The sequence below is a fragment of the Miscanthus floridulus genome, chromosome 3 (genome assembly GCF_019320115.1).
Source record: "Miscanthus floridulus cultivar M001 chromosome 3, ASM1932011v1, whole genome shotgun sequence".
In the NCBI taxonomy this organism is placed as follows: Eukaryota; Viridiplantae; Streptophyta; class Magnoliopsida; order Poales; family Poaceae; genus Miscanthus; species Miscanthus floridulus.
The window spans coordinates 128,246,216-128,389,755 of NC_089582.1; the positions used below are offsets into that span (position 1 = coordinate 128,246,216).

At 46.7% G+C, this 143,540-nt stretch overlaps 7 protein-coding genes, 2 long non-coding RNA genes and 7 pseudogenes across 16 annotated transcripts; 8 read left to right on the forward strand and 8 right to left on the reverse strand.

The window, feature by feature from the left end:
- The first annotated feature begins 3,391 nt into the window (after nt 1-3,391).
- LOC136546882 (protein ACCELERATED CELL DEATH 6-like) lies at nt 3,392-6,624 on the forward strand (annotated as a pseudogene).
- Nucleotides 6,625-29,304: 22,680 nt separating this feature from the next.
- On the reverse strand, nt 29,305-29,805 carry LOC136544417 (uncharacterized). The gene has a single exon (XM_066536590.1). It carries the CDS (start codon nt 29,803-29,805, stop codon nt 29,305-29,307), a length of 501 nt encoding a protein of 166 aa, XP_066392687.1.
- A 2,461-nt stretch (nt 29,806-32,266) lies between these two features.
- LOC136546883 (NDR1/HIN1-like protein 2) lies at nt 32,267-33,067 on the forward strand. Its single transcript, XM_066538842.1, has one exon. The coding sequence runs from the start codon at nt 32,313-32,315 to the stop codon at nt 32,916-32,918; it is 606 nt and encodes a 201-aa protein (XP_066394939.1). The 5' UTR covers nt 32,267-32,312; the 3' UTR covers nt 32,919-33,067.
- Nucleotides 33,068-33,155: 88 nt separating this feature from the next.
- LOC136546884 (glycerol-3-phosphate acyltransferase 9-like) lies at nt 33,156-39,042 on the reverse strand. Its single transcript, XM_066538843.1, has 12 exons — nt 38,765-39,042; nt 38,591-38,648; nt 36,673-36,791; nt 35,969-36,068; nt 35,282-35,377; nt 34,863-34,959; nt 34,681-34,768; nt 34,512-34,608; nt 34,035-34,120; nt 33,831-33,950; nt 33,622-33,720; nt 33,156-33,541 (listed from the first exon to the last, which is right to left on the reverse strand). Exons 1-12 carry the CDS (start codon nt 38,869-38,871, stop codon nt 33,493-33,495), a joined length of 1,116 nt encoding a protein of 371 aa, XP_066394940.1. The 5' UTR covers nt 38,872-39,042; the 3' UTR covers nt 33,156-33,492.
- Nucleotides 39,043-39,202: 160 nt separating this feature from the next.
- On the forward strand, nt 39,203-44,357 carry LOC136546885 (pre-rRNA-processing protein ESF1-like; annotated as a pseudogene).
- Nucleotides 44,358-45,526: 1,169 nt separating this feature from the next.
- On the forward strand, nt 45,527-46,976 carry LOC136544418 (ankyrin repeat-containing protein At5g02620-like; annotated as a pseudogene).
- A 12,010-nt stretch (nt 46,977-58,986) lies between these two features.
- On the reverse strand, nt 58,987-60,399 carry LOC136546886 (aspartic proteinase nepenthesin-1-like; annotated as a pseudogene).
- Nucleotides 60,400-62,005: 1,606 nt separating this feature from the next.
- On the reverse strand, nt 62,006-63,416 carry LOC136546887 (aspartic proteinase nepenthesin-1-like; annotated as a pseudogene).
- Nucleotides 63,417-63,844: 428 nt separating this feature from the next.
- Nucleotides 63,845-65,818, forward strand: LOC136546888 (uncharacterized). 2 transcript variants are annotated; one of them, XR_010781446.1, is made up of 2 exons: nt 63,845-64,057; nt 64,839-65,818. It is a non-coding gene; the product is annotated as an uncharacterized lncRNA (long non-coding RNA). The 2 variants fall into 2 exon arrangements; XR_010781447.1 differs by having other exon boundaries at nt 64,978-65,818.
- Nucleotides 65,819-66,070: 252 nt separating this feature from the next.
- On the reverse strand, nt 66,071-67,501 carry LOC136546890 (aspartic proteinase nepenthesin-1-like). Its single transcript, XM_066538844.1, has one exon. It carries the CDS (start codon nt 67,409-67,411, stop codon nt 66,071-66,073), a length of 1,341 nt encoding a protein of 446 aa, XP_066394941.1. The 5' UTR covers nt 67,412-67,501.
- Nucleotides 67,502-71,240: 3,739 nt separating this feature from the next.
- LOC136546891 (aspartic proteinase nepenthesin-1-like) lies at nt 71,241-73,012 on the reverse strand. The gene has a single exon (XM_066538845.1). The coding sequence runs from the start codon at nt 72,919-72,921 to the stop codon at nt 71,605-71,607; it is 1,317 nt and encodes a 438-aa protein (XP_066394942.1). The 5' UTR covers nt 72,922-73,012; the 3' UTR covers nt 71,241-71,604.
- A 1,741-nt stretch (nt 73,013-74,753) lies between these two features.
- On the forward strand, nt 74,754-86,464 carry LOC136544419 (norbelladine synthase-like; annotated as a pseudogene).
- Nucleotides 86,465-97,526: 11,062 nt separating this feature from the next.
- LOC136544420 (uncharacterized) lies at nt 97,527-99,498 on the reverse strand (annotated as a pseudogene).
- Nucleotides 99,499-111,884: 12,386 nt separating this feature from the next.
- LOC136542411 (uncharacterized) lies at nt 111,885-113,595 on the forward strand. Of its 7 annotated transcripts, none has more exons than XM_066534834.1 (6): nt 111,885-112,293; nt 112,359-112,542; nt 112,770-112,865; nt 112,948-113,082; nt 113,358-113,397; nt 113,569-113,595. In XM_066534834.1, the coding sequence occupies exons 1-5, from the start codon at nt 112,141-112,143 to the stop codon at nt 113,378-113,380; spliced, it is 591 nt and encodes a 196-aa protein (XP_066390931.1). In that variant the 5' UTR covers nt 111,885-112,140; the 3' UTR covers nt 113,381-113,397; nt 113,569-113,595. The 7 variants fall into 7 exon arrangements, 6 of the variants coding, with proteins under 6 accessions (XP_066390931.1, XP_066390932.1, XP_066390929.1 ...); XM_066534835.1 differs by having other exon boundaries at nt 112,948-113,081; nt 113,341-113,397; XR_010780677.1 differs by having other exon boundaries at nt 112,948-113,397.
- Nucleotides 113,596-118,629: 5,034 nt separating this feature from the next.
- LOC136546893 (uncharacterized) lies at nt 118,630-124,081 on the reverse strand. Its single transcript, XR_010781448.1, has 3 exons — nt 123,916-124,081; nt 118,963-119,015; nt 118,630-118,801 (listed from the first exon to the last, which is right to left on the reverse strand). It is a non-coding gene; the product is annotated as an uncharacterized lncRNA (long non-coding RNA).
- LOC136546892 (cysteine-rich receptor-like protein kinase 19) lies at nt 119,285-123,078 on the forward strand. Its single transcript, XM_066538846.1, has 7 exons — nt 119,285-120,357; nt 120,720-120,821; nt 120,917-121,098; nt 121,414-121,627; nt 121,732-121,969; nt 122,215-122,368; nt 122,470-123,078. The coding sequence occupies exons 1-7, from the start codon at nt 119,571-119,573 to the stop codon at nt 122,743-122,745; spliced, it is 1,953 nt and encodes a 650-aa protein (XP_066394943.1). The 5' UTR covers nt 119,285-119,570; the 3' UTR covers nt 122,746-123,078.
- Nucleotides 124,082-143,540: the final 19,459 nt, after the last annotated feature.

Genomic DNA, 143,540 nt, shown 5'->3' on the forward strand with positions numbered 1-143,540 from the left:
ACATAAGAATAAATGCAAGTTGAGTTTAATCTACATAAATAGACCAGAATGATGACAATAAAACCCAAACAAAATGGATGTTATTATGGTAAGTATAGAAGAAGTGGTATCATACAGTTTTGGTGTCATATCCAAAGAAGTCAAGGTTTAGGTCATGGCGCATATTTCACAACACTTGGCACATTGGGGAATTGAATATTTTATGAACAGATGCAAGGTAGCATTGTGTGTATTAGCAAATTGGAATGTATATGTCTATTCTTTATCTCTATGGGTCTTTTCTACCAAAGTTGAGTAGTTATTCTAACTAGCAAAACATGTCTGTGCGTTGCAACGGAAGAAAAACTATCATATATTTATGAAAACGACAATGAACAGTACACACGCACATGCACACACACAATAATATAAGTTAATGATGCTAATACTATATCAATATCCTATTAACATATATCGAATTAAAATATAATCTCGATAGATTTTTTCCTCCCAATGCAAAGCATGAAAAAATTTAGACGTATCATCGTAACTTATTAACTTTAATTTTACTATCCATGTGTTGTAATAGTTAAATGTCGTGAGAATCCATAAAAATCCGTAGTTCTAATAAAAATTATAAGACATTTTGGCATATCTACATTCATAGCTTTTAATATGAATCTAGACAATATATATATATATATCTAGATGCGTAGCAAAAGTTATGAATCTAAAAAGCCAAAACGTCTTATAATTTTGAACGAATGGAGTATTTAATTAAAGCCGACAAGTAGTTAGTTGTTGACGTGTGAACAATTGATCTGTCCATTGATGACTGTGATGGGAGACCTCTCCTAATTTTTCACATGGCAGCCCTGGTCGAGGATTACAGGGTTATATTTATTTAGACTAAATTTGGCAACAAACTACTTAGTAGATCTCAGTTAAATTAGGCAACAAACTACTTAAGAGATTTCAGTTCACGTATTGATTAGTTAGACCATTTGCTAATCTAGGTAACTTGCGGATAACAGTTCAGAATAAAAAAACAAAAACGGATAAATGATAGAAGCAAAGAGAAGCCGCGGATAAAAATTCTGAATATAAAACATTGAAATGAAGAAAGGTAGTAGGGAAGCAGAAAAGTCGAAACCAATGAACGGATGAAAAACTAAATTAATATTAGGCATTATAGATAGCAGTCGTATCCGTGCATTGCAACGAAACGTATAGGAATCGAATCTGGATTATCGCTAGACCTACACGTAAGTTGTTCTAACTTGTATGAATACACGTCATGAATACCAGACACATATATATATGAGATACGGAGGGTGCAACCAAAATCCCTAGCGTATGAGATAGGGACTCAAGGAAGAAAATAAGATACATGTTAATTTCTAGAGTCTGATGTATTCATCGTAAACTATTTGCTCTGATAACTTGTATTTACGTGAGCTAACATGACCGAAGCTAACATAACCGAATTGAGTTAGAAGTCTATTCAATTTATTAACATAATATCAGAATCAATCTAAAGGAATTTCTAGAAGTAGATATAGATAGATAAGATATAATTTTTATTTTTTATAAGAAAAAATGAAGAATACCAGAAAAGAAATAGAAAACATGAAATAAAAAGAGGCATATCCGTGCACCCCCAGGCGCTCAATTCGGATTTTTTCCCTTGTGCCGTGTACCACGTGGAAGGTAACGTCTTCACGTAAGAAAAAACAGACGCACGGGAACGTCTCCGAAAAAAAAGGTTGACGTATTCTATTCAAAGTAAGCTTGCAACAGGCGTTTGGTATATGGATTCTGAATAAACGCGTATCTGTTACCTAATAATAACACATATGAGCACTTACACAATATATTTTGGAATCGGACTCCGTATCACGTTAGACAAGAGCTATTTTAACTCATATGAGCACGTGTTGTATATATATAAGTCCGAACTGAAGAAATTCTCCATTGTCCGATAGTTAGAGAGAGACGGACAAAAAAAAAAATGGATGGACGAAAAAATGGCCGAAATTTTTGCCTCTTTATTATTAGATATAGATATAGATTTGTTTAGTGGTTCATGGTTTGAAAAGTGCAAAGAGTTTGTAAAATTTCCAAAGCCAAGTGTTGGCCGTGTAGCAATAACATATAGTCTACTTTGAAATTAGATGTTTCAAAATATATGACACTTGGCATTTTGCAAGTCATTAAAATGGAACATCTACACTATATATACCACCCATGTCGAGTTTTGTGGAATTTAGATTGCAACTACTAATCTATTGTTTTAATTTTTAACCTGAGTTTCTTCTTCATTACTCATTGGCTAACAAATCGTTAGCCACGATCACAGATACAGTATCAGGTATAGAGTTGGTGATCAGCTCCTCACCCTCATTACACAAATGATCCAGTGCAGCCAGCTCATGAGCGACTCTATTACATTCTCTACCAACATGAACACACTCAAAGAAAATAAAATTTGAGCACAACAGAGACTTGATTTCATCGATCAAATGACCCTCAGCTGACAGATCATACTCACATGACTTGATAGCCCTCACAACTTCTTGTGCGTCGGAGTCAAGCAGGATCCGGCCAATGCCCAGATTCACTGCCACTTGAATTCCTTGGAGACAAGCGCTCGGCTTGTTTAGAAGGGAGAAGAAGCAATCGAGAAAGAGGCAGCGATAGCCCTCTCGCACCAGCAGGGATGCTGGGGCAGGACCGATCGCCGTCAGCACGGTATGCCACTTTGGCAAATTTGCTGCGCCACACGGACCAGCATCACCAAAATGGTTAGATTTGGGAATAATTTTTAGGGTTGGGTTATTTTTAAAGTATTATTTTAAAAGGGCTAATAAATAAAAAATCACGTATTTGTAGGCCTTGGATAATAAAAATATGGGGGCAGCCTCGAATACAGATACAAAAGTCAGTCCAAACTCCAGAGTGTCACTTGTGATCAAGCAACTGATTATAGGCCTGCTCAGAGATAAATGGAATAAGTGATGTAAGGCCTGCTCTCGATGAGCTTTCCTAAGAGTCATCCATTTGTTTTTTTTTACAAAGGAAAATGCTCCCTCCAACCCCTAAAATTATACTTCTTACTTTTTAAGAAGTCAAATATTTTTAAATTTGATCAAATCTATACAAACATTTATGATACTAAATATTTACTGATCCATCCATCCCAATTCTCAAATGCGATAACTGAAGCCTGGTGACGGGCCCAAAAGGGAGCCCAAAACCCATCTGCCATCCAGATTCCTGAGCCCTAACTCACCCTTCTATCTCTAAATTTGCTCAAAACAAACCTTCTCTCTCTAAAGTCTAAACGCCCAAAATCTCTATGTCAATCATCAAATGAAACAAAACAACAACTACACAAAATATACAAGTTGCAGGCACACAATTGACAGGTCTTTGCCCAACGTTGCAGGGCAAACTTCAGATCCAATCATGGCGGGATCTCAGCACGACCTCGACTCTGAACTGTTACGCGCGCTGACCTCGGGCGACGAGGCCCGCGTGGAGGAGCTATTGGCCCGCCAAAGGGATGGCCGCTCGCGAACGGACGGCGGAGTGGCGATAAACCAGCTGGGCGCGGCGACGACTGGAGCAGAGGCGCCACTCCTCGGCGTGACGGGCAGCGGGAGCACGGCGCTCCACCTGGTCGCCAGCCGCGGGCACGCGGGGCTCGCGAGGCGCGTCTGCGAGCTGGCGCCCTCGCTCCTCGCCACACGCGACGGGGGCCTCGACACGCCGCTGCACCGCGCGGCGAAGGCCGGGCACCGGGAGGTGGCGGCCTGCCTCCTGTCGGCGATGCGCGCGGGCGGAGCAAACGCCGACGCGTTGCGGGCGAGGAACGGGCTGGGCGCCACGGCGCTGTACGAGTCCGTCCGGAACGGCCACGCGGGGACAGTGGTCCTGCTGGCAACGGAGGCGCCCGAGCTGGCCGCAGTGACGACGGACGACGGCGTCTCGCCGCTGTATCTGGCGGCGATGACCGGCTCCGCGGAGATGGTCCGCGCGCTGCTTCGTCCGGCGCCTGATGGGACACCGTCGCTGGCATCGTTTGCAGGACCCGAGGGACGGACTGCTTTGCATGTCGCGGCGTCCAAAAGCAAAGGTACTTGCTGGATGCACATCCCCGTAGCAATTCTGCAGTCCCTTTCCCGTAGCACGCATGGTGACGACCAACTGGCAATCTCGTTAGGAATCCTGGAATCAGAGCAGGGTCTGGCATTGCTGCCCAGAGCTGATTCATCGGGGAAAACTCCTCTCCATTATACGCTGCTGTCACACAGACAACATGACGTCGTCTCGCTGCTCCCGAGGCCTTGTTTGATGCGTATGTATTCATCTTAATCCATATGTGTTGAAGTGGATTGGAGTGGAATTAAACTAAATTTCATTTCATTTCACTCCAACACACGTGGATTGAGTGGATACGCATGCATCCCAAGAAGAGCTAAGTGTAGAAGTTTCACTAGCGCGTGTCTCCGACAACGAAGGTTTGTTTCCAGTGCATGTCGCCGCCATGATGGGGAACGTTAGGAACATCGTTGAGCTTGTAGAGAGATGCCCTGACTATGCAGAATTGGTAGATCGCCGACGAAGAAATTTCCTGCACTATGCTATTGAGCATAATCAGGAAGTTGTGGTTCGATTCATTTGCCGAGATGGCATGTTTGCTATCCTGCTGAATGCCATGGATTACGAAGGAAACACCCCGCTCCATCTAGCCGTCAAGTATGGCCATCCAAGGATGGTCAGTTTTCTGCTGCAGACCATGAGCGTGGAGGTAGGCATTACCAACGTGGATGGTCTAACGCCTGCAGATCTTGCTTACAGTCATCTGGAGCCTGGTTTACACTATTTCCTGGTAATAATGACACTATTTTTTTTTCACTTTCCAGACTGAAAACTGGGTACAGATAGAATTCGAAGTTCCAGTTTAACTGACTGTTTACTTCTACAAATTTTGGACTCAGTATTTGGCTATTTGCATTTTCTTTTTTTTCTTTTGTTTATTTCAAACAAGTTCGTCTCCAACATTGTGGAAATTGCAATTTCTGATCCGTCAATTGGTGACAAATTGCCAATCCTCAACCAGATATGGCTCAAGAAATACTGAACTGGGAGCCGGTTGGTCCAACTCTGCTTACCAGAGCTGATTCGTCAGGGAGAACCCCTCTTCATTTCGCAATACTGCATGGACATCTGGATGTTGTTGAGCTGTTCCTCGAAGTCCATACATCCATAGACCAAGCTCGCATTTCCGACAGCCATGGCTCATTTCCGGTGCACGCTGCTGCCATCGCGGGGAGCACACGGATCCTTGATGAGCTCGTGAAGAAATGCCCCGACTACTACGAATTGGTCGATGACCAAGGAAGAAATTTTAGTTGAGCATAATCAGGACAGGGTGGTCCAGCACATCTGCCAGAATGACACCTTTGCTATGCTGTTGAACGCAACGGATTATGAAGGGAACACGCCACTCCATTTGGCTGTAAAATACGGGTTTCCGCGGATCGTCAGTACGCTGTTGCGAAATATGAGTGTGGAAATAGGCATTGCCAACAAGGATGGTCTAACGCCTGCAGATCTTGCTTACAGTCATCTGGAGCCTGGTTTACACTATTTCCTGGTAATAATGACACTATTTTTTCTTCCACTTTCCAGAACTAAATGTTACGACTCGCCAGTCTCCATGACTCCATTGATCATCTGATCGTCTTGTTTGGTGTACAGAATCCTCGAGCCGTAGCGAAGAACTGTTTGTACTGGACAAGAGCACCGGTCACCCTAGGGGACCATGTTCATCTGCACAGCAGGATGAGTAACACCACGACGCCGGCTATGGACGAGGACCCCAAGGACATCGACGGTATCACGGCGACCGCAACGATCGCGTCCGTGCTGATCGCCACCGTCACGTTCGCGGCCGCGTTCACCGTGCCGGGGGGCTACGTCGCGGACGACCACCCGCGTGCGGGCACGGCCGTGCTGGCCAGGCGGTTCGCGTTCCGGGCGTTCGTGGCGTCGGACACCATGGCGTTCCTCTGCTCCATCGTGTCCACATCCTTCCTCGTCTACGGCGGCGCCGGGCAGGTCCCCCGAGGCCAGCGCCGCTTCTACCAGTGGTCGGCTTCCGGGCTCCTGCCGCCCGGCGCGCAGCTCATGGTCGCCGCGTTCGCGTTCGGGACCCACGCCGTTCTCGGCGAGGCCAACCGGTGGCTGGTAACCCTGGTGTACGTGCTCGCGCTGGCCGCGGTGCTCCTCTGCTTCCCGGGCATCTGGGCGCCCTTCTACCTGGGGAAAGCGATCTGGCGACGAGCCGGATGGAGAGGGCTCACCAATGTGCACCGCCGTCCCGCGAGCTTGGAAGAGTTGTTCTGGCTTTTCATCACGAGCTTTCTGTTCAAAAATCTCATGCGCCCAATGTTTGCTGTGCTCATCTCGGTCGCATTTGTTGTGTCCATTGCACTTAACATCGCTTTGCCGAACTACTGAGTTGTAATTTTTTTTTGGACATGGGGACATCGTTGAGGAGTCTCCTTCATATATAGGCCCAACCAATTCCTCCAATCTAGACTTACCATAATTACATTCTTTTGTTTGGGCTTTATTGTCGTCATTCTGGTCTACTATTTATGTAACTCAACTTGCATTTATTCTTGTTTTTTTCAATTAAATAGATTTTCATTTAGGTATGGACGTCACGCTCCATCATAAACTGTGTGGTTGCGACTTTCATTGTTGCCGTCCTAATACAACAATTGAGCTACACATTTCAAGCTATGCACAACTAACTCTGTTTTACATGATATGATATATGAATCGTAACATTGAAATCTTAAAAGGGCATTGTCAGCAATGACTTACGCATTAACTAAATTGCGCTATCTTATTTCTCTTACTTCACTTTTTAGTGGTATATGTGGTATATATGTAGATAAAGAAACATGTATGGAGGTATTTCTGACTTATCTTTTAAAGGGTGTTAGTTTATAGATAGGTAGATGGGTATTTTGCGGGGTTAATTCAAAATGGCAATGGTGACTAATTTGTAAATGGGCATATAGGTATTTTTGTTTAGTTTTATGTTGTAATCTCTAAATGCTATCCAGAACCTTTATTAGTATTTGACCTCTTGGGCAAGCCAAAATTAGTAACTCTGAAAAGCTAGTATCGTTACCTCTTTGTTTCCTCGGTCTAAGGCAAGCTGTTTTTTCTTGATCGTGCCAGAGCACATTTTTCATTAAGAGGAAATGAGTTATAATGATAAAACCCTCGTAGCGTAGAGTTACAAATCACCACCAAGAAGGTGCCCAAGCAACCTAACGAAATTACCCAATACAACAAGAGAAAGAAAAGGAGGTAAGAAGAGGATCCTCTACCTCAAACCTAATCGACTGTGCCTGCAAAAGGGAAATTACATCAACGCAAGGTTGCCAACAAAGGCGATGAAGCAGTGGTGGAAAAGCATCCACGGAGAGTAGACAAGACAAGCATTTGGTAGCACAGTGGCAAAGCATTCGCCAAAGACGACATGGAGCAACAAAGTATCTGCAAGGGACTAAAGCAGCGACAAAGTATTCGCAAGAAGGGGGCCATCACGCACTCAACAGCAAAGTATCTACCTGAGATGGGAGACCGAAGCGACGTCGGCGGTAAAGTATCCACCATAGTAGCAGTGACGACAAAGCATCCATCAAAGAGAGCACAAGCTACCAAGTATCCGCTACGAAGAACCAAGCATCGGTAACAACACCAAATACCAGGGTTGGACAGACCAACGTGAATAGTAAGTTGAAGCACACACAGTCACAACATAGCAAGGAGCGACTCTAGTGAGAAAAGCAGGACGACACCAGAAGTGCTCCAACGTAGCCTCCAAGAAAAGGATGACATCACGCCAACATTATTGGAAGGAGCACACGAGGACTTTTGTCACAGAACCACCCCAGCGACTCGTGCGGCGAATAGAAAGTTCGGCGACGCCTCCAAAGCCACCGACACCAGCCTGAAGCAAGATGTTGGGAATAGTTTTCACCTAGAAACTATTCGACCACAGCTGCAGGGGGGCATCCCACGCACAAGTGCCGAAGTAGCACAACAGTCCAGGTAATGACTGAAAAGCTCCATCCTAAATAGTGCGCTATTGGCCGAACATGAAGTTCAAAGAATGACGCGTTAGAAAATCTTTTTAGAAAATCTTTTCAGCATGTTCTTTGGTTGTGTTTGGCTTATAAGCCATGATTTATCAGTCAATGAACAATATTTTTCTCTCACACCAAATCAGTCAATAATACTTTTAGTCATGCTTATCAGTCAAACAAGTCCAAACGAACAGGGCGTTTGTCTCTATCCTTCTCGCACGTTTCATCTCTCAGAAAAAATTATTGTGACACGATGGGCGCCAGTATTGATGCGGGGCACCAACATGAGAGAAGATCGGAGAGTGAAAGGGAGAGTGTGACAAAATGAATCCAGGTAGAGCCTGTCGATACGAGACCCACAGGATACCCCACAAAGGAGAGAGAAGATCTAGTCTAACTAGGATTCTTCCCTTGTAATCCTAGTAGTAGTACTATTCAGTAATCCTACTAGTAACTCTCATTATAAACCAACTAGGACTCTGGCCTCCTGACTATATAAAGGAGGGCAGGGCTCCTGGACGAAAAAAGAAGGACAATTGTACAACACAACACTTGACAATCAATCCAACGCAAAGGCTAACACCGATTGGACGTAGGGTTATTACTCGATCCACGATCGAGGGCCTAAACCAGGATAAATCGACTATCTCTTGCGTTAACCGTCGAGTTCAGCACACGCCGAAGCCCGAACATACTGCCCCGGGTACCCCCGTGGCAGGCTATCGGTGGTAAAACATCGACAGCTGGCGTGCCAGGTAGGGGATTTCGGCGACTTTGCATCCAAGAGCTCGATGGACCTCGATAACATGATCTTCCCGGTGGGATCAACTTTCATCTTCGGCTCATGGATCTGTGAGGCGGACAACTACGGCAAGCTTCAAAACCATCTCCTCAAAGATCCGGATCATCATGAAGAATTTCCTATTTCGACAACTACGACGGATCAGCTCACCAGAAAATTCACATAGCTCATAATATCCGATTCGAATAAGATTTTGCGGCTACGCGCATCCGACTCGAATTCAAGCTCCGTGTCTAAGGTGAAGTCTTATTCGAGTGCTTTCAAGAAACCGAGTTCTTTTTTGGCAGGATTCCAGAGCACAACCCAAAACAACTCGGATTACCCTTAGAGTTCTTTCAAAAAGTCGAGTTCTTTTCCATTTGGGCTCGACAACACGGCAAAATCCTATCAGGGACAGATCAAAAGGTCTTTCAATCCAATGCTTGGGATACCACTGACAGGAGCCCAGGAGGGTCTCGTGCTAACGATAACATCGCAAGACTGTATCATCCACTGGCCAGGTTCTGTTCCTGAAGATAGCGGAACCCAACTAGTCGGCACAACAACAACAGCTATTCTACCTTACCAAGAAGGAGACTCGATCTGCGACATCGAGGCGTCTACTGAAGTCATCAGCAACTCTGACAGTATGAAAACTAACACCAATAACAGAACGGCTCACGCACGGGAAGTACTCATGGTTCGACATCCTCAGTCACCATTAAATCCCCCAGAAGCACCCGATGCCAGGTCATCAGATGAATCAGAATCTAACATATCACCCTTTGCCCAGGGCTACGATGGAGAAACCGAGAGTCAGAGATAGGCTAGAGAAAGGAAAAACAAGTTGAAGCAAGGGCACCAACACCGCGCTAGGCAGCGCAGAGAAGCCTGGATCATATACGAGTCAGATTTGGCTGAATACGAAAAAAGAAAATCACAACAAGAAGTCGAAGAAAGACGCATGGTGAATACGCCTTATGATAAGATTCGAGAAGCATTAGAAGAGCTCAGGGCAACTTCACATCACGGAGAGAAGTATGAACAGTTCCAGGACTTGCTCCAGTCGACGATCCCAAGAATGCATGAAGAGAGAGCCCGATCGAGACTACCCGCTAGATCAACAACCCACAGGCAAGAAGATCAAAATAAAAGGGAGTCCGCTTTCGAAAGACTTGGGCTAGGTGGAAGCCATAACGGAGAAAGTAGGAAGGAACATAATCAAGGCCACCAATTTGAACAACCAAGGAAGACAAGGAGTAGGGTGCCTACCCCGACAGCCTCGCAGACTTATTCCCATCAAAACAACACTTGGCCAGAAGAAGGTGCCGAATCCGAATTCAAAGAAGCCAGAACGCATGACAGATTTCCCTGTTTCGCGAACAGGCTGGCATCAGTACGATTACCTCACAAATTCAAACCGTCTAACCACTCCAAGTATGATGGCAAAATCGAACCAAGGCAATGGCTCAGAATATATTCACAATCAATTGAACTAGCCGGAGGAGACGACGATATCAAAACCCTGTTCTTTCCCATGGCACTAGAAACTATGCCCCTCCAATGGTTTGACAAGTTAAATCCAGGATCTATCAGAAATTGGGAGGACTTGCAAAGAGCTTTTTGTGAAAATTTCGCAGGAATCATTACACACCCAATCACTCATGCAGAACTGAAAGGACTCAAGCAAAAGGGAGGCGAAAGTCTCAGAAATTACTATCGACGATTCGGCGAACTACGGGCTCAAGTGCATGACATCACCGAACGAGAAGTAATTGAAGCTTTCTCTCACGGAATCATGGCTAGGTGGCAATTTCAAGATTTCTACAAAGAAAATCCGAGAAACAATGAAGAATTCAGGCGAACAATGGAAAAGATGATTATTGCAGAAGAAAAAACACGAGAGAGGTTTCCAGATAGAAGCAACCAGAACAACCTGGACAAGCAAAATCATCGAAATAGCAGACATCAAGAAAGAAAACGTAGACCAGACAATACCATGGCAATGGCCGACAAATCAAAGAAGTTTTCCAAACCCAGAAGATATGATGACATTAAAAACATACGTTGCCCATTGCACCCTAATGGGAGGCACACCATCGGAAATTGTTACACTTTCAATGATCGATACACAAGAAAAGATAGTAAGGAGAACACCAAAGAGGACAATCAGAAAAAAGATGAAGACAACCATGAGGACAAAGGATTCCAAAAACCCAGGGGAACGGTAGCAGTGATCTTCTCAGGGGCTCCAGATTGTAGAAGCAAACATCAAGAAAAACTAGCACTATGGACTATCATGACAGCAGAACCGGCTACACCAAGATATCTCAATTGGTCACAATATCCAATCCAATTTTCAAGAGAAGACCAATGGACTTGCGTAGGGAACGCAGGCCATTACCCACTAGTTCTAGACCCAACTATTGCCGGTATGACTGTCACCAAAGTACTAATCGACGGGGGAGCCAGACTCAACATCATCTTTTTGGAAACACTAAGGAAGATGGGACTACAACTCGCCGGGATGATCACACCAACAAGCACACCTTTTTACGGAATAGTACCCGGCAAAGCAGCCATACCACTCGGACAAATTACTCTACCAGTCACTTTTGGAACACCCTCAAACTACCGTATGGAATTCATCAAATTTGAGGTGGCGGACTTTGAGTCATCATACCACGCAATTCTTGGACGACCGGCACTAGCAAAATTCATGGCGATACCGCATTACCTGTATTTGCTGCTCAAGATGCCAGGACCTAATGGAGTACTTTCCCTTCAAAGTGACTTGAAACGCGCTTTTGACTGCGATGTTCAAGCAATCCAGATTGCAGCCAGAGCACAAGATGACCAAAGTAGAAAAGAAATAGCCACAATTGCTGCAGAGATAAGCCAAGAAGAATTAGAAATACCAGCTAAAAAGCCCAGCATCATCACGCCACCAAAAGAAGTCGACGTCAAGCAGATCAACCTGGGTACTGGCGATACCTCCAAGATAGCAACCATCAGTGCTCACCTCTCGGCAAAATAGGAACTCACGCTCACCAACTTTCTTCGGGACAACAAAGATATCTTCGCTTAGAAGCCGGCCGACATGCTAGGTGTCCCAAGAGAGTTGGCTGAGCACATAATTAATGTTAATGAAAGCTCCAAGACTATAAAGCAACGGCTACGATGATTCTCACCCGACAAAAAGGCAGCGATTAAAAAGGAAATCACAAAACTGATGGCAGTCGGATTCATTAAAGAAATCCTTCATCCAGACTGGCTAGCAAACCCGGTCCTTGTGCAGAAGAAGAACACGGACGAGTGGCGTATGTGCGTCGACTACACAGATCTCAACAAACATTACCCAAAAGATCCGTTCGGGCTACCACACATTGACCAGATAGTCGACTCAACAGCAGGGTCTGCACTATTATCCTTTCTTGATTGCTATTTAGGGTATCACTAGATCGCATTAAAAGAACAAGACCAGAGCAAGACATCTTTCATTACTCCGTTCGGTGCTTACTGTTACAAGACCATGTCATTTGGACTAAAGAACACCGGTGCCACATACCAAAGAGCTATCCAAACTTGCCTTGGGGATCAAATCGGTGAAAATGTGGAGGCATACATGGATGATATAGTGGTGAAAACAAAGAACCCAGACACTATGATTGAAGATTTAAAGCAAACATTCGAAAACTTGAAGAGATGGAGATGGAAGTTGAACCCAAATAAATGTGTATTCAGAGTTCCTTCAGGACAACTACTCGGATTTTTGGTCAGTCAGCGCGGGATTGAAGCCAGCACCAAGCAAATTCGAGCTATAACAGAAATGGGCCCACCTAGAAGTATCAAAGATGTGTAGAAACTAACAGGATGCATGGCGGCCCTCAACCGTTTCATATCAAGACTCGGCGAAAAGGGGTTACCTTTCTTTAAACTACTAAAGAAGACAGACAAGTTTGAGTGGACAAAGGAGGCCGACGAAGCCTTCAAGAAACTTAAGGCATACCTCACATCCTCACCAATTCTCACACCCCCAAGGAAAGACAAAGATATGATGCTATACATTGCGGTGACTACTACCGTGGTCAGCACGGCAATAGTTGTAGAAAGAGAAGAAGAAGAACACGTGTATAAAGTACAACAACCCGTATACTACATCAGCGAAGTATTATCTGAATCAAAAATACGGTACCCACATGTACAAAAACTACTCTACGCCCTATTGATCACTTCACGCAAGCTTCGCCACTATTTTGAAAGCCACCAGATCACAGTGGTGATAGACTTCCCGCTCGAAGACATCTTACACAACAGAGATACGACGGGACGCATATCAAAGTGGGCAGTCGAACTCGGAGCTCTTAACATCAATTTCACCTTGCGGAAAGTAATCAAATCTCAAGCCCTTGCCAATTTTGTGGCCGAGTGGACAGAGATTCAACAGCCTTTATCAGATACAATCCTTGACCACTGGAAGATGTACTTTGATGGGTCACTCAAACTAGGCGGAGCCGGTGCAGGCGTCCTCCTCATTTCTCCAAAAGGAAAACAACTCAAGTACGTCCTTCAGATATTATGGCAAGCTACAAATAACGAAGCAGAATATGAAGCCCTCATCCACGAGCTATGAGTGGCAATTACCCTCGGAATAAAGAGATTACTCGTATACGGCGATTCAGCAGTAGTCATCAACCAAGTCAACAAAGATTAGGATTGCACCAAAGAAAACATGGGTGCTTACTGTGCTAAAATACGGAAACTTGAAAAACATTTCCAAGGATTAGAAATTTTACACGTCCTACGCGATTCCAACATTGCAGCAGATGTCCTTGCCAAGCTCAGATCAGACAGAGCGAAAGTTCCACCCGGCGTATTCATAGAAGAGCTATCAGTTCCCTCTATCAAACAACCTGGTGAAACAACCCATGAAATTCAGGCTAAAGGCGTTCAGATCTTGGTAATCAACACTTCATAGAGCCAAGTTTTCATCGACTATATCAAAGAAAATAAATTGCCAGCAGATAAAGCAGAAGCCACCCAAGTTGTTCACAGAAGCAAAAACTACGTTCTAGTAGGAGATAGACTTTACAGAAGAGCAGCATCATCAGGAGTACTCCTAAAATGTGTCTCATTTGAAGAAGGCAAAGAGATCCTAGATGAAATACACTCAGGTTGCTATGGAAATCATGCCGCTTCAAGGACATTGGTTGGCAAAGCATTTCACACCGGATTCTACTGGCCAACCGCTTTGAAAGACGTAGAAGAACTTGTCAGAAAATGCAAAGGCTGCCAAATGTTTGCAAGACAAGCCCATGTACCAGCTCATAATCTTATCTGCATCCCACTCGCTTGGCCTTTTTCCTGCTGGGGGCTGGATCAAGTAGGACCCCTGAAGAAAGCAAAAGGCGGCTTTGAGTACATCTTTGTAGCAATCGACAAGTTCACCAAGTGGATTGAATACAAACCACTCGCGAAATACAGCGCAACCAAAGCAGTCGAGTTCATCCAAGACATTACGCACCGCTTCGGCATGCCCAATCAAATCATCACAGATCTAGGCTCCCCCTTCACAGCTACAGAATTCAAAAGCTGAGTACAAGACTGTGGTTTCAGTATAGACTATGCGTCTATTGCACATCCAGAAGCCAATGGACAAGTAGAAAGGGCTAATGGACTCATACTAGCTAGATTAAAACCAAGGTTATACGAAGAACTAGTGGACTATAGGTCCAAATGGATTGAAGAATTACCGAAAGTAGTATGGGGGCTACGAACTCAAATAAGCAGAGCAACAGGCTACTCACCCTTCTTTCTAGTTTACGGGTCAGAGGCCGTACTGCCTGCCGACTTGATCTGGACATCACCAAAGATAGAACAATATGATGAAGGAGAAGCAAAACACACAAGAAGATTAGAACTCGACAGCTCAGAAGAAGTCAGAATAAACGCTACCCTCCAATCAGCCAGATACCTACAAGGTTTAAGATGACACTACAACAAGAGTACCCATCCTCGATCATTACAAGGCGGAGACTTAGTGCTAAGAAGGATACAAAAGACTGACGGACGACATAAGCTGCTCAGTCCATGGGAAGGTCCGTTCATTGTCACAAAAGTCACCGGACCAGGCACATACAAGTTAGCAACCGAAGATGGAAGAGAAGTCAGCAATACATGGCACATCAGCCAGCTAAGAAGATTCTACGCATAAAAACAACTCAAGAAAAACAGATATGCAAGCCACAAGGGACCAACATTCACAATCGACAAAGGACAATATTCTTCGACAACATATGTATTAGTTTATATTCATGATCAATAAAGATGATATTCATCCACAGCATGTCTTGTCATGACTTTCAACGAGTTGTTTTCACAAAACAAAAAGCAAAATGGCTGAAAACATGCCTGAGCATCTCGGCCAAGAGCAAAATAGCTGAAAACACGCTTGAGCCCGCCGATGAGGGTAGCTAAAAGCTAACACCCGAAACAAAAAGCAAAATGGCTGAAAACATGCCTGAGCATCCCGGCCGAGAGCAAAATAGCTAAAAACATACTTGAGTCCGCTGATAAGGGTAGCTAAAACCTAACACCCGAAATAAAAAACAAAATGGCTGAAAACAAGCCTGAGCATCCCGGCCGAGAGCAAAATAGCTGAAAACACGCTTGAGCCCGCCGATGAGGGTAGCTAAAAGCTAACACCCGAAACAAAAAGCAAAATGGCTGAAAACATGCCTGAGCATCCCGGCCGAGAGCAAAATAGCTAAAAACATGCTTGAGCCCGCCGATGAGGGTAGCTAAAAGCTAACACCCGAAACAAAAAGCAAAATGGCGGAAAACATGCCTGAGCATCCCGGCCGAGAGCAAAATAGCTGAAAAGACGCTTGAGCACACCGATGAGGGTAGCTAAAAGCTAACACCTAAAACTAGTCGACCGAAATTGAGCTTCAAAAGACCCTCCAGCTCTTTATTCTGAAAAGCAAGAGGCTCGGGGGCTACATCCAGATAGGAATACTTTTTCCTCAGAAAAGCACAAGCGCCACTCAAGAAAGCATTCGGATGCCAAAGTTCGTCAAGGCAACATTCTATGTCAAGTCATTTTACATAGAGTGGACGGATGCCAAAGTTTGTCAAGGCAACATTCTATGCCGAGTCATTTTACATAGCGCGGACAAAAGGTTGTCAACACAAAGACTTACATCTAACAAGTCATAGCATGGACAAAGCACTCGACGGATCACAAAAGAGGAAGAAAAGAAAAGTACTCGACAAATCGGGGGATTTCGTCAGGATAACGCATAGAGTTGTTTACAGAGCAGAGACAAAAACGGGACAAAGTACTCAGCAAGTCAAATAACTCCGACCACACCTAGGCAAAAGAATACATCAACAAAAATAAAGAATCTTCATTTAAAGAGGAGTGTAATATTACAAGAGGCTGGTCAATTGGATCGGGCATTGTCATCAGGAAGGGAAATATCAATATTTAGACTATCTACAACCCTACTGGCTAAACCTTCGACCTCAGGCTCCATCCTCTCAACGGCATCAAGGTATTCTTGGCTATCAGCTTCCTCTGCTATCTTGGACAGAGGTGCCTCTGGAGCAAGGACCCGGACCTAGGCCAGCACATTCTTGGTACATATTTGAGCACACTTCTTCGCGAACTCTTGGAAACGAGTCGGAATCCGAGGAATGAACTAAGCCTAAGATTGCCCGTCATCCGCTGGAGTCCGGAGAACATCAGCTACTGAACGAAAAGATTTCCACAAAACGTTCCAATTTTCAGTAGCCGTCACCAGCTTCCCAAACAAGCCTTCAATGGTTTTTTGGGCCTGCACAAGATCTCTGTCAGCTCCACGCCTAATCAGCTTAGCAAGGGCGAGTTCTTCCTCAGCATGAGTAATTACCTCCTCAGCCTTGTTATGACTAGAGCAGACAAGAGCCTTCATTTCATCGATATTCTCCGAAAGCTTCTGCTTTTCAACTCGGAGAACTAGACAAGACACCGAAGAACGAGTCAGCGAAAAAAGAAGTCAAAATACAAGAAGAAACAAGCAGAACCCACGGCACCTTTGCATTCATTCTTCGTAGACTCCACCGCGGCATCCCTCTGCTTCTCCGTCTCTACTACCCGGGCATGAAGGGTCTTCTCCTCCTTTTGGTGCATTTGACGCTCTATCTCCAACTCAGCCCGGAGGAGGTCAAGATCAGCTTTCAGAGCGTCCACCTCAGAAGACAACTTTCTCTCATTTTCAGATGAGAAAAAGAAGCCAGAATGATCATGAGAGAAAGACTGAAGAGACAAAGAGAAATAAGGCGTAAGGACAGAAGAAAAATGAGCATGCAAAGGAGGAGTGGTAGTAAAACTTACCTGGAGCTTTTCACCAAAAGAAGTCGTAAGGGTCGACAAGCTCCCCCAGGCTACGGTCAGCTCCGATAGCCGATGGGTGGCATCGAACTGTTGCACCACGTCACCGGTAAAAGAGGGACCATCGGAAGCAAGAGAAGGGGAAGGAGAGACCGGCTGGGGCAAAGAAGGAACGACCAAAGCAACCTCCAGGGAAGCCAGAGCCAATCCCTCAGAAGGACCCGACGCGATGGCTACAGTCACCTCCAGGGCGGCCAAGTCCGCAACTTCGCCAGGTAGCTCCGAAGCCCCCGCAGCAACTTCAACAATAGTATGTTGTGAGTCCTGAGGCTCGGAACTTGATGGCATGGTGGAAGGCTGAGAAGAAGTCGATGAAGAAACGAGAGAAGACGAAACACTGAAAATTGATAAAAGAAAGCACCAATGAGAACCAGAAGAAGGAAGATAGAAGCCAAAAAGATAAAGCCAGAATCTACTCACCCAACCACTTTCTTCTTCGTGAAGCCAAAAGAAGGCCTCGCAGGGGAACCACGATGGCGAAAACGTCCCCGCCACCCGGCGACGGGAGCAGGATAGCAGATAACGGAGCCACGGAAGAAGCCGGGGCTGGAGCCGTGGAAGAACTCTGCACTAGAGGAGCGGTAGAGATCGGTACCGAGGCTACCAAAGAACTCAACACCGAGGCTTCAGAAGAAGTCGGCGCGAGAGCCTCAGAAGAACTCACACCTGACGTTCAATTACTTCAAAAAGTTCAAGACTAAAAGTCAAGACAAAGAAGAGAAATTCAATGCAACAGGAATATAAAAAACAACTCACCGCTGCATGATGAGGGGTACTTCATCATCCTCGTCTCCCTCAGCCAAGGAAACCAGAGCACCTGCTGAAAAAAGAATAAAAAGTACCCGGTTCAAGAGAGAAACAGGAAAACAAAGGAACAAAGAGTATTAAATGTGCTCACCTAAGAGCATGCTAGCAACAACTGGAGTACCTGAGGGAGTACTTGGTTTGCGAGGCTTCTTGGAGACAGGCAGGCCAGATGAAGACCCATCCGTTCGCCCCCTCTTTGGGACACTGCGAGGACCGTGAGGGACTAGACGAGGAACATATTCTTCATATACATCAACAAATCTGGAAGAAACCCCAAGAAGGGCTGTAGAGGTTTGGGACTTACTAGTTGCAGAGGTTCCAGCAAGTTTATCCCCAGTCTCCGCCACGGCGGAGAGAACATCAAGAGGGATCGGGTCGACAAAGTTCTGCCCAAGCTCCTGCGAAAAAGGATAAAACACCGAGACAAAGAAAAGCTAAGCAAAAATAGATGCAGCAAGAGTACATAAAGTACCCAAACAAAGGGATAGACAACTCACAGCTGGGGGTGGGTTGTTGGCTGAGAACTCGGAGACAGCAGGAGGAATAACGCTCACTCCTTTCAGCATCTTCTGGAGACGCTCGAGTACCTCCTCACCGGTCAGCTCAAGAGCTAGGACCATGCGTGAAGGATCCTCGGCCCTAGAATACTCGAAGCCAAGGTGCTCCCGCTCTTTCAAAGGCTGAACCCAGCAACGAAGAAAGCTCAAAACAATACCGAACCCGGTCAAACCCTGCTGTTTTAGCATACTAATCCTATCAAGGAGTGGCTGGATCACTTAAATCTCAGCAGGTGACTCAAGTTTCTTGTCCCATCGGTCATTCACCACAGGACCAGATCCAGAGTGGACGACAAGGGAAGGGATCAAATTGGCAGCGTAAAACCACTTGGCACGCCAATCTTTTACAGAATCGACCAGGTCATAGTCAAAAAACTTAATCTTGAGACCCTAGCGAAACTAAATCCCACAACCGCCAAGAACGCTGGTTTCTTCACAGTGGGGTTGAGGTTTCAGACAAAAGAAAAAGTGAAAAAGAGATAGAGAAGCAGGGATTCCAAGGAAAGCTTCACAAAGATGAACAAAAACAGAAAGATGGAGAACGACATTAGGGGTTAGATGGTTCAGACTAACCCCGAAATAACCAAGAAACTGATGAAGGAAGGCGGAAGCAGGAAGGCAAAGTCCGGCGCGGACAAAGGAAACGAAGAGGACAATCTCACCAGGACCTAGAGCTGGAACCCGATGCTCGCCCGAAACTCTCCATTCAGCGATGACTTTGCTTTGGATCAAGCCGTCGCTGATGAGCTCGCGTAGCTGGTCTTCGCTTGTTGTTGGAGCCGGCCAAATCTTCTGAGCAGCCCTCATGGCCACGAACTCCTGGTTTTCGATCAAAGAAAGGGATGACTCCTCGTCCACGAAGGTCACCTAGGACTTGCTTGTGGTTTTCTTCTTTCCCATGAACTAGCGGAAGCAAAAAGGCACTAGGGAAGATGAAGCTAGGATGATGGTGCTCGGGTGACAGCGACGATGACGACGGCGGATTTCTGAAAGCTAGGGTTTAAAGGCAAGAGCTGGGCAGCAAAGGAAAGGAAGATAAAAGGTCTTTAAATAGATTTTTCAGTAATAAAAATAGCCCATAAGGCCCGTTAAAACACAGTGTGAGAACGCAACGGTCCATTTACCGACGCAGCTAAAACGATGGAGGGCACAAATCCACACAACGGTACAAACCAACGGGCAGATTTCAGACTTATCCGTCCAAGACCACGGCATGGTTATCAGATCACTACAAGAACAACTCATCAAACCAAGAAGAAAGAAAGGGCTACCTCACAAGGAACAAAGGAACCCGGTTATTTAAGAAAGAACTCAGTAATCTCATGAACGAACAGGGATCACAGCAGAAAAGTAAAAGACAACTCAGAAGACAAGATTCGTTCCATTACAAGCGGCTTCAAAAATAGAAGATTACAAATCTTACAAGACCCAACGAACTCGGTACCACGAAAAGCAAAATAGCAAAGAGGAACACGGACACGGCTAGGCTCTGGAATGACTACATGTCCCAAATTGCTACTCGGAAGGACAAACCGCCATCAGCTACACTGTTTTCTTCAAAGGACGGACGCAGTGCATCCAAGGCGGAAATCGGCAGCACGGCAGGGCAACATGGAGCAGGGGAGGCCGGTGGGCATCTATCTACCCAAGATCGATGTGATACTAGATATGGTGTTGATCTGCACCGGACAGTCTCAAGACAGGCGACGAGGATCGACCCAGAACTACCAGATGAAGGAAGGAAGCCCACATCACAAGACTTCCTTCAACTACCGCCACGTACATCCTGGCACAATGCTGGCGCGGGATTAGCCTACCTCTAATCCCTATCATAAGACTTCCTCCAACTACGACAAGACGTAAAGGAACTACAAAATATGCCCGGGGGCTGCTCTACTTCACAAACTACCATGTTCATGACCACGAAGGTTTAAACAGAATGTCCAATGGATGAAAACAAGCACTCCGGGACAGTATTTATAGATCAAAGGAGCGGCGCACATGGACTAGGAGTACCAATGAAATAAGCCTAACAAAGGACACAAGACAGGACTCAATAATAGATGACTCAGGCGAGAGAGAACAGTACTTGAAGACGGGCATATTCGGAAGAATATACCAGCACAGTACAACCCGTGAACAAAAGGCATTTACACTCAACCACCACCATACAACTACCTCTGACAACAGCAGACTATCAAAGAATACGCCAAGACCTCGCATCTGAGTTCTTCCTGAACAAAGCAACAAGGATATACGCTCGGAGGCTGCATGCTGCGAAACTACTCGGATGATGGTTTAATCCAAGACTAAAGGGCTGCTTCAAAAAGATGCCGCAAAACTACTCAGATGATGACATAACCCAACTCTCAGGAACTACTTCAGAACATAAATTTTCAAACAACATAAAGATTCAAGACCCTCCAACTTTTTGTTCCAAATAGCAAGAGGCTCGGGGGCTACACTCAGTGAGTGCACTTTTTCTTCGAAAAAGCGCACGTCACCAAAAGACTTCCTCAACGCAGACCACTTCAAGACATTACGACAAAAAGAACCCGGAACGAGCCATATTCGAGTTCTTTTTGATAAAACTTCAACTTCAAGACAAGATCCTCCAGCTCCTTATTCCAAATAGCAAGAGGCTCGGGGGCTACAACCAGGTGGATGTACTTTTTCTTCAAAAAAGCACTCACCACTCGAAGGTCCCAAGAAGCGCTACAAGGTTTCACTCCAGAAAGCACTCGGATGACGTTTGTTACTACTCATCAAGACTTGAAAGAGCAAAACGAGACTTTCAGAGCTCAACCATGAAGTGCTCGGGGGCTTGTCGATACGGGACCCACAGGATACCCCACAAAGGAGAGAGAAGATCTAGTCTAACTAGGATTCTTCTCTTGTAATCCTAGTAATAGTACTATTCAGTAATCCTACTAGTAACTCTCATTATAAACCGACTAGGACTCTGGCCTCCTGACTATATAAAGGAGGGCAGGGCTCTTGGACAAAAAAAAGAAGGGCAATTGTACAACACAACACTTGACAATCAATCCAACGCAAAGGCTAACACCGACTGGACGTAGGGTTATTACTCGATCCACGATCGAGGGCCTGAACCAGGATAAATCGACTGTCTCTTGCATTAACCATCGAGTTCAGCACACGCCGAAGCCCGAACATACTGCCCCGGGTACCCCCGTGGCAGGCTATCGGTGGTAAAACATCGACAGAGCCCCCTTCTCCCTCTCCCTTTTTTACATGGGAGGTGGGACGAGAGATTTTTATTATTTCTCTAGTGGGACTGATATATTTACAAAAAAAAGGCATTAGAGGCTATAAATGGGCCCTAAAAGCCTAAATATTATCTCACAAGCCGCTAGGTTGTGTAATTGAGCCCTGAACACACTAGCGGGGGCCCCAACGTATAATATACCCTAAACAGTGGGGTTATGGAAAATTCCTAGTAAGGTGTCTATTCAAAAAAAAATCCTGAATCCTCAGCTAATTTTTGGTGCAAAATTGTTGGATCTCTACAGAGCTGGTGAATCCTCTTGGAGCGAGGGAGGCTGACCAAAGATGTTTAGAAGAGAGGATGACACTGATACAGAGTTGGATCGTAGAATTTATCAAGAAGATGGATAATGAACCTAGCGATAGTTTCATGTAATTTTATTTAGACTTAGCCCTAGAGCCTTCATTGCTTTGTGGTTAGGCTAAAGTTTCTTTTGTTCTCGATCTAAAGCTGGCAACACCAGTTGTTATGTGCAAATTTATATGCTTTCAATAAAAACAAGGTAATAAGTCTTTGTAAAAAATGTATATAGATAGAACTCTACTTATGTAATGCTCAAGCACCTCTGGATTGTTCTTGCCACATCATCAATAGGATAGTCAAGTATGGTTTAAAGATGTTCAAAGCCTTATGTCATGTGGGGGTCAAACACAAACAAAGACCGAGGGAGAGAGAGGCTGGCGAGAGATACTACAATTGCGAGTGTTGGCGGCAGACACTTGTTGAAAATGAAGTAGAGTTTGGTCCAGGTGCTGAGGAGCGGGAGGATGCTTAAGGTCCTGTTTGGTAGAACTCCTCCTCCTCCTAGTTCTCTGTGGGAAGAAAGTGGTTCTCTAGAATAAATTCTACATATAAAGTGATTATGTGTGTAGATTGAAGCAAGAAGAAACTTCCTTGAGTTCCTAGACTCCTAGTTCATTTCAAATAATCACTTCAAGAAATAAGTATAGAATCACTTCTTAGAAAAAAATCGTTTGGTAGCTATCAGACAAGTTATGCTGGAATGGGAGTAGGTCCTTAAGAGAAACCCCCGCAATACCCCCGACTTGACCCCATACTCCCAATTTGGGTAGTGTGGGTAAAAAAAAAAACTAGCTCCAGCAGACATTGAAGGCCTTGCCTGGCGTGGCTTCCCCGGTCCTGGCCGCCACTAGTTTCATGCCTGACGCGGCGACTCCCCTCCCCAGCGTTGTCTGCCCTGCCGGCAGCTGTGGCTGACGTCGGGTGGCCCTGCCTGGCACGACAGCCGTGCCTGACGCCGGCGGCCCTCCCTGGCGTGGCTTCCCTGGTCCTGGCCGCCACCGGCCGGAGCTTCCCAGCTGCTCCTCTTCCCTGCATGATGCGACCGACAAGGACGGTCGAGTTCGTCCATGGCCATGAGATAGGGAGGAGGATGACTTATGGATCCCACGTGTCATTCTCTACCAGGATGAATTTAGGGGATCTATTTTAGGTTGTGTCGCTAGAGCAAACAACAACAAAAAATATGTAGTATTGAAATATATGGCTATCCAAATCCAAAAGTAGGAAGGGTCTGATATAGGTGGTATTGCTGGAGATGCTTATCTAGTTCAAGCACCATACTTGGTATAGGGCCAGTATGGGCCCTAAGCCAACGGGGCGTGCGCCCGTGCCATGCTTAGACCGGGGATGAAAAATTATGGGCATATCTAGCCATCTATAATTGCCCGCTGATCTGATCCATTCCACCCTAAAAAAGGCTGTCCTGATCCATTTTTGAAGAGAGCATAACACGGATGGTTTTTGTAACTACATACAACGTGTATACGTTCACATATTTCTGATCTATATATACACATATCCATGACTATCACCTGATCGAGTACGACTGCCAAGTACCAAAACTGCTACTAGTAGAGATGGAAGTACCAAACAATATAAATACGTGCTAAGTAATTAAACTAATAATAAAATAAGTAAATAAAGATGTGTAGGAGCGTGCAAACAGATTCAAGGCCATAAATAAAGATGTGCAGGCGGCGCATATGCAAACAGATTCAAGGCCATGGACCGATGTGGATGTGATCCCAAAATCTTTCTACTCATCCAAGTCGTCTTCCTGTATCGTCTCGAGCTTGGGTGGCCGGTGCCTCTCCGCCGCGTGCCGGAACTCCTCGACGTCGACGCGCACGGTGCCCATGCTCATGATCTCCGCCACGACGTCGTCAGGCGCCCCTCCGCGACCGGCGGTCTCCAGCAGCCGCCGCAGCTGGTCCTTGGTCATTCTGATCTTGATGCGCGTTCCTCCGCTGTTCTCCGCCGACACCACCCTTCGCGCGCTGCCGGAACGCTCGGCCGGCAGGCCCAAGTCATCGTCGACGTCGTCCCACGCCGTCACCCTCACCCTCTCCAGGCAGCTGCAGTTTCCCATGGCAAACGAAGCTAGCTAGTTGATCTCGAAACTGGCTAGTAGTAGCAGCGTGGACTGGGAAAGGCACAGGAGGACGAGAATAGGCTGAAGAAGGCTAGAGATCGAGAAGTAGCAGTGGCGTTTGTTTGAGCTTATTGTAGGTTTGGGGTTTAGAATGGGTTTTAGTGTAGTGGAGAGACAGGGTATATATGGAGGTTGGGGTGCATCTGTGAGTGTCTGATGGTGAGACGACTGCATAGATATTAGAGAATGAAAGGTCTGTCCAGAACAGGTTCCAGGAAGCAGACTAAAGACTACATGCGTGCCGTACAGGTACAGTACAGGACATTCGTTGCTGGGACGCCCTGTACGATTCGGTTTTTATTTTTGGCTGATAAGTCATAGCTGAAAGTATCGTTGGCTGATTTGATGTGAGAGAAAAATACTATTTGTTGACTGAAAAAGTATAGCTTATAAGTCAAATAAGCCCAAGCGAACATATATTTGTTTTTATTTTACTTAAATGAGAGAGATGCATGGTTGTGCTAGCTTCCGTACCCCGTCGAGGTCTGAGCTTGAGTGCTTGACCGACGACAGAGAGGCTGCCGTGTAGAGGGCTGCATGCGTTTAAACAAGTAGCCTTTGTCTGCAGCTAGATCGAAGCCGCGTCGCCGGCGGATTATTTAAAGTTGTGATGATGCTGATGATCTTGACGACTCTGTATGAGAGAATATTAGCTGATGATAGTACTCGAGTAGTTTATCCTGTGTGTCAGCGCCTCTGCTTACAACTTGTACAGATTCAAAACTTTGTTTTATTAGTGTATCAAAAAAGATGTATATACTGCTGCAATAATCGAATGGTATTTAGGGTACGGTGGCATGTATATATATGCGTTTAACGTTTATAAACCGGCCTGAAAATTTGGCAGCTTTCAATGATTCCATGGCCATTTGCGCCCGGTTAATTGCAGCTAGCTATATGTCCACTTTTTTACCGCTACATAATATAATCGTTTCTTCTTGTTTTAGCTTTTGAAAAGAGAAGCGCTGGCAAAATCAAAAGATGCCATACTCTTCTCTTCAAATTCAAAAGAGAGGATATCGACATGATAGCCCACAGTTCGTAATTAAAGTCGCAATAACAAAATATAAAAGTGCTGCAAACGTGCGCAATGACATAGATAGCACTAGACCGGTACGTGCGGCTGCAGATGAGTCTCAGTCGGAAGTTTTATTTACATTTAATACCGTGACACGTCAGCAAATTTGGTGATTTGAAAAGTTAATTATGAAGAGAGAGATACATGTTAATTATGAAGAGAGGGAAATTTGGCAACCACAGGCTCAATCTACGATAATTAACGCGCGCTGGATTGTACTACTGTTGGACTGTTGTGTTATGAAACTTTCACTGAGATTGGCTATGCAAAGTTCCCCGATACAGTACGGACTCTGTCTTGTTGCGTGCCCGCCACACGCCTTGGATTTTAGTATATTATTACAAGTACGTATTGTGTAGAGTTAATCTCATGTTGATCTGACTGATGATGATTATTATGTTGTTGTATATATAGTTCGTCACATGTTAGTCTGATCGATGGTCAATTAACCACGCAAAAATGCTCTATATCCATCTTAGATATATTAGATCTGAGTATTATAGCTTCAAGAGATTTTGGATATACTACTGCCGCAAATACATCAAGAGTATTTAGGTTAATTATTTTTATTTATACGTTAGACTAACTACAAATATTTAATCTGCTTTAGTTTACTCAAAAAATTATACTAGATTAGTTCAACGTAAAGTATAGGATCTAAAGCTGTGCCAAACAAGACTTATAAATCTATACTTCACTACGATCGAATCATCGAATGAGTTCTAACTTTGAAGATCCATCGGCATCAGCATCGATTTGACAAAAAGGAAAAACCAGCTCTGAGTTTTCCAGAGACGCGTAGTAACGTAGGATCGGAGTATTATAATTTTAGCGCCATATGGTGATGGTTTTCCAGAAGTATCCACACACTGTCATATTTTACTCTGACGGGCAGCATCGTGCATTTGGCAACCACGGGCTCAGTCAAAAGTCAACGAGAACGCTGGATTGTACTGCTGCACTGCCAAGTGCCAACTGGTATCCATCCATAAATACTTTATGATCGTCGTTGTTTACGAACCTTTTAGGTTCCGTTGCTACGTTACTCAATCTGAAATCTTTCTTTTTTTAATATAATCGGCAAAAAAAAATTAAAAAAATAAATAGTTTATAAGTATTAGATTGGATTAACACGTTCCAAGTATACACGACTTCAATTTGTACAAGTAGAGTGGTCGGCCTGCGGGCATTAGTGGTGGCGAGTAAGCCTCTCATGTAATTCTATAACTCTGTTTCTTTTTTTTTTTTTTTTTTTTTTTTTTTGCTCGTCTAATAAAAATCCGGCAAAATCTGTTGTCACCTTTCGGGGAAAAAAAATTATGACTTCAAAGTTTTTGGTTCCACGGTTCCATAAAGTGAGACGAGGTGAAACAATCTCACTTTCAATTCAAGTGCAGTCTTTTAGGATGGCGTCCCTCAAGCCTCACTAATCAAGTCACGTCTTCCAATCATCTCTATAAATAGTGGATCCTTTTGAGGCTGTTGGGTTCCTAGTTACCTCTAAAATGCCATTTGTATTAGAGTCCTCTTTATTAATAGCTACAGTACAGCCCCATCCTCTCCAGGGTAGAGCCGTCTTTATTAATGGCTACAGTACATTCTCCCTCCTCCCCGGGACAGCTGTAGTCTGAGGAGGAAGCAAGGAGCTCACGTAGCTTTCCAAAAAATAAATATCTAAGGGGAAAATTTTTGCTTTGACTCTTGAAGGTAAGTACATGCTATTCCTAACATATTTTTGAAGGTATAGTGGTAGATTATTTGCTTAATTAGTTTTTTTATTTTCTCTCTCTTGCATGCTGGTTGAGGTATTTATGAAAGAAATTAGACTAAATCTTTGAAGATCCTAGGTTAAATTTAGCAGGGGAACAAGATTCTACCCTTATTCAATAGCCACGTCTTAAAAAGACTCTAATACTATTAATTAGAATTAGATTTATTTTTTGCTCAATATCCATATTTTTTGTTTTCGAAAGATGATTAAGTGCATCAATAGTGGGTTGAATATTAGTTGGTGCAAAAATAATTTTTTTTGTAGTCATGCCTTGATGTAGTTGTTTTTTTTGGTCTTTTGAAAGATGAATCGCGTTACAACAAACACCAAGATGGGAAGTTCTCCGTGAAATCACATTACCTAGCCAAGCCATGGATGTGCCAAACATTAATAAGCGCCTGTATGGGACAGCTCGTTCATCGAAAAAGTGAATCTGGATCTAGGATTCACCGTGAAGCAGCTTCACTAGGGATCTACGATCCACGGTAGAAACTGTTTGGCTAACTAGCAGCTCCATATCTATAGAGAGAATTCTTTATTTGGCATCAAAACAAATCGCTTTTTCGTATTTGGCACTGGAAATTTTGAACTTTCTTATTTAGCATCAACTTGAAAATTCCTTCCGTATATGGCACTTCCGTCCATTTGATGCAGTAACGGTGTCAAGTGCCACCTAACATGACATATATGCCCTTATATGTAATATGAGCATGTAGTGCCAGATAGGAAAAGAATAAATGAACATAATGTCAAATAAGGAAAGCACAAATATGACAAATATACTTGATGCACAAGCTTCATAAATCTGACCACATTATCAGCATATCTACATAATCACATTACAGTTCACATGTCCAGATTCATAAATATGCATACATTACCAGGTTCATAAACATAAACACATGAAGATTCATACATAGAGGGTCTAAGTTCACATTACAATTTATAGAGCATATGCCTTACACATTGCCAAACGCATCTACATAGAGAATCATAAGCTCAACCTTCTCTTGCTTCTTGTGCTATTTGCAGGACTAGCAACGTAATATGAGTATAAAACATAGCTAAGCATGAACAGATCTAACATGCTTAACAACAGAGGCAGGAGAAACATGATGTGCATGTACCGACCCTGTGCAGAATGGGCCTTTGAGATTTAAGGAGCTATTAAACCAAACCCATATAATCCCTCATCAAAATGAGGATTTTGGAGCCTTCTAAAGCCAGCGTCCCAACAAGCAGGCCAGCTAGGGAGTAGCCCCTTCTGGTGGCTGGTGCAGCATCAGTGTCCACTGTCAGGTTGGGTCTGGCAACAATTGCATATATGTCAGCCGTGAAACATTCGTGGGGTGCTATCCCAAGCACAACCCATGAGCACAGCATGATGGAAAGGGACTAAAGTATGACCAGGACCAGGAGGGAGCTAAACTAAAGAAGCGGCATACAAATTGGAAATGGCTTACTATTGACACCTAATGCGGAGCAAGCTTTGCAGTAGCTTTCTGGATTACTTTGGTAGCCTAGCTTAGCCCTAATAAGCCACACTGGGCTCTTGTAATGGACAGTTGCAATCGAACTGTTCAGAGTCCACTACTACAGTCATGTATGCTCTGTCGATATCGTTTCGGTTAAAAGAGAAGTTCTAGAATTTGTTCTTGAAGAGGGCCATTGCCATTGGGCCAAGGAAACTTCGTGGGACTAGCGAGCGAGAACTGTGTCTGAAATCTGAAATGGAACTCCGAGCTCGTCCAGGCAGAAAGCCTGAAACTGACGCTGTGTATAGGAGATATATACTAGGATCATGACCACAACCTGCTGAGTCGTAACTCTGAATACGAAATCTAAACAAAAGAGGACGCTTTCCTGAAAGTAGCCAGGTGGCTACCTGATGCCGAACCCAAGTGCTTGCTCCCACTCCCACTCCCAGGCGCTATAAATTAGGCAATAAGCTAGCAAGTTTGTTATAGCCGCAGTAATCACTCTTCGGTGGCAGCGGAGCCTTCTCCACGACGGGCTCCGGCATCGCAAGCTGCGTGGTGGTGACAGCGGCCGCCTCCCGCGCCATTGGACGAGTCCGCGCCACTGGGACTGCTGCTTGGGGAGGCCGCCACGCCCAGTCCGCCGCGCGGTCTGGCCGGTGCTCCGGTGGGCGAGCTCGCCCCGCCGCGTCTGCCACGCCGTGGCCTGCACCCCGCGCCGTCGGGCGAGGCCGCTGCGCCGTGCCGCGAGCTGCCGTCGGGCGAGCCCCCCCCCCCCCCCCCCCCCCCGCGCACCACACACCGCGAGATGGGGCCAGCGCCGGCCGGCGAGCCCGCCCCGCCGCCGCGTTCCCCGCCGGACCCACGCCTCGATCTACGACCATGGGGCGAGCTTGGCTGATTGTGGGGCACCTCGAGCTGGGGGACCAGCCCCACGAGTTCCTGGGCACCGGCGGCCACCGCCTCCTTTTCCCCATCCTCATCTCCTCCGGCCTCCATTGTCTCTAGGGTTTCGGTTTGAGAGGTTTCGCGTCTCTTGTTTCTCTTTCAGAATAGAGGACCGACGGGAGAGAGAAACTCGGGGGAGAAGGGAAGACGGACGGACGCACGAGACCGAGGGCATTTTGGTACTTCTAATGAAAAGCTGACATGGTCTTCCCAGTCAACTCACGGAGGGCTGCCTCAAATGGACGGAAGTGCCATATACGGAAGGAATTTTCAAGTTGATGCTAGATAAGGAAGTTCAAAATTTCCAGTGCCAAATACGGAAGAACGATTTGTTCCGTTGCCAAATAAAGAATTCTCTCGTATCTATACGAGGGCATTTTAGTTAGAATGGACGGATTTACCCTTTGGATAGGCCCCACGTGTCAGTGTCAAGACAAAATGCAAAAAAAAATGCGCCGGCCGGAGCGGGGCTGACGGTGTCGGGGCGGAGCCTCGCCGGCCAGAGGGCGCGCTCGTCGATCCCGCATGGCCAGAGGCTAGTCAGGCTGGGGAGGCTCGCCGGTCACGGTGCAGGCGGGAGGCAAGGCCGGCGATGGTGGGGTCGAGGGGCGAGGGCGACCACCGGTGGTTCGGTGAAGAAGAAGAGAAGAAGCATCACGATGGGAGAGAGGAGAAGAAGACGAAAAAACTAGAACGAACCGGTATGTCTTGTAAGCGGTGACAGCGTGGGGGTAATTTTTCCTAGCTTTACCAATTGCGTAGCACCCTTAAGGAAATCTACCATTTCGATGAAAGATCCACAGTTTTTTTATCTAAATTTGGTGGAGCTAGAGTATTTGGCAAACCTTTTGTGGAGCAGAGCTAGATTTGCTGGATCTAGAGTTGGGGGAGCAGTCCCAAACAAACCCTAAATGTCTACACTGGCCTGGTTTTGCTGGCGTGGATAACAAGACCTTGCTAGCCTAGGAGCCAATTTGGTTCTGATGCAACAGCAAAGAAAATCTTTCTACCATAGGAATCGAGATAAGTTGGCTAGTCGTCTAAACAAGCTTCTAATTCTAGTTCCTTGCTCAGCTAGATGACATAGTGCTTGGCAAAAGGACCAAGGATGCCCTTAGTCTCTCAGAAATGCTAATAGGGTAGAGAGTGTGCATGGGTTTATAAAATGTGTGATTGTGCTATGTATATGTGAGCATTTGCATCTTACGGTGTTTAAGGGGGAAAAATACAAGCAAACAGTGCCTATTATAAATTAAACTTTCCAAGATGCTAATTTGGATGTGCATCTGCACCATGTCATGCATAGGTTTTTTGGGCTGTGACAAATTTGTTTTTGCTGTGAATGTTGCATATTATTGGGGTGTGCTTACGAGCCAAAAAATTTAAACCGTTTAAGATCTATAATAACATATTATTGTGTTTTTGCTGTGAACTGTTCGGTTCATGGTTTCTGCAGCTAATAAGCCGGCTGAAGCTGATTTGTATAATATCATATTGCAATGGCCCTATTATGCTATTTGTAGCTGAAAATACTCCCTCCAATTATAAAACATACTGTACCATTTAAAACAAGACTCGGTAAAATCATAAAAGCTATAAACACCAATAATTTATATTTTTTTATTTGAAAAAATCATGAATTTGGAGGATTTTAAGAACACGTCGTTTAATACAATATTAGTGGTCGAAATTATGTATAGTCAGGTTCAGGTATTTATATGAGGAGTTACTTTAGTCTGCTGTCCGTGCAGGGAGTGCACCGGTGTGGACCGAAGCAGGGACAGAAGGGCGGCACAATGGACGCGTGACTGTCGATGGGCCCCAAAACGGAAGGAACTGGCCTGGCTGGGCCCGTGATTTGCGATGGGCCATGTACGGAAGGAACTGGACTGGCTGGGCCCGTGATCTTCGATGGGCCATGTAGTTGTTTCTCAGGAATCCAAGGATAATACTTGCCCGCTGTCAGAGGAGTATAGGACGAGCATTTGTGCCTTTGTGTTTGCCCCAGGGCAAAGTTTGGGCTACTGTTCTTTCCGGTATCTGCAAAAACTTCAAGCAAGGAACCTAAGAGTGGATTACTAAATTACTAAAGAATATCAAAAAAAAAAATCTCAGAATAATACTGCCTTTACACCCAACAGCTTCAGTTACAACCTGTATGTATACACATTCTGAGAATCAATACGTACGGGAGGACAGAGGGGAGAAACTAAAAAGGAGCAAAAAAAGACTCAGAAGGTATCTTCAATCCTTTTTATAAGATCAAGACTTGCAGATAGATCAGGATCACCGATCACCTTCGAGAGAATTTGGACACCTTCTGTTTTCACTTTCTAGGAATCAAAACCCAGATAGGCTCCTCTGTGTCTTTGCGTGTCAGCATCTCGCCTTTGCTCAAGGCACGAATATTACTGCCTTGCATGCGTGCACAACGGACCGGCCCCTGCAGCTGTATATAAGACGTGGATCGCCTGCGACACCATCACGGTGTTGGTGTGCAAGACGACACAAGACAGGCAGCAGCACTAGCAGTGTAGCAGATCAGAGGAGAACGAACAATGCGGCGCTACGGGCAGTCGCTGTACCAGCCGCAGAGCCCGGTGGCGCGGTGCGTCAACTTCCTCTGCGCGGTGCTGCTCACGCTGATCCTCGTCGCCGGCGTCATCCTCTTCGTGCTGTGGCTGAGCCTCCGTCCGCACCGGCCCAAGTTCTACCTCGCCGACTTCTCCATCCCCAACGCCAACCGGCAGTCCGGCCTGGCCAACCTGCCCGTGCACTTCACCGTCAACGAGCACAACCCCAACCAGAAGATCGGCATGTACTACGACGAGATCCTCGCGTCGGTGTTCTACGGCGACCAGCTCGTCGCCACGGGGCCCGTGATGAATCCCTTCTACCAGCAGCCCAAGGGCGACACGCCCGTGCAGGGCACCCTCCTCGCGAGGGGGCCCGTCCCGACGGACCCGTCGTGGGGGCGGTTCGCCGGCGAGATGTCGGCGGGGAGCGTCGAGATGCGGCTGGTGCTCACCTCCAAGGTGCAGTTCCAGGTGAAGGTGTGGGACACCAAGCATCACCACATGAAGGTGGAGTGCGACTTCACGATGCAAGGGGACGGCACGCTCCGTCGGCAGGACAAGAACTCCCGGTGCACGCTCTACTTCTAGCACGTCTCTCTCGGTCTCGATCGGCTTGAATTGGTGTGGACATCGCTGATCCCTTTCAATTAATCTTGGTTTCAAAGGTCATGTTGTATTTAGTGTTTTTTCCTTCGTTTGGCTGACATTTGTGATTGTTCTAGTGCAATTACTTTTAACACGAGCGTATCCATTCAAGAGAATATTTGCAAAATGTTACCTGCTCTTCCAAAATTTTAAGAATCAAGAAGATATATACAGAGGATGTATAATCTACTCATATCGTTAAACCAATAATCACATGAATTTAAACAATGACATCGTCGATTCATAAATACCGACACAGCATCTCAATAGAGCACCGTGTTCCAAGTGTCAATTCCTAACCAATCATAGTATGAATGAACAGCCAAAACACATGCGGGTATTCTTCCTTTCTTAAGAAGTACATACTAATTCTATTAACTTCTAACAAATTTACAACAAAACTGAGCTGGCCACTTGATGTGTCCCGGACTCACTTTTTTTTTTTGGAAGTAACCGAATTACAAGGTAGCTGGCGGTAAACCCCTAACCAAATGCACTTGTATTGTTTGGCGTCTCTTCATTTCTCCTCTAGTCTCCTCAAGACAGATTCGGCGAATATGCGTTGCCTGGAGATTGGAAACCACTTTAGAAACTTTGGAACTACACAACTCAGGAAATGGGGGAAGGAGTGAGGGAGGAAACTCACTTCTCTTCAGTGTGTTTGGGACTAGGGCGGTTGTGTTTCAGATAGCCATCCCATGGAACCTTCTTAAGACCAGCTCTAGCTGCTATCATTTCCCTTACTCTGTTCAAAGCATTTAATCATGCAAGAAATAATAATATTATGATCTCTCCAAAAAGACAAGGCACCTTAAGCTTTTCTTGGAAAATAAAACGAATTTAAAAATATGTTACCTCTCAGCAAACGCAATCGCAGTCTCTCCCTCCCTCAGATATTGAGGCTCCAAGTACCAAACATCACACACAACAGCCCATGATGTCATCAGTCGGACCAAGTGCATTGTAAAAGATTGCCTAAAACATTTCATGCAAGGTAATCATGTTAACCAAAGAAAAGTGTGGATGACATAAATTTGTTTCACCATTTGTATTCCTTACTTCTTACTGTTCCAAAAGGCATCCACAAATATTTTATTGTACTTGATAGCTATTGGACAGACAGCGCACCCAAGCTCAAAGGCACCCTAGAGAACAGAAACAATAAACAAACATTGTCATAGTAAATAACAGCAAGTCAGCGATTATGCAAATAAATGCCATGGTGTGACTAACTTCTAGACTCTGACATCTATTTACTGTCTCACATATGAGCGAGCGACAATCAGAATGTCCCATGTTTGGCTACCAGGAAGGCCGAGATAGCAATTTACAATTTTTTAAAGTTCTGTAGTTACTTGTAAGCTTTTTTTTTCTTGAATACGTGTCATTGCATCAAGGAGAAGGAAATATACGAATACCGGACACCCCACCCCCCCCCCCCCCCCCCCACCACCACCACACACACACCAACCACCACCACACACACCTACAGAAAAAGATACATCAAATGACAGAGTAAATGAAGATAGGGTTCACCTTCTTGAACATGACCGTGTACTGGTTGTTAACACAAGTTCCTTCTGGGAAAATCAAGAGAGGGTTGTTGTCTGGTTGTTGAACATGGTCACGCAACCTGACAATGCAATTCTTTGAACAAAATAAACTACATAATCAAGGGGATTGTCATTTCAAAGACAAAACTTACTTCCGTGCCGTAACTTCACGATCCCGGAGATCATTACGGTTAAACCAGATGCAACCCACACTTTCCAAGATAGTTTTCTGAATAAATCCTGCAAATAATGGGAACAGAGAAATAGAGAAATAATAAATAAATCATTTGAAACTTAAATCAGCAGAGAATTTTCTGAAGAACCAGGGACTCACCAACCCATCCAGGATGCTTCTGCATGATGACAGCAAATGCCGTCATTTGCTCCAGAATAATGAAATCTATCATTGATGTATGGTTTGCAACAAATACCTAATGTATTGGAATAGAATTGCAAAGGGCAGTTATCAGCAATGAACTCAGATTTAAGGAAGCTACAGTGCTTACATGGACCTACATAATGATTCCATTAACACAATTTTATTGGAACTACAAGCAACCTAATTTTGAGTGCAAAAAGTCGACATTTCTTTTACAATAGCGAAAAATCAATATTTGGTAATGCATAAAATGTCCAAGTTCTAACACTCTTATGTTTTACAGCTCAAAAGCATGAACAATTTGCACCTACCTCTAATGTTGTTACATATACACAAATCTAAACACGAGTTACCGGAACAAAGAAAAAGGTAACCTGATGAGGTCGTGTGCTTGGGCGTGGTCCATGGTACTTGATCACTCCAGTCCATGAAGCAACAAAAACACTGCACATCATTTCAACCAACTTCCTCTACATGAAGATTGAAACAAAATAATGTAATTAAGAGACCAAGAATACACAATATAGATGAAGTAAAAAAGAAACAGCAAATAAACAAAAACTTTGGAGGTATGGAAATGTAGACTGCGCTATTAAAAAAAGACCAGAAACTGTTCAATCCTCCTAGTGCTACTCTTTTGCAGTCAAATCTAAGCAAAGCAAAATATCAATTTCATGAGAAATACTGTGAAAACAGGACATTTCCAAAAAGCTTGAAATGGCCATCTTTTAAGCACTTGCTAGGCTTAATAAGATGACTTAGAGGATAACCGTAGCATAGACGGTCATAATTGATTTTCATGATGCAGGTAGTTGCTACTGCCATGGAAGCTTTATTATGAACTGAACAGATAAAATTGAAAAAACTTAATGATAAACTAGGTACATGATGTTAATCCCTATAATTCAATAGTTTAAAATCATCACTCAAGGCCTGAAATAGCAACAGCAGGTTATTACTCCAAGAACATCATCTCAGAAGTAGCCTGAGGAATGATGGATGAACAGTGATAGTGTGATACTATGCAAGCTAACATAGATATACCAGATTAAATAGCTTACCTCAATTTTACTTCTCAACTTGTCTTGACCTTTCAATAAGAAATGGACGGGAAAAAAGGCGGCAAAAAATGCTAACCATCCTATTGCAAGTGTTAAGGACCTGATTAGAAAATTAAAACAATCAGGTGGTGATGATTTAATGTTTGACAAAATAAATAGAGGAAGGTGAAACACTAGAAGAAAATGAATTCCATTGACACGCTTATCGGCAAAATTTTCTAAGTGAATTGTGCTTCGGGAAACTAAGACTTCTACTGAAGCAACTGAAGAAGATGTGGACTGTATGCCATAGAAGATGGCTTATGATGAGATGGTTAGATATATAAAAATATTTTTTTTTTCAAACTGGCCTATGAAAGCAAGTGTAGATCATGACATTTTTACATTGTTATTGTTATCTTATTAAAGGCGGAGGTAACCAAATAGGCCCAATTACATATTTAGTATTGTACAAACTAGTAGGTTCCACACAGGGCCTCCAGCCTCCCTAAATCCTCTTTTGACTCCAAAAGTTTTGCTAGTTATGTTGTGGCTTCAATCACTTCCCAATTTGTGCTGACAATAAACAAACAACTGCAGAACAACACGAGTACTAAAGAAAGAGTGGGTTTAGAATTTAGTGTCTGAGAACTGAGTAATCTAATCAGTTGAATAACAAAAATTACTCAGGGAAAAGAATTAGGAATATCTTAACACTCAAGTACCTCAGTGGGAAGAGTATTCCATATCTAATTACTACACCGAAGCACCATAAGGGGAACAAATATATGTTCCAATTCCATGGTTCTGGAGAATTCGACTTAAAGCAACGCGTGAATGAATCCTGCATATGTGTAAAATACAGTCGATAAAATAACAACACAGTGAAACAAATAAGGAAGAGTCAGAATAACAAATGTTATCCTGTTTATTTCATACAGCAATTTAAATCAAAGAAACAGTGGTACAGAAGAAATAAAAATATGAAGATATGGAAGATTTTATGTAATGATAACATCTTTGCAGACAAACACATAACCCGGATTTTTCCACCTCAAACATAAGGTGTTCTGTGGTTTAACCAGGCTATATACATATACTCCTACAAAGGATCATCCAATTAATATTCGTGTGAAACAGGATATTCATGTTCCATCTATATGAACATAGGAAGATTTCCTGCAGATCTTAGTTGACACTTGACAATGTGGCAAGAACTTTACAGTTTGAATTAACTAATGTAAAACAAAAATACGAACTGTCATTATTTAGAATGACATAGACTGTATGTGGTTCTTCCAACAATATGCTTCAACTAGCTCCACAACAGCCTATAAGAGTACGAATGCTATACCAAAAACTATGTATCCACAATGCACAATGAAAGAAAATAAAATTAAACACTGAACCAAGCACGATTGGTTCCAACAAGAGCAATATGCTGGCAGATGGACAGGGTCACCGCAAGGTTGGTTAGATAATTCATTTAAATTGCAATAAAAACAAAAGGGCAGCTGGTACCTAGATGCTCCACAAAGGCTAGTATCCTGGCAAGATTTACTATACTATTAGCAGATCATCTAAAAAGGAGGCTCGCCCACTCAGATTGAAATCCTTAATACCGAGGTAGTACTTCTTCATATTCACCACTCACCAGAGTGGTGACAATTAACTACAAATTGCAAAAAAATTCAACATTTTAAACACCCAAATGAAAATCTTGCTAAGCAAGGGGATGACTTAATAATTGTCTAATTGATAAAATTTGTGAATTGTGAAGTCTCAAACTTCACAGAAACAATAATAAATCCTCTACAGGAAAGATTCAAAAAATCAGGCCAATTAGATACTTTCAATAAATGATTTTTTGTAAGTTCATCTAAATTAACTACAAGATTAAGTTTTACACAATTATTTCATAGACCAAAGCCAGAAAATTGACCTTGAAGAACTTTTAAATAAAATGGAACATCTAGCAGGTGAATGGAATATATCAAATTCCTACAAAATTCCAGATAATAAAGTCATGAATAACAGATTCAATGAAGTTCCTTTGATGAACGGTGGGCTATAGCTGAGCGTTTGGTCGACGAGCAAGCTAGGAAGGGCATTGAACTATGTTGTCATCTTATGTACTTGGACAATTTGGGAACACCATGACTGGTGCACGCTTGATGGTTCTGCTCCTAGCATAGCTAGAGCTCTGACGCTTGCTGTTGAGGAGCTCCAACTCTAGGGTTTGGCAGGGGCTCGAGGAATCACATACCTTCTTGCACTTGCTCCACGAGGATGATGGGTAGCTGTTGTTGCCTTGTCGGATCAGGATCATTTGTTAATGTGTTAGTTATTAAAGCGAGATTTCCCTTTTGTTGTGGGAGTGTGTGTTTTTTTTTTGGGAGAAACAGTTCTTACACCTTCAACTTATATATGTTCCACAGAAAAAAATGGGATAATAACAGAATAAATGAAACAGTTAGACAACAGCAGCTAAAGCCGAGACTCATCTCCACAAATTGCCGCTATGCAGAGATAACTTGCTAAACCTGACAGATCATAAGCCAATCCTCTGCCACGAACCCACGACAGCACCTTCTAACCCAAAATACATTACACAGAAGATTAAAACTCCGGGGAGACACTCACATCGACGATGGCACCCGCCGCCTCGGTTAGCACCGGCGAGATGTCCAGCAGATCGCGCCTGCACAGCAGAAGAAAAGCGCAGAAAGCCTCATAAGTCTCGGTAGTACAGCCGAAGCACCAGGGTTAAGGAACGGAAAAGTAAGGATTGATTGAGAGAGGCCCTAGGGCGATTACAGATGGAGATTCCGGGGCGCCTCCTGCGGGAGCGAGTCGGGCGGGAGGTAGTCCTCCAGGTTCGGGCGGTCCAGCTCCATGTCCGCCGCCACAGACGAGCTCGCCATCGCCTCCGACCGCCAGTCGCACGACCGCCGCCGGTGAGACGGCGATGACGCCGAGGAAAGCTACGCGATGGGGAGAGGCGAGCACGTGGATGGGCGTAATGAGGCGTGTACGGTATCCTCTTCCTCTTCTTCTCCAGCGAATTGGTGCGGTGCGGACCGCGGACGTGTCTGTCGAATGGAATCGCACCATCACATTCACCAACGAGTGGATGCGGCTCATAAATTACCGGGCCCCACCTGGCAGAAGGTCCATGGGCTGGCTCGGTTGGCTCACAGGCCAATCTTTGCGGCCCGGCCTGGCCCAAAAGGATCGCTTAAGGTGAGGGCGCTCTCCCTTCTTGGGTTGTGCCAGCCCTCGAGGTGAGCATCCCTCCCCTCCGTCGCCGCCGCGCCCTCGCCTTCGTAGCAGCCAGCCGCCATGGCGCCGCCGGCCAGCACCGACGAGCCCGCGCGCTACAAGAAGGCCAAGAAATCCAAGCTCGACAACGAAGAGAAGAAGCAAAACAAGACGGACAAGGCGCGCGCCTCCACAGAGGGCGCCCCGGTCCCCGACGCCGCCGAGCGCAAGAAGCGCAAGCACAAGGACGGGCGCGAGGAGAAGCGGGACGGCAAGAAGTCCAAGAAGGACCGGAAGCCCGAGGGAAACGGAGCGGAAGCCGAGGCAGCCGAGGGGAGGGACGAGAAGGTGAGGCGGGCGATGGAGGACGAGCGGTTCGCGGCGGCGCGGACGGACCCGCGGTTCCGGCCGATGCGGAGGAAGGAGGCCAAGGTGGCGCTGGACTTGAGGTTCAGCAGCATGATGACGGACCCGAGGTTCGCCTCGTCGGCCGCGCCCGTGGACAAGCGCGGGAGGCGCCGCAAGAAGCGCGAGAACCCCATGCTGGAGTACTATCTCAACCAGGAGGACTTGGAGGAGGAAGGGAAAGGGAAAGTGAAGGGGAAGAAGGAAAAACCGGAGCTTGTTGAAGAAGAGGAGGAAGATGAAGAGGAAGTAGAGGAGCAGGAGGAAGAGGAGAGCTCTAGCAGCGATGACGACGAAGATGAAGACTTGGACGACGACGACGAGGTGACGCTTTGCTTTCAGTCCTTTTGATGATTTAGCTTACATTCAGCTTGTTTTGCTCTGGCCGAGGTCAGGAATTACTACCTGTATATAAGTTTTGCAGCTTTCTTCCATTTTCTGTCGTCCTATAATATTAGTGCAGTGTCTATGCTCTTTAGCTCTTGCGCCAGCTAAATTGCACTTATCTTAAACCATTACGGTCATACTGGCTTCATGCCCTTGCTTTCAAGTGTTGATAATATACTTTAGATTCTTGGGAGAACAATGAGCATTCGAGCACCTTCCTGTTTACATTAGCCTAGTTGGTTATTTTTAATTATTAGTTTCTTAATTTTATCTCATGTGGGTTAAGGTGCTAGTTTTAATCCCACGGTGCTCTTTCTAATTAGTTATTGCAGCGCAAGTTATTGTATTCTAGTCTCTAGAGTCTATTTTCCATGCAGACCTCAGGACTCCATTCTGGACTGGAAGATATTATAGATATGTGTATTTATGTAGTGCATTTCAACATAGCACACTTGAGTATGGACATCTCAGTAACATTGCTTAGTTAGTTCACTCCCTGTTTTGAGTGAAGTAGTGTGCTTATGTCTGTAATTGTCCAAGTGATTGTCTCAGCACCATTGATATATGCTTGTGATTATAGACAATTACACAACCCTACAAGTGCTCAAGCCTGCATCCAGGAAAACTTTGGGAGTGCTTCTATGCTTCTCTCTTTGCCAAGTGTTGTTCTCTTCTGCCTTGACAACCTTCATAACGCACCTCATTTCTGTAAAAATGTGAAAATCCACTTGTACAATGGTGCACATGTGGAGCCAGAAAATCAAATTTTCCTTTGTTAGGGGGACCAATAGTAGTAATATTTCCAGAATTTTGTTGAATTCAATATTTTTATTGCAAATTCAGCTTTCTGTGTTTCTATGCTCTATCCTGTTGCATATTTTATTATTTTGTTTTTACCAGCCTTGTTATTTCCATTGCTTAATGGATATTTTTTAAAGTTCTATATAGATTCTTTGCCTGAAAGAAAACAATATGCTATGCTACAACATGCCATTTTCTTTATGGCTAATTCTTGGTTTTTATTTTTATTTTTCTACAGTGCTCTGTTGGCAGTGACATTGCTCATTACTTAATGGGAAGGCATGATGATACACCTATGATTGACAAGGAAACTCACAGGCTTGCTGTTGTTAATATGGACTGGGATCATATTAAGGTGCGTGCTAGTGCAATAATTATTTTATCCTGAGATGTGAACTGATGTGCCTAAACAAATATCAGCTATGCTAAAAGGCTATCTTATTTTACATGCATTTAAGAATTAACTGGCTCTATCAACAACTTTACTTGAAATATAACTGTGAATCTAACATGTATCTTGACTCCAAATGATAAAGTCATGTGTCTTCCTGCAAGAAAAAAAAAGGAATATTAAGGACTAAAAGTAAAGTAAATGTTGATGGTGAATCACTGAGTTCCTTGACCTATTTATGCATTAGCTGATCAGCTATTGGTCGTGTATACATGATAGCCAAAGCATAATGGACCTAGATCAGTGCAAGCACCTTAACTTCAGATGTCCTAGTCCTAGATGCTAGTGCAGACAACGAACACAACTTCCTTCATAAAATTTGAAGGTTGGGCCACTATTTTGGGTGGTTCTATGTAATTAAGATCGTACATAGGATCAGGATGGAGATAATCAAACAGGATTTTACCTACTGGCTGCACAGAATTGCTAATTGAGATACTGAACCGTAACTATCTAAGATTGATAGAATGATACCAAATCCAGATCTAATTTATTGAAAATCGTCTGTTGCTAAAACTGAAGGCCTGAACAGCCCCTTACCATTTATGTGTTTTTTAAAGTTCTTCCTAGCAAATTTTAATGGGTAAATTTGAATGCAATGAACTGATGATGTAATGACTATTATTGCTTTTTCATCCCTATTTCAACAGGCAGTTGACCTGTATATGGTGATGACTTCTTGCCTCCCAAAGGGTGGCCGAGTTTTGTCGGTCTCAATCTATCCATCAGAATTTGGACTGAAGTGCATGGAAATTGAGTCCACACAGGGCCCAGCTGCTCTGGTCAATGCCAATGTTGATAAAAAAGACAGTGATGAAGATGAGGATGACAAGGATGATGATGAAGAGAACACTGACGATGATGTTGATGATGATGATGATGATGAAGAGGAAGTTGACTCCGACAAAGAGGACAACAAGCTGCGTGCTTATGAGCTAAACAGACTCAGGTTAATATTGAATTGGAGTGACATTCATTTGATGATAGATTTTTTTTTGTTATTTGTTTTTCCTGTGCCATGAGTTGTAAATGACATAAAATTGGCATCTCCAAACTGATAGCTACAAAAGCATGTAGTAGATTAGTTATGGTGGAGTCTCCTTGACATATTTAGCATTGCTTTCATATTATTTTTGTCAATTGTTTTTTTTCGATTTGTTCCATATTAAAGTGTTAGTATACAGGGGTTACAGTTTTTCTGCTCTCATGCTTCAATTGATCCTGCTGCAGGTATTACTATGCAGTTGTGGTGTGTGATTCCAGCGCAACAGCAAATCACCTGTACATGACTCTTGATGGGACCGAGTTCTTGAAAACAGCAAATGTGTTTGATTTGCAGTTCATTCCTGACTCTAGGGAGTTCAAACACCCTGCTCGAGACGTCGCTACAGAGGTACCTTCCTTTGTTGAGTGTATCCAGAACCAATTTCTTCATAGTAGTATTAGTTGAGCAGTGACGAAATATTGGAATAGCATAGTGACAAGTGCCTTTGACTGATACTTATTTCCCTTTTCCATTGCTTTTCTTACTTTGTGGTTTCTATGAATGTACAAGGTCCTAGTCATGCTAAATGAAGCTTCCGTTTTGTAAATAACTTGAATGATTTCAGGCACCTCTGAATTACAAGGAACCTGATTTCGAGACTCGTGCTTTGCAACATAGCAGAGTTAAGCTCACCTGGGATGATGATGAACCTGAACGTAAGAAAGTCTTGAGGCAAAAGTTCACTGATGATCAGGTTAGGTCTTGTTTTTTTTTATGTTCCTATTTATCCTTGTAATTATTTATTTCTTGTACTCTTATATACAACTTTTGTTACTTCTATTTTTCTGATGCAGCTAGATGAGCTGGGCATGTATTTAGCAAGTGATGGCAGTGCGTCAGATGATGAAGGTGTAGACAATTCTGAGGACAAATCTCTACCAAATGGGGGATCCAAACGGAAGCTAACAAAAGAGGAGAGGTTGGCTCTTCTGCTGCAAAGTGACAAATCTGATGAGGAGCAAAGTGATGGCCAGGATATGGAGATTACATTCAACACAGAGCTTGAGGATCTTAGTAAACGTATCCTAGAGAGAAAGAACAATGAGGAGAAGACCGTCTGGGAGAAGCACCAAGAGAAAATGAAAGAGAAAAGGAAGGCTAGGAAGAGGGGATTAAAGGATGAAGACGATGATGACGACTACAGCAGTGAAGATGAGCATGAGAATGATGATGATTTCTTTGCAGATGAACAGTCTGATGAAGAACCTAAGCCAAGCAAAAGCAAGAAACACAAGGCAAAGGCAAAGGACAAAGCAAAGAGGAAAGGAAAGGATGAAACCACAGAGGAGCATTTGGAACAAGAAGCAACCAAAGAAGAGTTGGAGCTCTTGGTTGCTGGTGATCAGGACACTGCCAATGGTGCAAAGGGTTATAACCTGAAGCGTAAAAAGGGTAAAAAGGGCAAGAAGAGCAAAGAGGAATCTGCTGAGGACAAACTTCCTGATATTGATCTTAGCAAGGATGAGAGGTTCTCACCGATGTTTACGTCTCACTTGTTCGCATTGGATCCTACTGATCCCCAGTACAAGAGGTACGTGCTGTATACAACGGTGAGAAACTTCCTTAATATTTCTGATTTGGTGTTCACTCGTGCTGGAATGTTATTTTATAGGAGTGCGGCCTTCATGCGAAAGCAAGCTGGGAAGCCAGGGCCACATGGAGGCAAATCAGGCAGGGAACCTCCTTTGGAGGGTTCGTCTCTGGGAGGTACACTTCCACCTGACGATGCTGCTACTAACAATGATGATCAGAAACCTGATGGTTTAGCCACAGAGAAGCTGCAAATTTGTCTGCTGTCAAGTCTCTCAAGAGGAACCTTGGTGCGTTCAAAAACTCCAATACAGCTGTTGCTGACCGATGAAAATAGCACCATTTTGTTCCGGCTATTACACTTAATTAGTGAGACACCTTTGGGGGAAAATGATTTCAGTTATATAGGCTTCGAAATAGTTTCATGGTTATGTATGCTTATCTCTGTAATTCTGTACACATGCGTCCAATCTTTGGATTTTCAGTTTTGACACTATTCAGAATCCAGTTGGACGATTCTGTTCATTTTAGTCACAGTGCAGGTGAATATCTGGCATGATTGTAAATGTAACGGCTCTATGAGACCCTTTGGAATCCCTATGGAATTCTAGCAAGAGGTTGAGACTTGTAGAAAGTTCTGTCAAAGCCGGTTTAGGGCCTGTTTGGTTGAGATTCATCAGCTCTAGATTCACCAAAACCAGATCCAGATCCACGTTGAATCGTGAAGGAGAGAACCCCTGACAGATATCCTGTGACCAAAGCAAGATAAAGTTTTGTCAAGTCAATTTCCTGCATTGGTTTGCTTTGGTCACTGGAGATGGCCTTTAGGCTGTGCCCAACGTTGGATGGTAGTCTTGTCAGGAGATAAATGACAGCTCTAGGCTCTAGCCTGCTTTGGGCCTGTTTAGATGGCGAAAATTTTTGCAAAATGCTACTGTAGCATTTTCGTTGTTCTTTGACAATTAGTGTCCAATTATAGTCTAATTAGGCTTAAAAGATTTGTCTCGTGAATTTCGTCTAAACTGTGTAATTAGTTTTATTTTTTATTTATATTTAATGCTTCATGCATGCGTCTAAAGATTCAATGTGACGGGGAATTTTGCAAAAAAATTTGCAACTAAACTGGACCTTTGCTAAAATGGTGGTTTCAATCGCTCCTGCCCTAATGCAAGTTTTGTTTCCTCTACACGAACTCATTGAAATAAGGTATATTGGTTTTTAAAGAACAAAACAGTGGTACGCAAATGAACTAATGGATTGCTTGTAACTATCCATTGGATACTCACCTACATTGGACTGCGTAGGATGCCGACTTTATTGTTAGCAAACCGATAATGTAATAGGGATATGGCTATGTGAAACTACAAATATTCCGTTTCGCTGAAATTTGGCTAGAAAAAAATATATTATTCGTTCGCCGAAAAGTGCTGCGCGATTTGCAATTTTACCACTTTCAACGTCGCCGGTGTGATGAATTCTACTTGAGTCAATGACGCGCGCGGATTCCTCTATGAAATGTGGGTCCAGTGGCAAAAGAGCGGTGGGTGCTGCTCAGATTGGTAAAATTGCAATGTTGTTTTCTAAAACGGCGATCAAAATGTTAGTTTTCCGAAACCCTAAAAAAGGGAAAACCCTTGCAAGCGCTAGTAAAGTTTTGACGCTTGAGCACAAAGGGACACAGCTAGTCAGCTACAAGAAGAAACAAACACTACTGAACACTGTACTGTACGTAGTACAGTAATAACAAACAACTTTGCAGTTGCCGCCAAGAGCTCAGCTCCTAGCGAATCATGTCGGGAGTTTGGGCCCGAGCACATGCCGCTGGGCACGGAGCTGTTGCGAGTGCTCACCATCGGCGACGTTTCCCGATTGAAGGAGGTTCTGAGCGGCGAAGGCCGCACGCAAAGGGCGGACGGCCACGTCGCGATTAAAGTCAACGGCACGTCATCACCGGGCGCAGTGTCGTCGCCGGGCGCGGGAACGGGAACGGGAAGCCTCCTCGGCGTGACGAGCAACGGGAACACCGCGCTGCACCTTGTCGCCAGCCGCGGGCACGCCGAGCTCGCCGCGTTCGTCTGCGAGAGCGCGCCCTCGCTCGTCGCCGCGCGCAACAGGGGCCTCGACACGACGCTGCTCTGCGCGGCGAAGGCCGGGAGCAGGGGCGTGGCGGCCTGCCTCCTGTCCAGGATGCGGTCCGCCGCCGGTGGAGCGGACGAGGCGGCGGCGCCGCGGGCGAGGAACCGACTGGGCGCCACTGCCCTGCACGAAGCCGAGTCTCTGCCCGCCAGGTACAGGGGCGAGACACCATCGTCTGTACCTGGCGGCAGAGACTCGGTCGGAGCAGATGGTCCGGCTGCTGCTTCGTCCGGCGGCTGACGGAACGCCGTCGCCGGCCTCATTTGCTGGTCGCCATGGACGGACTGCTTTGCACGCTGCGGCAACTTTTAGCAAAGGTACGACTGAAAACTGGGTACAGATAGAATTCGAAGTTCCAGTTTAACTGACTGTTTACTTCTACAAATTTTGGACTCAGTATTTGGCTATTTGGTATTTGCATTTTCTTTTTTCTTTTGTTTATTTCAAACAAGTTCGTCTCCAACATTATGGAAATTGCAATTTCTGATCCGTCAATTGGTGACAAATTGCCAATCCTCAACCAGATATGGCTCAAGAAATACTGAACTGGGAGCCGGTTGGTCCAACTCTGCTTACCAGACCTGATTCGTCAGGGAGAACCCCTCTTCATTTCGCAATACTGCATGAACATCTGGATGTTGTTGAGCTGTTCCTCGAAGTCCATACATCCATAGACCAAGCTCGCATTTCCGACAGCCATGGCTCATTTCCGGTGCACGCTGCTGCCATCGCGGGGAGCACACGGATCCTTGATGAGCTCGTGAAGAAATGCCCCGACTACTACGAATTGGTCGATGACAAGGAAGAAATTTTCTCCATTGTGCAGTTGAGCATAATCAGGATAGGGTGGTCCAGCACATCTGCCAGAATGACACCTTTGCTATGCTGTTGAAGAAGGGAACACGCCACTCCATTTGGCTGTAAAATACGGGTTTCCGCGGATCGTCAGTACGCTGTTGCGAAATATGAGTGTGGAAATAGGCATCGCCAACAAGGATGGCCTAAGGGGTTGATGGGTCGCCCAAACCAGGGCGTCTGAAGGGACATTCTGCATTCCTCCGTGTATTTGTGTCGTGTTTGCTTACCCTATTTGCACCTTTTGCTTGCATCTTTTTATTCGTTTGCCCTCCTCCACCCCGCACGCCTCCGTCTTCTGGATTTCTCTTTCCTTCATGGTGCAGGATGACTTATTCACCCAGGATGTAGGGACCTATGCATCATACACCCAAAAAACTGATGCATGCATGCAACCAAACACAATCTCGTCTTGTACTAGACTAACAACAAAGACAACCAAACACGATCACTTGCACAAGCTCAACCCAGCTTCTTTTGTCCTGCATAGCCTGGCCATCCTGGCTCCAGGCTTGGTCTACAACCAATCACGCCATAAGTGTTTAAGATCTTGCTAACCGTGAAATAACACCAGCAAGATGGTGCTACTTTCTGGTAAGTTTATCTGACCCATTTGAAAATCTGGCTTTTTTCGCGATCGGGCATATAGCCCGATTTTCATTAAGAAGAAGTAGAGGTTGTTAAACACCCCGATAATCCTAGGATTACCAAGACCCCCAAGCATCCAATATAAGAAAACAAGAAAACAAGCGAGAAAAAGAAGGGAGAGGACCCTTCATCACATACTTAACCGACTGAACCTACAGAAAAATTCAACGCAAAGGCAATCCACTCCGAAGACGAAGCCGCGGTGGCAAAACATCCACCGAAAGAACGAAAATAACGATGACAACAGCGACCAGGTAGCCGCTGTGATCAACCGAATGACTGCATCGGCAACTCCAACAACAATCAGGTTGCCGCTGTGAACCGAGCGACTGCAACGGCAACATCAACAGCGACCAGGTAGCCACTGTGAACCGTGCGACTGTGGCTTTAACATCAACGATCAGCCGAGCGACTGCAGCGGCAACATCTACTGAGACAGGGCAGACCGATGCGAAGAGTAGAAAGAGGCACACACAGGCACAATACAATAAGGAGCGACCTCCGACGAACGACGTGGGAGGAGCAGGCGGAGTGTAGCGTAGCCTGGCCGCCGCAGCCATGGAGGCAGACGAAGCAGAAGCACGGCAGCAGGAGCCCTCCAATGACGCCTTTAAAAAGAGAATTGACGTCAGAAGACACCAACGTCGTTGATAGAAGCACACCGGGACTTTCATCCCAGAACCATCCCGACGTGGTGAGCAGAAGCTTTGATGACGCTGTCGGGTACCTTAGAATGAGGTACCCCAAGCAAACATCAAAATAGGTTGCTAAAGTCCCATCAAAAAAAAGAAAAAGCTAGAAGGTAAGTCGTGGGCCCCTTACCCGCCACGACCAAGCCCACCGGGTCCTCCCCCTCCTCGCCTCGAGCCTCGAGCAGGAGGTCTCGGCATCCTGACGCCAACTCCGCTTCGCGCGAGGCTCCCCAGGGAAGGCCTCGGCAGGGAACGCCGTCTCCGCCCCGCCCGAGGCTCTCCACGGAAGCCTCGGCAGGAAGCGCATTCTCCGTATCGCGTGAGGCCTCTCGCGCGAGACCTCGCAAGGAGCTGATCTCCATCTCACGCAAGTGCCTCATTCTCCGTGTCGCTCGAGGCCGGCTCGTCCGCGGTCCGTCGCCCCCCGCCTCGGCCGACCCTCCCGACAGCGCGTCACGTCTCATTAATACTTTCAACCACTCCCGCAATCTCAGCCAGACAGCGGCTCACGTCACAGAATGGCCGACGCGACCCAAAGTCGCATCAGCGCCGTACCCGGCTGGGACAGGGCACGGCGGGGGTTACCGGCAACTGTGTCCCAGCACTGTGTCCACGATCAGCGACTGGGACAGGGTATGACGGGGGTTACCGGCCACTGTGTCCTAGGACTGTGTCCACGACCGCCACCCGCCCAAGGCCTTGGCACTGTACACCGGGACCTCGGCAATCTCGGGGTTCGTGCTTGCCGAGACCCCCCCCACCGCAAGTACAAGCCTCGGCACCGACCAGGCCTCAGCCTCGCGCACAATCTGTCCACCGGGGCTTGCACGTTCACCGCCACGTCCGCTCCGAGACATTCCTGGGGCTCCCACGATGCACAGGACCTGATGGGACAACCACGCCGCTCTAGTACTCCAAGGACGGATCGCTCCTACGACCACGCCGCCACCGGAACGGGCCACAGGGTTCGGACGTGCCACTCCTATTGGCACGACGTCGCATAGTGATACATATACTGCCCTCGTCCTCCCTTCAACTATAAAAGGAGAGGACTTGGGCCACTTAGAGAGGAAGAAAAGACCGGATAACACACACACACGCGCACACATTCCAGCCGCTTGAGAACAACGTCTCAGACGGCCCACTCACACCCTGCCGAGACCTGGGACTAGCTCCCTCTCTCCCTTAGCTTGTAACCCCCTACTATGAGCACTTCGGTGCAAGGAATACAAGTTCTATCCCTCAGACTGGACGTAGGGCGCCGATTGCCTGAACCAGTATAAACCTTGTGTCTCTTTGCATCACCATCCGGAATCAGGAGCACGCAGAACAAATTCACTAGTCGGTCGAGGACCCCCTGGTCCGAAACACCGACAGTTGGCGCGCCAGGTAGGGGGCGCTGCGTGTCGGTTTTGTCATCCCAGTAGGTTCCGGATGGCAGACCCGGTACGGCCATTGCGTCTCGGCACCGTAGTTTGGTTCGGGAGCCTAGAGTTCATGTCTCTAGGGCATGAGTATGACATGGTACTCCTCACTCCTCGAGCCCCGCCGTTCGACGATGAAGTTACGCACCGGCAGCCCAGGCGCAGGCGGCGCCCGAGCGGCTGCTCTCGCCGCGCTCGCCAGGCACGACGCGAGCAGGGCCACCCCGACGCTACGCGAACCCGGGGCGGCACGCCACTCCCCGCTGATATCCTACGACCAGCTGTTGGTACGGGGTCCCTGGTCGGGGACCTGTCTGGCCTAAGCTTGGACAAAGGGAAATCGCCAATGGCTTGCGATGGTGCCCAGTCGTCAAGCTCCGCTCCACCACTCCCTGAAGAACCGACCCCGGCGGAGCAGAATCTGGCAACAGCACCATCCTCATACCCCTTTGGGTTGAGAAATGCCGCCACTTCTTACGCCTATGCATACGCTGCCACTCATGAGGATCCCTCAGAGCGCTGCCAACGCTTCGGTCTTGACCTAAGCACCCATGCCGACTCCCCGGATGAGGACGAGGCATGGCTCGAAGTGGATTTCTCTGGGCTCCACGACCCTGGGGCTTTGCGACAGTTCTTGGCCGCAAGCGACTACTGCTTCGGTTGCTCCGACTCCGACAACGAAGGCACTTACGACCCCACTCGCGAGTGTTTCCACGTCGGGCTCAGGATGCCGGGGGCAGGCGAAGAGGATGATGGGGGCAGGTGGCCGCTCCCCACTTCGTCCAGGGGCGGGCGCCGTCACACCCCCACACAATGTCCTGCCGGCCGCACGAAATGAGAACGTCGCTCTTGCACGACCTCAGCGCCCAGACCTAGAGCAGCTCCGTGAGCTCTAGGCCAAGGTCGAACAAGACCAACTCCTTCTACAGCAGCTTCGGGACTCTCTCGAACAGGAACAGCGAGGCTGCGGCGAAGGTGGGGGAGCCCGATTAAGAGCCCACGATGTGCATCACCGCATCCATGATGACGAAGGGAGCGAGCAACCCCTCGGTCTTCAATCGCGCAGCCAGAACATCGCGGCTGCGGCAATGCTAGTCCACGCAATGCCCGAGCCTTCTACCACGGAGGGGCGGTGGGTCGCGGCGAGCTCCGCGATCTCCTAGAGACCGCTGCGGTTCAGCAGGCTGAGAGTTCCGCCTCCTGACGGCATGGGGGCGCCTCAAACCTTCTCACAACACCCGCCTCGGCAGGACAGGGAAGCCCTGGCTCGTCCCGAGCCCGACCGAGCGCCAATAGCCCACAGGGTCCCCGTGCTTCTAGACCCGCCTCGGCAATCGACGCGAGGTGCAGGGAGACCATGAGGTGGTCAGCAGGCGACGACGCCACGACAATGAGGGGCCGCTCGGGGCTACCACCCACATCGAGGCGGTCGCTACGACAGTGGTGAGGACCGCAGTCCTTCCCCTGAGCCGCCAGGGGCCTCGGGTCTTCAGCAGAGCCATCCGCGCTGCTCCTTTCCTCGCCTGGTTTCGACAGCCGGCCAATCTCGCGAAGTACAGCGGCGAGACCAACCCAGAACTCTAGCTCACCGATTATCGCCTGGCCTGCCAGCTAGGTGGCGCGGACGATGACCTACTCATCATTCGCAATCTCCCTTTGCTCTTGTCGGACTCGGCACGAGCCTGGCTCGAGCATCTCCCCCCCTCGCAAATCCACGGCTGGCGTGACTTGGTTAGGATCTTCATCGGGAACTTCCAGGGCACATACGTGCACCCTAGGAATTCCTAGGATCTTAAGAGCTATCGCTAGAAGTCGGACGAGTCTCTTCGAGACTTCATCCGGTGCTTCTCCAAACAGTGCACCGAGCTACCCAGCGTCGGCGACTCGGAGATCGTCCAGGCTTTCCTCTCCGGCACCACTTGTCGGGACTTGGTCCGAGAGTTAGGTCGCAACGTCCCGCGCTCTGCTGCCGTGCTCCGCGACATCGCCACCAGCTTCGCCTCAGGTGAAGAGGCTGTCGGAGCCATCTTCCCCGACGCCGACACCAAGGGTAAGCGGAGGGAAGAGGCCCCCGAGGCCTCGGCCTCCCACCTCCCTAAGAAAAAGAAAAAGGGGCGCCTGGGGAAGCAGGAGGTCCTGGAGGCTGATCTGGTCGTGGCCGCAGAGCACAAGAATCCCTGAGGCTCCAAAGGCCCAAGGCCCTTCGACGACATGCTCAAGAAACCCTACCCTTACCACCAGAGCCCGGTCAGGCACGCTCTCGAGGATTGCACCATGCTGCGGTGCTACTACGCCAGGCTCGGGCTCCCCGACGACGACACCAAGCAGAAGGGCACCGGTGGTCGGGATGAAGACAAGGACGACGGGTTCCCCGAGGTACGCAACGCTTTCATGATCTTTGGTGGGCCCTCAGCATGCCTTACGGCGCGGCAGCGCAAGAGGAAACGCCGAGAGGTCTTCTCAGTCAAGGTGGCCACCCCCTAGTACCCTCGACTGGTCTCGAGAGGTGATCACCTTTGATCGAGATGACCACCCCGACCGTATTCCGAACCCCGGGCAGTACCCACTAGTCGTCGACCCGATCATCGGCAACACCCGACTCTCCAAGGTGTTGATAGACGGAGGCAGCGGCCTCAACATCCTTTACGCCAACACCCTAGAGCTCTTGGAGATCGACCGGTCGAGGCTCCGAGGCGACGTCGCACCCTTCCACGGCATCGTGCTAGGGAAGCGCACGTGACCCCTCGGGCGTATCGACCTTCCTGTCTGCTTTGGCACCCCTTCCAACTACCGCAAGGAAGTCCTCACCTTCGAGGTAGTCGGGTTCGGGGGTGCCTACCACGCCATTCTGGGACGGCCGTGCTATGCTAAGTTCATGGCAGTGCTCAACTATACCTACCTCAAGCTCAAAATGCCAGGCCCTAATGGTGTCATCACGATCGAGTCCACGTACGAACATGCATACGACTGCGACGTCGAGTGCATCGAGTACGCCGAGGCTCTTACGAAGGCCAAGACCCTCATCGCCCACCTCGACCAACTCAGTGGCGAGGTGCCTCACTCCAAGCGTCGCGTGGGGTTGTTCGAGCCCGCTGAAAACCATCAAACTCATCCCGGTCGACCCCGCCTGCCCCGATGACCGAGCGCTGAGGATTAGCGCCACCCTCAACATCAAATAGGAAGCCGTGCTCGTCGACTTTCTCCATGCGAACGCTGACATATTCGCATGGAGTCCCTCGGACATGCCGAGCATACCAAGGGAGGTCGCCGAGCACGCCCTGGACATCTGGGCTGGATCTAGACCGGCGAGGCAACGCCTACGCCGCTTCGACGAAGAAAAGCGCAGGGCCATCGGAGAGGAGGTGCAGAAACTCTTGGCAGTCGGGTTCATCAAGGAAGTGTCCCACCCAGAGTGGTTGGCTAACCCGTTTTAGTCAAGAAGAAAAATGGGAAATGGAGAATGTGTGTAGACTACACTGGTCTGAACAAAGCCTGTCCAAAGGTCCCCTTCCCATTACCCTCAAATCGATCAAATCGTGTGATTCCACCGCAGGGTGCGAGACCCTGTCTTTCCTTGATGCGTACTCTGGTTACCATCAGATCAAGATGAAAGAGTCCGACCAGCTCGCGACTTCTTTCATCACACCGTTTGGCATGTACTGCTACGTGACGATGCCCTTCGGCCTCAGAAACGTGGGTGCCACATACCAGCGATGCATGACCCAGGTTTTTGGCGACAACATCGAGCAAACCATCGAGGCCTACGTAGACGACATCATGGTCAAAACCAGAAAGGCTGAGAATCTCGTGAATGACTTGAGGGTAACCTTCAAATGCCTTAGAGAGAAGGGCATCAAGCTCAATCTCGAGAAGTGTGTGTGTCGGGGTCCCCCGAGGCATGCTCTTGGGATTCATAGTCTCGGAACATGGCATTGAGGCCAACCCAGAGAAGGTCTCGGCTATAACCAGCATGGGACCAATCAGAGACCTCAAGGGAGTGCAGAGGGTCATGGGATGCCTTGCGGCCCTGAGCCGCTTCATCTCGCGCCTCGGCAAAAAAGGTTTGCCTCTGTACCGACTCTTGAGAAAATCCGAGCGTTTTTCTTGGACCCCCGAGGCCGAGGAAAGCCCTCGACAGACTCAAGAGGCTACTCACCAATCCTCCCGTTCTGATACCCCCGGCCATGGACGAGGTCCTCTTACTCTACGTCGCCGCAACAACCCAAGTGGCCAGCGCCGCCGTAGTAGTAGAGAGGCAGGAAGAAGGACATACTCTGCCTACCCAGTGACCTGTCTATTTCATCAGCGAGGTGCTCTCCGAGACCAAAGCGCGCTACCCCCACATCCAGAAGCTGGTCTACGCAGTGGTCCTGGCCCGGCGCAAACTACGCCACTACTTCGAGTCGCACCCAGTGACCGTGGTATCATCCTTCCCCCTGGGCGAGATAGTTCATAACCGGGAGGCCTCGGGCAGGATAGCCAAGTGGGCTGTCGAGCTCATGGGGGCCATGTTTTAAAGGCGGCTAGGCATCCAGGCGAGTGCTTGGTATGCCTGGACGCCTAGGCGGCGCCTAGGCGACGCCTAGGCGACAAGGCGCCACTATTTCCCAAGGCGAGCTGGGTACGCCTGGACGCCTAGGTGTCGCCTAGGCGACGCCTAGGCGACGCCTTTAAAACACTGCATGGGGGAAACCTTGACCTTTGTGCCTCAAAAAGCGATCAAGTCTCAGGTCTTGGCTGAATTCATGGCTGAATGGATAGATACCCAACTGCCACCTGCTCAAATTCAGACGGAGTGCTGGACCCTGTACTTCGACGGATCCCTGATGAAGACCGGGGCAGGCGTGGGTCTGCTCTTCATTTCGCCCCTCGGAGTACACATGCGCTACATGGTGCGGCTCCACTTCGCCGCCTCCAATAACGTGGCCGAATACGAGGCCCTCATCAATGGCTTACAAGTCGCCATCGAGCTTGGGGCACGGCGCCTCGACGTCCGAGGCGACTCGCGGCTCGTCATAGATCAGGTGATGAAGGAGTCAAACTGCCTCGACCCTAAAATGGAGGCTTACTGCAAAATGGTACGACGCCTAGAAGACAAGTTCGACGGTCTCGAACTAAATCACGTCGCGCGAAAGTATAACGAGGCTGTCGACGAGCTGGCAAAGATGGCCTCGGCATGGGCCCCGGTGCCCCCAAACGTCTTCGCCAGAGACCTTCACAAACCTTCCATCGGCTGCACCTCGACATCAGAGGAGGGCCCACCTGGGGAACCCATGGCAAAGCCCGACGCCCCCTCTGCTGCCAAGACCCCCTCGGCTGAGCCCGAGGTCATGGAAGTCAACGCCGAACCTCCGCAGACTGATCAGGATGCGGATTGGCGAGTCCCGTTCCTCGATTGGCTTGATCGGGGGGAGCTTCCCGACGACCGAACTGAAGCACGATGGCTTGCGTGCCGAGCCAAGACCTACGCCCTCTACAATGGTGAATTATACAGGCGAAGCCCCTCAGGTGTCCTTCAACGACGCATCAGTTCCAAGGCGGGCCAAGCCCTGCTTTGGGACTTACACGCAGGCGCCTGTGGGCACCATGCGGCGCCTCGGACGCTCGTAGGGAACGCTTTCTGCCAAGGGTTCTACTGGCCGACGGCGGTCGCCGACGCTACCTAGCTAGTACGCTCCTGCGAAGGATGCTAGTACTACGCTCGGTAGACACATCTCCCGGCCCTGGCCTTACAAACCATCCCCATCACATGGCCGTTCGCCGTGTGGGGGCTCGACATGGTCGGGCCTCTGCAAAAGGCCCCCGGAGGCTACACCCATCTACTGGTATCAATTGACAAGTTCTCCAAATGGATCGAGGCCTGTCCGATCAATCGAATCAAATCCGAGTAGGCAGTGCTGTTCTTCACTGACATTATCCACCGGTTTGGGGTCCCCAACACCATCATCACCGACAACGGGATGCAGTTCACCGACAAAAAGTTCCTGACGTTTTGCGACGACCACCACATCCGTGTGGCCTGGTCGGCCGTAGGACACCCAAGGACCAACGGCCAAGTAGAGCGTGCCAACGGCATGATCCTACAAGGCCTCAAGCCAAGAATTCACAACCGGTTGAAAAAGTTTGGCAAGAAATGGCTCGCCGAACTCCCGTCGGTCATCTAGAGCCTAAGAAACACTCCAAGCCAAGCCACGGGGTTTACGCCTTTCTTCCTAGTCTATGGGGCCAAAGCCATCCTCCCCACCGACCTAGAATATGGTTCCCCGAGGCTGCAAGCCTATAACGAACAAAGCAACCGCACAACCCGAGAGGACACCCTCGATCAGCTGGAGGAAGCCCAAGACGTCGCGCTACTACACTCGGCCAAGTATCAGCAGAGCCTGTGGCTCTATCAGGCCCAACGCGTCCGAGGCCGAGACCTGAAGGTAGGCGACCTGGTGTTGAGGCTAGCACAGAGCAACAAGGGTCGCCACAAGCTGACCCTACCATGGGAAGGACCGTATATCATCGCCCAAGTCCTGAAGCTCGGAACCTACAAGCTGGCCAACGAAAAGGGCGAAATCTTCACCAACGCTTGGAACATAGAACAGCTATGTCGCTTTTATCCCTAAATTTCCAAGCATTGTATATGTCGCTTCTCGAAATACAATTAAAAGCGCTCTTTAGTTGGTCTTTACTTTTCGAGAAACCCCCGAGCCCACCGTAGGTCTCGGCAGTACAATAAACACAACAAGGGAGACTCGGCTCTGCCTCAGCAGAACCAAGCCTCCCTCGGGGGCTAGATGGGGGACTCCCCCTAGGTCCCACACACCATTTTTTAGTTGCTTTTCGAAAAAATTCCTACGCCAAGTCTCTGGCAGGTTCTGACGAATCATTTGTAAAGACTCATCGGACCAAGGTCCATTTCCTAAGCAAGAGGCCGGTAGAGTCACGAGACGGCCTACGCCCCCAGGCTACGGCACTCCCTCACTACCTCTCGCTCAAGGGACGGCTTAGGCCCCACAGGGGTGTTTTGCAAACAAAATCTGATCAGAAGAAACAGAGTGCAAAGGCTTGGAAACATGAGAAAAACAACTAAGAAACACAAATACGTCAGAAATAAAGGCCTCGACGACCACAAACGTTATGATACAAAAATAACCCCTATTCTATCTTTACATAGCCCCCGGGGCCCAGATTAAGGCTCAGGGCCTCCAGCACCGGCAGATGGCAGGGGAGGAACCACCTCGTCTTCAAAGAGCGTCGCCAGCGCCGTGCCAGGGCCTTCCGCCGCCTCCAGCAGCTTCGCGACCGCCGCGTGGGCCTCCTCGTCATCATCAGGCAGAACGTAGCCATCACTGATGGCCGGGAGGTCGACGCCAAGGTAGTGAGAGGAGATGACGGCCATCGCCCGCTTGACACCCGTGTGCAGCACCCCTCAAAGCCGCTCGCGCATCTGGCTGCTCAGCGCAATCAAGCGGCTCCCAAGGGAGCTGCCCGACTGAACCCCCTCGACCTCCAGGGCCTCGCAGGCGGAAAGGGCAGCACGCTTTAGCGCCTCGTGCTCCTCGATCTCGGTCTCGAGCACCGTCTGCACCGCGCTAGAAGCCTCGGTGGCCTGAATGATCTCCGCCTCAGACTCTGCACCACGGAAAATGGAATAAGGTCGAGCCAGAGAAGAAACAACCTAAGTTAGGGACGGAAGCCCACGGAGCTCACCCTTGGCCTTCAGCTCCCAGCGTCGGGTCTCGGCCTAATAGGCCTCGGCTTTCTCCTTCAACCGCTGGGCCTCGACCCGAGAGGCCTCGGCCGCCCTGGAAGCTTCACTCCCTAGCTCTGCGTCATACAAGGAAGTTAGGGAGCGAACATAAGAGGAAGAAAACAAAACAAGGGGACTCAAACTCACCCTCGACCGTCCCCCTCAACCACAGCCTCGACTTGCGAGGCCTCAACCGCAGCAAGGGCCTCGTTTAGAGCACCTTTGGTCAACCGCAGCGGCGTGGTCGTAGGAGCGATCCGTCCTTGGAGTACTGGAGCGGCGTGGTTGTCCCATCAGGTCCTGTGCGTCGTGGGAGCCCCGGGAATGTCTCGGAGCGGACGTGGCGGCGAACGTGCAAGCCCCGGTGGACAGATTGTGCGCGAGGCTGAGGCCTGGTCGGTGCCGAGGCTTATACTGCGGTGGGGGGGTCTCGGCAGGCACGAACCCCGAGATTGCCGAGGCCCCGGTGTACAGTGCCGAGGCCTTGGGCGGGCGGCGGGTCGTGGACACAGTCCTGGGACACAGTGGCCGGTAACCCCCGTCATACCCTGTCCCAGGCGCTGATCGTGGACATAGTGCTGGGACACAGTTGTCGGTAACCCCCGCCGTGCCCTGTCCCAGCCGTCATACCCTGTCCCAGGCGCTGATCGTGGACACAGTGCTGGGACACAGTGGCCGGTAACCCCCGCCGTGCCCTGTCCCAGCCGGTACGGCGCTGATCCGACTTCGGGTCGCGTCGGCCATTCTGTGACGTTGAGCCGCTGTCCGGCTGAGATTGCGGGAGTGGTTGAAAGTATTAATGAGACGTGACGCGCTGTCGGGAGGGTCGGCCGAGGCGGGGGGCGACGGACCGCGGACGAGCCGGCCTCGAGCGACACGGAGAATGAGGCCTCGCGCGAGACGGAGATCAGGCTCCTTGCCGAGGCCTCGCGCGATACGGAGAATGCGCTTCCTGCCGAGGCCTTCCGTGGAGAGCCTCGGGCGGGGCGGAGACGGCGTTCCCTGCCGAGGCCTTCCCTGGGGAGCCTCGCGCGAAGCGGAGTTGGCGTCAGGATGCCGAGACCTCCTGCTCGAGGCTCGAGGCGAGGAGGGGGAGGACCCGGTGGGCTTGGTCGTGGCGGGTGAGGGGCCCACGACTTACCTTCTAGCTTTTTCTTTTTTATGGGACTTTAGCAACCCATTTTGATGTTGTGCTTGGGGTACCCCATTCTAAGGTACCCGACACACACACACACATATATATATATATATATATATAGGCTATTCAGTAGCCGGCTATAAAATAAGTTATTCTGTAGCCACCTCCATTTACTATAATTTTATATACTAATTTACCATAATATCAATACATATTTACGATAGTTGGGTTACTATAACACATGGAGATATTTACCATAACGTTATATTAAACCACTTAGTAAGGAGTTACTATAATCTTGTAAATTAACATAGTAATTATCATAACTCAAAGTGGCTACAGAATAAGTTATTCTGTAGCCAGCTACAGGATAGTAGTTCTATATATATATATATATATATATATATATATATATATATATATATATATATATATATATATATATATATATATATATATATATATATATATATATATATATATATATATATATATAAATAATTTTGGAGCTGTGAATGGACAACAAAATCAAAGGCTAGCGCAATCCGCCGGCGCGAAGGAGAAGGTCGCGCCGTCGAGATCGTAGAGCACGTGCAGATCCATCTGCATGACGTTGCCTATCACGGACACGCCCCTCGTCGGCAGCACCAGCAAGCGCGCCACTCTCCCTCGCTCGTCGACGGCGTCGAAGTAGCTCTGCCGCGGCACTGCGTACTCCGCGTCGCCCGCAAAGCGAAACACCAGCCTCGGCACAGGCACGTCGACGGCACCAGCCTCCTCAGAGCAGAGGTCGAAGTCGAACTGTGCGCCGCTCACCCTCGTCAGCAGGCCGGCCGTCTGCGACAGGAACGCCTGCCTCAGCATCGCGTACCCTGCCTCGGCTAGGTACGTGAACGTCGTGCCGGAGTCCACGATCACCCCGCCCGCGCCGGCCGCCGTGAACCCTAACGTGCTTCTGGTGACGGGGAGGTCTGTCGAGCCGACCGCGATGCCGGTGAGGTTGACGTAGTAGTACGGGGCGCGTCGTCGCGCCGCCACGGGGTTCCGGACGAGCGGCGTGGACTGCACCGTGTCGCCGGTCAAGTTCGCCAGCGAGCCGAACAGGATCGGGCTGGCGCCGGCGTCCGCGTCGGAGCGGAGGCAGTACGAGAACCGCCCGACGCCGAGCTGCGACAGGAGCGACAGCGCGCTGCGCCCGAGCCCCACGATGCCCGACGCGCCATCCATGTCCCCGCCGTTCGCCGTGCTGCATCCGAACGCGACGCCCACGAACGACGACGCGTCCCCGATGGCTAGCGTGTCCGTGGCGAGGTACCCGGCGGTGAAGCCAACGGCGTAGCGGTAGTCGTAGACGCAGCCGGTGGCGTTGCACGGTCGGAAGGCGCTCGGCAGGGCTTCGCACAGCGGGCTCGCCCACGGGAGCTTCGAGAACGTGGAGGAGCGCGCTGGGTCGTACAGTGGCGTGGGCTGCGCGAAGCACGCGGTGCACGGCGCGCACTGCGTCCAGGTGAGGTCGCTCCCGGTGTCGATGATGGCTGGGAAGGCCAGGGGCGGCGTGCCTACGGACAGGGTCATGTGGTACGACCCCGCGCCGTTCTCCACCAGCGCCTCGAGGAGACCATGGCGGGAAGGGGCGGAGATGGTGCTCGTGGTCGTCGCCGCGCCTCCCGCGGCCCGGTACGAAAGGAGCAGGAGGCGGCGGGCGTCGCGACGTGCCGCGGCGGAGTAGTTGCCGGGATGCTGGGTGGACGCGAGCGAGGGTGGCGCGGAAGCCGTGAGCGGTCTTCGCGGGAGTCACCGGCGAGAGGAAGCCGATGAGAATAGCAGCAAATGTCAGCAGCGCTGCTACAGCTTTGCACGCCATGTCGTGAGACACTGAGACGTCTTCCTCCGTTTTGTTTCGACAGGTTTCGTTTGATCAAACAAAGCAAAAAGGCCCATTGATCTTATCAGCACCGTGTCTTCGAACCTTACGTGAATACGACCTAGCTGAAATTCAGTATCTCCGATCCAGAGTAATATTTGGATCACTCCTTTTTCACAATACGTGTATCTAGGATAATTCAATCCATATTTGTATCTCTCAAGTTCAGAAAGTAAAATAAGAGAAAAACTAAGGAATGTTACAGATGCCGTTGACGACAGAGCTGACGGGACAAGCTCGAGCTAGCCATCGTGGGATGGCGTCATCGAACTAGCTAGGAAGCCGTCTATATACAAAAGGGGCAGCCTCTATTTTCCAAGTGATCAAAATTTTGTCATTACCTAGTTATATAGTACCCCTTCCATTCCAAAATATAAGTTGTTTTGATTTTTTTTAATACATAACTTTTCAGATGTTGGTAATTAAGGAGCTTAGCGATAGCCCAGAACCCACAAATTTTGTATCTCTCCTAGCTAGTCTGCCCCAAAACAAAAAGATGATGAATCACGTAACAGCCCCGGCCCGTGCCTTTAAAAAGCAAAACTTATCGTGTATGAGCAACTAAGAGTAGTGGCCGAGTAACACACACTTTGTGTGAGCAACACAAGAAAACCGAGAGAGGTAAGGAGCACATTTGTGATTCTTCGATCTTTAACTATCACAATTAGCATATATAAGGGGTTTCTATTTCTGACAGGCCAGGTTAAAGGTTAGGGTTCAAGTTGCCAAGACTACATAAGCATAGGGCTAGTTTGGTGTGGGTCAGAGTCGGGAGAAGCCCCCCAACACTAGCCCTACCGTCTCCTCTGCGTAGTTCACTTTTGGGCATGAGAGTAGGAGCCATATGGAAGCCTGACCAAACGAGGCCTTAGTGAGAAGCACCAACAATAAGCCCGATTCATGCACAAAGCGATGAGGGTTGGGGTGGTAGAGGATATAGCTGCTGAGCATGATCGATAAGGAGCACTCACGATGACGACAGTCCCTCTATTATAAATTATAAGACATTTTGACTTTTTTAAATACATTGTTTTTGCATCTACACGTGATATATATCTAAAATGCATAGAAAAAGCTATGAATCTAGGAAAGCCAAAACATCTCATCTAATTTATAAGAATGGAGGGAGCATCAGGCAATGGACGAGGCATCGGTAAGAACCACAGGTTATGGTGAAGGAGGAAATTGGCAAATTGCATTAGTGTTCTGGCAAAACCCTACCCACTATGTTGGTGGCCGAATGTACGGATGGTAGCTTGGGTGAAGTGTTGTAGAAGTGTATTGACAAATTGCCTTAGCGTTCATCCGGTAGCATTGGACGTTAATTGTTGGGTGCACAAGTTAACAATATCTTGCGTTGAGCTGATCCAGTTGGCCAACCTAAAAAAATCAAAGCAAACATTGCTTAATTAAAATTCTTTGGATCGATGACTTCTCAACTTTGGTATCATATACCCACGCGCTAACGATTTAGCGGCTGAAAAGGCAGCAGCATATGCGAGAGACAGGCAATTTACCTCAAAACAATCCCTCAAATGTTACACAACGTCATTCAGCTGCAATATGCTCCAAATATCAGCATACAGATGGGCTCACTCAATTTCAACGCACCGTTCCCAAATCCTAGAGCTCGCCGCAGTTGGCGGGCTCAAAGGACAAGACGTCCCTCTCGACGTCGTACAGGACGTGCATGTTCTGCTGCTGCATGCTTCCGAGCACCGACATCCCCCGCGCGCTCACCATCCCCAGGCACGCGACCCCGGCGACGCTGTCCTCCACCACGGCGCTGCTCCGCGGCAGCTCCATGTCGGCGCCGTCGAAGTGGAGAACCAGCCGCGGCACGGCCACGGCCTCGGGCCCCCGCCCCTCGGGCGCCGCGAAGCAGACGCTGAGGCCCAGGTGCGCGCCGCTGGCCAGCGGCAGCGCCACGCGGGCGGCGACGGCGCGCGCCAGCACCACGAACGCGCGCTCCTCTAGCGCCGTGATCGTCGTGCCGGAGTCGATGATGAGCCCGCCGCGGCCCGACACGGTGAGCTGGAACACGGCAGGGTCGATCCGCAGCAGGGTGTCCCCGACGGTGATCCCTTCCAGGGAGAGGTAGTAGTAGGAGCTCCGCGGCGGGCCGGTCGGGTTCGGCACGAACGGCGTGGACTTGGACGCCGGCGAGAGGCTCGCCGACGAGCCGAGGAACAGAGGGCTCAACGTTGCCGTGTCGTTGAATGGAGTGAAGCAGTACGAGAACCTGGTGACGCCGAGCTGGGACACCAGCGACAGCGGGCCCCGGCCCATGCCGACCAGACCGGAGGAATTGTCCGTGCCGCCGAGGTTCGTACGTGCCGCACCCGAAGGCGAGGCCGTGGACGGTGGTGCCCGCGCCGAACGTGAACGCCTCAGTGGCGAGGACGCTATCGGTGGAGCTGCCGTCGCCGTAGGAGTAGTAGTACACGCAGCCCCGCACCTGCGCCGACGCCGACGCCGAGCAGCGGGAGGAGGGCCTGAGGCTCGGGAGCGCCTCGCAGAGCCTGGAGCCGCACGACACGTTGGCGTAGGTCGCGGACCTGGCCGGCGCGTACAGCGGCGAGGGCTGCGGGAAGCACCAGCGGCACGGCGCGTCGCACTGCGTCCAGATGAGGTCGCTGCCCGTGTCGAGGACGGCCGACAGCGCGAGCGGCGGCGTGCCGATGGCGAGGTCGACGAGGTAGGTCGCCGTGCTCGCGTGCACGGATGCCGCTGCCGTGGCGGCGCCGGCGCCACCACCACCACCGTCGCTCCGCAGCGTGGACGTGGACGAAGACGGCGGCGAGACCGCGGCGAGGAGGCCGTTCACGCGGCGGCTGCTCCGGTCAGCGGCGCGGCGGACTCGGTCGGGCCCCGTGAGATCGCCGCGGGCGTCGACGTGGGTCAGCTCAAGGCGGACGCCACGGCTTGGCTGGCCGTGGACGGGGACGGCAAAAGACGGCAGCAAGAGGAGCAGGCAGAGGAGAAGCGGCGATCGCTTGGCGGCCATTGCAGACGGTACGGGGGGGTCGGTCATACTACCTTGTTCCTTGTTCCAGGAAGTCGGTTTTAGTTATTCTTGATGAACTTGATCTGGATGTCAGTGATCTTTAAAGTATTTGAATGATTGAATGGTGGTGTCTGCCAAGTGCGTTGCACGTCTGCGCAACGTTGCCAGAAGTTTATAAATCTTGTTCATCTCCATTTCGCCCATCAGATTCGCCACTTGCTGAACTTGAGTCACGCGCTCCAGGCGCGGCGGCGGCGGCGACGGCGACGACGACGACGAGAGCTCCCGGACAGTGAGTCGCCTCCTCGCCGGTCGCCGGTCGCCGGTGCTTGTGTGCCCCTGGTAGGTGCGACCTGAATAGCGTGGATCTGTCGTGCGTCCTTGCCCAACTGATTGGCCCATCTTAAGAAACCAAACCTTCGTGAGCCCAATTAACAATGATTCACATTCCACAGCCCACCTGTTTTGGCCCATCACGGTCGTTGGAGCGTCGCTCTGCATTCTGCAACTGCAAGGCAGGTAGGCAACCGTATATTTCCTTTCCCTGCAGAGAGAAATCAGTGTATCGTCGTCTCCGGCCGTGGGACGGGAGCCAAGTAGCCAACGGCCGCCTTCCTCCGGGCGTCCGGGCGGAGACGCTCCGCTGCTGCATCCATCGACGAAAGCGTGTGAGTCCATGCATCTCTTCCATCGATCGCTCTCTTTTAATCTTGGAACCACGTACGTATGCGCTGTTTCTGATTTCCTCTGTAGATTCGCGTGCTACGTTGTCTTGCTTAGTCTTTGTCTATCTGGTTGATGCTAATCTGTTTCAGTTTAGATCCATGCTGTTTTTTTTTAAGATAGATCCATACTGATTAACTGTGTCTGCGAGAATGCAAGTTAGACAACTTTAGTGAAGAATTCTAGCAAATCTCTGATTATCTAGCTGTAGAACGCAAAATTAACAACCATCAATTTGTGCCTAATCACTAGGTTTTGGGGTTCTTTTTTCTGGCTTTTCTTTTGGAAGTTGGAAAAAAGGCTGACCGAATCTTATGCATCATACATCTTTGTGAGTTCAGTGAATTGTTACGGAAGATGTCCTACAATGCACTTAATAATTAATCAATCGCTCATATATGTACTGCTTTGTGTAAATAGCAAAATGTGGACTGGAGACTGTTTCAAAAAATATGGCTCCATGACTTTGATCAGCTGTGTTTCAAAGTAATGAATTTAGATTGGTTTGGTGCCCTGTTATATATGTTCAGCACCTCAACATTTTTTTTCTATATCCGCCACTGCGTGGAATGGAATGGATTGATTCATCATCACTTAATTTCTCAAAATCTAATAATTAGTTTATGCATGAGGAATGAGTTATTCCACCAAAATTCATTGGATGAAGTCATTGATGCACCACCTCATATAAGAACACAGCCTAAATATATCTCTTATGTATCGTAGGACTATGTCTAGCGTGCTGCAACCAGACTTTCCCAGGCTCATACCATATGTATCGTAGGACTAAGTCATTATGTCACATGGGCCAGAAATGTTGAGAATTATTTAGCCCAGAATGATCTCAGCGACACAATTGTCTCAGGCTCCAACTGCAGTAAACAGGAGAAGGCACAGGCTCTGTTTTACATCCACCTCCATCTGAACGAAGATTTCAAAAACGAGTATATGCTCGAACGGGATCCACTTGTTATATGGCAATCTTTGAAGGATCACTTTGATAGGATGAAGGCAGTAGAGCTACCACGAGCGAAGTTGGACTGGGACTGCCTGCATTTCAGCAATTTTGACTCTGTGACTGCATATGATTCGGCTCTGCGACGCATAGTTGCTCAACTGAAGCTCTGTGACAAAACCCTGTTCGCTTGTTGGTTTTAGCCAGCCCAAACCAGCCAGCCAACAGTGTTTTCCTCTCACAATAAACCAGCACCAGCCAGCCCAAATCAGCCCAGAAACCAACCAGCGAACAGGCTGAAAGAAATCACAGATGAAGAAATGATCGAGAAGACTTTGTCTACCTTCCCGCCAAGTGAGCATATCCGCCATCAGATGCATAGGATGGCAAACTATGGCAAATACCCGGAGCTGATTTTCGCGTTATTGCAGGAGGAGAGAGACCGTCAGGAGCTCATGAGAAATCAAAATGTCAAACCAGCCCAGAGGGTGTCTTTCAAAAGGAAGAGAAGACGGGGTCAGAGTGGGAGGTTGAATTGAGTGGCATATCGTCGCTTAGCCCGGGACCTGTATCTTTTGGTCGTCTGTCCATGTCAGACCTACGTATTCTTCAGTCATCGATTTCATGTTTGCTTGTTGAACCCCATATATCGAGTGTCTCATTCATGTAATTGTTAAGCCACATTTGGAATGCTAAGTTAACAATTCTGAACAAATCTCAGTTTTCAATAATTCAAGGGTATGCTAAGTCAGATCAATGTATGCTACTTCAGTCATCGATTCCATGTTTGCTTGTCAAAACTCAAAACCCATACATCGATTGTCTCGTTCATGTATTTTTCAAGCCACATTTGGACTATTCAGTTAAGAATTCTGAACAAATTCCAGTTTCCAAAAATGGAATTAGAGTGTTTGGTTAACAGTTCACTGTATAAAAATCGTGAATCCTATGCACACATATATATTAGTAACTGTATATATATACAACTATGGTATTGGTATCGTCAAAGAGTGCTGCACTTGGCCGGAGCAAACGACAGCATCTCCTTCCGGACGTCGTAGAGGATGTGCATGTTCTGCTGCTGGTAGTTTCCGAACGTGCTCATGGCGCCGTCCGTCTGGTTCCGCATGGCCAGGCACCACACGCCGGATCCCGAGATCATGTAGCTGTCCGCGGGGAGCACCATGTCCGCGCCGTCAAAGTGGAGCGTCATGCTCGGCATGGCCGGTGGCGCCGACGTCGGAGTCGGCAGCGCGTAGCACAGGTCGAGCCCCGTGGAGTCCGACCCGTCGGTCGTGGGCAGCGTCACCAGGGACTGCACCGCGGCGCGGACCTGCTGGTACGCGGCGTTTACCAGCGAGGTGATGGTCGTGCCGGAGTCGATGATGAGGCCGCCTGTGCCGTCGGCTTTCAGGGAGAAGGCGTTTGGCGAGATGGACAGTGCCTTCGCGCCGAGGGATATGCCGGTCAGGTTGAGGTAGTAGTAGGTGCTCATGGGCGCCTTGGCCGGGCTAGCGACGAACGGCGTGGAGCGGACGCCGGTGCCGTTGAGCGCCGCCGACGGGCCGAGGAGGAGCGTGCCGGTGCTGTTAGTGTCCTGGAACGGCGTGAGGCAGTAGGAGAACCTGCCGGCGCCGAGCTGCGACACGAGCGACAGGCTGCCCCTGCCCAGGCCGACGAGCCCCGCCGAGCCGTTCCAGTCGCTGCTGCTGGCGTTGCTGCAGCCGAAGGCGATGCCGGGGACGCGGGCCTGGTCGGCGGCCGCCGAGCCGAAGGTGAAGGTCTCGGAGCCCTGCACGCCCGCCGTCCACCCGGTGCCGTACGTCTGGTTGTACATGCAGGCGCACCCGGGCGGCGGCGGCGCCCCCGCCAGCGCCCCCGCGCACATGCTCAGGGAGCTGTTGCACGGGAGCACGCCGAACGTGGTGGAGCTCGCCGGGTTGTACAGCGGCGCCGGCTGCGCGAAGCACTGGGCTGCGCAGGGCGCGCACTGCGTCCAGATGAGGTCGCTGCCCGTGTCGGCGATGGCCGGGTACGACAGCGGCGGCGTGCCGATGGCCAGCGTCATCAGGTACTCCCCGCCGTTGGGCAGGTCCTTGCGGGTGCGCGCGGACACCGTGGTGCCGTCGGACTCCGCGAGCTCGCGGCCGCTGAATCGGGACTGCTGCCGGTGCATGTCGCGTCGCAGTGCGTCGCGCACGAACTCGGGCGCGGTAATGTCGGGGTCGGAGTGGATGCGCGTGAGCCCAACGCGGACGCTGGCGGCGCCGGAGGCAAGCGTTGCGCAGACCACCAGGAAGACGAGCACGGCGAGCGACGCCATTTGTGAAGTGGATGACGACATGGATCTAGTAACAAGCTATGGTGTCTGGCTGGGATGATTATGCAAGAACCAAGAATGGAATGGCATTGAGAAATGTGAGCTTCATATAAGGTGATCATGGATGACCTGTGGCTTGCTTGCTCTAAGCTAGCCTCTCATACCTGGTCAGAGCAGCCGCCATCTTGTGCCGGTCTCAGCTGGTGAGTTGCCGGGAAGAGCTGAAACAGTCTGCAGCTTTAGCATTGTTGTCGCGCTCACGACAAGAAGGTGTCGCCTACGGTTGTATGGGCGCTGAATTTTTAAGCGAGTAGGTGACCTATTTGTTCGGTGTGCGGGCAATAAGTGTTCAAACATGGTTCTACTAAATTGAACGGGGCCTGTGGTCGTTGGATAATTGTTAGGCACTTTTTGAGGAAGCAGCAGCAGCCGTCGTGGTCCAAAAGCAGGTAAGATGCAGGAAATTGACTGAATCAGAAGAACGTAGGCGAAGAACCGTGTGCAGGTATCGACTGCAAATTTTCCACCTCTGTTGGTACTAACTGAGATCAGCAGCAGCAATCGGTACATGGAGATGGAGAAAAAAAAAGGATGAGGGTTGCAATGAAGTAAGATAAAGTAAAGTAGGATGAATGCTTATTTCTTCAAAGAAAACAGCTGTTTTGGTTTAGTGTTTTTTATTTATTTTTTTGTAACCCATGTAAATGTATACTACTACTACGGTACTACCTTATCCTTCTCCAAACATTACCATTGACCCTCTTTTTTCATGTCATGGCACGTGTGCTGTGACCACATATGCTGTCCGCTGTCATGCTGAGGCCAGGCGTGACAAAAGTATGGTAGGCGTGACAAATTGAGTTCTATCTCTGAATTAGTTGATCTAAAAAATCTAATGCAACCACATTAGTTGTTCCTGGTGATCTCAACCTAATTTGCTGAGCCAAGGATAAAATTAATGGACGTATCAACATGCAAATGATACATGAGAAACTTACTGTTAACGTATAACGGAATGGCACGAAGTCTTTTCGATCCCAATACCGATCTACAGGTGATTGCTTATTTGAGTTCTACCACTGCCTATGCTTGGCGATAGAATATGACTTTTATGGAGGCTTCAGATTAAAACGAGGAGATGGAACTATGACACTACCTTAAACAAGATCGTCCCTTGTATCGGGATCAATAGAATGGCCGAGAGCGCACCAGGATCCAAGAATAAATAACATGGATACGCAAGGGTAACACAAACTTCCTTTTTTTCAATTACACGGCAATGCCAGATGGGGAAAAAACATTACATAAGAAGCTAGTGGTGGAGGGAGTGGGAACCCTAAGTCAGTGTAATTTTCATTGGAAAAATTAGTTTGGATCAAATTTTTTTATACAATTTACATTGGACCCTTGTCAACTATATGGTCCCTGGCTATCCTTATCGAGGATAAAAACCAATGCCATGGAAGGGAGTGGGGCGGATCCAACTGATCGGAGGAAAAATTAAAACAGATAAGGGGTATACATAGAAACCATGTCTATTGTAACCAACTTGTAACTCAATTGGGGCATCATTCTATTTGTAACCCTATCCCCGAACTACACTATCTCTCTAATCTAATGCACATGATTCGTTGATTACTCATCATCGTTGGAGGTTAAGAAATATCGACAATCGGCACACCAGGTAGGAGAACATTGGGTGCAGATTCGTTTAAATAAGTCGGATGGGTTTCTTCGATAATGGCATTGACGATTTAGCTCTAGGCAGCACCATCACCTTCGGCATAGTATGTACTTCACCGCCGACTTGTTGGGATAACTTTGCATTGCCCCCACCTTTGTCAGCATCCAGACTTTCCAATTCAGAAGCCTAGATTTCATGGTGATGGATTTGCTAAACTCCACCTCTATGATTCATATTTGATTTTTGTTGGCAGAGGAATTGCCACATGCCCTTCCTGAGTACCCCGTCGGGCTCAAGAACACGGACCCGCACCATCCAAGACGAGCTTCTCCAGATGCATCTACACTTTGTCCCTAACTTCCACTCCATGTTTGTTGGCATGATTAGCCCGATGGCGGACGGCATCACTGAGTTCGACATCGCTAATTTTAACCATTTTTGGATCCTCGCCAGGTTCTTTGACTACTCCACATGTAGTTCTGCATCCGATAATGAAAGCATGAAAAGTAAACCATCTCAGGAGTGCTACATGGCGGACACAGGACACCCCACAATGACTGGAGGGGCCTCAAGAGTACCCCGTCGGGCTCGGGAACACGGCCACGCACCATCCAAGATGAGCTTCTCCATAAGATGCATCTACACTTTGTCCCTGACTTCCACTCCATGTTTGTTGGCATGATTAGCCTAATGGCGGATGACATCACCGAGTTCAACATCGCTGATCTTACCCACTTTCGGATCCTTGGCAATTTCTTCGGCTACTCCACCTGTAGTTCCGCCTAAGATAATGAAAGCATGAGAAGCTACTAGCCGTCTCAGGAGTGATACATGGCGGACACCCCCACAATGACTGGAGGGCCCTTAAGAGTACCACGAGTACCTCCGTGGACAGTTCAAACGCCTCATGGATCAACTAGCGTACCTCGAAATGGAGAGGCGCCAACTTGTTGAGGTACAAGCAAGAATTAGATTATCATAGTTTTGCTTATGGTGAAGGTTATCGAAGTTTACTGTACATAGAGAAGGGAATATGTTTGAATGGGCACTACTCAAGATAAGAAGGTGCATTGATGTGGATTTACAATGTTCATGCCACTGTTGTAGAGAACGCCGCTGAGGAACATCTTATCGAGAGGGATGATGCAAGAGGGTTTTAGAGAAAAGGTTATGACCAAGACATCCAAGGATGGTGATATGTTGGTTAGGCTCATGTCACGAGCTCAGCAGTGTTGGAGTTTGACCGAATTAATAGGACGGGCTAGTCCATGTAACTGAGCTCTAAACACCCCTGGTAAATAGTACCGAAACTATTATTTACTTAATGGAGATTAAGTTGAGTAAGGAGGGCCATGGTCCATCTTGGCCTCAACCAAGCTCTACACCTGGGCTTGGGCTTCTCAGGCTGACCTAAGGTAGAAGGCATGTTTTACAAGGATTTAACAAAAGTTTAATAAGATTGGATTTTTTGGGTCATTACACAGGTATTACTTTAGATACAATTTTATATTTCAACTAAAACATTATGACATTTACATTGATAGTATTGTTATACTATTTTATTTTATAAAAAGTACCACTACACATGTAATTCTTGATAAGACAATTCAATATCTTGAGCCACGAAGGAGGTTAGTGCACACCAAAATTGACTATGATCTCCCAAGTTTTTGAGATTTGTCTTAATTATAATATTCTCATAATTATAAGACCTAGGCCCAGTTTTAGATCTCACTTTAAACTATATGCTATCTTGAGCATTGTGGTGCATTCTTAAACGAGAGTTTTGATAAACAGTACAATATGCACAAGAGTTTGAATTTAAATTTGAGAACAAAAAATTGCAGAAACAAGGTATCAACTAAATTCAAATTTAAATGGATAGAGAGAGAGAGAGAGAGAGAGAGAGAGAGAGAGAGAGAGAGAGAGAGAGAGAGAGGAAAATATGGACATGGATGAAATAACATATACAATAGGTGATAAGTTTATTACCAAAAAAAATGGATAGAGGCTATAAAGTATTTATATGGATACTGCGTTAGAAGATAAATAGAGAGGACATGCAAAGATAAATAATTTTGTTTCTTGTAGGTATTGAAAATGAATTTGTGATGCTTATGTGCTCCTGAGAAGTGCATTTCAAATGAAGAATAAAACCCTGACAAAAAAAAAAAATGAAGAACGAAGTACATCGATCCCAAAGGAAAAAAATATCTCCTGCTTTATTTACAACACAACTCTAGTAAACGCCCTAAAAATTCCTTTTCCTAAAACAAAAAAAAAAAAAACTAAACCACAACTAGACTGTCACAAGGGAAATAGCACTGCGCCCAGCCGACAAGTCAATGCTATATGTATCTATTGCTTGTGGTAGTCTAGTTCGAATTTCAGCATTTGAATTGGAATAGGATTTCCATAAAAAAATTGGAACAGATTTCTTGACGGCCCATTATTACATATATAACAAAACTCAAAAGAAAAAATCATCATGAAACCTATGCACACACATGTTTGCAGTTCTGTAAAGCTCTGATCAGAGCGTGCTGCACTTGGCCGGAGCAAACGACAATGTCTCCTGCCCAACGTCGTAGAGGATGTGCATGTTCTGCTGCTGGTAGTTGCCGAGAATGCTTAACCCGCCGTCGGTCTGGTTCTGCATGGCCAGGCACCACAAGCCGGAGTCCGACATCATGTAGCTCTCCGCCGGGAGCACCATGTCCGCGCCGTCGAAGTGGAGCGTCATGCTCGGCATGGCCGGCGGCGACGACGTTGAGGACGGCAGCTCGAAGCACAGGTCGAGCCCCGTGGCTGCCGACCCGTCTGTCGTGGCCAGCGTCACCAGGGAGACGACCGCGGCGCGGACCTGCTGGTACGCCGTGTTTCCCAGTAATGTGATGGTGGTGCCAGAGTCGATGATGAAGCCGCCGGTGCCGTCTGCCTTCAGCGAGAGGGCGTTGGGCGGGATGGACAGTGCCGTCGTGCCGAGGGATATGCCGGTGAGGTTGAGATAGTAGTAGGTGCTCATGGGCTCACTGGAAGGGCCGGCGACGAAAGGCGTGGAGCTTACGCCGGTGTCGTTGAGCGACGCCGACGGCCCGAGGAGGAGCGTGCTGGTGCTGTTGGTGTCCTGGTACGGCGTGAGGCAGTAGGAGAACTTGGGGACACCGAGCTGGGAGACGAGCGACAGGCTCCCCCTGCCCAGCCCGACGAGGCCGGACGCCGACGAGGTGTTGAAGCCGCCGCTCGCGTTGCTGCATCCGAAGGCGATGCCCGGGACGCGGGCCTGATCGGCCGGCGTGGACGACCCGAACGTGAACGTCTCGGACCCCTGAAAGACAAACGTCCAGCCGCTGCCGTACGTCTGGTTGTACATGCAGGTGCACCCGGGCGGCGGGGTCGTCCCGGACAGCGCCGCCGCGCACAGGCTCAGCGAGCTGTTGCACGGGAGCACGCCGAACGTGGTGGAGCTGGACGGGTTGTACATCGGTGTCGGCTGCTGGAAGCACTGGGAGCTGCAGGGCGCGCACTGCGTCCAGATGAGGTCGCTGCCCGTGTCGGCGATGGCCTGGTAGGACAGCGGCGGCGTGCCGATGGCCAGCGTCATCAGGTACTCCCCGGGGGTGGGCGAGATCTGGGTCGGCGCGGACACCGTGCCGTCGGACGACGACGCAGCTAGCTGCCGGTGCATGTCGCGGCGCAGGGCGTCGCGGACGAACTGGGACGCGGTCACGCTGGGGTCGGCGTGGATGCGCGTGAGCTCCACGCGGACGGCCGCGGCATCGGAGGCAAGCGCTGCGCACACGAGGGAAACGAGAATGGCGAGCGAAGCCATTTGCGTCGGTGATGGCATGGAATGGAATGATGGAAAGCGAGCTAGAAGCTGCAGGAGACCAGGAGTATACAAGAATGGCGTTGGAACGTTCGCGTTTATAAGCTGGTGAGATATATCATGCTCGGCGTCGTGGCGGCTAGCTCTAACACGACGGTAATGTGGACCTGGTCAGAGCACGGCATCTTTGTGCCGGTATGATTTGGTGAATGAATCTGCCTGGAAGAACCGAAGCAGTTTGCGACTCGGCTTTACATTGTCCTGCTGCCATCGTTGTCACTCTCAACATCAGCACGGTGGCTTCTACGGTTTCATGGGCGTTGAATTTCAAAGGGATTAGCCGATTAGGAGCGGTATTTGGTCGCCATCCAGGCCAAAAAAAAGTCATGCCTGTACGAGTGATCAAAGTACGTACACAGGTGTGTGTCAACAATTCTCAACCGACCACGGCAAGCTAGGACGCCCCCTTGGAAAAAAGCTCTGTACGCCCAGATGAACCTATCGGGGACGACATCAGGACGCGGTCACAAATTCTCCACACATTTGTCACTCGTTTGAACGTGATCAGGACGTGCCTGAAATATTATCCCTCTCCCACTGTCGTTCACTCGTTTGTGAAGGGCTTCCTTGATCGCTCACCGACCAGCTCCCGGCCCGCCCACGGATTAGCGGTCCCAAGCGTAACACCTGGACGGTGAATCAAATGCGCGCAGAGGCACATACCAACAGAATCTCCCCTTCCGCCCCCGCACCGACCTACCCTGCCCTTTCTGCGTTTCCTTCTAAATCGCACCATGACAATAAATTCCGAAATTTTCAATATATCCCGTTTATCGGTTGGGCCCGAAATTTTTACTCTATCACCCGAAATTTTTAGAATTTCAAAATTTATCTGCTCAAATAGACAACAAAGCTCACCCAATGCTCTATTCTTAATCAATGTTTCATTTTCTCTCCTCTTCTCTTCAAGGTTCAAGTTGCCACCACCGTAACACACTTGCATGCTCCAGCCGCGTCGCTGCCCTCCTCGTTGAATGGGCAATTGATAATATGGTATTATTTAGTTTTTTATGTTAAATGCATTAGAAATGATCTATGTGTTTTCCTGAACAAAATGTGCTACTTTTTGTTTAATTTTTTTTTTCTATCACGGATAGAATTCCAATATATCCTATATTTATGTTTATCCGTGACCACCTAGATTTCAAAAATATCGGTAGAGTAAACCTTGAATCGCACACGCTCAACCTGTCAACCATGCGAGAAGCGACAGCCGAACCATTGGAACAGCCTCTCCACGCGCTAGCTGTTTGCCAGTCTCGCTAGCCGTTTCCTCCTACTCAAACAGCAACGCCGGATTCTACTTCTCGATCACGCTGCTCGCCTGCGCCTCCTCCTGCTCTTCCTCAGCGGCCTGCGGCTCACGTACGGCGCACGTGGATGGACTCGTCCAAGCCCGCGGTGCATGAGGCCCGTGGATTGGCGCAGCGGCCGCCGGAGCTACAACCGGCGCGCAATCTGTCGCACTGCGGTCATGCATGCCCAGCCTTGACCGCGCCAAGATGGTCATCGCGGCAGCGGGCCATTCGTTGCACTCCACCGGAGAGGACATTGCGGCAGTAGGTCGTTCGTTGCAGGCCCCCGGAGAGGCCATCGTGGCAGCGGCCCTCTCGTTGCAAGCCACTGGAGCAGGCGGGGATGAGGGGATATGGATGATCAACGCCCACAATGAACACATGAACAATTAACATGAACATCCAATGCCAGCACTTGTTGGGGTTGGGGGTAAGGGTGGCTGCGCCTACACCCTTCCACGTTAAAAGGCCCAAGGCCCAAGGTCCAAGGGAGGCAAGATGGGCCTGGCTGTCTTCGGGGCGCGGTGCACCCTGCGGTATGAGATGGACCTGCAGCTCTTCAACGTCACTGGCAACAGCAAGATGGTGTCCCTAGGTAAGTTCCTGCCTAAGCATTACAAACCTGAAGGTCGTCATGCTTGTTACCAAGATGAGTTATTTCTGAAACCTCCAAGAATTCAGCTGGCTCCCCGAAGTAGAGTTAATCAATCTGGAGTGCATATCGGCACTCCAAAAGTTTTTCAGAAGTTGTCAAACCCCATCAATGATCATTTCGTGTATCATGTCCACGGAAGAAGAAAGACCGTGCGTTCTTCGTCGTTACCATCACGTTTTTAGGGAGCGTCTCCGTGACTGCCCGCTAATTTCATCGGGTCATCTTCGTCTTCTTCCTCCTCCTCGGGTCGTCTTCTTCCTAGTGGGTGTTCGAGGGACGGCACTGCGAACCTCGTCCTGCATCGACTGTGGTCCGCGACATCGAGCAATGCACTATGTCGACTAGTGCGCGTGGAGCCGTCGGTGCCTTAAGCATGGGGTCCCTCCGCTTGGTATACTTCTAATCTTACTGTTTCTATGCTCAGTAAGGCTTTTGTGCTCTTCAACATGATCAGTCTATTCATCATAGTGTAACACCCCCTGGTGTTACGAACTTGTTTAGCACCGAAATTGAGGCCCAAGAGGGATTAACCAATCAAGTTTTCGGGTTTTAAAATTTTAAAACGCACATAAAATGATAAACGAATTCTATGTGACTCACTTTTGTGGACTCAACTAAATATCCCCAGTTAACTTAGTGCATAAAAGTGCTAATGAAAATCCTAACAAGAAAAATGGGATAGGTCGTTTTAATTTTTTGGCACGAAAAATAATTTTTATAAACAAAAATAAAATACGACTTGTATATAGTACTTAAATAAAATTCGAAGCGTAAGTTTAGTAGATCAAAATGCAACTTGGATTTTTAGAATAAATATTGTTAACTAATATTTTTGGGAGTTCAAAAATCCCAATTTGAAATTCAAATAAACTCTTTTCATTAAGTCTGCAAACATTTGAACTTATGTTTAAAGTGACGAATTTTGTGAAATTATATTAAGCAAACTAATTAAATAGTGCTTAAATATTTTGTTTCCATAAGATTAGTATAAAGTATGGACTATTGCATGAGATGTTTGTTGGGTGAAATGAATACGGTTTAGACCTTTTTAAAAGTTTAGGCAAAAGTGTTAAGGATTGTTAGTTTAAATTGAACCCTAGATTTCTCTTAAGTCTAAAATTATAATGACTATGCTATTTTGGCGTTCAAATCCCAAAAAATGGAATTAAAAACTAGTGTCATGTTTTGGCCTGGTGATTTGCATCTTCATGAGTGCTTTGCAATGGTATAAGGGTTAGTCATGTTAGTGATGGTTTTAGTCGCTAATTAAAAGTTTTAAATAGTCAAAATTGTATTTAGGCGCGGCTGTTGGGCCTTCTGGCCGCGGTCACCACGCCATGGCTTGGCAACGCCGCGCTCGGCCATGCGCTTGCCGGCTGCGATCGCCCGTGCCATGGCGATGGCCGGCCTCGGCCCGGCTGACCGCCGCTGCAGCTGCCATGCTGTAGCGCTCTGTGTTGCTGCCGCTGTCGCTGTCGCCACTGCGACGCTGCTGCGCTGCTCTCTCTCTCTCTCTCTCTCTCTCTCCCTCCCTTCGCTGCAGCCTGCGCTGTTCGTTGCACGCATCGTTGTGCTGTCGTGCCACGGCCTCGGACCGTGTCGCTATCGCTGCTACGTCACTATCGTCCTCGACGTTTGAACCGTCGTACACCAAGTGGCAAGAGGCCATACGGCCATCTGACCGTGCCACCACCGCCCAAGCGCCATAGCGTAGGCATGCCACCGCTCGTCGTTTAGTCACATCGCTCACGCCGCTTCTAGCCAAGCACGCGTCTCGTGCCGGTGTGCACGCTCGCTGTTGCACGTGTGCTTGACCTCGCTAGTAGCCAGCCACGCATCGCCGAGGCAAGGACGAGTCGTGTAAAATCCTGACCCTCCCTTGTCTCTTTGGCTCGACACGAGTCGCGTCCAGCCAGAGAGTCAAGGCAGGCGCTGTGGCGTTTCCTTGCCCGCGCTCTGCCCTCCCTACGTGCTGAAAGCTCTAGTTTGGTTTTGGTGAATTAATGAAACCTCTAAGTGCTAACCTAGTTTATCAAGTGATCATGAGATAGGTAGCACACTCCAAATTGCGAAGCAAACAAAGATCATAGCATGATGAAGATGATGCCATGGTGATGATTAAGTGCTTGGACTTGGAAAGAAGAAAGAGAAAAATAAAAAGCTCAAGGCAAAGGTATAAACCATAGGAGCTATTTTATTTCGGTGATCAAGACACTTAGAGAGTGTAATCACATTTAGGTTTGATAGCCGTACTATTAAGAGGGGTGAAACTCGTATCAGAATGCGGTTATCAAAGTGCCACTAGATGCTCTAACTCATTGCATATGCATTTAGAATCTAGTGGAGAACTAACACCCTTGAAAATGTTTGTGAAAATATGCTAACACATGTACACAAGGTGATACACTTGGTGGTTGGCACATTTGAACAAGAGTGAAGAAGTTAGAGGTGAAATGGAGTTGGTCGCAAAGATGCTGGCGTCGGTCAACTGACCGAACGCCGGGTCGCTCAGCGACCGGACGCTGAAGGGCTGCGTCCGGTCGTGTTGTCAGTCAGCACAGTAAAAAGTCACAGTATGACCGGACGCTTGCAGGGTCCGGTCGAGCATGACCGGACACGTCCGGTCAGCAAAAGTCAGGTTTTGGGACCTTACTGTAAACGACCGGACGCTGGGTGTTCAGCGTCCGGTCAACTCAAGCGTAGTGTCCGGTCAAGACTGATGACCGTTAAAGTTAGGACACGTGGCTGACTACGAGCGACCGGACGCTGGGGGCTCAGTGTCCAGTCAACTGACCGGAGCGTCCGGTCAGCCCGCGTTATGCTCAGTGAAGGGGTATAACAGCTATATTCGTGGGGGCTTCTATTTAAGCCTCATGGACTGGCTGTAGCTCACTACCTTTGACAATTTTCATTGACATAATAACCTTGTGAGCTTAGCCAAAGCCCTCCCACTCATCTCCATCATTGACTCATCATCTTTGTAAGATTGGGAGAGAATCCAAGTGCATTGCTTGAGTGATTGCATCTAGAGGCACTTGGTGTTCGTGTTTCGCTGCGGATTTTCGCTTATCGATCTCTTGGTGGTTGCCGCCACCTAGACGGCTTGGAGCAGCGAAGATCATCGAGCGGAGGTTGGTGATTGTCTCCGACTCCGATCGTGGTGATTGTGAGGGGTTCTTGACCTTTCCTCGGCAGAGAGCCAAAAGGTACTCTAGTGGATTGCTCAGTGGCTTATGTGATCCTCATCTTGTGTTGGTTGTGCGGCACCCTATTGAGGGTTTGGCGTGTGAAGCCAATTAGCGCGTGAACCTCCAAGTGAGTGAATCGCCACAACGAGGACTAGCTTGTCGGCAAGCAAGTGAATCTCGGTAAAAATTATTGTGTTCATCATTGATCCTGAGGTGATTGGTCTTCATTGTTATTCATCCTTGTGATTGATTGGTTCATTCATCTACACGGCGGTATAACCTTCTTGATCACTCTCATTACATTACCGCAAACTAGTTGTCAAGCTCTTTAGTATACCTAGTTGTGAGAGCTTGCTTGCTTGGTTGGTGTGACTCTTTAGTTAGCCTTTGAGAGCACACTGACATAGAGTAGTATCTTAGCTATTGTGTGAATAGATACTATCTAAACTAGAATTGTGATAGGTGGCTTGCTTTTGAGTAGGCTAGCGCAACATTTGCTTCACCTTATAATTGTCTAACCATTTAGTTAAGTGCTGTTATAGAAATTTTTATTAGGCTATTCACCCCCCCCTCTAGCCATTAGGACCTTTCACGTGCCCATTTATGGAGACCGCTGCGCCGATGGGACTTGTCGCAAGCCATCACCGCCATCATGGACAACAGGCTGACGTCCCCTCCCGTAGAGGATTTGAAATTCACGCACCTCAGTCCATTAGAGCTCGATTCGTCGCACTTATAGCTCTACCATAGAGTTGTCTAGCTGAGCCACCCGCCCTGAGCCACATCCAAGCTCCGTTGCCGACCAATTTCATGTTTTTCCTCATCGCCGGTCGCCTCCGCTGCCATGCCTTAACTCGGTGGGGGGGGGGGTAAGCCGGTATGCTTCAGGTAGCGATTCGATTACTTGCTCCTATGAGCCTACCTTGGCCTCCTCGCCCTCATGCGTGCGCTAGTTCCACTGGAGGCACTATCAACGACGTGTTGACGCAGAGGTGCCGCGCTCGGAGTGCCACCGCACCGCCCGCTCGTACGTGGCCAGCGTGGCTCCACCTTCCTCGACCCCAACCATCACCTTGGCTAGAAATGTGGTAAGCTCCTGGTGCTCCCACGCCTTCCTGTTTGTCTTACCGCCGCTCTAGATTATCGGAGTAGCAGTGCCAACGTCGTGAATGGCGCTGTTCCACCTACCTGTTGTGGCCAGGGCGCTGTAGGGCCCTGCTAGTCACCAAACCACCTTCCAGGGTCCCCCTTTGTTTAGGTTTAGGTATTCGACCCCTTTCGGACGTCGGCTAACCCTACCGTTGGCCGGCGTAACCGTCGATGCGTCGTGCCACCAGCGCACGCGCGCCCGGGGGCATGCCCGTTGCAAAGATGAGTCTTTGCAGGGTGCTGAGCGCAAATCCTCTCTCTGTTGGAATAGGGACACGTTGCGTTGCGTAGTTCTTCTAGTATCCAGGGGCCTTTTTGCAAGATTACCTAGTGTGCACGGCTCCTCGCCTTGGGATGTTGCTGGGCCGACGATGCCACGCATGGCCACACCCCGCCCTGGGCCAAGTGGGCCGCGGTGCCCTTTTCTTTCTCCAAGTGAATTAGTAAAGATTTTCTAAAATAAATTCTAGGCTAATTTTGTTATTCAAATATAAAATCGTTTATATGTCCAAAAATTGTGAAACAAATTTTGTTAGGTTCCTAAAATTATGATCTATCTGCTAGTATATTTTGTTCACATAGTTTTGTAATATTTCTAGGAGTTATCTAATTAATTTAAGATGCTTAATATTGTAAGATATAAACTTGTGGGAATTATTATGATAAATTGGTGATAGTATTGGCTCTAAATCTTTTATAGTAAATTCCTCACTATTATTAGGTGGTCACTGTAATTTTTGTAGATCTATAATAATTAGTTTGCTAAGGTAGCTAAATGAGCCCTAGTTCAAAAATATATGTTTAATCAATAAAATACCAAAACACTTTGGGACTTTAGAACTAAAACATTTTTCTGTAGACAAAGCCTTACTTGACGATGTGGATACGTAGACCAGTACGTTACTCATTAAATCTAGCTCGTTAGCTTGCAGAGCATAATCGTATATTTAAGAGTTGTGGTTACCGTTGATTAATTACAGTCATTGCTGTTGTATCCACGTATATCATAATAGGAACAACTGATGGATCATAGAGTCGACTGAAGTAGCGGAAAAGATGATGCATTGATGATCGTGTCACTATGATGGAATGCTAACTTTTGGTTATATCTTACCCAGCCAAGCCCCGGTGCATAACCACTATTATTCTGCACTTTATCTTATGCTTGTGCATTAAGTTTTAAGGAGTTGAATGAAAACCACTTGCATATATATATATATATATATATATATATATATATATATATATATATATATATATATATATATATATATATCCTTATTCTATGAGTCCTACTAGTATGTCAGGATCGTATAGATTGCTATGCTATAGGATCCGGTAGAAGTCGAGTGATTATCTATCACTCGCGACAGATAGAAAAGCTATTATTGTTGTTATTACATTACTATCACATGGAATATATATGAATGATAATTGGAGACGGGGCAGAGTGGTACTTTGGATCTAGACTTGGTTAGGCATTCGAGCGAGGCTCGGATTGCACTTGTTCCGCCAGTGTTGATTGAAGATCGTCCATTGCTGTGGATGGTAGTCAGGTCACAGACTTATTATCCTGAGCACATACTTGCTTATGGGAGCGGGAAGGCTCATTACGCTCTTGTCAGTGGGTTCTGGCTCTTTTTAGACCGACTGATTGGAGGCGGGGAAAGGTGGAGGTCTAAGCACCATACTAAGACCGGGTCTCAAGTGTGGTGGCTTGGAGTCTAAGTTTGGACGGAGACCTAGACCCCGTGATAGGAGTAGAATGAGTTGGTCTTGTTTGTGCCTGGGGTACAAACGGGATGTGTGTTTTGAGGGTACCTAGCTGGGATACATTGGTTCGCGAATCGCCGTGTGATACGGTACGATTTGGCTATGGTCTAGCACCGTAGTAAGAAATGAAATATAAAAGATGGTAAAATAGGTTCTGATTGCTTACCACCTGCTTGAAAGTAGCATATATGCTTACATAGAATGGTTAGTTAATGAACTAATGATGACTGCTAATGAATTTGAATATAAGGACGCACGTTTACTAATGCTTTCGCATATGCATACCCAATAACCCACAAGTCAGATAGCCTTACACATCCTTAGAGTCTTTTATTTTTCTCATGTCGAGTAAGTCTTGCTGAGTACAATCGAGTACTCAGGGTTTTATTCCCCTGTTGCATGTGATCGGCGGATGCTTAGAGCTGACTCTTGTGTGTGGAAACCTCCTGGTGGGCTCAGAGAGGATTCCTTTCACGCTACGACCGTAGTGTTTATTTATAACCCTCACGAAAGGCTTTTATAAGAAAAGATGTAAAATCTGCTAGCATCGCTTGTATAAAATGTCCATTATGTTAATGCTCCACCATGTCATTAAACTAATCTGGCTTTCTTTGTAACTCTGATAACATTGTTATATTTCGCTGTTATAATAAATTGAGGTAATATTCTGGTACTGTAATAAAGTGATGTAAGAAATAACTTAAGAATATTGTAAGCTTTATTCTCTCATTTATGATCCTGATGAAAAAATGTAGATTTTCGAGTTCTCCGTTGGGGTATGCTCGACGAAACTGCGTAGTTTAGTGTCCTCTCTTGGAAACTTAGTCTCTAATGGAAGACAAGTACTCCTGGGAGGCATTAGATTAGACGGTTCTGCCACATAATTGCCACTAGTAGTTGACACGTGCACATATTTGTTGTTACGAATTTACTGCTATTTTTCTGGATTAAATTAAACATGAAAATATCTAAATTCCTAACAAAATGTGCATTCTTCATCTTTGCAACAGCTCATCAGTCTGTTCGCTGGTTGGTTTCTGGGCTGGTAAACCCGATTGGTGCTGATTTGTTGTGAGAGAAAAACACTGTTGGCTAGCTGATAAGCCCTAACTGAAATTAACAAGCGAACATGCTGCATAACTAATGGAGCTTTGGTTGTATATGGAACTAACATGCATGTTTACTATCATCTTTTCCATTATATGTAGCAAATAAAGTTGTATCATATTCTCTGTTTGGTTTTGCGTGCACGTTATTGTCATAGTGAGAACTAACTGTATATGTGCGTTTTTCTTGTCTGACGTTGTCACAGTGACCAAAATGTTACCATCAGTTTGTACCCAAACAAATCATCATGTCGTAAAGAATTACTACACTCTTGGTCTGAATAAGTCAGATCTTGACATACTTCTCTAATAATGCAGTGTGGTTGAGACCTATCTATCAAGGCTACACAATTTGTGATGGCAACGGGCCCCGATGCTCGATACCCGACGGGTATTTGATCCATTAGGGGATGGGAATGTAATCATATATTTATCCGCGGGTATCTAAATGGACAAGAATCCATCCCCGACGGGTATAGCGGATACGGGAACGTTCCTTGTTTACCCGTCCCCGTTACCCGTTGGGGAACCCGACTATTTGAGCTGTCATGCGAGTATTATATCCAAAGAAGTTCCACATAGGTATTTGGGTCCAAATCTGAACAATCATATATATAGTTTGTGTGTTCTAGGAACCCTAGTTCAATTTTTCCTCATCATCTCCGCCAGTAGCACAAGCACGCCTGCCTCATGAGCGCTCGTGCCCCTCGCTTCCTCAGTTCGGTCTCTCTGCCACCTTTGCTCGTCCTCCTCGCAACCTCACACCTTCTCCTCGGCATCTCCAAGACTCCGACACTTATACCCGGGTGAAGAAGAAACGTCTCCGATTGCAAAGCTGCGACCCCAAGTGTCCTTGTTTATTGGGTATGCAGTACTCGTCGGGTATCTGTTACCCGACCGATACCCGACGGGTACGGGGATAGGCAAGAATCTATACCCGAGACAGTTAACGGGAATGGGGACAGGATGAATTCTCCGTAGCGGGGAAGAGAATGTTCCGGCGATACCCGACGGGTATATCCCCGTTGCCATCCTTATACACAAATGCAGACTCTGACCCGAAGATGCCGGTGAACAGATGAAAAATAAAAGAAACGTTGAGGTGATGCTCTATGGAGGCAATTGCGAATATTAGGGATCCAACACAATTGCTAGGAATGGCAAGTTTCAGTGTATTATGTATTGTCGTATTGAGCTTTCTATTTAGTAGATATTGATGGTCTGAGACTCATTATCATTTGCATATTTTGTGTCAACGCTTGCTTGAAAGATGCGTATTGTTGTATTGAGTTTTCTATATTGTAGATATATTGATAGTCTGGAAAAGTACAAGCTGAAAGATGCGTATTGATAAGTTCTCAGACTATCAATATAACTACAGCATAAAAAGCTGAAAAATATTGTTTCTTCGTTGAAAAAGTACAAACTAAGAACGCTTGCTTGAATATTCTGTGCCAACGCTTGCTCCACGGTCTGGGCTGGTAGGGCGCAGAAAGCACGCGACAATTCGTCCGGAGGGGCAACCACCAAGACACTCCACAGATGCAGCCAAATGACAGCCTTGCTCTGGCCGTTGGAGATGCCAAGCAGAAAAGATAGCATACCTTAAAACTGGCTTGTTCGACTTTTTTTTTTCAACCGAAACAGTATTTTTTTCTCATAACAATTCAGCTAGAATAGTGTTTTTAGCTAGTTTCAGCTAAGTTTCAGCAAGCCAAACGAGAGGCTGGCTGAACAATATATATTCAGCGCGTTCGGCTGGCTGAACAGCTGCTGAATGCAGCTGGTGCGGTGCTACGGTACTATGTGAGGGAGGCTCCAGCCAGCAGCAGTGGCAGCAGCTGTATAACAACCAGCCGGAGAGGTTGCACAGGCGGCACACCTAACGCATACACAGGCTGCAGAACAGCAGCTGAAAGGCCGAGGAACTAGCAAGGTCCATGAGTGCGAGACCGACGTCCCCGCCTCTGAGCTCTGGGCGATCTACGGCACGCTCCTCAGCTGCTCCTGCAGGTGCTCGCCAAGGTGGACCTCGTCAGCGGCAACGGCGGTGTTGGTACCATCGGCTTATGCTGATGCGTATGCTAAAATATTACGCAATGTTTTTAAGTCGTCCGATTAATCATCCAAATCAGTCCCTGCTGACTGATTAGGGGTACCGTCGACGTGTACAAGTCGTTCAATTAATCATGATTAATCGTGATTAATCGTTCTAGTCGATCCCATGGCGACTAGGTTCAACTGGACGACTCGAAAACATTGATGTTGTGAGAAGAAAATATTGTTCCATAGCTGAATGGAACAATGTTTTCCTCTCATAATATTTCAGTATAAACATCAGTATAAGCCAAATTTCAGCATAAGTGAACAGGGTAACATGTCCTCCTAGTGAGAGAAACTTCATTTGCAGAGAAAAATTCATGATCGGTCCTTCAACTTGGCTCGAGATGTCATATAGGTCTCTCTACACTTAAAAATACTATTTTTGGGTGTTGAGCTTGGCTTTCGGTATCATCCAGCTTCAAATAGGTCCTAACCCACTCTTTACGTGACACGATGACGGTGTATGACATGACTCTTCCATGTGGGGCCCACATGTCAGAAACAATTATCCACCATGTTACCCGTCCTTGACCTATGGGACCCATATATTGGTTGAATATATTTTTATTTCACCCATGGACACGGTCCCGGGGCTCTTGCCGACGCGCAGGGCCACCCGCTGCTCGAGCTCTCCGCCGTGGCTGGGGACGCTGTTGGCGCGCTGGGCCACCCGCGCTCGCCGTCCCTGCCGTCAGGGCCTCCGCCGTTCATCGCCGCGCCAGGATCTCCACGCCGGAGCCACACCTCCAGGAGGCCCGCGCGCGCCTGCATCGCTGGGCCCCAACCCCGGTGGCAACGTCGTCCTCCCTGCGGTGGTGCACTTCCATGCGCTCAACGTCCCCCTGCAAGGGTCCTTTGCCCCAGACCTGTCCTCCCCATTCCCGACGCACATGCAAACCCTTTTCGCTCCTGGCCGCGTCGTCATGTGGGTGCTGCGCCGAAGCAGGTGCGCGAATTGGCAGGGCCCGCTTTGTGTGGGTGATGTGCGATGCCGACCGTGCGGACATGCGCTGCACTGGGGAGGGGGACGCCGCGGCCGAGAGCCTCCGTGCGTTGGGCGCCATGGCGAGTCCGCCACCGCGCGCGCAGGAGCTCCACCCGCTGTCGGGTGAGGATCTGGTCCCTCATCGCCTCCATCCCAGCACCAGAGGTCGCGCAGGAGCTCAAGGAGGCGGGAAGGCTCGTTCGTCGAGTCGGACACCATTACGGCCTTGACTTCGCTCCCAGGGAGGCGAAGGCCCGCGAGCTCCTGGAGGAGGCGGCCCATGCGGGGGTGGGCGCTGAGGAGGGGCGGAGGAGGGATGCGGACTCCGTTGCGGTGAGGCCGGCGGCACGGTGGAGGAGCTGGTGCAAGTCGGTGGCGGCGCATAGGGGAGGAGCTCGAGGAAGGAGCAGCTGCGGCGTCGATGTCGGCTGCGTACGGGGCGGCGGCCGACGACGCCGAGGACAACGTGGCGTTGGGGCTCGGTGCAGTGGTGGGGCCAGGTGTAGGGGCGGGATCAGACGAGCAAGCTCGGAGGAGAGAAGAATGGGTGAAGAGGACCTGACAAGAAGGCCCCACATGTTGAGTTGACTTCAATGCACAGTCAACGTGCCACATCAGCGTACAGAGCGAGTTAGGATCCTTTTGGACCTGGACGATACCAAAAGCCAAGTTTATGAACAAAAAAAAAATAACATTAAGAGTAAATGGACCTAGATGACATCTCATGCCAAGTTGAAGAACTGACCATAAATTTTTCTCTTATTTGTATATATAAAGACACATGTAAGTCCCTGAGTCTCCAAATAAATCAATTTTTCTAGAACCCATGTAAGTCAAACTATCTTAGGTTTAACTAACTTTATAAGAAAGAGTAATAACATCTATGACATAAAATATGTAAATTATAAAAATATATTCTATGGTATGTCATTTAAATTGCTCTTGCTAGGGATCCGGCCTGGGCTGCAGAGTTACGGAAAGTTCATCAAAGTTGACAACGAGAACTATACCAAGGAGGCAGAAGCCATTGATGGCGACATTCTGAAGCTGGGGTTCCTGGCCTACGTGATACGGTTTGACATCATTTCCAAAGGGCCCAACTCGTAGGTGATCAGGTCGACTATCGAGTATGAGATTGACGATGCGCACCCAGAGGTTGAAGCTATGATGAGCACGGCACACTTGGCTGCAGCTGCTGTGAATTTTCCGAGCATGCTAAGGAGAAGAAGGTCCCTCAAGCAACCTCTTAGAAAAAAAAAATCTCAAGAGCGGAGTTTATGTTTATCATGAGAGACAAATGGACTACAGTTTCAGCGCTTTTGTGTTGCGTTTCAAATATATATACCCCTACGTTGCAGTGAAATAGGAACCCTGATCTCGTACAAATCACAAATACGGTTTGCTTGGTTCGGTCTATCACAAGAATATATTAATCTCGAAGAAAGCTAAAAACAAAGTCCAGTTGGATCGTTATCCACCCCTATTCCATTGGCTTGTGCAAGCGACCAAATCTAGCGTACTAGGTAATGCAGCACTGGGCCTGCTTTGAGCAATGTGCAAAAAAATCATCTCGAGCAACCAAACAAGGGTAAGTTACACTGCACGACTCTAAATATAGACTAATGCAACCCAGGGTAAGGGTAAGCCATGGTACGAGCAGCTCTTGGAGCACGGGCCCGTGGCATACATCAGATGCCAAAACTTCTATTTTGGTTAACATAAATTGTTTCAACAAACTCATCAATAGAACTTTTCTCAAACTACAACTCATTGATCCTATGCATGGATTGTACAAACAACACAATTGATGTCTTAGTGGGAATTGGAGGTTTCCTAGAGGTAATATCGATTTCTTGCTTGGTTATCCATGTATGGATCAAAACACAGCAATAGAGAGGTCTACACTAACATAACAACAGATCAAAATGTGTGCCATTAATTAGTGCTCTCTGATAATCTATACCTAATAATATCTATACCTAACTCTACCGATAGTCGAGAGTTTCTTCTGTTTAGACTTATATGACCCTAGATAGTTGGGACAAATAGATCTCTCCGAGCCTGAATAAACTGAATAGGAATAGGAATCCTAATTCAAATAGAAAATAAATTAGACAAAATCTTATTTTATTTTCTATATAGCAAAACTGCCACACTCCAAAATTTCTGATTTTGGGCTGTGCATAAAAAACACTAAATAAAATGAAAGGTTTTAATATTTGGATAAAATTTACCAAGTTTGAACTAGCGCAAATTTAGTTATAGGAAAAATATGAATTTTTAAAGTTTTCTAATTTTGACGGGAGTTTGGATGATGTGAGGTTTGCTTGTTGCTTGACTTGGTGTTGTGAGTAAGTAAAATTTTGAAAAACGCGTTTAGTAAGTCTTTATCTTTCTTCGTACTGTATCTATCTTTTTTCGTAATCAAATCCCTACTCTCTTGATCCCAATCTTATCATTTGGAGATTTCCAAGGTCCTTTTCTTCTGCTTCAATCACCCCTTTTGGGTTTATCATCCATCAACCTATCTCTCAAAACTTCTCTGGAATTTTTCCTGCTTCTATCGGAACTTCTTCCCATTTTTCTAAGAGCATAATCTAATTTTTAGATGCTCCAAAATATCTTTTCATGAGCTTCAGATATTTTATTTGAGTTCTTCGCTCTTCAATCTGTCTCTAGGATTTTTCCATGTGTTTTTCTAAGTTTTGAAGCATTTTTCGTGATATAAATGGTAATTCTAGACTTTCTAGAATTATTTTTATTTCATGATATTAATTAATTTTGAAATTTGGAAAATCCATGCCCAATTTTCCATAGTCCCTCAAAGTCCATGTGCAATTATCCTAATAAATCTCAAAGGCCCGTACACTTATCTACTAATGGGCTTTAATAATTAATTAGGCCTATTAGTAAAGATATGGAGGGTGCAACATCAATTAGTATCGTATTGCTAATTGATGTAGAGGTGGAGAGTTCTTCTCTCTATATATGTACTAACTCTTTGGACAAAGCACACCAAAACTACGTAAGGGGAGCCTCTGGTTTGAGAACCCCTAAAATAGTAAATTAGATTTTTCCATCCATCCTTTCTCTACTACGCCATCTTCATCATCTTGCCTACGCCACCATTACCCGAGCCTCGCGGGCAACCGCCGGTCACCTCGGGTCGGCCATGGCCACCTGCGGCCTCGCCGTGCGTGGACACCGCCATTTGGCCCAGTTGCCGCCGCCACGTATATGGGAGCCAACGTCGCTAACGTGCCACCGTGGCCGCTCCGTCGACATGCATCTTCGTGAGAACCATGCTACCGATCCATCACGTTAGGACCAAGACCACATGAAGGTCTCGCTAACACTTTCGTCTCCACGTGCAATCTGGCCGCACGCCGCCGCCGATCTTCTTCTACTGCCGGTGAGCGCACGCCCAAGCTCTTCACCACCTCTGTTATCTATGTTGGTCTCCTCCTTGACAAATTGCTCCTTTGCAAGTCTGTAGCCGAGCACATCAGTTTAGCATATACAACTGTGTTTCCTGCCGCCGGCTTCCAGGAGCGCTAGTCGTCTTCTCTAAAATCAAGAGCCATGTCATGCTGCACGATCAGTTTATCCGGAATCATCATCGTCGGAGTTGGTGAGCCTCTTTGCGTGACGTCTCTGCTATTATTTTTAATCTGCAATTATACTTGCTCTTGCTTCAAGTTTATGATTAGCCATCTGCGAATGCAAGCACCTGCTGCACGTCCTTCCTTCACTTTAAGAGGAAACCAAGTCACGCCTCCTATTTAGCATGCAAGGATTCTGCAGAAAATTCACCTAGTGCACATGTTTGTTTGCCTCTCATGTACGTATCTTCAGCCTTCCGTGCTATTCACGAGCACATGCAGCTTAACTATCTGATGCTTTTCTTTTTCCAATCAATGCATATTAAATCTCGTTGATACCCGATTCATCACCATCTTAACCTGTTTTAGTCCGTTCATGTTGCGTTAGTACCATATCGACGCGATCCACGTGTTATTAGCGATGCTAAATGTTTTTGAGTTTTATAATTTAAATATTAAGTTGATGCAACTAGTTTTATAATTGAAATCCATATAGATTTTATACTTCGGTGTTTTATATACAAATATTGATATGATTAATTACTAACATAATCGTGTTTCTAAATTATAAATTGCATAGTCTAAACATGAGTCATATCTAATTCGAATAGATGTTCCCACATGTTATTTTATTTTACAAAATTAAAGTTTAATTTGCCTAATTTATACGGCAACATTTATGAATAAAATACGATTAGGTTTAACTTGGTTTTTGAATAAAAAATGACTAATCTGAATTAATATGATTTTCCTTAATTAAAATAAATCAAGCTTGTAACTGTTTTTTTTATAATATAAAACTCCAGGTAGCCAATTTTTTTTAACATAGTTACATTATCGGCGTTTCTTTTGATCTTGTGACTGTAGAGCTACTCTCTTTTAGTACGTTGTTTTGTCTCGTGTGGTGTAGTGCTCTTAGTCGTCTCTCTATTTGTTTGCTTGTATGTTTGTTGGTGTGCTACGATCTGCGAGTAGAAGAGTTGTCCGTAAGCGCTGGAGACCGAAAGAACAGAAGATAAAAGGTTCTACGAGGAGTTGACTATTAGTTGTAAAGCAAGTGAAAGGCAAGTATAGCATGAGATTATCCTTGTTACCTATTCACCATTAATTTCACTTAATTCATGTGCACGTGTCTACCTTGATTACCACTAAGGATTTCTTAGTATTTGTACTTGTACCTTGTCTTCTATAGGTTATTGCATTGGGTAGTATTTTTGCTAGTGTTCAACTAAAGCCATAATTTTGTAACTTGACTAATGGAATATGCAATAAACACTAAAAGATGACTTTTTAGCAACATTGGATAAAGGGGTTGAAGTGTTTGACTACTTTCTAGATGCTCTAGATTTCTCTCCCTAAGGACTTATCTGTAAGTGGTCATCGGGACTTACAGTACAACTGTGAGGGCCACATGGCTCTAGATTTAGTCTAAGTATGATGATCTTTTCTAGCTTGTTGGTGGTTACCCGAAAGGGCGTAAGAGGAGCTTAACAAATCAGGTATAGTGCGGCCTCTGTCCTTATATGTATAGCCTGCGCGGAATGTGTCATTTGGAGCTCTACATCTATTTGCCAATTGTAATCCTAGCAGCCCTATGAACCTTTGAGAGACTTATAACTTGGGCAGCAATCTCATCTCCTATGTGAGTGTAACACTAGTAGACAACAGAGCTTTACTCCCGGTGAGAAACCCCCTCTAGTCCCGGTTCCCCACCCGGGAGCAAGTATCCGGGACTAAAGAGTGGTCCTTTAGTCCCGGGTCAGGAACCGGGACTAAAGGGGGACCTTTAGTCCTGGTGGGTAACACCAACCGGGACTAAAGGTGCCTCCTGACATGCCACGATGGCCGGCACCCTTTAGTCCCGGTTGGTAATACGAACCAAGACTAAAGGTTTTTTTTCTTTTTTCTTTTCTTTTCATTTTTTTGTTTTTTTTTCAAAATAGGTTTTCGAAGTCGTATTGTACGCTGCTAATTATACATTTATACGCGCGTATAGTATGTTTCGGTTCAAGCACAATGAACGTATTAAATTACACAATTCAAGCATAGAAATATATATATATATATATATATATATATATATATATATATATATATATATATGCATGCATGCATCATATATATATTTACATGCATGCATGCATATGTGTATTGTACATTATATTATTTCATGTGCATATATTACAAAAGATTGCATTACAGTTGTTGTGATATAACAAGTTTCCTCTCATCCTCTAGCTTGGCTTCAATGGCAGTGTTGGGTCGAAGTAGAACTCGCCCTTGGAATCGATGACCTGCTCATTAAAAAATCCGGCTATAGACTCTTGAATTGCTTTGATTTGGTCTTGCCGTATGACCTTTTCCTCCAACCATCGAGCCTACAGGTTTGAATTAAAGGAAAATAAATTAATATATGTACAAAAAAGATATATATATATATATAAAGACATAGTAACACAATCAATAATAATAATTAAATGAATATATAGTTTATTTTTAACGTACTTTGAGTCTCTCTGTAGGAGTTTTTTGGGAGACCACCTTGATAAACTTGCAAACATAGTAACCACAGTAGTTGTTCTCCTGTTCCTGCCTCAGACACCACTTTACGAGAAAAAGATTTGTCATCCAATCTGGTGATCTGGTGAAAGCTATATGTTTAATTAATAAAGATGATGCGATTCAGGGGACTTACTTTCAAAGGGATTACATTCAGTGGCGCTTTGCATTTTTCCATGTGTTGCTTCTCAATAAAGGTTTTCCAAACACTACCCAATAAAAAATTTGCCACGTCATCATATATAGTTAATCATCATGTTTGTGTGTATATATAGTTGCTAGAGATACCGAAATTACCTCTGGATAATATCTATCATATCTTGGTAGTCTTGTTGTGGTTTTCTCATCGAGTCATAGATTATCAAGTGACTTTTCACCAGATCGATGTCCATCAATATCCAGTGATTGCTGCATGTGTTTATAGGATATAACGCATAACACTCATTAATTAACTAGAATCAACATATGAGCCATTAAGGATGATCGATATTATTAACACTCACTTGAAGTTGTAGGGAAAGAGTATATCCTTCTTGTGGCGTTGGTTCACTAAGAAGTTCATGATGTTACTCTCTGACTTAGACTTCTAATTAGTCTTTGGAGTAACTGGGTCTTTGAATACTATATGGGGATCAACAAAACCAATTTCATTGCAGTCTTCCTTTCTGAGCTCTGTCATTGTAAATCTGCATATATATAGTACTTGTTAGGATAATTTATATGCATATACACACATATGATGAGTTTAATAATAGATCAAAAGAATTATTACTTACAGGCAATAGCAGCTAATGATAACTTTGTCCAGAGAGGTCAGGTGGCATAGTTGATGAAATTCTGCAAAGTCAACATACATAACATCATCGCCACGGAACCAATGTTCGTCTCTAATTCTGACACCAACGCAGAAGTCTCCACCGGTAGACGCCTGCATGTACCACTTGTTTAGCAGGTACATTTGCGTCCCCAGATCAGATAAGGCTTGAGGATTGTATAGACTCTGGCCTAGTATAAATTTTTTCTTCCAAATATCAACCTCCGCCGCACTTTCAATGTTTCCATCACCAAACATCTGGTAAAGGTCGAGACCAGTCTCATCAATAAATTCACTAAGGTGATCCAAATCGACATCCGGAGGTATGTTTGCCTGATGCATTAATCCTAAATTCGAACCATATTCATTACCAACAACTAGCGGGGGGACTGATTGGTGCAATTGTTGTCCGAGTTGTGCAACTCCTTTCTCTGCCCGCTTCTTTTTCTGTGCCGCCTCAATTGACTTAGTGAGAGTGCGATCATAGTCCGTTAACGTTGATTTGGACGGCTTATGAGATTCTCGCTGTTGTTGCTGGTAAGAAGCCACCTTTTTTCTAAGAATATCTGGAGCTACGAAGAAGTACGGTTTCTCTGGATTTCTCCTTGCTTCTTGATTCTTTTTAAGTTTATCATAGAATCTGGACATATCTTTTTTATATGCATCAGTTACTTCTTCCTTCTGTTCAGATATTATTTTGGGAATAGCCCTTGGTTTCACGGTGGCTTTCTTTGCTGGCGGGGACTGGTTCTTCGTTTGCGGGGCTGGCCTCTTGGTATTGGCTTCTTGGTAGGCGGGGACGGGGGAGGTGTTGGAGACCTCCTTGGAGGTGGTGGCAGCGGCGTTGGAGACCTCCTTGGAGGTGGCGGCTGCGGTGTTGGAGACCTCCTTGGAGATGGTGTGGATGCAGCCTCGCCTTCCAACACATTGTCATCATACAGAGCACTATGATGATCTGGCGATTGAACAATTGGATTTAGGTTGGGGGAGGATCTGCTAAAAAAAGGAATGACATATTATTATGAGCAGATTGTTAATTATTTAAGCCAATATAAATTAATGATGTAGTGTTTTCATCCGCACCTATGGTGAGGTAGTTCAGGAGGAGGTGGAGGCGACATCCCGAGAATGATGATGTAGCGCTTGCGCCATAGAATGAATGTCTTCTCTGCTTCTCCTAGAGTCTTCTCGCCATCACCTCCAGGAATGTCAAGAGGCAAATCACTAAAACCTTTTTCAGCTTTATCTACCGAGATGGTAGCATATCCTTCTTGGATTATATTCCCATGAATCCTTGGTGTCTTGGTTCGGTCGATAGGATTAACAAGACCGATAGCCACCTTGATTGTGGAATTCCCCTTCGGAATGTGTAGCTCACACGATGTAAAAGGTTCAGTGATGTCATCCACAGGGAAGCGCAGTCCTGTGTCCCCTTGATTTGGTATCTCTGTGGAAGCACAGCTGCTTTTCAACTGAATAGATTGGCTAATGATGATTCCTGGCTCTGATGTCTGCTTGCTTGCACTCACTGCTATTTGCACTTGCCTTCTGATTTCCTCCTGCATTCTCGCTTCAAGGTTTTTTTCCCGCTCCTGTGCTTCACGCATCGCTTCCTCCAACCTCTGGAGCTATTGTGCCTCTTCTTCCTTCTTTCTCTGGCAGCTTCTAGAAGGTCTGTCCTGAGGGAATCCATGCTCCCACGAGACACTTCCTTTGCCTCTAGTTCGGCCACCGTGTTCAATAGTCCCGATGGCGTATGTGAGTTCATCCTTCTCTCTGTTGGGCCTGAACGCACCACTAGCAGTAGCTCTCTGAGCATAAAACAATCTTTTTGCTGCTTCTTGCAGTCTTGTGCCATAAACGCACTTTCCTATCTCCTGGTCTAGTGTTTCTCCATGAGCGAAAAACCAATTCTTTGCACGCTCTCCCCACTCGAGTGATTCTGGTGTTATACCCTTGGCAAGAAGGTCTGCTTCCATTTTGTTCCACTTCTTCATGGCAGTCGGGTAGCCACCTGATCCCAAGTTATGGTGGTATGTCTTCTGTTAGGCATTACGTTGGTTCTTTATCACCCAACTCACACCCTCTTCCGATGTCTTGTACTGTACAAACTCATCCCAATAGGGCCTCTGCTTTGAGATCGGGCCTGAGATAGTAAAATCTGGTGCTATGTTCTTCTTGACATACGTCGTGTATAAATGTTTCTTCCAAGTCTGAAACTGGGTGGCCATCTTCTTCATTGCCCAATCCCTAACTCGCTCTTTCAATTCATCACCATCTATTATATCACCATAACCATCTGTTTGGAGCGTGAAATGTTCCAAGACATCATTCTAAATTAACGTCATGTCACGATCGGAGACAAAACTAATATGAGGAGCATTGGTCTTCTTCCATTCGCGAGTACTGATTGGGAGCCGGTCCCGTACAAGATAACCACAGTGGTGCACGAATTTCATTTTATTTGGCCCCCCAGTTTGCCTGTATCCACATTGAACTCCGATATGATGAAGCGGCCCTCCAATGGCTTTTTGGGACCTCAAACATTTTTACTCTTCGTTGTAGTTGTTGATGTCGATCTAGAGGGCTACAAAACATAAACATTATTTTTAATGTCATGAGCACATATAAGACATATGATAATATATATAGCTAATAATAAAAAATATATACTTGGCCAATATGTTGTTGCTCATTTTGTTCAAGAGCTAAGTACTGACTTCCGTCATCTGCATCCTCTTGCACATTATTGTTAGCACCATCATCGCCAGCAACTTGAGTGCCAGTGTTGATCAAATTCATCATCAACTCCTCCTCATCCATGTTTCTCGGGTCGGCCATCTAGCTTCAAAAAACAAAACCAATATATAGTACGTCAAATCTTTGCTTACATGCGTAAAATCTACGAACAATATGCATTATTAAATCTTGCCCCTCGGTCACGGACGCAATTCGCCACACTAGGGCGAATTAGGGCTATACATAAACGGCCGAGGGTGAATTGCGTCGGTGACCAGGGCGAACCACGTCGGTGACATCAACAGCGCGGTTCGCCCTGGTGTGATTGTTTAGCGTTAACGATAACGATAATACGAATGTTGATCAACTAGACCGCGAGAGAGGGTGGTGTGACAAGAGTGGCGGTGCTCCACTCCGCCGTATATATGTTTGTACACATGGGTGAACGAGAGCGGCGGTGCTCCGCCGTATACATAGAAACGCATGGGCGAACAAGGGCGGCGGTGCTCCGCGACGTATATATACATGCATATGAATACAAATGACGTATATATACGTGTTGGCGCGGGGGCCGGTGTGCTGACGACGACGACGTGAGGCGGGCCGGCATGCTGACGATGACGACGACATGAGGCGGGCCAGGGCGGTGTCGGTGCGTGTTGTGATCCTATGTACCATGTGAACCATGTAGTCATTCATTATATGAGAAAATTCTATGCTAATAATGTAAGTATAAGTCATTATGAAATGTAAGTATATGTGTCTTATTGCTAATATAACCATTACTATTTCCGAAATGATAAGAATTTATTTTCTTCTTCTACAGGCACAATACTTCATCTCTGATGCTATGATATAAAGTTTGAAAATAGTCTTCCTGAAAAAATATGTAATGCTCATATTACTTTAGCAACATTAATATATTATATCTGTATATTCAAAGTTCACAAATGAAGAAATGTTGAAGTTTTCCTTCATTTTTATATGATATTTGCGTATATAAAATCTAGGACATTTGTAATTTACTTTAGAACATCTATATTCGGTATCATAGCAAAATATAATATTTTTTGAAGTTTTCCACCGTTTGAGAATGTACAGAGAGACGAATTGATGATCACCTCGAGCTCAGCAGTGGAGGGCCTCGGACGCGCGCGGAGGAGGGCGCGGTGGAGGGCCACGGGCGCGTGCGGAGGAGGGCCACGGGCGCGCGCGGAGGAGGGCCACGGGCGCGCGCGGTGGAGGCCGCACGAGGAAGAAGAGGGCGGCGGTGTCACGGAAGGCGAACGGACGGCGGCGCGAGGAAGAAGAGGGCAGCGGTGTTCGATGAGGAAGAAAAGGAGCGGATCGATCTGCGCCAGGCGCTGGCGGTTATATACCAGGGAGATTTACTCCTGGTGCCAGCCACCAGCCGGGAGTAAAGGGTCTTTACTCCCGGTGCGAGTTACCAACCGGGAGTAAAGGTCCCTTTACTCCCGGTTGGTAACACGCACCGGGAGTAAAGGGTTTTTTTTGGCGGGCCACGAAACTGCAGCCCACCTTTACTCCCGGGTGGACTTCCCACCCGGGAGTAAAGGTGGCCTGCAGTTTCGTTTCCCGTCTGTTTTGAGCAGACTTTTTTAATAGAAATATGGATTTTCTTGTTAAATACATAGTAAATTAAATAAAAGGCATAAAATTATTTTGTTAAAAATATGGATTTTCTTTTTCTTTATTGCACATAGGAAAAATCTATAACCTAACTTTTTTTATTTTTTGTTATAATTGTAAAACATAATGTAACTAATATTTATTATTTCGTTAACGCAAAAATGTAGTGTTTAATTAAAATTATTAAAACTATTGGTTTTGGACAGGAAATTTGTTTTCACATCATTTTAACGTTAATATTTTAATTTTTCATCACTCAATATCCTAATTTTACTTTTCGAGAGAGAAATCCCACCAAATCAAACATTGATTTAATTTGAAACACGACATAATAAACATCTGAATTCACAATTATTATATAATATCTCAAACACACACTACATTAAATCACTATATCATCAAGTGGGCATAGCAGTGAACTTCTTCTTTATGTATGTCCCTTGGTTATGATCACGTCATAACTATGGAGTGTCCTCATCATTTACCAAGATGCTAGGGTCTTTGTTCACTTTGAAGGGCAGAATTCGGTCATACTTTTCATAATCTTCTGACATGTCTGACTTGTCCTCGATTCTCACGATGACTCTTTTCCCTGAAAGAACTATGTGGCGCTTTGACTCTTTGGTTGAGTCATTATCGTTTTTCCCTCTTTTTGGTTTGGTAGACATATCATTGACATAGAACACCTGATTCACATCCTTGGCAAGGACGAATGGTTCGTCTTTGTACCCAATATTACTAAGGTCTACTGTTGTCATTCCATACTCGTTGTCTACTGTTACCCCGTCTCCGGTCACCTTGACCCATTGGCACTTGAACAATGGGATCTTCAAAGTAGGTGCATATTCTAGTTTCCATATTTCATCTATGCGGCCATAATATGTCTGCTTATTCCCATTCGGGTCTGTGGCATCTATGCGGACACCACTATTTTGGTTGGTACTCCTTTTATCTTGGGCTACTATGTAGAATATGTTCCCATTTATCTCGTACCCTTTGTATGTTACGATATGCTATGATGGTTGCATAGCCAATAAATACAGTTGCTCATGGATGTTCTCATCACCTTGACATTTTTTCGCAACCAACCGCCGAAAGTTTCCATGTGCTTACGCGTAATCCAAGCTTTAGTCTTCCCTGGAAACTCAGATCGTAAAAGATCCTTGTGTGTTTCAATATACGGATCTACCAAAGAGGAGTTCTGTAGAACTGTGTAGTGCGCTTTATTGAAATAATCATCCTCCGTACCAATATATGTTTTCCTCTCTAGTGTCCCCTTTCCGCTTAGTCTCCCCTCATGTCTGGATTCAGGAACACCAATCGAGTCAAGGTCGGGAATAAAGTCAACACAGAACTCAATGACCTCTTCTGTTCCATAGCCCTTGGCGATGCTTCCTTCTGGGCGAGCATGGTTGTGAACATATTTCTTCAGAACTCCCATAAATCTCTCTAAGGGGAACATGTTGTGTAGGAACATAGGACCGAGAATAAAAATCTCCTTGACTAGGTGAACTAGGAGGTGTGTCATGATATCAAAGAAGGAAGGAGGGAACACCAACTGAAAGCTGACGAGACATTGAACCACATCATTCTGTAGTTTAGCTAGATCAGTTGGATCAATTGCCTTCTGAGAAATTGCATTGAGGAATGCACATAGCTTCACGGTGGCTAGACGTATATTTGGAGGTAGAATTCCTCTTAATGCAACTGGAAGTTATTGCGTCATGAGAACGTGACAGTCATGGGACTTTAAGTTATAGAATTTCTTCTCTGGCACATTTATAATACCCTTTATATTCGAGGAGAATCCAGATGGTACCTTGATATTGTTTAAGCATTCAAACATGATTTCCTTCTCCTCTTTGCTTAGAGTGTAGCTGGCAGGATGTAAGTAATGGCGTCCATCATCTGTCTTCTCTGGATGCAGGTTGTCTCTTTCTCTCAAACAACGCAGGTCCTATCGTGCTTCAAATGTGTCCTTAGGTTTTCCATACACACCCATGAAGCCTAGCAGGTTCACACAAAGATTCTTCGTCAGGTGCACCACGTCGATCGAGCTGCGGACCTCTAGGACTTGCCAATAGGGTAGGTCCCAAAATATGGACTTCTTCCACATGGGTGCGTGACCGTTAGCGTCATTCGAAATAGGTTGGCTACCATGTCCTTTTCTAAAGACGACTTTCACAACATTGACCATATCGAGTACATCCTCACTGGTTCGGTTGTGAGGCTTGGTCAGGTGGTCTGCCTTCCCTTTAAAATGCTTGCCTTTCTTTCTTACGGGGTGATTTGCAGGAAGAAATCGACGATGGCCAAGGTACATGACATTTTGACATTTTTTTAAGAATACACCTCTAATATCACCGAAGCAGTGTGTGCATGCATTATATCCCTTGTTTGACTGTCCTGAAAGATTACTTAGAGCAGGCCAATCATTGATTGTTATGAACAACAATGCTCGCAGATCAAAGTGTTCCTGTTTGTACTCATCCCACACACGTACAACTTCTTTATTCCATAAAATGAGAAGTTCATCAATAAGTGGTCTCAGGTACACATCGATGTCATTGCTAGGTTGCTTCGGGCCTTGGATGAGCACAGGCATCATAATGAACTTTCGCTTCATGCATAACCAAGGAGGAATGTTGTAGATACTTAGAGTAACAGGCCAAGTGCTATGACTACTGTTCTACTCTCCAAAAGGATTGATACCATCTGTACTTAAAATAAACCTTAAGTTTCTTACGTCATTTGCAAACTCTGGGAATTCTCTGTCGATTGCTCTCCACTAGGATCCATCAGCAGGGTGTCTCAACATATTGTCTACCTTACGGTCTTCTTTATGCCATCGCAACAATTTTGCATGTTCTTTGTTTCTAAACAGACGTTTCAAGTGTGGTATTATAGGAGCATACCACATAACCTTGGCAGGGATTTTTTTCCGCAGACGTTCGCCCTCAATATCACCAGGGTCATCTCGTCTGATCTTATACCGCGATGCATGGCATACCGATCATGCATCCAATTTCTCGTACTCTTTGCCATGGTACAGCATGCAGTCATTAGGACATGCATGTATCTTCTTGATTTCTAGCCCCATAGGACAGACAACTTGTTTTGCTTCGTAGGTAGTGGCGGGTAATTCATTGTCCTTCGGAAGCATCTTCTTTTGGATTTTTAGTAACTCTCCAAATCCCTTGTCCGATACATCATTCTGTGCCTTCCATTGCAGCAATTCTAGTGTGGTTCCCAACTTTTTCTGCCCTGTATCACAAGTTGGGTACAACAATTTGTTGTGATCTTCTAGCATCCGCTCGAACTTGATCTTCTCCTTTTCACTTTCACATTCTCTTTGTGCGTCATGAATGACCTGACAAAGATCATCAGCAGGCTCATCTTCTGTGGCTACCTCTTCTTCAGCTTCTCCCATTGCAGTATCATTGAAGCACGCATGATCGGGAATAATATCATTGTCGTCCCATTGTTCTTCTTCACCTTCTTTCATTACAACGCCGGTTTCTTCGTGCTTCGTTCAACAAATATAGTTTGGCATGAAACCCGACTTGAACAAGTATGAATGAAGAGTCCTTGAGCAAGGATATTCCACCGTATTCTTACATATGGCACATGGGCAGCACATGAAACCGTCGCGTTTGTTTGCCTCGGCCGCACGTAACAAAGAATGCACGCCGTCAATGAACTCTTGGGAGCGGCGATCAGCATTGTACATCCAATGTCGGCTCATCTGCATTACATGACATAAATATCATATTAAAACCTAGATCATAATTAATTATTTATACAATATGTGTGCCACCACAAAAGGTACAAATTTATGAAAGCATCGCTACAATGTAGACAATCCCAACTACAACTAAAAGAACTAAAGCTAAAATACATTTCAGGAGCACAAGGATTTCACGACCAATCTCAACTAAAACAGACAGATCCTCTAATTGTGCAACATCTTTGGGCTTCTTTGGCTGGATCACTGCCTCATTAGCCGCCGTATCTGCCTGTTGTGCAAGATATTTTTGCATGAGTTCAACATACTCTTCCTCCCAGTAGAAGCCTGAACATCGTCCACTGCCATCCCACTGAAATTAAAACAAAAAATTAGAACTTTAATCACAACCATCATGAAAATAGGTATAAACTAACCATAATCATTAAATACGATAAAATAACTCACATTGCGATCTGGATACTTGTAGAAGATACGATCCTTGTTGGGACCCTCCTTCTTCACTCGGTACTCCATCACAATCTTCGTCTCATCACGACACTTGCCGCATGGAATGAGAGGGAGGCCCGGCCTAAGTCGCTTTGGAAACCCATGAGAGGCCGAGGACCCAGAAGCAGTTGCCATCTACTCTCTAAACTCATTTTTTAATACACTATAAACTTCTCATTTTATAAACAAATAAAATTAAGAAACTATAAAATTATCTATATCTCTAAACAATGAAGCAGTTGCCATCTTCTCTCTATACTCATTTTTAATGCACTATAAATTTCTTATTTTATAAACAAATAAAATTAAGAAACTATAAAATTATCTATATCTCTATACTCATTTTTTAATACACTATAGCTCAAAAACATGTTTTAATAAATAACCATCCGTACTAGTTGACTTTACTTACGTGATCATCTCGGCGAGCATTTCTCCACCGGACGACACCGTACTTGGTCAAGGAAGAGCTCCGATTCTACGAGAAAGGGAACACAGTCTTCCACGACCGTTGTCGCTCTCTCGTAGAATCAAAGCTCCTCCTTGATGTCCGTTACCGCTCGACAGAGAACATGCTCGCCGAGCTGAACACGGTCCGCAAGTTCAACTAGTACGGATTTTCTATAATTTTCTAACTATTTTCTAAGTTTTTCATTTCATAAAAAGTTAAAATAAAAAGTACGGTGATTGACAGACTACTGCGACGATATCGGGACATATGAATAAATAACCATCCGTACTAGTTGAACTTGCTTACGTGATCATCTCGGCGAGCATTTCTCCACCGGACGGCACCGTACTTGCCACGGAAGAGCTCCGATTCTACGAGGAAGGGAACACGGTCTTCCACGACCGTTGCCGCTCTCCCTCGTAGAATCAAAGCTCCTCCTTGACGTCCGTTACCACTCGGCAGAGAATATGGTCGCCGAGATGAACATGGTCCACAAGTTCAACTAGCTACTTTAACCTTCTTTCATGTAAATATGCAAGCTTGAAGTGATTTTGAGCTCAAATTGCTTACAAATGAAAAAAACCACAATAAAGAACCATATATATATAGTGAACAAAATGAGATAAGACAATGGTGAAAAATAAGAGTATGAGATTGGTAACCTTTACAACTGAAGAATCGACGGAGAAATCGAAGAAATCGATGGAGGAATCGAAGAATGGATAGAGGAACAATGGAGGGAGGAAGGAAGCAAGAACACTACTGCAGTGAGCTTCAAAATGTGCTGAGCTCGGGCTCAGGGAGGAAGGAGACGGCCGGGATATAAAGGGGGGACCTTTAGTCCCGGTTGGTGGCTCCAACCAGGACTAAAGGTAACTTTCCAACCCCGGGCGCAGCCACGGCCTGGGTGTAGACCTTTACTCCCGGTTGGAGCCACCAACCGGGAGTAAAAGTATACCTTTAGTCCCGGTTGGTGGCTCCAACCGGGACTAAAGGTCCCTGCCACCTCTGTCTGGCGCAGTAGCCGTTGGGCAGGGACCTTTAGTCCCGGTTGGAGCCACCAACCAGGACTAAAGGTATCTCTAGTCCCGGGCACACAAAATTCTGGGACTAAAGCCCATTTTAACTGAGGATTAAAGGTCTGTTCTCTACTAGTGTAATTAACCTTAATGAATCAAGAATTCTATCTGCACATGCCCACTTGCTTATAAATGCATACCCCTATCTCACTTGTTTCACAAAAACATGTTTGGCAGGCTTGGCAACTTTGGACAGACGGAAAATTAGATGAGCTGATTTATTCTCCTCCAGGCAATGCACGTAAAGAGATAGAAAGGCGCATTCATTTGGCACTCTTATGTGTTCAAGAAAGCGCAGAGCATCGACCTGATATGGAGCAAGTTGTCACAATGCTAAACAATAAGGATGTGAGCTTACCAAAGCCTATGCAGCCAGCTTACTTCCATGTAAATCCTAGTGAGGAAGAAGTTTCATCACGGAGCGTTACTATGACTATGAGTATCACACTGGGCCCTGTTCGCGTGCCCTTAAATCCGGCTTGATCCGCTTCTTTTTTTATCCGAAACAGTGTTTTCTCTCACAAATTCCTCCAGCATTCCTCCAAACCATCCAAACTCCTCCAGAATTTCTCCAAGCAAACAGGCCCTAGAAAGGTAGAAGCACATTGTCATCATTTCTGGGAAAAATGCTTGTAATTAACTACATCAAGAGGAAAATGTTTGCACCAATATAGCCATATGAGTAAGTTTGATTGTTATGTATATTTATTAACACAGCATACATTTTCACATTTTTGCTTGGATATGCAAAACACTTCTTGGGCTGAACTGAAGCTGGACCTTTTAAATTTCAACCTCGTGTCTCATAAACAACAAAATAGGGCGCTCTGATCCTAAAACAAATGCATTTTAGAAACCACAGTAGCACGCTTCAAATAAAAACAGCAACAAGACTACTTTGTGATCTTGAGTTGCTTTATTCCTACAGTAAACTTCACAACAAGCAGTACATGAATTGATGTCCACTTAAATGAATCAGACAAATTCATGAGCACGAAAGGGTATGTTCACTTGAACTTATCAGCCGACTTATCAGCTACAATCTACAGTATTTTTCTCTCACAACAAAATAACTTCAGCCGGCTTATCAGCTGGCTTTAATACCAGCCGAACAGGCCCTGCAATTGGGCACACACATAATGGGGGTACAGTAACCACTACCGTAGGGTACTCAAAACTTAGGGCCTGTTTGGTTCACCTCTTCTAAAGTTTATAGTTACTTTTAGTCACTAAAATGCCAAACACCCCACTAAAGTTTAGGGTCACTAAAGTTTAGGGATCACTAAAGTTTAGTGGCTTTTAGTCACCAAAAGGTAGCTAAAAGTGACTAAAATGTATATGGGATAGCTGCTTTAGTGGGTGGAACCAAACAGGAGTCACTAAACTATAGAAGAGTCACCAAACTTTAGAAGTCTCCTAACTTTACTGGGTCAAACTAAACAGGCTGTCAATAGAATATCGTCGGCAGTTCTCCGAGGGGTATCCCACGAAGGTAGATTGATCGGCAGAGAGGCGTGTAATCAAGAACAAGAAGGCAACAGAGACACATGAGTTAGACTAGTTCAGGCCGTCAGTATGACGTAATACCCTACTCCTGTGGTCTGTTGGATTGTATTGGCTATCGTATGATATGGCGTGAGTTTGATGGGTTCCGTGCCTGCCTTATATAGTTCGGAGGGCAGGGTTACAAGTCGGTTAGATCTAAAAGATAACCAGAAAGTAATAATAGATTACAAGAATCATGGGATCATACGTATCCTAACAGATCTTGTAGTATATTCAGGATATCTTTTTGGTGTTTTGCGAGAGACGTCGAGCAGCGTCGTGCCCCGCAAGGCTTCGTCTTATGGGCTGGGCCGCCCCTAGGGGCGTAGCCCATGTGGTCTGCCGTGGGTATCTGGGGTCGTACCCCCCACAGCTTGTCCCCGTGTGCCTTGTACCTGTTGTGCAATGGCGTCTTGAGCTTGTTCGAGCAGGTACGAACAAAGTCGAGCAGTCAAACTCATGGTCCGACCACCATGATGAGTTGCTGAGCAGTTGTGAGCAGTTGCCGAGCAGCGTGAACCATCGCCGAGCAGCGCGAACCATCACCGAGCAGTGTGAACCGTCGTCGAGCAGTGTGAACCGTCGCCGAGCAGCATGAGCTATCGCTGAGCAGTGTAACCCAAGTACAGCTTGCCATAAAGGTGTAAGGAGCTCAAGTTCAGAATCGAAAATTTCTTTGCAGTGGACCAAGTGTGCCCACTTAGAGTCCGACCACGAGAAAGAGAGATAGTTTTCTTCAGCTTCAAGAGGCTCGGAGTCTTTCAGAATAAAGCAAACACACTCACCGCGAGGTGAAGTGTGCCCACTTAGTCTCCGAGCCTGACAGTAGGTGGCATAGTCACGTGGTGCTAGGGTTCATAGTAGGAGAAAAGTAGAAGACCAGCCGAGCAGGCAGCCAGTCGCTGGGCATAGCCCCAAAATGAGAAAAAGCACATTCACCGTAGGGTGAAGTGTGCCCACTTAGTCCCCGAGCCTGATAGTAGATGATGTGGTGACGTAGTGCCAGGGTCAGAAACAACAGTCAATAGAAGAAAGCTTTCCGACGTCATCTAACATGCGCATATCAAGACCCCAAACGTGCTGCCCAAGATCAGCACCCTGATCCGAATAGCATGGAGCAGCTTGATAGCACACCGATGAGACATAGCAAGACCCGACCACCAAGGGAGTCCTCGGCTTAGCTGGCGATGTCCGAGCATCGAGGAGTCCCCGGCGTAGCTGGCGATGTCCGAGCACTGAGAAGTTCTCGGCGTAGCTGGCGATGTCCGAGCACCGAGGAGTCTTCGACGTAGTTGGCGATGTTCGGGCACCGAGGAGTCCACAGCGTAGCTGTTAGCTGGCCGTGAAGTCTTTAGCCAGCCAAGGAGTCCTCGGCGTAGCTGACGATGTCCGAGCACCGAGGAGTCTGGTCAACTGGTCGACGGTGAAGTGAGCATTGAGTAGAAGCGACCGACGAACAGTCCGATCAACTGGTCGGCGATGAAGTCCATGAACCTAGCGGTTCGACCAATCGATCGGTGGAGAAGTCCGAGCACCAGGTGGTCCGACCACCTGGACAATGATCCTACAATACAAATATATAGAACGGGTAGTACATGATGTAAAAATATATGAACCCCGGAGAAAAATCAGCAATGATGATGAAATAGCGTATGCAGCTTAGCGGTCAGTTGGTGTGAAGATTTATTTATATTTAATATAAACCGCCCAACCAGTTAGTGTGTAGCTAAGTCTCCAGCCCTAGCTAGCCCGTTAACCATAACACAGAGTGCGAAGCCCGTGTGCGTGTAGGAAGAACAAAGCGTCGCTAAGGAGCCGCTGTCGACCACCCATAACGCAGAGGGCAGACGCTCGTGCACGTGTAGCGAGGAGCCAGAGACAGAGCCGTCTCTAGGGACATCCGAGCATCAACATGACTGTTCGGGGGTTCAAAAAATTGTTTGGAGAGCAAACATGGAGAAAACAGCTCAGAAAAATATTATGGCGATATACGGAGATTGGAAAATATTTAGAAAAATATTAAAGCGTGACTTAGCTTTAGACATAATGTCTAGTTGACGGCGTATGGTGTTATCTGGTTGGCGACGCAGGTAGCTCACTTGATGGCTGGTGTAAGGAAAATGGACCCTTGGCCCATTTACTTTGGATTTTGGTGCTTGATGACCAACACAACCAAATTGGACTAATGAATTTGCAAGTGTTTGTTTTATAGCTCAATAGGGTGCAAGACGTAACTTGGACGAAGGTGATGTGATGATCCAATGATCAACACCTCAAGAAAGACCTTAGGAGCACAAGAGAAGACCCAAGAGATCAAGCAAAGTCCAAGCATGAAGATTGGAACCAAGCCGTACGCAAGATTGCGAAGAAACGAGCTCGCAGAGGCAACCGGACGCTGGACCGGACGTTGGAAGCGCGACCGGACGCTGGACCAGTGGCTCGGTAGATAGGTGACCGGATGATGGACCAGACGCTGGCGGCAACCGATCGGACGCAGGGAAGAAGCGTCCGATCGATTATGGTAAGGTTCCAGAGCGGCAAATCTGCGACCGGACGCGTCCAGTGGCAGGCGACCGGACGCTGGTCAGCGTCCGATCAGTATTTTGCTGGCTCAATGGTCGGGACGACCAGACGCATCCGGTCAGGACGATTCAGCGTCCGGTCAGTAGCAGTTTCGTGGGAATCCAACCCCAATGGCTACTTTCTCAGTGGGGCTTATAAATACCACCCCCAACTGGCCATTTGAGTGGAGTGGAGCTGAGAAAACATACCAAGGGTATTGATACACTAGTTTAGTGATCTCCACATGCATAGTGCTTAGTGTTTTTATTAGGTGATTAGCATAAGTGCTTTACGAAGTGCTTAGGTTGATTAGACCACCGCTTATGCGCTTGCTCTAGGTTTATGCCTAGTGTTTAGTGAAGTTTGCATACCTCTTGCCACCCCGTGCTTGCGAGCACAAGTGTTGTACGTCGGAGGGGGCTTGAAGTCTTGCGAGATCACACCAACCGCGTTTGTGGTGTGGCCGCCAACGTGTACCAGAGGGAACAAGGCCCACGGCGTTTTGGCCGAAAGCTTGATAGTGAAGACGACGGGGAGCATCCGGGAGAGGCTTACCGAAAAGCACGTCGGAGACCCACTTGTGCATGGGGAAGGCCCGAGGCTATCCACGGAGTTACCTGACCGGGAGCTTGGCCTTTGCGAGGGATTCCTTGCGAGGGGCTCCAATGAGGACTAGGGGGAAGCTTGCACGCTTCTCGATACCTCGGTAAAAATACCGAAGTCGTCGATGCGAGTTTGCATATCTCTACCTTGCTCTTTAGCTTCCGCATTTACATTGATTACTTTACTACATTTGCGGTAGAGATAGCAACACACTAGCAAAACCATAGTTGCACATTTAGATAGTTTATCTTTTGCATAGGTTTTGCTAAGGTTAGAAAAAGAGGCCATAGTTTAGAGTTAGATTTTTTAAGTTGCCTAATTCACCCCCCTCTTAGGCGTCACGGTCCCTTTCAGCTGGAACGAAGTTGATCTCATGTTGGAGTAGGATGGATGGAGTCAGAGCTTGGTGGTGTCAATCTATGTATGAAGATGTGCACCGTGGTTGTCGAAGGATGCCGACACGATCAGCCGAGTTGCCGCGAAGGATGTTGATCTTGAGTTACGCCATCTGGATCACCAGGGATCAGCATGCATGAGCCCCATGGTGGGCGCCAACTATCGACAAAAGATGCTCAGCAGTCTCCTCAGTTTCTCCTTCCCGCGGGAGGCTGTCGACGCTAACATTGAAGATCACACCTCCACAGAAAAGAGGGAAGGGAGGTTGCTCGGTGGTGGTTTCGGCGAGAGTCTCCATAGAGCCTTGGGACTCAAAGTCTAGATTCTCCTCCAGGATGGTCTAGAGGGATGCTCCGGGGCATCGGTCAATGTGTAGCATGTTGACAGCCGACGGGAGCTGGTCGGCGATCTGGTCGGCGAGAGGATGGACATCCCCAACCTGGTCAGTGAATTTGCCCCTTAGGGCATCTTGGTAGGTGGCGGCGACGTTGGTGAGCCCGAAGGGTAGGGATGTAGCCCTTGGAGTTTCTTGAGCAGCCTCTGTTAGATCTAGATCGGAGGGTGGTCGGCGCTGAATGAGAGTGTCTAGAGCTGATTTGACGATGGAGAGGCAATTGGCGAGCTTCTGACCAACCTGATCGATGGATGCGATCAGATCATCATTGTTGATTTGCCTCCTCTAGTAGCGAGGAAGTGGGCGGCGAGTTGTCGATGAAGGCGACCTCAGAGGTGGTTCCGAGATCAGATCTACAGTCGCAGGTGTTGGGGTGATCGGCGTAGAATCGATCTACATTGGCTCGATGAGCTCTTCAACTCCGTCAGCGTTGATGATCCATGAGATCGATCCGACCGTAAAGATCTGGCTGGGCTGCGGGAGGGACAAAGAGCCTACGGAACGTACCATCTTGTTTGATATAGAAACAACACGCACACCCCTACCTAGCGCGCCAACTGTCGACAGAATATCATCGGTAGTCCTCCGAGGGGTATCCCACGAATGTAGATTGATCAGTAGAGAAGCGTAAAATCAAGAACAAGAAGGCAACAGAGACACATGAGTTAGATAGGTTCAGGCCATCAGTATGACGTAATACCCTACTCCCGTGATCTGTTGGATTGTATTAGCGATCGTATGATATGGCGTGAGTTTGGAGGGGTTCCCTGCCCGCCTTATATAGTCCAGAGGTAGGGTTATAAGTCGGTTAGATCTAAGAGATAACCAGAAAGTAATAACATATTACAGAAATCATGTGATCATAGTATCCTAACAGATCTCATAGTATTTTCAGGATATCTTCCCGGTGTCTTGCGGGAGACGTCGAGCAGCGTCGTGCCCCGCAAGGTTTTGTCTTGTTGGCTAGGCCGCTCCTGGGGGCGCAGCCCATTTGGTCTACCGTGGGTATCCGGGGTCATACCCCCACATAGACCCTTATAACTTGGGCAGCAGACGACACTCCCCATGAGGAGACAAGGTTAATATACCATAATAATAATAACCTTTATTCTTGTATACCAAAACAACCACCTCCATGCGCCACGTCATCGCTAAACTTTCGCCGTCCCTTTGTCCGTGCGGCCGAAGCCATCGTCGTTCTTTTGTTCCACCCAAATCGTCTAGCCAAAAAATAAATAAGATCTCCTGAACCTTCACCTTTAGTTTCCAGTAAAAAATAAAGAGTTAAATGCACCAGAGGTCCATTAACTTGTAAGGAGATTTCGGTTAGGTTCATCAACTTTCAAAGTGGCTTTTTGGGTCCATAAACTTTGTACGCCGTATCACTTAGGCCCATACCTCTCCACGTTGGCTTCTCGTGCTGATGTGGCATGATGCCGTAGCCATGCGGGCGTGCAGGTGGCTTTCTCCGGCGGTGCTTCGTCCCCTCCTCCATGGCCGGCCACCGGTGTAACTCCAATAGCTTCCTCCGGTGCCCTTGTGCTCTGTCATGGGCAAAGGCTCCACCTCCTGCGGGCACCATCGTGGGCCCGAGCTCGACCACGTGCATGCTCCGGCACAGGTGTGAGCACCATGCGGTTGGCCTCTAGGCCCCTCGCCGCCGCGAGCTCCTCTCTAGCGAGCGCGCAGGCCATCCTCACTAGCGTGAGCTCCATCCCTGGCGGGCACGCTGCACGATGAAGATAGGGAGGGGAACGACAACATCAACGGTGGGCGGCGCCGCGGAGGACGACCTGCTCACACGCCTGTGTGGCCGCGGCAGCAGCTCGCCCGCGCCCACAGCGGCGGCGACGGCACCTCCTCACACGCCCGCGCGCCTATGGGGCTGTGGTGTCGAACCCGAGGCCGGTGAGCCGGGACAGTGGCTGCACGAGCATGCGATCGTACACGGCTACCCAGACGATGAGCGTTAGGATGGCGAAGACGCCGAAGGAGGCCGCGGGGATCTCTATCTTGCCCACCATGAGCACGACGGGCAAGACGAAGCCGACGACCCAGCCCCTGGCCTACTGGATGTACATGATGATGGTGGCCGTGAACACGATGGAGAGGCCCAGCACCGTGTAGTACCAGTTGAAGAAGGTCTGCAGCGTCCACATGTTCTTGGCGCTGTTGTCTCGCTTGTCCAGCTGGTCCGCCCCGAACGCCAGCGCGTCCTAGTCTAGCCCCGCCATGCCCGCGGCGCACCACCCCAGCAGCCAGACGATGTTGCGGTGCCGGAGGTGGCCCAGCACCTCCACCTCTCGAACACGGTCATCTGCCACGGCCCGATGACGACGTTGGGGCGTGCACGTGCGCCGCCCGCGCTACCACCGCTCGGCGCGCCGGTGCCATCCTCACGCCACTGCTCCGTAGGAACGCGGCCGTCGTAGGCATTGTATCCGATCTCCAGCTGCTCCAGCGACGCGAGGGCGCCGAGCTCCGAAGGGAGCCACCTGGTCAGCGTGTTCTCGGCGAGGTTGAGCCGCTGGAGCCGACGTAGCTCGCCGAGGCCCAGCGACAACGGGCCGACGAAGCAGTTGCTGTAGGCATCGAGCACAACAGGCTGATCGACACAACGGGCTGATCAAGGACGACGCCATCCAGCAACTCGATGACATTGAGTCATCCATGCTGCTCCCGCGGTGGTTCAGTAGCTCGGCAACGTTCATGGAATCCTGCCTGCGCCGTGGCCGTGCCTCGTGAGCCGCTTCACACGACCACCGTCGCGGAGGCCATCAACGTCATCTCGTGCTTCTACGAGGATAAGACGGAGTGGGGGCGGCGCATCAGGTGGATCTACGGGTCAACGCTCACGCCTCCTATGTGCTCGTCGGTGGTGGCGGCCTGCGCGGCGGCGGCCAGTTGGGCGAGGCCCACGCCCGCGAGATCGCACGCGGCCGGCGGCAGTAATGTAGTATGCGCCGCGGCTACAGCCTGAGCCCGAACGATGAGCGAGGGGAGAAGAACAGGGAGTCAGGAAGGGGCACGCGGGCCACCACCAGTTGCCGGAGTGCACAGGATCTGTCGGCTATGAGTGCCACCACCGGCAGGCCACGTGCACGGGCTCTGCTGCCGCGCAGGACGAGCAGGGCGCTGCCACCCCAGAGGTCGGCCGTGGCCGCAGCGCTGCCACGTGCGCCAGGTGGCGCGACAGGTCTCGTTGTGGAGCTCGCGATGCTGCAGGTGGCACCACCGGGGAGGAGCAGTTGTCGGACGCCGACACGACGGCGTCGTTTACAGCCTCGTGCCGCTGTCCACCCCCAATGTCATCTCCCTCTGCTCCGACCGATGCGGCGGCCGCTCCTCTCACGCGACTCCTTTGTGGTAGGGGCGTGCCCGCACGAGGAGGGTTCAGGGGCGCCAGACGGCTCCTCGGCGGTGGCCGGTGGGGGCGGCGTCCGGGCAGGGCGGCGTGGACGCACCTGCGCAGGCGGTTGCCAGTATGGTGTGGGCGGCGTGGAGCTCGCGATGTTGCAGCTCGAGCCGCGTCAGGGCGCCAGCTGCGGCGGTACCCCGCCGGAGAAGCCGTTGCGGGAGAGGTAGAGCTCCTGCAGCGCGGAGGAGGCGGTGAACAGGGACCCCGGGATGGCGCCGGAGAAGGCGTTGCCGGAGAGGTCGAGGATGCGGAGGCTCGGCGACAGCGGGACCCCCGCGGGGAGCTCGCCGTGGAACCGGTTGTCGGCGAGGGACAGCGACGCAAGGAAGGGGAGCGATACGGTGACGACATCGGCTTCTGCTCGCGCGCCGTGGGGCTGCGGCTGACCTGTGTTTCGCGCCCGTGTGGTAGGGCGGCGGCACCTGCCTACACGCCCGCATGGCCACGACATCATGCCGTATCAGCATGAGAAGCCAACGTGGAGAAATATGAACATAAGTGATACAGTATACCAAATTTATGATCTAAAAAGCCACTTTAAAAATTGATGACCGAAACCTCTCACAACCTCTGGTGCATTTAACTCAAAAATAAATAAGATCTCCTGAACCTTCCATTCCCCACCAGACTCGGCCACCGCACATGTGCGAAAAAAAAAACGGCCCTTCCGTTCCCCACGAGGCGAAGCGACCCCAGCGCGACGGCACCGACAGCGCCGCCACCGGCGCCTCGACGGCTGCCCGGCCGACGACTGGTAGGGATGGCATAGGCGCCATGGTGCCTGGACACCAGACGGCCACATGGGACGGCAGCGGAGGCGCCGCCCGGTCAACGGCGTGCCGTGGCCGACTGCCGCAGGCCACGGCTGTGTCGAACGACGATGACCCGCGTTGTGCTGCCACCGCTGCTGCTCACGGGAGAAGCGCCACCGCGCGTGCACGAGCTCGCGGCTGCGCGCTATGCCCCGCTGCTCCCCTTCGTGATTGACGGCGATTCTGTGCTCCAACAAACCCTACCCGCCATTTCTTCCCAGGTTAGTTCTCACCCTCCTCGACCTTCTTTGCATCCTCTACCAGATTTGTCTTACTCACCCATCAGGGAGGTTCTCCTTTGCAGGAAGTGGAAGCCCACCTCTCCCGGCCACTCCTAGGGCCGGTGGCCGCGGGCGCGGCTGCCCCGCTGAGCGCCGACCGCACGCTGCCCCCGGCGCAGGCCATCCTCGCCCCTGCCCTCCGTCCAGACCAGCCCTTGAACCAGCGCCCTCTTCTTCCTCCTGTGCACGGTAGGTCCTTCTGCGCCTTTGACGTGCTCGATGGAATGCCAACATACACACACAAAAAAAACATCCTTCGCGCCAACTCCGCCCAAGTTTACCAAATGTTCCTCCGTGTTGTCATGACAATTATCTGTCTTGCTTTGGAGGGCGTCCTTGATTTACTTTTCTGTTTTCCTTACTGCACCAGGTTGTTTGTGAATTTGTATGATGTCTAACATTTATGTTTCGTCCAGTTTATAGTCCAAGTAACGGTTACAGGCCAAGGACTTCTCACGCAGACCAGCCATTTGGACCGCAGACCAACCATTTGGACCTCAGGCAGTTCCATTGTGCGTAAAAAAGGTTTGGTTTCAGTCTCTCTATTTCTGCATTTTTCCTGTATGTACATAAGAGATCCTTCGTTGGTTTCAGTTTGCCATATTGACAATACAGCAATGAACTCTCAAGGAATGCTACTTCATCCATGCCAGCTCCTCATGTACCAATCGCTACATCAGAATCTATCCTACCATCAAATCGATACACGACGACTTATGTTGCCTTCAGGTGATCCATATACTTACAGATATATTAACTCAATAACAAAGCATGCACATATTGTACTCTGTCACAGATATAGATAAGTCAGTGAACATCAAAGGCTAAAGCTACCATAGCGACTTTTCCAAAAAAAATATGAATGCATACAGATATACTTTCTTCTGCACATATCAGATTGTTAGTGATTTTTGGCCTCTATTAATCCCAACCTGCTCACCTAAACTATATTTTCTGGATTCATTGCCTATACCTTTTGTTTCTACGGGATTTACCGCGACAAGATGCTGAAACACGCACCGGATGAAAGGATTGGGAAAAAAGGTAGGTTCCCATGCTCTTTTGCTTAGGTTCCTGATTTTTACGCCATTGATCTTTTGCTTACTGCTATCCATCTGATAAGATTATTACCATTCATATTTTGCTTACTATTATCCACCTGACAAGATTATTGTCATTTTCTCATGCTTACCTTCATGTTCCCACAAAATTCAGCACCTCTCTTGCATAGCCGACACCGCAGTAAGTTCTTATCCTCTACTATTTCTTTTGTGCTCATTCCATTCATTTATATTTCATACCCTCTCTCATAGAAACGCTGTCAGATAAAAGATATTCAGGCCATATCTGAAGATCCCTTCAATATCATGGCAGTACCATGGCAATATCATGGATAATACTTGGAAAGAATCGTCTGCAAAAACGTATGTCAAAATGTTTGACACAGCCTTTGCATCCACACATGCTGATGAAGAGCAGGACTGAACTGGTAAAATTCTGCACTAATACGCCATGCATCGTGTTTGCTCTACTCTTGCTTCCTTTCATCACTTTCCAAGAATTTTAGTAAGAATTTGTCATTCGCAGCATATGTGGATCCATTCTGACTTTTGCAGCGAAGATGGGGAGCAAGCCAAATCATACATGTCCTGAGTAAATAAAAATACTGCGAAATATGTTATCTGATTTATGTAGCATTATTTATCATGAGATTCCTTTTGTAATGCACAATGACTACTGTGGTATAATACAGGGACAGCCTCAGGTACAGCTGATTGTCGCTAATATGGCCGTTATTGCTGACTATCTCATATCTTCAAGCAAAATTTTTCTATATATGACCCTATTTTGTGATATGGGCTCTAAGAAATTTATCCAGGCTTACATTTTCTTCAAGAGTAATCTCATCTACGCTTTTGGTTTTCTTTTCTAGCAACAGTCAACAATAGTGCATTTGCAAATTGTGTGATGCTGTTATATGAATGCTTTGTCAAAAAAATGCACCTGCATCCTGCTATTTGCCTCATTATTTCTTTGTGTTACGGATTTAATTTACTGCAATACTTCTTTTAGGCTTTTATATAATGCTTACTGTATTAGGTTCCTTGCTTGGTCCTTCCATATATTCTAACATGCAAATTTATGCAGCCTTACATTTAATTTACTATCATAATTGTCAAGTGCATATTTCAACTTTTAACTAATATAATGCTTCATGTATTACTGCTGGCTGGGCTTGTTCGTTGCTGGATCGTGAAGAAGTACTGCTGGCTGGTTTGGTGTGAGAAAAATACTGTTCCGGCTAGAAATTTACGATCGTTTACGAGACGAACCAGCCAACCGAACAGGCTGTAGGTTTCTTGCCTGGTCCTTCTACGATTTACAGCGGCATCAAGACATCATTTCTCTGGTAATATGCTTAATGTTAATCTACCTCAGTTTGTATGAATATGAGCCCTGTGCTGTGACATCCATGGTTATATGACTTTTGGTTACCGAATTCAGACAAACAAAATATTTGTGTCATAACATGAGAGCAATCGATTCTTTGTAAATTGGTTTCTGCCAGTCTGCTCCTTATGTGGTTAGTACTCATAAAATTGTATCCTCATCTACATGCTTTGCTAACAGTGTCTACGCTAGGTACCCAATACCTCAGCATAGCACTTAAAAGGAAAACATCATCACATCCAAAGGGCCATACATAATTACTTACGGAGGATTCACACATGCACTTCTCCTTATGTGCTTACAACTGTGTTTTTTTTTTGCTTCTTTTGATTGCCAATTCTTCCTTATCCTCATGCCATCACACTCTTTTCTCAGTTGTGCCTCATTGTTTTCCCTGATTCTTATTCTTTACTATTATTTATGCTATCATTTGCTGCATGTATTTGTGCTTACAATCATGCTGCCTGTGCATTTGACATTCACTTCTTTGTCATGGACTTCTGATTGATTCCTTTTTGGTTTCCCTATGCAGCTTCAGTTTGAATTTTGATGGACTCTTTGAAGACTACCTAGGATTGCAGAACTGTAGATGGGCATACCATGGTGGATTCTACCTCCAAAGGATGCAACTGAGATGTGGCATACACATCAGCCTGCAAACAAACAAACAAAAAAATCTTTTCTCCCCTAACTGAAGTAGTTTTACTTTGTACAGCAATAGCTCTGACAGATTGCCATGTACTCCTGTGAATATTTTCCCTGAATCTATACTTGCTGCCGAACCTCAAGCCTTGAACCTCAATACAACCTTCTTCTGTGCATGATTCGAATAGAAGAAATCAGTTTGCAGAAAAAAAAAAACATATGCACATTGCACAGAAAAGAATGAAGATTTTACTTCGTGTACATTCATAGGCCCTTTTTTTTTTCTCTGAAAACCTATTCATAGGTCGTTTGGCCTATGTATTGTTACTTGCTCAATATTTTCTGGCGCCTTCTCATCCTACATATACATATACGTATGCTTGCTACCCCGCGCACCTGCGCGGGGTTTCCTGCTAGTTCCTATGAATCCCTGACTCGAATGGAAAGCAAAAAGAGGGAACTCGCGGGGCCGAACCTCGGTTCATTTGGCGCAATGTCTGTCACCACCCGCGCGAGCCTGAACCCGGAGAAGGTCGCGGCGGTAGCCCGCCGCTGTACCCGTCGCAGGCCGTGTGCGTCCCTGGCGGCAGGCGCAAGGGTGCGTGCCGCCTCGACGGCGCTGTTCGTCACCAGTTCCATTCAGGACCACCTGGGCCGTGGGTTAATCGAGTTGAACCAAACGTAATAATGGCCCAGCATGTTCTCTTGTGGGTCTTGATTGGGCCGGATCACACAATGTACTGGTAGGAGTATACTACTACGTATTTTTAGGTGGAAAAAGTCCAATTACCTCCTCAACTTTTGCGAAAGTCTGTTTTTCCTCTCTGAACTTCAAAATCGGGCCCTCAACTTTTAAAACCGTTCATTTTACCTCCCTGGCCCTGTTATAAACAGTTTTGAAGGCGATTTTGTCTTTTCCTTTTTTATTTATTTCGGCTGAATCTTTGAAAAATCATAATAAATCACAGAAAAACTATAAAATGGAAAATCTAATTTTGTTGGACTCTACATGAGTAGATCTACACAGTGAATATATAATATAGTATGCTTTAGTACAAAGTTCTTGCTGGGACTTTACATCTATGCTTTTATGCAATTAATTAGAATAATTCATAGCTGCAGTTTCTATAGTCCAATTGTGATAAACTATTTATTGTGGGCTAATTATTGTATGATTGAACTGTAGTAAAAATTTCATATCCAGCTTAGCTATAGATTTATTTATATTTAACCAGCATAAACCTAAATAAATTATTGCTCGGAGCGTCGGGCACTGCTCGGCTTGGGCACCGGGAAGGTGTGAGGAGAGGTCGGCGGCGATGGAGTCGAAGGCGACGTCGGGCGCGGGTGCGAAGGGAAGGGCGTTGAAGTCGGTGGACTCGAGGTCGCGCTCCTCCAGGGTGTGGGCGAGCTGCTCGAACAGCCCACCCCAGTTGTCGGCGACGATGAGCGCCTCGCAATGCTGCTCGTCGGAGTCGTCGCCTCCGTCGAAGAGGCCGCCCCAGTTGTCGGCGACTACGTCAGCTCCAACGGGAGCGGACTGGGTCAGAACAAAGTCACCCCAGGAGGACTCCTGCACGGCGTCCTTGGTGAGTCCCCACTTCGCATCGAACTTGAAGAGCTTGTGGAGTTCGTCGATGATGAGTTGGGTGGAAGGAGAGATGTCGGAAAGGGGATTTGTGGTGCTAGGATCCGAGAATCGACGGTTCTGATACCACTTGTTAGCAACCCCAAGGGATTGACACTTAGATAATCAGATTCAGACGAACCCGGATACAGGACCTCGAGGGAAGGGAGGTCGGATCAGAGAAGATGAGGTAGAAACTGGGTACAGAGGAGATAGACTTGGGGAGGAAGATAAACAGTAAACTAAGAAGTAGTATTCTGATATTTGGTAAATGATTCGATGCCATCCCCCCTACTGCTCCTGTGCTCTTGTAATTGTAGAAGACGTCCAGCGGTCCAGGCGATTGCTTGCCTAGGCCAAGGCCCAGGGCCCATATGATGGCCCAATCCATGAGTGATCCCTGACACATATGCAGATTTGGCATTTGTTGATCTCTTTAACATCTAATGCGACCTGGTTAATTTAAACAATCTGGTACTTATTAAACCTAAAAGATAGGAAAGGCTTTCATCCAACGCATCTTCGCGGGCGCGGCTGTCCGACACTTGATCGGGTCAATCTTGGTTTCCTCCATCCCGTGGAATACGGAAATAGAAATAGAAATAGAAATAGAAATAGAAATAGAAATAGAAATATAATATGGAAACAGGGGAAAAAAACGCCATCGATCTCCACTAGAATATGGAAAAAGAAAAAAACGAAATGTCACCCGATGATACCAAGTCTCGACATCCTTGCTCATGCGTCCACATCGGATACGAATCATCCTCTACTCAGAGTTTACGCGTCTATGTCCTGTCCGGTTCCGATACGAGGAACGGATCCAAGTGTCCGCGTCCGATATGATTTTAATTATTTTCTGCAAATCAATCACCAAGGTGTCAACAAAAAATCCGTGCTCTTGGTGCAACGCACGGGCATTTATCTAGTTTACAATAATAATATTTATAATTTATATAGATTCGCAACACAAAATTAAATTAATCAAAAAAAGTAATCATGACAAAATTTCTATTCAAGTTAATACAATTTTATATAGATACTACTATTAGTTGGATTGAAGTTATAATAGTTCGGCAAGCAAGCCGGGGGTCTTCCGTTGCAAGTAGCAGCGCGCGTCGAAACGCTTGAACAATTAAAAAACGACCAACACTTCTGACTGTATGTATGACGATGCTCGGTAATACAGTACTGTAACAACTTCCGCGCAGTCGCTTCCAACGGGATGTAAACGGCAAAAACCAGTGCAAGACGCGCCAACCCACCCAAGTGGGATCGACAAGACTGCTTGCCAGGTTCATGCACCTGTTGCTTGATGCATGATGCGGACTGCTTGCTGCTGCTAGGTAGCGTTTAGTTCCTCTCATTTTGCAAAATTTTTCAAGATTCCCTATCACATCAAATCTTTAGATACATGCATAAAGCATTAAATATAAATAAAAAATAAAACTAATTACACAGTTTAGACAAAATTTACGAGGCGAATCTTTTAAGCCTAATTAAACTATGATTGGATATTAATTACCAAATAACAACGAAAGTGCTACAGTACAATTTTCCAAAAAATTTCGACACCCTAGTTTGTTGCTCGTTGGCCAAGGCCGGGGACGACTGACTGAACACTGAAGAAAATAATCACGCGTGATTGACTGACTGACTGGTGGCGGCTGGAACAGTTCAGGTAAGAGACATCGCCATCAGTTTCAGAGCTTCCAACTGAACACTCTGCATGCGGTGAAAAATGAAAATACGTGACCTTGACCGTCAAAAAAAAACGTGACCTGTTCATAGGGATCTTTCAGCGTAGGTTCCAGTCTTCCAGAAAATAAGCCACTATTCGGAGCTGCCTGTACTATGGGAGCTGCAAGCTAATAATATTGACATACCTTTCCAGGAAAACAAACGACAGCGTGACCGGCAGATATTTCCAGGTCTTAATCTGAAAATGCACAACATATTTCTCAGGTATTTCCAACTGCTTATTCAAAAATAATAATAAATAATAAATAAAACAATTGTGGAGTAGTACCATGTATTGCATCAGTTTATCCAAATAAGTCCTCAAGAAAAGTTTACCAAAACAAATATATCAGCATGTACATCATAAGGCCTCTCAATGGAATTCATGTAAGAAAATGTTTAAATCCAATAGCCAATTGGGTCATTTTGAAATTAAACACGCTCTCGAGAATTGCTACCTTCCTTGCCTCCCATATCACACTGCCAGTCGACATCAGGTCAATTTGTTATTTCTAACAGCATTCAAGCATGTGACGTGAGCAAGGACTAGGAAGTTCCCTCACAAGAATCTTACAAGCCTGTCGACTGTGTTTCTTTTTTCTTCCTGCTGAAAGTAACTTCCTTCTTGCAAAAAAAAAAAAAAGAAAGAAAGAAAGAAAAAAAAGACAATGCATACATTATTTAAGACGCATTCATATGTACTCCATGTGTCCAAAGCCACAAGTCCCATACTCAAACACAAATACCACGCACGATGCTACTTGTTTCCCTCCTACTTCTTTCTTCCCCAAAGCTGTTAGCTGAAGGTCCCTTCTGCAGCAATGCTAACACCGCATGCATGCCAAGCAGTACCTACATGTCCAGCCTCAAATCCCTTGCTGAAGACCTGATTGGCAACATCACAAGCTCAAACTCACACTCAGCTCATGGCGCAGCCGGAAAAGGTGCTGGCAGGGTCTATGGAGCGGTTCTATGCAGAGGAGACACAACCCCAGGCCACGATTGTGCACAGCGCCTTGAGGCCCTTTATGCAGCCATCAGCAACAGCAGTAGCTCTTGCTCCTCCCAGAAGAACATAAACCTTTTTGACGACAGAAACCGGACCCAGCTAATATTCTCTGATCAGGACTTCAACTCCAGCTCCAGCAACCCTCAGGAATGCGTAGTGAGCGCTAATCTGAACCCTCCGCCAGTTAGTGATGGTGATGACTCAAAGTTCGATGTGCCTGTTTCCAAACTGATGAACCAGCTTGCTGATGACATGGTGAGTAAATCAGTCAGCAGGTACGAGACAGGCCAGGGCTGGCTCCGTCAAACAAATCAGACAGTATATGGCCTTGTGCAGTGCACAGATGATATTGCATGGGAGGATTGCCGAGGTTGCCTGAAGGGCATTATAAACAACAGGAAGCAGATGGTTGGTAGTGGCCAGATGGGAGGTGCAATCCTAGGGATGTACTGCAGCTTGTGGTACCAGACTGAAGTTAAGTTCTTTGCTGGTAACCCGACGTTGTCAGTAGATATGCCCGTAGACCCCCCACGTAAGTACATCTTCAATCCTGAGTTGGTTGACTTGTTTCAAGTTTTCATCTTCATCTCCTCTAACCATCTGATTGAAACTAAACTCAGGTGAACGCAAAATTAGATTTCCCCCCACCAAAAAGACAAAGTGCCTCTTTTTTTTAGAAGGGTCAAAATTGGGGTGCACATACTACATTACAACATTGTGTTAAATCTACCAAAATGATTTTGAAAGCATAGAAAATGTTTGCCTGCTTCCATTAAAATTTACTTGCTAGGTATCAATCTACCATGTGACCCTCTTATTAAGATTTCTCGAAATCCAGCATTGACTACTGACTAGAATTTTCATTGGTTATAACTCATATACATGGATGTGCAGCAAACAAATTTTGGATCTGGCTCACTATTGGATCATTCTCCATCGTGGTTTCTGTTTCTTGGTTGCTTGTTCATATATGGATCAGAACAGAGAGAAAAAGAGGTAAAGTATTAGTCTCATGTCACTAACCTTGTTTCTGCTTTGATTTTAATGGTAAATAATGAGTACCAACAAAATAACTTCACAATGGCTTCCAGAACGAGCAAGATATGAACTGCAATTGCTGTCAATGGCAATACAAAATGTTATAAATCTTTGGAGGATTGAAGAAGGAAACTCAGGATTTTCACTGTACGATTTCTCTCAGATAAAAAAAGCCACCGGCAACTTCTCAAGTGAAAACAAACTTGGACAGGGTGGCTTTGGACCTGTTTATAAGGTAAATGTGCTAGCATATTAGCATTCAAATTCAACTATTTTTGTTATTGTATATTTGGTAAATATTGTTTGCTTCTTAATAATAACTTCATGTTGTATTTTATAAATAACCTTTCCATTTCTGAGAAACAACCATGCCCATATATTTCACAAGAAAAATAAAATTTAATATCTTCTACTAAACGTGTGCTTTTTTCTGAATCTCTCTTTCAAAAAAGGGAAAAAAAGAGGAAATGATGCATGCTTGTTGTAGCACCAGCTATAAAGTGATGAATAAAAAGCGTACTACTCTTTTTGTAATGTTTACTAATTTCAGGGCCTATTGCCTGGTGGTGTTGAAGTAGCAGTCAAAAGGCTTGCAGCATGTTCTGTACAAGGTTTACTAGAGTTCAAAAATGAAATTCAGCTGATAGCAAAGCTTCAACACAAAAATCTCGTTAGGTTGCTTGGCTGTTGTATCGAAGGAGATCAAGAAAAGATACTCGTCTATGAATATATGCAAAACAAAAGCTTGGACTTATTCATATTTGGCAAGCCATCCAAAAGATTTCATCTTTTCAAATATTCTGTAACTTGTGAGTTTTTTAATTTTTTTGAAATCTAGATATTCAATAATTTTGTTCCTATTTTGCAGATCCAAAGAAAAGAGTACAGTTAAACTGGTACATGCGTCTACATATAATTGATGGGATAGCACAGGGGATCTTGTACCTTCACAAGCATTCACGGTTATGTATTGTTCATAGGGATTTGAAAGCAAGTAACATTCTCTTGGATAGGGACATGACTCCAAAAATTTCTGATTTTGGAATTGCTAGAATATTCAGCTCAAATATGATAGAATCAAATACCACCAGAATAGTCGGCACACAGTAAGTATAAAAGGCATGTGGATTTTAAGTTTATATCTAAAAATAGCAATTCTACACTTTTCTAATGAGAATAATGCAAACTTTATAGCAGTCCCATTACACAGACTAATCTCCATAATTAAATGCATTACCAAATTTGGTCTTTTCTTTCAGAAAGCATAGACAAAGTTAATTTTAATTTATATACTTCTTGTGGGTCTATAGATGGTAATATTATATATAACCATTTCTCTTGTTCCAAACAGTGGCTACATATCTCCAGAGTATGCCTTTGATGGGATTTGCTCAATCAAATCAGATGTGTTTAGCTTTGGCGTCTTGGTCTTGGAAATAATAAGTGGAAAGAGGACTACTGGTTTCTACCAATATGATGGAAAATTGTACAATCTCATTTCTTATGTAAGTGTTAATTATTTTTAGATTTGATGTCAACTTGCTTGTACAATGTTATAGCCTTAGGAGTATCATTTGCTTGACAACAGAACACTGATTTCTAACAGGCTTGGAAACTCTGGAGAGCAGGAGACTGGTACCAGCTGGTCTGCTGTCCTATAGGAAATGATCATGAAGTGATAGAAAGGTGCATTAAGGTGGCACTGTTATGTGTCCAAGAGAGTGCAGAGGACAGACCTACTATGGACCATGTGGTTACCATGCTAAATGGTGACAATGTGAGTTTGCCTAAGCCAAGGCAACCAGGTTATTTCTTTGTACGTTCTAACGAGTCAGAAGCCCAATCAAGCAACTTCAATATAAGTATTACATTAGAAAGGTAGACTGTCAATCCATGAAATTGTGAACCATGTTTCTGACTTCCTATGACACAAGGAAGTAGGAATGGTCCAAGCCTAACAAGTGGTTTGTCTATATGTACGATAATGACATTGTCATTGTTTAGCCAAACATTGTTTCCAGTTTTCTACTTGAAAGTACAAATCAGTGTTATATAACTCTAACCTTCTTTGTTAATATATATAATGTTTGCTGTAGTCACAGTAACATGCTAAAATGGCTTTCTGGGAGTAAGGAGTACTGATTGTAACATGACAACACAAATAAGCTTCAAGTGCTTTAACTCTTTGCTGCTCCTCTTCAAACATTCTGTAAGAGTAAGACAGTAAAGTGTGCAAAGTTGTCCTAATCAGTTGTGCACACTGGCGGAGCCTCTCAGAGGCCAAACTGGGTGCTGGCCCCCCCCTTTCTACTCTCATTCCCTTGATTTGTTCACTAAGCTAGGTTATATTATATGGAGAAACTACTAGTATTCTTTATACAAAACTCAAAAGTAGATTGTTTTGTAGATATATATTGCACAAATACAAAGCATTTGCATAACAACTTTCAAAAAAAAATATTCATTGGTTTTCCTTAACAATTTAACCCCCCCTTAATTAATCCCCACGCTCCGCCACTGGTTGTGCATGAATCAGAGCATCAGGCACGTCTGTATTTACAAAATCCTAGTACTGACAAAAGTTGCAGGTGCTATATCAGTACCAAATTTCAAATTGGGATAACTAAAGGCTTACATATACAAGTATGAAAAACTTGAGTCTCTCCACTCAGCACTGGCGTGTAGCAGGAGAACCAATGAACCATAATAACAGAGCCATCATGCGAACACCACTTGCGTGGTTTCGATTTTGTTAAATATTTTTTCCAAGGAATTGTTCTATTAAATCTTGATAATGCAAAAGTACATGACCATCAATTTATGCCTGGCAAACACTCCACTAAAACGTACCACGATCTATATTTCGAAGTCGATTTCGACTTCATCCTAAATCCAATCAAAATGTCGAAATAAACCCCTACCCTGCAGAGTAGAATTAAGATTGCATTCTAGAGATAGAGCAAATCAGCATCTTCGCAAGCTGTGAAAAGTGGACCTGAAAATTAGGTTTGTGGGGGTGGGGAGCGTGGTGAAGTAACAAGAGGACATTAACCTGCGAGGCCGGCGGAGAGCCAGGGAGATGCGCGCAACCAGACACTGAGGACTGAGCCAGTGGCTACCGTACTTGTCCGTGCGGCCACGCCATTGGGTAGCTTCCTTCGCCCCGTTCGCCGGCGGGCAGCCCGATTTTTTTTAGCCCTTTTTCCTAAAAGTTTTTCACAAATATGCCCCTAAAGGTAACCTTTCAAAAAATAAACCCTCACCTCGACGTTGTCGTTATTGGCGTCCATCTTACACGTTTCGACGCCGGAGTCTTTGATGCCTAGCTCTCGTGGCCACGGCGGTGTGGGGGGGGCTGACTTGGCAGCCAGCACAGCGCCATAAATCTTGGCGTCTAGCTTGGCGCCGTAGATCTTGGAGCCAGGCTAGGCGCCAAGGCCATTGGTGCATGCCGGCTGACTAATGGCCCCCCAGTCTCTGTCATTTCATTCCTTCTCCCTCCACTCGGCCCGACTCCCTCTCCCTCAGTCCGTCGTCGTCGCCGCCGCCGCGCCTCCCGCGCACCACCGAGCCGCCTCTCCTCAGCCACCCGCGTCCCCAGCGTCGGCGACCCTGCCCCGCCCGCGACCGCCCCCACCCCCTGCTGTGCTGACCGGCCCACGACTGTGCCCCCCTGCTGCGCCCGCGACCGCGCCGTCCCACTCCCCTGCTGCGCTGCCGTCCACAGGGACGGCTGCGACCGGCCGCCTCCTGCTACGCCGGCCAGCAAAGGGGCAGCGGGGGCCCCGCCCGCCTTGCCGCCGTGGTGGCCGGCCAGGAGGGCGCCTTGGCGCACCAGGGGCGCACGACAGTTAGTTAGATAGTTATATATTTAGTTACATAGTTAGTTAAATAGTTATTTGACATAGTTAGTAGTACTTAGTAGTGAATTGATAGTATCTATTTAGTTAGTTATGACGTACTAGAGACCTTGTACTTAGTATGTTTCATTTATATTGGACTAAAGGAAATATGTTTCGTTATGTGTATGAACTAGATGGACAATCTAGTGAGCATATATTACGGAGGCACCGTGGAAATAGATCGCTATGGATATGTTGAGTTTGTTGAGATGCAAAGCGTGCCTGTGTTATTTAATAAGAAACCTTCATTTAGTGAGTTGGTTGCAAGGGCTCGGGAGGAGCTACATTGCCATGGAGATGATGGCATCATAGTTGAGGGTGTACTTCACCAAGGTTCCCCTCCTAATATCCTAAGGAAGATGATCCCAATTAGGTGTGCCGATCAGTGTGAGAACTATGTGAGATCGGCTATGAAGAGCCAGTTCTAAAGTTTGGATGTGGTTGTGCATCGGGTGGTACTTGATCGCATCCCTCATGGGGTTTCCCCAGAATGGATCAGCAGGCACACTTTGACCCTCCCGTCCCAGAACCTGATATGGATGTGGATGTTGCACCTACAGTTCTGATGCTCAATCTGCCCCCAATGAGGTAGTTGGAGATGCTTGTCGGACTCATGATGTTGTGGTAGATCCTCCTCATGAGATCCCTTTGACACAGAATCATCCGAGTAAGTATCTTATCAGCATCGTTATTGGGAGCTTACCCCCTTCCTTACATTCATTTTTCTCATTCTTTCCTCGTATTTCTACTTATGTTGTAGGAGACATTCCTGACAATATGGATGTGCCCCCTGTTGTTGCGCAAGTGCACTATGGAGACAGATTCCGTGGCTCCAATAGTGTTGAAATTATGAATGATTCGGAGCCATATGAGATGGCAAGAGCTCTTGATTCTGATGATAATCGTCCCACTGGAGAGCTAGCGGAGAGTGACGTTGAGATGCTGAGACGTATCTTTCCTAGCCACCGTGATCTAGTAGTTCACGAGTTTAGCGATCTTGCTCATTCTGATCAGGCGTGTATAGAAGGACATGATGATGAGCTGCTAGAAGCTTCTGAGGCCGGCTCTAACATGGTAATTGAGAAGGGTAGGGTATTCAAGGACCTTCCTGCATTGGAGAGGTAGTTGCAGGCGTTTACAGTGATACAAAAGAAACCTTACAAGGTATTACAATCATATGTGCAGCGTCGTTACACAGTTGTGTGCGACAAGGAACACTGCCCATGGAGGGTTTGTGCAAGGAAGCAAAAGGTCATCGGAAAGTGAAAGATCATAAAAGTTGTCGGGCCACACAATTGTGCTGACCATGTGCTCAGACTGAAGCATTGACAGTTGACATCTATCCTCATTGCCAAGCGGTTGAAATGGGTTAGTATAGCATCTAACATCTTATTTTGACATGTTGCAGGTGTCGTGGGAGCTATACAATGGAGAGAGGGCACTTCCTTTTTGGTTGAGCAACATGTGTGGGTGTGACTACGACTTCTACAGGATGAGGTGCCCTCTAATATGCTTCTATGCTATCGAGTTCCACCTGCCACAGAGTTGCACGCCAATTTAGAGTGAGACAACTTTATCCAACGACTCCGTTCTCGACTAGCGTTGACTTACACAAGTAAGTGTTCTGCTATTTTAATTGTCCCGTTATAATCCATTTGCATTAGTTCCTATATAAGATGAAGTAATGATGACGTACGTGCACTTTTAATATGGTCACATGTATATGGATTGAGATGAATGTCCGTGTATGGAATGCATATATTCGTGTCATATTTTTGTTTGGTTTGCATAAAAAAAAATAAAGGAAACTCTGCCAAAATTTTCTGCACAAATTTGCATTACTTCATATAAAAACTTCACTACCGATGGCGTACGTGACGTGCAGGTTGGATCGTCAGAAGAACAGGAAGATTTTTAATTGGGAGAAGCACCACCACTACTACATTGAACAGTGGGAGCTGTTGGACGCCAACGTGGACGAGAACGACGAGCCACACACGAACTGTGAGTACAGGCGCTACCAAGCTTGGTACCAAGGCGCGACACATTGCAAGTCGAGGCTACAATGGATAGAAGATGACTACGCCGACATCGAGTCCTTCGACGATGAAGACACGGCGTACAACCAAACTACTCGTGTAGGAAGGCAGGTGGAGGTAGGACCAATCTTGGACAGAGTGGTAAGGCAATTGCCTTATTTTTCTATGTTGAGTTGCATATCAATACAATCTTACTGAGAACTTTGTTTTAGGGCAACACCCTCAAATGCTCAGTTGAAGACATTGAGCGCTTTCGTCCGAGAGTCAGGGACGACGACGCGCGTAGCTTCCTAGACGTAAGATTCTAAAAATTCTTTCAAGTATAATATTAATATGTTAAATTTTTTTAGTTAACATGATTTTGTACAACAGAGACTGTCATGTCGGCTACGCCATGTGGCTGCTCGTTTTGGTTGTAGGACAGCCACGACACAAGACGTGTATGTTCCTTCCATAGGCAGAGGAGGCTTAGGTTTGTCTAGCCAAGCACCTATAGGATCCATAGGCATTGCATATGAAGGCGAGGACGAGGACGATGAGGAGGTGGACCAGAGGCACGAGGAGCTTGGACTATCTCAGCTATAGGACGCTCCCTCGACTTAGCCTACATAGCCTACAGTCACTAGGCGACGCCGTCCACCTAACCCTTTCACTCTAGGCACCGACGCTCTTAGTCACAAGGGTAAGGGTAAGACTAGGAGGTAGTGAGGGTTTATGGTAGATGTTATTATGTACTATTATGGACTTTGTGGAATTTCATTATCAACTATTGTGGACTGTGTGGACTATTATTATAGACTGTATGGACTATTATTATGGACTATATGAACTACTATGGACTATAATTATGGATTGTGTGGACTATTAATATGCTCATGTATATGGTTTGAGATGAATGTGGCATATATTTGTATGTTTGAACATGTTGTATTGAGGTTAAATATTCATGTCATATTTGTGTATGGATTGCATCAAAAAATAGGGGAAATTATGCCCAACTTTTCTGCCTAAAGTACATTAAACTGAATATTATGACCACAGATAATGAAAACAACAATGAAAAGTCTAATACTATGACACATTAAACAACACAATAATACTAGAAGTACATACCGATAAACTAAATAACACAGTACATGACCTAAGTATGCCCATACTTAAAAGTGCATTACATGACAACACAATGAAAAGTCCAAGAGTAGACAACATTATTCATGAATAAACCACAGAACTAGTGTGGTAGAACCGCCTAATCTAATGCATCCCAGGAGTACTTGTCTTCCATTAGACACAAAGTACTCAAGGGAAGACACTAAATTATGTAGTTCTGTCGAGTACACCCCAAGGGAGAACCCAAAAATCCACATTTTTCCATCAGGATCACAAATGAGAGAATAAAGCTCACAACATTCTTAAGTCATTTCTTGCACCACTTTCCATGCAACATCAGAGTATAATATTTATTGTTTATAACAGCAAAAAATAACCATGCTATCAGAGTTTCAGCGGAGATAAAATCATTTAATGACAAGTTAAACCCTAACATGATCCGTTATATTCATCATAACAGGTTATAAGTTTTTACATTGGAAAACATTTTGGGTGGAAGTTTCAAATAACTCTATGTTCGCAACGTTAAGGAAATCGTCGCTGAGCCCACCAGGAGGTTTCCACATGCAAGTGTCAGCTCCACATGTTGCTGTCACCTGTAATAGGGTAGAACAAACCCTGAGTACTCAATTGTACTCCACAAGACTTACCCGTCAGAAGAAAAGAAAAGACTCCAAGGATATGCAAGGCTATCTGGCTTGTGGGTTATTGCATCTGCAGGAAGCATTACTAAGCGTGCGTCCTTATATTCAATTTCATTAGCAGTCATCATTAGTTCATTAACTACCATTCTATGTAAGCACAAGTGCTACTTTCAAGCAGGTGGTAAGCAATCAGAACCATTTTCCATCTTTTATATTCCAATTCTTACTACGGTGCTAGATTGTAGACAAGTCGTACCAAATTACCTGGTGATTCATGAATCAATGTGCCCAGCTGAGTACCCCAAAACACATGCCCAGCTTGTACCCCAGGTACAAGCATGACCAACCTACCACTCTCCTATCAAGGGGTCCAGGTCCCCGTCCAAACTTGGACTCCAAGCCCCCACACCTGAGTCCCAGACTCAGTGTGGTGCTTAGACCTCCACCATCCCCGCCTCCAATCAGTCGGTCCAAAAAGAGCCAGAACCCACAACAAGAGAGCAATGAGCCTTCCCTGCTCCCATAAACAAATATATGCTTAGGATAATAAGTCTATGACCTGCCTATAACCTAATGCAATGGCCGGTCCTTAACCGACACAGGCGAAACAAGTGCAATCTGAGCCTCACTCGAATGCCAAACCAAGTCTAGATCCAAAGTACCATTCCGCCCGGTCTCCAATTATCATTCATATATATTCCATGTGATAGTAATATAATAACAACAATAATATATTTCCTATCTCTCACGAGTGATAGGCAATCACTCGACTTCTACTGAAGTCCTATAGCATAGCAATCTACACGATCCTGTCATACCAGTAAGACTCGTAGGATAAGGATATATATATGCAAGTGGGTTTCATTCAACTCCTTAAACTTAATGCACAAGCATAAAATAAAATGCAGAATAATAGGGGTTATGCACCAGGGCTTGCCTGGGAAAAATATAACCAAGTTAGATTTTCATCATGATGGCATGATCATCAAGTCACCATCTGCTTCCGCTACTCCAGACGACTCCGCGATCCAACATCGCTCCTATTATGAAATACGTGGATGCAACGCAGGGACGTAAATATTCAACGACAATCGCAACTCTTAAAACACGATTACGCCTCTCAAGCTAACGAGCTAGCTCTGACGATTAATGTACTAGGCCACATATCCAAGTTGTCGAACTAGGCACTAATTTCCCACAATGTTTTAGTTATAAAATCCCTAGATGTTTCGGTAGTTTATTGATTTAAATGTATACTTACGAACTAGGGCTCATTTAGCTACCTTAACAAACTAATTATTATAGAGCTACAAAAATTACAGTGAGTACCTAATATTGTTTGGAATCTATTGTAAAAATTTTAGAGCCAATGCTATTACAAATTCATCACAACAATTCCTACAAGTTTATGTTTTAACAATATTAAGAATCTCGAATTAATTAGATTACTCTTGAAAATTCTATGGAACTATGTGAATAAAATACACTAGAAGATAGATCATGATTTTAGGAACCTAACAAAATAAGTTTCACAATTTTTGGATTCCTGCAAGGTTTTATTTTGAATTTACAAGTTTGCCTCCAGCAATTAAATCAGAAAATGCTTTGGAAAAGAAGAAGGGCCGACAGCCACCTATTCGGCCCAACAGCCTAGCGCGAACTCGGCGCGCGCGCTGCGGCTGGCCCAACAACAGCCCAGACGGGGAGCCCACGCACGAGGGCAGTTTTGTAGAAATGGACCCGCGCTACTATACAATTGGGTTACACTGCTTGGCACTATTCCTAGAGACTCAACTTTTGCACGAGGGTCTTTGGAACATCCTATCTTTGCAATGGGGTAGCCCTCGATGTGCCAGCGCATGACGGCGCGGTTCCGACCGGCATGGCCTAGTCACGCCGACCCTCTAGGGCTCGCGCAGACCCACACAGGGGTCGATCACGCTTCTAGACAAAAACGGCTACGCTGGGCGGCGGTTGGAAACCCGAAGGAACGCTGTAGTCAGCCGACCACGGTGGCGGTTGAAACAGTACGGTGCACGGCGGCGGTGGGGCTACTTCGACGAGCAAGAGCGATGACAAAGACAACCGAAAGAGGTGAGAGCAACAGTAGATTACCCCGTGCTGGTCCGCAGTGATGGTGGGAGCAGGGGCCGCCCGAGCAGGTCTGGCCATGTGCACACGGTGGAGACGACATGGCTCCGCGGCGGTGTGGTCACGTCAGCTTCCCCCCTCCGACAGATCCCTCGACTGCCCAAGGGCAAGCACCGACATAAGGAAGTCAGGGCGAGCTCGTGGGCACAATCAAATGAACTGCTATCGCATCGCCCCTACCTTTCTTCCCAGCTTTCGGTCATGGTGACGACATGGCTGCAACGAGCTGGACTCCAAATTGATGCGAGGGTGGGCATTTGAGGGGACTTGCATGGTCAGAACTGCTAATTTCTTATGAGGCCTTGCTACAAGGACACCGAATTGAGCCGAGGTGCCACGGCCACGCGTTAATACTACGGACATTGGCGCGGTGGCCCGCGACCAGACAGAGCCATTAAGGCATGCCCGCACGGCGTCGCGATGCGGCCAACTCCCACGATATCCAGGTTCTTGGCTAGGTAGGTGGTTTGAGCGGTCAGACGGGCAAATTTTGTTAGGCAAATTTTTTCCGAAATCCACGTCACACTCAACACGACTATAACCTACACCATTCTCGAGTGCTCACCTTGGGGCAACCAATAGTGCTCCAACATATAAAAATTGCTTAATCATTTTTGTTGGAATTTAAATGTCAAAATGGCATTGTCGATTATCGTTACAGACTTAGAAAGGACAAGTCCCGCTTGAGCTAAACAACCATTAACACTTATGATTGAATTTTCAAAAGGTCAGAACTTCATCAATCTCAACTAGACAACATATCATGACCTAGTCCATACTTCGTACTAACTCATATGAACAAAATATTAAAACACTATTTATGTATGTTCCACTATATAATTTACCAAAGATAGCATTTTAAACTTAAATCGTTTGTTCGCCGACTTAACCGTGAAGAGTGGATTTAATTTCAATTTGATTTCAGAGCTTCGCAAAAATACTAGCTGACATTATTATTCTCCAAGATTTAAAATTGCATGCCCAGCTACATAACTCGCCCTCAAATCTTTATTTCCACACTATACTCCAGTTATAAATGGGTCGTTGTTCATAGAAATTGTTTTCATGCCAACAATTAACACAACTCATTCTATTCTTTTTGTTAGGGGTTTTCGTCACCACCTCTTTACGCTAAGTAAATGAACTCACTATATTATTAGATCTATCTCTCAGGCCATAATCTCGGTGCTTAGCAAGCCCATAACACCAGAGGTGTTACAACCAACCCCCCTTAAAAAGAATCTCATCCCGAGATTTGGAGCAAGAACCAAAAAGGAGACAACACGATTACACTTCGTAGATATGAAATTACACGAAAGATTACACGACGTTGAACACTAAACCACATGGGGATTTAGGGATACATGGTTAAGAGCAACCTAGTACAACCAAGGCTTAATCCAGAAGTTGGGATAGACAAGGACAATGAAGAAACAACAAGAAAATGATTATCCAAAACATGGCATATGTCCAACAGATCTAGAAATAGGAGACTGAGAAGTCCAACATCATGAACCCTAAGACCAAACTAACCAAAAAGGGGGCTTGAACTTCCTTGCCAGAAATTTGGATCCCTTCTTCTTCCTGGCTAACGACCTAGTTCTTCGGATGATGACTGGATCTTGTAGCTCTGCTTCGAATGCGAGGGGGATGGGGATGAAGAAGAAGAGCAAGGACCAAGGGCATCTTATAGTGGTGAACAGAGATGGGGCGCAGTGCACCAGAAATGGAGACGGCATGGATGGGAGACACTAATGGTTCATGCTATGGAAATAAAGTCGACCATGGTGCGTTCCCTGCGTGAGCAAGTGGAGGGGGGATAAGAGAGAGGGGAGGGGATTCGCTCGGCGGAGAAGGCGTGCGGGCGACCGTGTCCCCAAAAGAAGAAAAAGGAGGGAGGGGGGGTCTGGTACGGGGATGAGGGCATGGGATCAAGGGATGATAGGAGGGGAAGCGCACAGTACATGAGGGCGACGAGTGGGGCACGATGTCACGGCCATGCGAGAACAGGCTGCTGAAGGGTCGAGATGGTGACTAGAGGGGGGGTGAATAGTCCTTTTTAAAACTTAAACACGTTGGCTAACCGAAACAAGTGCGGAATTAAAACTATCGGTCTAGCCAAGACTATACCCCACTATATATGTTCACTAGCACCTTGCAAAGATAACAATTATGCAACAAAGGTGCCGGGCTAGTTAGAGCTCTCCTAAACAATTCTAGGAGCAAGGTTACACAAACCTATGTCACTAGTACTTTAAGCAACAAGGGAGCTCCTACACATGCTAGTAAGCAAAAGCACAAAGCTAACTAAGCTTACTAGCAATGCTCAATAACAAGGCAACCAATGCCTAATTAGAGAGCGCAAATACTTAGCTACACAAACTAAGCAATGTGACTAACAAGGTTACTAAAACCAAATTAGCCACACAAGGGAGCTACTTCTATGCTACACAAGCAAGAAGGTAATTAGCAAGCTACACAAGCTATCTAATTACAAGAGCAACTACACAAGCTTAATATATAAAAAGTAAACGCAAGCTTGTGTAATGGGGATGCAAACCAACGGGAAGAACAAGGTTGACACGATGATTTTTCTCCCGAGGTTCACGTGTTTGCCAACACGCTAGTCCCCGTTGTGTCGACCGCTCACTTGGTGGTTCGGCGGCTAATTAGCATCACCCGCTAAGCCCGCACGTCGGGCGCCGCAAGAACCTACCCCTTGAGTGAGGGTAGCTCAATGACATGCTTTACTAGAGTTGCTCTTCGCGGCTCCCGCGGGGCGAGCACAATGCCCCTCACAAGCACTTCTCCGGAGCGCCGCACAAGCTTCTTGCGCGCTTCGACGGAGACCACCACCAAGCCGTCTAGGAGGTGGCAACCTCCAAGAGTAACAAGCACCACCGGCTTGCAACTCGATCACCTAGTGCCACTCGATGCAACCTCACGATGCAATCGCACTAGAATCGCTCACTCACACAATCGGATGATCACTATCAAGTATATGTGTGATGGAGGGCTCCCAAGCACTCACAAGCATGGACACTAAGTCCCTTGAGGTGCTCAGCACCAGCCATGGCCGAAGGCCACTTCTATTTATAGCCCCAAGGGCTAAACTAGCCGTTACCCCTTCACTGGGCAACGGTCGGGCCGACCGGACACTCCGGTCGTGTTGACCGGACGCTGGACCTCAGCGTCCGGTCGCTCACAGATGACCACGTGTCCCGATTCCAACGGTCACTTGACCTGACCAGACGCAGCAGCTTCAATTGACCGGACGCTGGACCCTCAGCGTCCGGTCGTTTCCAGTAAGCTCCCGAGCATGACCGGACGCATCCGGTCAAATGCGATCGGACGCAGCACCAGCGTCCAGTCACTCTCCAGCTACTGCTACACTCCACGTCAGCGCGACCGGATGCAGGCAGTCAGCGTCCAGTGCATTTGGATCCAGCGTCCGGTCACTTGACCAACGCTGGCATCACTTCCATTTTCTTCACCCTTGCTCAAGTGTGCTAACCACAAGAATTTGCATCCGGCGCAATAGAAAATAGACATTCCATTTTCCCGAAAGCGCCGAATCCCAAAAACCCATCTCACCCCTGCAAACACCACCTCCTTTGTAAATGTGCCAACACCACCAAGTGTACACCATCATGTGTATGTGTGTTAGCATTTTCACAATCATTTCCCAAAGGTTGTTAGCTACTCAACTTGCCACGCCACTCGATCCTAGCGACAATGCAAAGTTAGATCACTCGAGTGGCACTAGATGACCGATATGCAAACAAGTTTGCCCCTCTTGATAGTACGGCCATCTATCCTAAATCCGGTCATAAACTTCTCTACACACCTATGACCGGTGAAATGAAATGCCCTAGGTTATACCTTTGCCTTGCGCATTCCATTCCATTTCCTTTAATGTCGATGCAACATATGCACCAACACGATCAACAATGATATGATCCACTTCATATCATCACATGATCATATTGGTTCATCGATCTTGACTCTACTTGCTCTTCACCGTTGCCATCGTCCATCGGCGCCAAGTCTTGCTCAAGCTTCACCGCCACGTGGTCCATCACTCCAAAGCCTTCGACTTGCCCTTCACGCTTGCAACCGGTCCATCAAGCCAAGTCATGTCTTGATCTTCTCCACCTTGATCACATGACTCAATGTCATGTCTCATGTGCAATAACCTCCTTCATCATCACATGTGTGAGCTTTGCAACATCTCCAAGCCATTTTCACCTTCATGGCATATGTTGCTCTCACACATGTACCTGTGGACTAATCACCTGTGTATCTCACATAAACACAATTAGTCCACCTAGGTTGTCACTCAATTACCAAAACCAACAAGGACCTTTCAGCTGCTAATGGGCCCGACACAGACGGTGTCCGCAGGGCATGCGGTGACAGTGACCCGACGTGCATAGCGTGGTCTAGCTAGACACAGAGGTTAGGACTTGACAACCACTTAGGCTTTTCCAAGCACTCCCTACTACCCGAAGACTAACTTTTTCCTGGTGCTCTTCTTTTTCTTTCCCTACTTTGACCACAAAAAGTGCCAGTCTTTCGTGTGAACTGAGATCACGACATATGTGCTTCCTCCAAAACCACCTCCTCTTGTTTACTTGAGGGAACACTATTTCATCAACCCATTGTAGAATTCCTGTTTAGAACACCCGAATATTTCCAAGAAGAATATTTGTACCAAAAATGGCATGGCAGTGTAACTTGGTAAATGTACTTAGTCAACAACCTCGATACCAGCGCGTGTTGAGCAGTGTCACCATGTGGCAGCTGTTCCACAAGGGCCCTCGGTTTTGTCATGGCACCATAAGCTATTAACCAGGCAACTACTACCAACTTACACGCAATGAAGGCAGTGGGGGTCATAGACCACAGAATTAGAGGAGTATTGCAAGGGAAGATTCAAACAATAAGGGTTCCTTTCGTAACAAGGGACATGGAATTTAAATCCAACAACGGATTTGATTTAAAATGATTCAAGTGTTCTGTTGGGACATCCACAATTAGCCGATACAGTGTCCTATGTCATCCAATCACGTCTGGTCTGCTGGCATCTAAATGGTAACTTCTCTTGTAACCCACTTAACATCATCTTTGAAAACCATAAGCACGTCTAACGAGACTTAAGGGTCAATGGACAGAATGAACATAGCAAAATAAATAAAATACACATTCTGAACATCCTTATGCTGGCACAACATACAAGCACTCACTCTTCCATTCTCGACACATCATTCACCTTCCCTACGATCGGACGACCTCAACAACTACGGACAAAATACAATAAAAAGATTACAATACTGAAGGACAGCGACGAAAGACACTACTAACTATGGGTACATCATCCCATGGCAACTAACCTACTTTGTCGGACCACACATCTCCATTCCTGGCTCGGTGGATTCTTCTACCACCCTGGCTATGGATCTGCCTCCTCTCTTGGTAGTGGTTGAGTGAGAGGAAGTAAGGGCTCTACTTCTAACACTTCTGAGGATAGAGGTGCTGGCGGTACTGCAACACTGGCTCTCCTTCTTTCTGGTAGGTGGACAAGGATTCCCTCCATGATCAAGGGATCCTACCGTTCAGCAACCAGCGTCCTCCGCTTGGCCCTGGTGATAAGGTAGGCCTCTCCCAACTGATGGGCATGCCGATCTTTAGCCTCCTTTAGAGCTTCCAACATCGCAGTCTCACGATCATGGAGGCTGCCGCACTGGCATGCGCTTCAGCAAGCTACACCTAGAGCATCCTAGAGAAGATCTCGGCTTCCTCGGCTCACTAGAGGCACTTCCTTAGCTCTAAGGCTGGCCAGTCATACTGCTCATCTAGAGCAAGTAGGTACATGGTCAAGTGCACCATGGTTGGACTATCTTCTTGCGTATCCTGCCCTTGCAAAGCCTCCATGCGAGCCCTCCATGCCTGTCAATTCTTTTCCAAAGGTGGAAAGAACCTCATGGGGGTACGAGCAATGGGCTCTTCATAGATCTGGCAAAGGTACTGCAAGGCTTTGCGGGCCACAACCTGGTAGGTGTCGACGAAGCGAAACCTGGTTGCGGTCATATTCTAGGCTTCAGTGATGTCGGGGAACTCTTCACTCTTCCCAATGTAGATGGTAACTTCACACCGCTCAGTGACATGCTTTTCATACTCACGGCCCTCATACTCGGGATGATCCTTAACTCTGAGTTTTTGTAGGGTGGCATATAGGATTTTGGGAAAACCCTCAGTGTTCAGGTAGTAACTACTAACCCAGGCTCCTGCCATCCCTAGCGGTGGTTGCAAGGAAGGACTAAGCGAAAAGCTTGCTCAAAAGAAAAGCTAGGCGAGCTAAAGTGCATCGAGTGGTGGTACCAACGGCTAGGCCAGGCCCTGCTTATAATGGTAGAGTGGTCAGTGGTCCTGGCGTAGTCCACCAAGGTTCCTGCGTGGGCCACTTCAAACGAATCAACCGAGTTTTTCGTGCGTTCAAGGTGAGCGATGTCCGAGGCCATTAATGACTAGTATGACTGCAGGGCAAGGGTCCGACAAGAGCACAGAAAAGAGTATGGAGAGACATGGGTCATGGTAGACATGAACCATAAGCGAACGTGAAGCACAAAGCCACAGTACAGCAGTAACTTCTGAATAGGAACGAGTCAGGCGTGCACCATACGACTCGCATGACATCTACAAAGGGCGCATCTACCAGCAATACGGTCACAACGACTTAAAACAGTACCAGCGTGACCGACTTAAAGATTGTATACTATGCGAGAGTCAGCCCACCAGAGAAAACCAAGTGAAACCTATTATGAGTTCTTAACTATAGTAATAGGGCTATTTATATACTTCGTAGTTAAACGCCCTAACTTTTTATAAAAATAGGTTGTCAAATTTTAATTTAGAAAAGGGTTTCAAAACTTTATTTCCTCATTTATGCTCTGATACCACCTGTGGCAGAACCGTCTAACCTAATGCCTCCCACGAGTACTTGTCTTCCATTAGACACAAAGTACTCAAGGGAAGACACTAAATTACGCAGTTTTGTCGAGTGCACCCCAAGGGAGAACCCAAAAATCCACATTTTTCCATCAGAATCACAAATGAGAGAATAAAGCTTACAACATTCTTAAGTCATTTCTTGCCTCACTTTCCATGCAACATCAGAGTATAATATTTATTGTTTATAATAGCGGAAAATAACCATGTTATCAGAGTTTTAGTGGAGATAAAATCATTTAATGACAAGTTAAACCCTAATTTGATGATCCATTATATCCATCATAACAGGTTATAAGTTTTTCCATTGGAAAATATTTTGGGTGGAAGTTTCAAATAACTCTATGTCCGCAACGTTAAGGAAATCCACGCTGAGCCCACCAGGAGGTTTCCACACGCAAGTGTCAGCTCCACAAGTTCCTGTCACCTGCAATAGGGTAGAACAAACCATGAGTACTCAATTGTACTCCATAAGACTTACCCATCAGGAGGAAAGAAAAGACTCCAAGGATATGCAAGGCTATCTGGCTTGTGGGTTATTGCATCTACAGGAAACATTACTAAGCGTGCGTCCTTATATTCAATTTCATTAACAGTCATCATTAGTTCATTAACTACTATTCTATGTAAGCACCTGTGCTACTTTCAAGCAGGTGGTAAGCAATAAGAACTTTTTTCCATCTTTTATATTCTAGTTCTTACTATGGTGCTAGATTGTAGACAAGTCGTACCGGATTACCTGGCAATTCGTGAATCAATGTGTCCAGCTAGGTACCCCGAAACACACGCCCCGCATGTATCCCAGGCACAAGCAGATCAACCCACCACTCTCCTATCAAGTGGTCTAGGTCCCTGTCCAAACTTGGACTCCCAGCCCCCACACCTGAATCCCAACTCAGTGTGGTGCTTAGACCTCCACCATCCCGCCTCCAATCAGTCGGTCTGGAAAGAGCCAGAACCCACAACAAGAGAGCAACGAGCCTTCCCTGCTCCCATGAACAAATATATGCTTAGGATAATAAGTCTGTGACCTGCCTAGAACCCAATGCAACGGTCGGTCCATAACCGACACGGGCGGAACAAGTGCAATCCAAGCCTCGCTCGAATGCCAAACCAAGTCTAGATCCAAAGTACCATTCCGTCCGGTCCCCAATTATCATTCATATATATTCCATGTGATAGTAATATAATAACAACAATAATATCTTTCCTATCTCTTACGAGTGATAGACAATCACTCGACTTCTATTAGAGTCCTGTAGCATAGCAATCTACACGATCCTGTCATACCAGTAAGACTCATAGGATAAGGATATATATATGCAAGTGGGTTTCATTCAACTCCTTAAACTTAATGCACAAATATAAAATAAAATGCAGAATAATAGGGGTTATGCACCGGGGCTTGCCTGGGAAAAATATAACCAAGTTAGATTTTCATCATGATGGCATGATCATCAAGTCACCATCTGCTTTCGCTACTCTGGACGACTCTGCGATCCAACATCGCTCCTATTATGAAATACGTGGATGCAACGCAGGGACGTAAATATTCAACGACAATCGCAACTCTTAAAACACGATTACGCCTCTCAAGCTAACGAGCTAGCTCTGACGATTAATGTACTAGGCCACGTATCCAAGTTGTCGAACTAGGCGCTAATTTCCCACAATGTTTTAGTTATAAAATCCCTAGATGTTTCGGTAGTTTATTGATTTAAATGTATACTTACGAACTAGGGCTCATTTAGCTACCTTAACAAACTAATTATTATAGAGCTACAAAAATTACAGTGAGTACCTAATATTGTTTGGAATCTATTGTAAAAATTTTAGAGCCAATGCATAAAAAAAATAAAGGAAACTCTGCCAAAATTTTCTGCACAAATTTGCATTACTTCATATAAAAACTTCACTACCAATGGCGTACGTGACGTGCAGGTTGGATCATCAGAAGAACAGGAAGATTTTTAATTGGGAGAAGCACCACCACTACTACATTGAACAGTGGGAGCTGTTGGACGCTAATGTGGACGAGAACGACGAGCCACACATGAACTGTGAGTACAGGCGCTACCAAGCTTGGTACCAAGGCGCGACACGTTGCAAGTCGAGGCTATAATGGATAGAAGATGGCTACGCCGACATCGAGTCCTTCGACGACGAAGACACGGCGTACAACCAAACTACTCGTGTAGGAAGGCAGGTGGAGGTAGGACCAATCTTGGACAGAGTGGTAAGGCAATTGCCTTATTTTTCTATGTTGAGTTGCATATCAATACAATCTTACTGAGAACTTTGTTTTAGGGCAACACCCTCAAATGCTCAGTTGAAGACATTGAGCGCTTTCGTCCGAGAGTCAGGGACGACGACGCGCGTAGCTTCCTAGACGTAAGATTCTAAAAATTCTTTCAAGTATAATATTAATACGTTAAATTCTTTTAGTTAACATGATTCTATACAACAGAGACTGTCATGTCGGCTACGCCATGTGGCTGCTCGTTTTGGTTGTAGGACAGCCACGACACAAGACGTGTATGTTCCTTCCATAGGCAGAGGAGGCTTAGGTTTGTCTAGCCAAGCACCTATAGGATCCATAGGCATTGCATATGAAGGCGAGGACGAGGACGATGAGGAGGTGGACCAGAGGCACGAGGAGCTTGGACTATCTCAGCTACAGGACGCTCCCTCGACTTAGCCTACATAGCCTACAGTCACTAGGCGACGCCGTCCACCTAACCCTTTCACTCTAGGCACCGACGCTCTTAGTCACAAGGGTAAGGGTAAGACTAGGAGGTAGTGAGGGTTTGTGGTAGATGTTATTATGTACTATTATGGACTTTGTGGAATTTCATTATCAACTATTGTGGACTGTGTGGACTATTATTATAGACTGTATGGACTATTATTATGGACTATATGAACTACTATGGACTATAATTATGGATTGTGTGGACTATTAATATGCTCATGTATATGGTTTGAGATGAATGTGGCATATATTTGTATGTTTGAACATGTTGTATTGAGGTTAAATATTCATGTCATATTTGTGTATGGATTGCATCAAAAAATAGGGGAAATTATGCCCAACTTTTCTGCCTAAAGTACATTAAACTGAATATTATGACCACAGATAATGAAAACAACAATGAAAAGTCTAATACTATGACACATTAAACAACACAATAATACTAGAAGTACATACCGATAAACTAAATAACATAGTACATGACCTAAGTATGCCCATACTTAAAAGTGCATTACATGACAACACAATGAAAAGTCCAAGAGTAGACAACATTGTTCATGAATAAACCACAGAACTAGTGTGGTAGAACCGCCTAATCTAATGCATCCTAGGAGTACTTGTCTTCCATTAGACACAAAGTACTCAAGGGAAGACACTAAATTATGCAGTTCTGTCGAGTACACCCCAAGGGAGAACCCAAAAATCCATATTTTTCCATCAGGATCACAAATGAGAGAATAAAGCTCACAACATTCTTAAGTCATTTCTTGCACCACTTTCCCTGCAACATCAGAGTATAATATTTATTGTTTATAATAGCGAAAAATAACCATGCTATCAGAGTTTCAGTGGAGATAAAATCATTTAATGACAAGTTAAACCCTAACATGATCCGTTATATCCATTATAACAGGTTATAAGTTTTTACATTGGAAAACATTTTGGGTGGAAGTTTCAAATAACTCTATGTTCGCAACGTTAAGGAAATCGTTGCTGAGCCCACCAGGAGGTTTCCACATGCAAGTGTCAGCTCCACATGTTCCTGTCACCTGTAATAGGGTAGAACAAACCCTGAGTACTCAATTGTACTCCGCAAGACTTACCCGTCAGGAGAAAAGAAAAGGCTCCAAGGATATGCAAGGCTATCTGGCTTGTGGGTTATTGCATCTGCTGGAAGCATTACTAAGCGTGCGTCCTTATATTCAATTTCATTAGCAGTCATCATTAGTTCATTAACTACCATTCTATGTAAGCACAAGTGCTACTTTCAAGCAGGTGGTAAGCAATCAGAACCATTTTTTCATCTTTTATATTCCAATTCTTACTACGGTGCTAGATTGTAGACAAGTCGTACCAAATTACCCGGTGATTCATGAATCAATGTGCCCAGCTGGGTACCCCAAAAAACATGCCCAGCTTGTACCCCAGGTACAAGCATGACCAACCCACCACTCTCCTATCAAGGGGTCCAGGTCCCCATCCAAACTTGGACTCCAAGCCCCCACACCTGAGTCCCGGACTCAGTGTGGTGCTTAGACCTCCACCATCCCTGCCTCCAATCAGTCGGTCCAAAAAGAGCCAAAACCCACAACAAGAGAGCAATGAGCCTTCCCTGCTCCCATAAACAAATATATGCTTAGGATAATAAGTCTATGACCTGCCTATAACCTAATGCAATGGCCGGTCCTTAACCGACACAGGCGAAACAAGTGCAATCTGAGCCTCACTCGAATGCCAAACCAAGTCTAGATCCAAAGTACCATTCCGCCCGGTCTCCAATTATCATTCATATATATTCCATGTGATAGTAATATAATAACAACAATAATATATTTCCTATCTCTCACGAGTGATAGGCAATCACTCGACTTCTACTGAAGTCCTGTAGCATAGCAATCTACACGATCATGTCATACCAGTAAGACTCATAGGATAAGGATATATATATGCAAGTGGGTTTCATTCAACTCCTTAAACTTAATGCACAAGCATAAAATAAAATGCAGAATAATAGGGGTTATGCACCGAGGCTTGCCTGGGAAAAATATAACCAAGTTAGATTTTCATCATGATGGCATGATCATCAAGTCACCATCTGCTTCCGCTACTCCGGACGACTCCGCGATCCAACATCGCTCCTATTATGAAATACGTGGATGCAACGCAGGGACGTAAATATTCAACGACAATCGCAACTCTTAAAACACGATTACGCCTCTTAAGCTAACGAGCTAGCTCTGACGATTAATGTACTAGGCCACGTATCCAAGTTGTCGAACTAGGCGCTAATTTCCCACAATGTTTTAGTTATAAAATCCCTACATGTTTCGGTAGTTTATTGATTTAAACATATACTTATGAACTAGGGCTCATTTAGCTACCTTAGCAAACTAATTATTAAGGAGCTATAAAAATTACAGTGAGCACCTAATATTGTTAGGAATCTACTTAAAAATTTAGAGCCAATGCTATTACCAATTCATCACAACAATTCCTACAAGTTTATGTTTTAACAATATTAAGAATCTCGAATTAATTAGATTACTCTTGAAAATTCTATGAAACTATGTGAATAAAATACACTAGAAGATAGATCATGATTTTAGAAACCTAACAAAATAAGTTTCACAATTTTTGGATTCCTACAAGGTTTTATTTTGAATTTACTAGTTTGCCTCCAGCAATTAAATCAGAAAATGCTTTGGAAAAGAAGAAGGGCCGACAGCCACCTATTCGGCCCAATAGCCCAGTGCGAACTCGGCGCGCGCACTGCGGCTGGCCCAGCAACGGCCCAGATGGGGGAGCCCGCGCGCGCGGGGCAGTTTTGCAGAAATGGACCCGCACTACTATATAATTGGGTTACACTGCTTGGCACTATTCCTAGAGACTCAACTTTTGCACGGGGTCTTTGGAACATCCTATCATTGCAATGGGGTAGCCCTCGATCTGCCCGCGCGCGATGGTGCGGTTTCAGCCGGCATGGCCCAGTCACGTCGGCCCTCGGGCTTGCGCAGACCCACACAGGGGGTCGATCACGCTCCCAGACAAAAATGGTTGCGCTGGGCGGCGGT

What these genes read in the sequence shown, in the direction of transcription:
- LOC136546890 (XM_066538844.1), bottom strand. Translation starts at nt 67,411, where the DNA reads ATGTCGTCATCCACTTCACAAATGGCGTCGCTCGCCGTGCTCGTCTTC.
- LOC136546883 (XM_066538842.1), top strand. Translation starts at nt 32,313, where the DNA reads ATGCGGCGCTACGGGCAGTCGCTGTACCAGCCGCAGAGCCCGGTGGCG.
- LOC136542411 (XM_066534830.1), top strand. Translation starts at nt 112,141, where the DNA reads ATGACCCGCGTTGTGCTGCCACCGCTGCTGCTCACGGGAGAAGCGCCA. An exon ending in TCTTCTTCCTCCTGTGCACG is followed by an intron (nt 112,543 to 112,769) that starts GTAGGTCCTTCT and finishes TGTTTCGTCCAG; the next exon opens with TTTATAGTCCAAGTAACGGT. An exon ending in GGACCTCAGGCAGTTCCATT is followed by an intron (nt 112,866 to 112,947) that starts GTGCGTAAAAAA and finishes CGTTGGTTTCAG; the next exon opens with TTTGCCATATTGACAATACA.
- LOC136546884 (XM_066538843.1), bottom strand. Translation starts at nt 38,871, where the DNA reads ATGGCGAGCTCGTCTGTGGCGGCGGACATGGAGCTGGACCGCCCGAAC. An exon ending in GCGCCCCGGAATCTCCATCT is followed by an intron (nt 38,649 to 38,764) that starts GTAATCGCCCTA and finishes TCTGCTGTGCAG; the next exon opens with GCGCGATCTGCTGGACATCT. An exon ending in GCCTTTTGGAACAGTAAGAA is followed by an intron (nt 33,951 to 34,034) that starts GTAAGGAATACA and finishes GAAATGTTTTAG; the next exon opens with GCAATCTTTTACAATGCACT.
- LOC136546891 (XM_066538845.1), bottom strand. Translation starts at nt 72,921, where the DNA reads ATGCCATCACCGACGCAAATGGCTTCGCTCGCCATTCTCGTTTCCCTC.
- LOC136544417 (XM_066536590.1), bottom strand. Translation starts at nt 29,805, where the DNA reads ATGGAGGCCGGAGGAGATGAGGATGGGGAAAAGGAGGCGGTGGCCGCC.
- LOC136546892 (XM_066538846.1), top strand. Translation starts at nt 119,571, where the DNA reads ATGCTACTTGTTTCCCTCCTACTTCTTTCTTCCCCAAAGCTGTTAGCT. An exon ending in ACCAGAATAGTCGGCACACA is followed by an intron (nt 121,970 to 122,214) that starts GTAAGTATAAAA and finishes TGTTCCAAACAG; the next exon opens with TGGCTACATATCTCCAGAGT. An exon ending in TGTACAATCTCATTTCTTAT is followed by an intron (nt 122,369 to 122,469) that starts GTAAGTGTTAAT and finishes GATTTCTAACAG; the next exon opens with GCTTGGAAACTCTGGAGAGC.